The following is a 144,179-nucleotide window of genomic DNA, read 5'->3' as shown; positions in this document are numbered from 1 at the left end:
CATCAGCCAGTTCCTTCCAGCAGGAACAAGAGAGACCACTTGGAGGAGAGGTCAGTTCCTCAAGCCAGCAAAGAAGAGCAGAGTCTGGAATCAAAAAACAATTTATGGATATAAAAGCTAGGAATGAGCCAGTCAGAATCCAGCTTTATAATCATTTACTCAAGATGGCTCCCACTAATAAACAGAGGCTCATGTCAACATATGACATTGCAGAAGGGAAGATGACTATGAGAAATTTTATGCCTACCATGCTGCAGCCACAGTCAGCTGCAGATTACATCAGAACCAACCTAGAGGTATTTGCAAAAGACATCTACCCAATGGACCAAATAGAGCTACATAAGCAAATGGGTGAGATGGTTTACTCTACTCTTGCAGATAAAACATTTCTAGCACACAAACCGCAAAATTCTCTCCATAATACTACTGCCCAACTAGAATTGGAGAAAGCTTCTTCTCAAGCCAAAGACAACAGGATTAAATCTTTGGAAGATATCATTATAGAGCTTGGACATGACCCAAGTGATCCTAAAGCTGTGCAGGCGCTCATGAAGAAAAAGGATGAAGATATATCAACTTTGAGGAAGATGGTCAAACTTCCAGCAACCCTTCACCCCCAAACAGAATATGTTGCTCAACAGAGAAAGGATCAAGATTTAGTGGCCATGTTGTTGACACTACACAAACAATTGGTAGAAACAGAAGGATGATTGATAGCAACAGAGGGTGCATTACAGGCAGCCCTGAAACAAAAAGGAGGAGAGCAGATATCTCAGCCCTCTCAGCCAGTAATTAACCTTGAGGAGCCTCCTCAAATTATAAGTCCTCCCACAGGACAAACACCAGAGGCAGGCCCTTCAGCAGCAGCACCAGCAACAACATCAGGACAGACACCCAGCCTTGATATGCAAAATATGATCAAAGAACTTCAAGCTCTGGAGGCCCAGATGGCAGAATTAAATGAGGCCAAGGAAAAGTTGGCTACACTTAATGAAAAATATGATAAATCAAAGAAAAGTGTAGCTGAAAAAACAAGAGAGGTAAGGGATCTTGAGAAGAAAATAAAAGAACTGGAGAAAGAGCTCTCTCTTGATAAAGTTGTAGCTGAAATCAAGAAAGTCCTGTGGGCCAATATTGGTCAGTCTATAACAGATCAATGGCAATATATTGAAACCATCCATGAGCATATAGATCTCATAGGCAGGGCCCAAAAAGAAAGTCAAAGAACAAGGGCATCTCTAGGCAATATGCCTGAGATAGCCAATAGGATGATCAATGTCCTTAACAATTGCACAGGCCCTCAGCTGGCAACAGTGGGTATCTCTAACAGAACTGATACCATCTTACTAGTAAAAAGGGTGCTCACTTTGAGAAATCATGTACAAACATTGGATAGAAGGTGCCAGGAAATGCAGACAGAGGTGAACAAGTTCATGGAGAAATTTATAGCATTACATAACAGAGGCCTTCCCAGCTTACTAACCAGTGCAGGAAGGTTACTATCTCATGAAAACTATGCCAAGAGGGTAAATACATATGCTACAAATCAGATCACTGCAGCATCAAGTGCCCCAGAGGAAACAGGGCCTGCATCTGGGCAAAGTCTCTATGACAAAATAGAGAATTTGTTTTTTATCATGAATGAGATTAGACATCTATTTGAAATAACTCCAAATTACTACAAATATACTGAGGCAGATGAAACCTTAGGCATAATTTTGAGACATCAGTTGCCTACTCAGGAATGGTGGACAAGCATGATACAGACATTGCTGTGAAGAAACAGATTTTTCACCAAATTTTTGTACATCAATTATAAATCATCATGTTCAGAAAATTGATATATTCACTATAACTGGAGAGGAGTGGACAGAGCCAACTCAGCGAACAAATTTGGCCACTAAAGCAACACTGACAAATGCAGATGACGGGGCTGAGATAGCTGCAGCACGATAAAGCAATAAAGGGCTTATTACTCAGAATCAATACGAAGCACCAGGCAGACCTAGTTGCCCCAAAAGGAAAAAATTTCTGACAAACAGCAAGCAGCTGTTGCATATTCATTTAAGTAGCTTTTAATTTTGTAAGAAATATCTTTGAAAGTTGGTAAGAGCAGTTATTGTGCAATAACTCACTGTTGAGATATTTCTATGATATTTTGTATATATGCACCCCCGCATAGCTTATTGGGGGTTGTTGTTGCTCACTTGTTCAAGAGAACTCGGCTGTATATTCTCTGAAAGATATAATACAAAGGCGCTGTTGGTTTCCAAAAAATCTGTTTTGGCTTGCACGTACTGTAATGAAACTATTGACTGCTGCAGGATTCTTGTGCTATGGCGTGATACAATAAGTGTTTTCTAACCATATTTGTATTTCATTTCTTACTTAATCTGTCTGTGATGTATGGTGATTAATCTTGGTAGAAAGGTAAAAGACTAGTTCAGGATTTGTCCATCAAAGACACCCCAAACTCAATCCTTACTACTAAATATGTTTTCTTCAGGGTTAGCTGCAACTATATAATTCTTAAATGCTCATATTTTATCTAATCACATGATAAGTCTTTATTCAGTAATTCTCTGTTGCTGCTGAGTAGGATTTGTTCTTCATTTCATGTTGCACTGTGAAAGAACTCTTTATTGCCTTTCCTGGTGTAATTTATACTGTTTCTTTTCTAAAAGTCAAAGTTTGTATCATGAATACCCATCTAGCCTTGCAGTGAAACTCTCTTTATCATAGACATAAAATCCTATTCATTTCTGGACTCCACATGCCCAATGGACTGAAGTCTCTTTGATGCTTGCATGCCCTTCTTTGAACAATAGCTGACAACCAAAATTTAAACAAAACCCTCACCTCATAACTAGCCTAAAATCTTCAAAAAACAAAGTTAAAACTAAAAGAGAGAGCCCTCTCTAATTACAGGTAGGCTAGAACCTGTAATCCAAAGCTTGGTTAGTGGTTACCCCGGCCATATTCCCTCAGGAGTCAAAGGGAACAATCTGGGTGTTAACAGTGTCTATCGCAAATTCAGTGATAAACCCTCCTATTATCTGGTCAAGCCAATGGTCCACGACTCGTGTGATCTTATCTTCTAATGCTTCTAGTCTGCACACTAACTCCAGAGTCCACACTATCAGTTGATCGAGCTTGCACCTACCTTGGCTATTGACTAACCTTGCAATCCAATCATATAGTTCTGAAGAGAAGGTCGTGAAGAAGATCTCATGGATTTTTGTATATACGTAGTGATCCAGCCACCTCTTTTTAGATATCTGTAGAGTTCTATTTTCCTATATAACGAACTCATGAAGCTTCTAATCCAACCAATCTTCAGTTTCCTTCTTCGTAGGGCTCCAATGTTCGGACATCAGACATCCCTTACACAGATCCTGGTCCCAGCAATAGAACCATTTGTTGGCTTATTGGGGCCTGACCTAGGTTCGGAAGTGTTTTAGCCAAAGAAATCCTGAAACTACCAGCCCTTTCAGCAACAGTCTATGGAGTGTGGACTGAGGTCTCACTCGAGGTAGTATGGTAGGGTGTTGGAACCAGGTTTCCGCACCCTAGGGATGTCTTGATGAGGTTTTAGAGAGTTCGCGAACCAATCTTCCGTACTGGTACTGTTTTGCACAGCTACCCGACCTTCACGTAGCCCTTATATCGAGCGCGAAGAGGCACTGTCTAGATCCCTTACCCTTAGTATGGTTTTATTATAGATCTGACTTAATTCAGTAGTCTTTATCAATCATTCAATATTCGTAACAAGTGTGTGCAACATAAACCTTAAAGAGATGCATAAAACCATAACAGAAGAATAAACACACAGATCTATGACCAGATGCACAATATTTCAGAAACACTTATCTTTTATTAATCTTTTGTTCAATTACAATCCAATTCCACCTTGTGCACGTAATTTCAGGGGTCCGCGCACACAGCTGCGGACTCTACCAAGCCTCTGCGCACACAGCTATAGAGCCTACTCTTACTACTACCACCTACGACTCGGACTTACAAACTCAGAGCAAATATCACTTTCATAAACCCATACACTTCAGATCAAGACTAACCGAAAAACTACCTTCTACACCTAGAGCCTCACTCTATTTGTACATTCGCATGGTCCATGAGCCATGGGCAAGCCGACTTACTTTACTTTACCTTACATTATTTTTGGGCGGACAACCATTTGACTTAACTCATTACAACTCATGATCCATGCACTTCGTAGAGCCTTTACAATATCATTACCCAAAATTGTGAGCTTTAAGCCCCAAAACCGTTATGCGGGGGATCCACTGCCCAATAATTAATACATAATTTATGTTGTTGTTCATTCGTATTCTCTAAAGTAGCTCAATGGTATTCATTGGTGGCTAAGGGCCCGGCCTCTAGTGGATCAAACTACTATCCTTTGTGTTATATCTTTCTAATTCATGCAAGTTTAATTGGTTTGATGTTTTTCCATTCTCTGCTAGTTTATCTTGTTTGCTATTTTCTGATTTCCTGTATTGCAGTTAGTTTACTTTCCTTTATTTTAAACTTATGTGCTTTGCAGCATTATCATTGATTCCATTTATGCTTACTTTAGATTAAATTGATTATCAGTTAAGGCATTGAATCTTGTTGATTACGATAAAAGTGTGGTTATTATAGAATCAGCTGAAAGGGATTGGTTAATGCTATTGAACTCTCGGTTGACATCATTTCCATTTGAATTACTTAATTGAGATTGAGTGTGATTTAGATAGAATCAGCTAGAAGAGATTGGTTAATGCTACTATGCTCTCGGTTGATGCTATTTCCAATTGAATTTATTGTTCAAGATTTGATTATGATTTCAGTTGAGGATTAAGTCTTGATGCTTAGATGTAATATTTCTGTTAACATTTGCAGTTTGAGTTTTATAAATGCATCCGTTTACTCTTGTATCAAGTTTTATAGTTCAACTTAAAAAGCATTACTCTCTAGATTCATAGCTTGCACATATTGTGTACACTCTTGAAACAAAAAGACTTACCCATGTTGATAATTAATGTGAGGCAATTAGGAGTTTTAAAAGACACCTATTAGCACCCAACATTTTGGTGCCACTGCCGGGGAGAGTGTTGCCATGTTACAAATAGTGATGTATATTTGATAATTGCTACTAGGAAAGAATTGGTTATTGAAAACGGGAGGTAAGAACCTATGTAACGAGCAAGTAAAGTGATTGCTCCTCTGTTGTGGGGAAAAGTGTCTATTCAGAACGACCCTATCCCACTAAGGTGTGACAGTGCCTTAGCAACAAACAGAGAAAACTACTTTTGTATTCTTCTTTATGAACTATAAATGAAGAGGAATAGGATGAACCAACCTGTGTCTTGCGCTAGTCCTTTGATCCAATCTCTCTCCTCTTTGACAGCTTCCAACTACCTGCTCCCTTACCTGCCCAGCTTCACCAAGTTCCTGCAAGATCACAGAAGAGGAAAACTACACAAAGACATGGATTCATATTCATAAATAGCTTAGGATCAGATTTAAGCCAAACATACTAATGCAACAAACATCAATGATACACAAGCATGTAGGAGAAACTCAAATAGTTTTATTGATATAACAAGAAGATCTAGGAGGAGATACAACCAAGTGAGTCCCGATCCAGCATCAACCTCCCAACAAAGGAATCCCTTCTTCACCTCCAACAAAGCATAAATCACCCAATGCACTGATCTCAATCTCAAGACCAACAACAATTCTCTGCAATGTACAAAATTCCAGCCTTTGGATCTCTGGGATGAGGGATCCATATATAGATGTATGCAAAGAAGATGAGTCAGCTTGTCATTTGACTAGTGTCTTCTCTCTGTCAGTTCTTGCTTCCACTTGGAGGCTGAGAGCCTCTTACTCATCCTTGGTCGAACTCAGTGAGGCAAGTGTCATGGAGGAAGATTCTGGAAGCTTCCATTGTCTTTCCACCTCGCGGAATGGCACTGCCATTTGTCATTTCCCACTCAACGCACCCTGGTAGTGCATTTAGGTGTGTTGCAACGCACCTAGCTAGTGTACTGGGGTGCTATACAACGCAGGTAGCTAGTGGAGCAGCTGAAATGATCCTGGTTTGACTAATTCTGAGCAGTTTCTGGTGGAGAACTTCTGGGAGAAGTTGTAATTTGTTGACCTTGTTCCTTTAGGGGCAGGAACAACACTTTTAGGGACTTTGGATCCCTTAGTTTATGGACATTTCATGCTTAGAGCTGTAAGGCACAAAAATGTCTATAACAGTTGCCCCCTAAAGTATGAGGCCATTTATCGGGTGAAATGCTTTATTAGGAGGATCCGAAGTTCTTTCAATGTTGGGAGGAGACCTGTAATAAGATACAATACAATACATTATTTTCATACTGTTTTCATGATCTAGCTGAGGCAGGCATTCCCATGCTCAGCTTTATAAATTCATTTTCATGTACATAGGACAGACAACCGTCTGATGGTAGACTAATGATTCTGATAGAGCCATCATCCTTTTGGTAGGATGATTATCTGTGCTGCAATGTTGTACATTTCAATGTCTTTATTTTTCTGAATATATATCGCAGCCCGGATGGATGAAACTAGATCCGGGGTCTTCAATCTCGTCCGATCTTCACTCAAAGTACAAGTCGATCCATGTGAGAAATGTGTTGAAGTCGAACATGGAAAGACATCGCTTGATTACCAATCAATGATGTAAACTGTTAACAAGCGCGAGAGGAATCACCGATAATGATGATGACCCTCAAGGTACTGCAGTACAATTCACGTGGTGTGAATAAAGGACTTGGCGTCGAACACCACGCAAAATCTTTCGGTCGAAGGTCATTGATGTATACCTGCTGCCGGAAGTGAGAAACTTGCCATTGAGGCATGCAAGCTTCAAAGTACTGAAGGGGGTGTTCCTAGATCAACTTCTTGGATAATGAGCTGATGTAGACAAAAAGCGATCCGTCAAAGGAGGGCCTTAATGAATCCCACATCAGTGACACGGAATGGAGCAAATGATTTTGATGGAGGTGAAAACGATCTGATGATATATGGTTCAGGGTGGCGGTCATGAAAGAATGAAGTATAATGTATGGTAGTGGATGGGACACAGGTGACTTCTCTGGATGACTTCTCTTGAACATATCAGTGACACTGATGTGATGGATTGGTAGCATTTACCCCAAATGTGGATGGTATGGCGTGACCATGGTGATGTGACTGGTGAATGAAACAACCCAACCCTACTTAGGCATGGAGTGGAAGTGTCATGTTCAAGAGCGACTTGCTACCAATAAAGATTCTTTGAGTTTTTCCCAATTTTTCCCCAGTCATTGCTGACCAGTACCTCTTTATTTTTGTCAAGCTTGGGGAGGATAACATATGCTTGTTCTATAATTTTCCCCTCAGGCAAACCCATCGCTATGGTTTAACGAGCCTAGCGATAGTGAAACTCGTTCTCGTCTAAAGACAAGTTTGTCGCTATTAATGTTTTTAATGAGTCTAACGACAAAGATAACTAGGTCCTTTTCATTTTTAGAGAGTTTGAAAAGGTACGTAAAGTTAACTCCGAAATTCCTTTTTCGTCATCTAATCCCTTAAGCCTGAAAAAGTATAAAACAATACAGAAGGGATGAATTTTCGATAGTTTTAACGAGCTGAACAAAACAAGCGCTCGATCTTTTTGTGCAATAATCCCTCAGGTCCAAAAATATTAAAATCTAGAGGAGGGATAGCACTTATGGTCGCTTTAACGAGCTGGAAGGCCAAAACTCGGCAATATTTTCATATTTTACGAGTCAGATGAAAAGAGCTTAAAGAAGACTCGTCTTTTGAGGATGAGTGATAAAAAGGGTAGCAGTTGATTCCAGGTAAGGTTTGGAATTTTCCAATCACGACAGTGTCACAAGGATGGCTAGTGAAATCACTCTTCGCAGCTGTTCCTCAAAATGGGTAAACAATCAAATGGAGGTGAATGATCGGCCAATGGAAAAGTGGAGGTGATGGTGCAAACATGACCAAGGCTTTAATGGCTGATAATGCTACATTCATGGTGGTTTTTTACCGGAGGATAGTTCATTTTTTGACGAGCTTAAACGCGAATTGAAACACTTGCTCGGTCTTATGTTTATTTTTTAACGAGCTTGAACTATGTGCTAAAACTGCTCGATTAATCCAGTCATATGATAAGAATGTCTCATATAAAACGAAAACATTTATATTTTTGCCCCACATCCTTCCTTTATGCAAGTTAGGAAACGACTAATCTAAAAAACAGATAAATAACCGTTCTTTGCTTGCACTCCAAAAGGTTTGCATGCCCCCAGGTGTTACACAGTAATTTGTCACTGCCTTCTTGTCAGTCACCCTGCTGTGCCAATCACTAAGCTTCATGCCTTCTAAACTGGCCCAAAAACCCATTCTCCTAAAGTTTTATTCACCAGCGCGTCTGTTTGCAAAATACCCGCGATGACTGGCGCTCCATAGTGTATCCCGCGCGCTGCCAGCTCGGAAGGACATCACTTTTCCGCGCTGGTCGCCAGCGCGCCTTTCCCGTGTTCTTCCGCGCTGACATGACTGTCCTAGTTATGTGGACGCGGCGACATCGCGCCAGTTTCCTCATAATCCGCGCTGATCCAGTTTGGGCGGATTTGTTCAAACAACCAGCCTTCCAGATAACTCCAGGCTTGGTTGTTAGCTTTGTGAATGTCGACTCCCTTCTATGGCATGTCTATTCGACCCTTTACAACCATTTCCCTCAAGGATAAGCTCATCCTTCCACCCTTTTTGGAGGCTCCTTCTCCTATATAAACTCTCACCATTACCATGAGCAGCTAGTTAGACTTAGCTTGGAATAGCTTGGATTGTACAGAGCTTGTAGTGCTCAGATTGCTGCTATAGGTTTGGTGTGCTAGGTGTGGAAGTGATTGATTGCTTAGGGAAGGTTGTTTTGTGCTATTTGTGTGAGAGAGAAAGTTGTTTGTCTTGGGAGAATCATCCTCAAAGGTGAATGCTTGAGATACATGCTGACTGGCCCCTCCTGAGAAGGTTACCGATGTCAGAACATTTGGTTGTACTCTTCTCTATTCTAATTAATAATAGATGACTGCTATTATTGTTCCATTCTCATTTGTCTATGCAATGGTTAAATGTGAATTACATCTTTTCTGACTGATGTATGGTTGCTTTTACTAGATTTCACGCTTGTGTTTGTTTCCCCTTCGTGTGTGCAGGTATCTATTCGCGGAGATCGCGGAGGATTGTGACCAGCCGAAGCGGACGAGCGAAGGCAACATCTCTTCGTCAAACGACAGCGCAAGAATCCAAGTAGGTGCTCTTTACCTCTTGTTTAATTGTAATTAGGAACATGCGTAGCAGCATTGTGTGATTGTTGCTAGACCCCTGCTGGGCTAGTAGGGATCGCCTCTATCCGTAGAGGGGATTTACCTCTCCAACAATTTGGCGACTCCACTGGGGATCAGCCTTTTTGTCTCTTGAGTCCACTTTTGTGTTTGGCTTTGATTGATCTCTTTTCGAGTTTTTGGGATTGTCTCTTTTGCTTATGAACTTTCTGGGTGTTTCTGGGAAGCATCTTTATTGTCAAAAGGCTCTTGCCTTTGGTTTGGGAAGTTTTTATTTTGGCCTTCCTTGTTTTTTGCTCTCAGCGCGTTTTAATTCCGAACAGTCACGCTGACATCGCGACCCTGTTCTTTGGTTTTCTTTCCATCGCGCCTGTACGTCTAACAGTCGCGCTGACCTCGTTTTCAAGGGCAGCGCGCTTTACTCGTGTCCTTCCGCGCTGGCATCGCGCCTCCGCTTCTTTGTGGTTTTTGTCATCGCGTCTGTGTGTTTTATTTCCGCGCTGACCTCGTTTTTCTAACACAGCGCGCTTTATCCCTGTTCTTCCGCGCTGACGTCGCAAAATTGCTACAGGCCTCCCCCTGTCAGCGCCGAGTTGCTGAAGGCTACCCGCGCTGATCCTGTAAAATTCATTTTTGACCAAATTGGCCTCTTGAACCTCTTGCTGTGACTTTCCCTTCTTCTCTCCACCTGTCTGATGACTTGTTTTTCATTGTCTGAACTCTCAACTGCTTGATTGCGGAGCTTGGTTCCATAGGGTTCCGTTTTTGCTCAGTTCTCAAGTTTGCAAATACCTTCCCTTTTTGCTTTCGCTGCTTGGTTCATGTTTCCATCGTTACTTTTGCAATTGCTGGATTGTGTTGGGTCTCTAGTTGACTGGTTGTGACTCTCGTCCTTCGGGTGTTCGCTTTTCTCTATTGATTTCACACTCTAGCCCTAGGACATCTAGAGGCCGTGTGTGTGTCAAGCCTACCGTAGGGGATCTTGTTTACTTGTTCGACCAACCGATTTCAGATTTGTTTATGCACTTGTTCAGTGATTGTTGGAGTGTTTGGATTGTGTTTCCGAGTGGTCTTTCACTTCCTCCTTGCTTGCAATCCTCGCTTGTCTTGCAAGAGCTTAGATCACATAGCTTGTGCGGATTTTGTTTTCCTTTGATTTGGAAGCTTTGGTTGAGTGTTTCGGGGACTTTGTGTGCTTTCATTAAGTAGTTTACTTGGTGTTCCGGTTCCTCCAAATTCATTTAGATGCTTTGTGTCATTGAAAAGAAATCAAACTAGTAGCTTTGCTTTGAAAAATTGAAAAGGAAAAGAACATTTCATTGATTTGCATCTTCAAAAAGAAAAAGTTTCCTTTCCTCGTTTTAGTTGCATTAAGTTGCTTGTTTGCTTGTACTTGTTTTGTTTGATTAAAAATTCCTTGCCCTCTCGTAGCTAGAATTCATCGAACAAAATGGAATTTTTTGGCATATAGATTGCATCTAGGTAATTGTGAGCGAACATACGATAGAGCTTGAAATCGAAACTTAATCTCAAGATCAACTGTAAAATGAACCAAATGAATCTAAAAACGCATTGGAACTAAACGCAAACATCTAGAGGTCTAGGTTAGAGACGTGTTCCGGCGTCTTTAAACATAGTCACTGTTGTTTCACATTAGGTTGGGTGATTCCTCCTTCTGTGACTCGATAGTGGTCTAACACGGACTGTGCTCCCACGTACCGTCGTGTATATAGGGAGACCCCACTAGGATTTTATCCTTTATCCATAGGAAGCCGAGTCGGCCGCCCTACGATTCGCAATGCAGTGAACACAGCATTCACGAAGATTGACCACCCGTACCCTAAAAATTATTCTGTGGTTTTGCGAAAAGTTTGGCACACCCTCTACCTAGAGTTCCAGAGCAGTCACTTTTGATCCTTTTCGGACTCCCTAAACGAAAAGGTGCCTGTGAGCGTCTTGTCACTTCGTGCTCATTAAACATTCGAAGGAGATTGGAGTCATCTTTTCGTCCTTTTCTCGACTCCTGAAACATGAAAAGGTCAAGTTTGGTTCTTGTGTCTTAAAATTAATTTGGCCACGATAACATCACCTATTTTAGATCTTGTGTGCGGTAGTTTTGAGTAGGGTTTTATCGTTAGTTTCCTTTAGGTTTTCTAAGGGGTCTGGTCATCCTGGCTGACCCATCAACTCCCGGTCTAAGTGATCAAGGTTCTCCGTCCTCTGTTGCTCCAGAGGTACCAGTTGTAAGCGGTACTCTTCCCATTGTTCCGAGTATCCAGCCTATCAACATACGTGCCCCAGGCGACGAAGATTACATAGAGGATTGGAATCCCATCTGGGAGCCCGATTATACCCCCCGTACCCCTCGTACCCCTCTCGGTATGTCGTCTCCAATGTCTTCTTCCCACATGGATGAGACAGCTTCCAGCACCGGTGAGACACCCGTGGTCACAGACATCGAGACCCCGATCCCGGCTTCCTCTCCCCTCCCTCCACGATATCAATCAGTGAGGGATAGGTATGCCGCTAGAACGACTTCTACAACTATATGGGATCCTAGTCTTGTTGCCTCCACTGGGCCTTTTGTTTCGCAGCCCCTTAGTACACCCCTTACGACAGGGCTTAACACGCCCGTCACCTCAGTTCCCACTCAACCTACTGTCTGTGTAGCACGTTCGACTCCGGTCGTCAGTGCTGTACCGGTTTCCTCATCTGAAAACCCTCAAGCTGGTTCCTTTGTTGGTGGAATTCCAGGATCAAGACCGTATGATGCTTTTGGGGAACCCATAACGGACCCGGATTACGAAGGTCCCTTCTTTTTCTATGATGAAAACGGTGAGTTCCTTGAGAGCATCTCAGGCCTCCCTCATCGCCCTTTCGAAGAAAACGAGGAACCCTTGAATGTCACGTACGATTATGCTACTCACATGTTCATAGGGAATCGGGATCCTCCCAGGCAGCCCATAGGACCACCCAATCAAGGCCAGCCATTCTATGTGCAAACCCCCCAGGGGCAACCACTTTATGGCCCGCCTGACCCAGGACAATCTGGGGGCCCACAAGGTCAACCTTACCAGGAACAACCCATGGGCATTGGAGGTCCGCCATATCCATATCAAAATCAACCCACTGGACAACCAGAGCAACCTTCTTTTCAACAAGGCCAACTCGGTTTCCAGCAAGGGTACCCCTCTGGACAAACTGGCTCAGTTTACAATCCTCCAAATCAACCAGTAGTCCAGCAAGGGTATCCTCTTGGGCAGGGTGGACAACCCTATGTACAACAGGGCCAACCTACCGCCCAGTCTGGTCAATTCCCTGGGCAGGGTGGACAACCCTATGTTCAACAGGGCCAACCTACCCCTCAAATCATGAATCCTTCTGGGCAAGGGGGGCAACCTGCTATACAGCAAGGCCAACCCTCTGCTCAGCCCATACACCAAGGAGGGCAGCCTGCCATACAGCAAGCCCAGCCCTCTTCTCAATCTGTTCACGCTGGGGGACGAACGGCCCAACCGTCTATACAGCCAAATCAACCCGTTGTCCACCCTCATCGTCAACCTGGACAAGCTGGCCAACCTCGACGTCAACCAGCTATCCAGCCAATTCGACCATCCGTTCCGCAAAGACAACCCTTGGTGGCACATGGACAACCTGGTGCCCAGCAAGGCTACCCTGCTGGCCAACCAAGTCCATCTCGAATCCGACCAAGTCAACCTTCGGGACATATGGTTCAACCTCAGCCGATTCAAGGACATTACTCTGGGCCTCAAACTCAAACAGGTTATCAACCCTCGTACCAAACGCAGCCTACCTACCAGGCTCCGTATGGGACCCAGCAGTCATCTGGCTACCAGCCACCCCAGGGGCAAAATCAGTATACTCCTTATCAAAATTATCAGCAACCACAGGTCACTCCTTATCAAAATTATCAATATGGTCAACCTGGCGGGCAAGCTGCTAATACATGGGGAGCTGGGGGGCAGACACAGGGACAGCCGTCCGCATATGGCCAAAATCCATACGGACAAAACTCCTACGGACAAACTCCCTATGGACCAGGTCCATCGGGACAAAATTCCTACGCGCCAGGTCCTTTTGGGCCGGGCCCGTCCGGACAAAGTTCGTGGGGGCAACCCCAATCTGGGTGGAACCCTAATGTCGCCTCGAATTCGCAGCCACAGATGTCCTTCAACCCGCAGCTACCATTTTTGGCAACGTTGGAACTACCTGATGTGTCCAAGTTAACAAATGACCCTATTTTGCATAATCCATATTGGCCACCGGTTCCAACCAAAATACCAGGTGACTGTCCAAAGTTCGATGGCAAAGCCGGAGAGGATCCTCAGGCCCATGTAATGACTTATCACCTTTGGTGCTCATCTAACTCATGGCTTGATGATTCTATCCGACTTCGCCTCTTCCAGAGGACTCTCACTGGTTCAGCTGCTAAATGGTACATCGAACTCAATCGCGGCATGTTTTCAGATTTTAACTCGTTGGCTATGGCCTTTTTAACTCATTTTCAGTTACCCATTCGGTACGAGACTGGGACTCATCTGCTCACATCTCTAAAACAGGACACGGCGACGCACATCTCCGATCATATACATGAATGGAGAAGGCGCCATCGCTTGATTAAATTTTGGATCCCTGATCAACTCCTGACCGACTGGTTTACCACGTCCTTTGTCCCTAAAATTGCCAAAGATATCGCAATGGGGGCGTGTGTAACTGAGGAGCAAGCAATCGCGCGAGCTCAATACCTGGACTTAGTGTATTCTCAGTCAGGTACTTTGTATGAGTATTTGCCAGATGCCCCGAGGCCCGGACAACCCAAAGCTCCACCAAAGCCTTCTATTGATGGAGTCATCGGTTCCGTAAATTCATCATCTAAGAAATCGACCGCGAATCCTGGGAAGCAGAAACAAAATGCCTCTAACGAGAATGCTTCTCAGAGCCAATCTATTCCTGGGAATACCTCCGAGGTAAATGCCGTTCAGTCCACCGCGGTAGACAAATCCTCGAAAGGCAAAAAGAAAGGAAAGGCCAAAGAAAAATCTGGACAGCCCAAGCAGAACCCTCCTAAACCTCCTTCCGAGGAAGGAGCCAAACGGAAGCCTAAGTATCCTTGTCTCATTTGCGAGGAGGATCACTACACCAAGGATTGCCCCAGGCGGTTCGAGGTTAGTCGGCTTTTGAAAGGTGCTCCAGGGTCCCCTGCCATGCTTAAAGAGCCTTTCCCGTCCCAGCAGACGCATCAGGTGGCAGATCCCTCTCAATCCTCTTCCTCGTTCGGTTCTCAAGTGTTCATGGCTGGAACCATCCCCATCCATGTCACGACTCGAGCGAAAGATTATCCATCTTCAGCCGGGAAAGAGCCGGAGGTTCCCTCTAGCGCTCCTCCGTCCAGTTCTGGTCCCCTTCACATTGAACGGCCCAGCACCGAGACGATCCCCCGACCCCCTCCCAAAGGTGTACTCAGGAAGTCATCTTATAACCCCAATGCTCGTGTTGCACAGCATTATAGCATTGTCGAGGACTTAGCTCAGGCTCCGTCTGCTATGTCCGCATTAGAAGTCCTCCAGAGCTGCCCCTCCCAGAGGAAGTCCCTGCTATCAGAGATTGGTGGCATAGACCCGGTAGATTCGGATTTAATCTCTTTTGATCTCGAGGGTTTTACGCAGAGATTGCCTCACCAGGTGGCCTTCCTTATACAGGTTCTCATCAATGGCAAAACGATCCATCGTACGGTCATTGATGAAGGTGCCTCAACCTGCATCATGTCGGTTGCTTGTTGGAAGGCTATTGGTTCCCCTGCTCTGAGCCAGTCTCCTACCACCCTAGAGGCTTTCGATGGAAGAGAATCTCGTCCATATGGTATCCTCCCGCGATTGCCTATCTCTTTAGAAGGGAAAACGGTAGAAGTCAAGGTTGAAGTCGTTGATGCTAATCTCACTTACAACCTCCTCCTTGGACGAAGCTGGACATATGCCATGCACGCCGTGGCTTCCTCTTTGTTCCGTGTCGTTCGTTTTCCCCATCAAGGGAAAATCGTCACAGTGGACCAGCTGTCCTTTTTCGCTTCCTCTTCTGAAGGGAATGTGCCTTTCGTAGAGCATACCTCCAAATCGCTAGTGAGTGTGGGTGCTGGATTATTTAAAGATCCCTCCCTGATGGGAGTCTTTCCCCTCCCACCTCCAAATCTCGCCTCCGTTAACATGATCGCAGTCCGTTCTGATCCATGGGTTCTCCCTCCCTTGAATCAGGAAGACTCTTGGGGCGAGATGATGCCGTTGAGTCCCGCCGAGCTCAACTACATCGAGATAGTCGCTGCATCGGCTCCACCTCCTGAACCTGCTTTTCCAAGCAGTGTTCCCGATTCATATGACCGCTTCCCTTGGTTGGGAGAAGAGGCCACTTCGGATCCCCTGAAGGAATCATTTCCCTCCGACGAGGCTATCATTGAGACTATGTCTCCCGAGGAGCTCCCTTGGTCAAATTACCACCATCGCTCTTCGTTTCTCCCTCCTCATTCGGAAATGGCCACATGTCTCGAACGGTTTGCTTCATGTGTCCCATCTATCCCTCTCCAAATGCCTGTTCAGTTGTATCAAGTGTCTTCGGAAGGAAACATGGGTAACATTACGCAAACTCTGGCTATCGACATCTCTGTCAAAACAGGGGTTGTCGAAAATATTTATATTGGAGTCACATGCACTCCTGAGGAAATTCAACTTTATACCGATTTATTTCGTGAATTCCGTGACGTTTTCGCATGGTCTTACGAGGAAATGCCCGGCATTGACCCCAGTATCGTGGAGCATGAAATCCCTACTTATCTCGGCGCTAAGCCTGTTCGTCAGCGTTTACGCCCAGTGCACCCTCGAAAGGCTGCAGCCATCAAGGCCGAAGTTGAAAAACTCCTTCGAGCTGGTTTCATCTATGCCATTCCTCTCACGGAATGGGTATCTAATATAGTCCCTGTGAATAAAAAACAGGCTACTATTCGGGTTTGTGTTGACTATCGCGACATCAATCGCGCCTGTCCAAAAGATAACTTTCCTACGCCTTTTATTGATCAGCTTATCGACGATTGCGCAGGAAGCGAAATTTATTCATTTATGGATGGCTTCTCTGGTTACAACCAGATCAACATAGCCCCCGCAGACCAGCACAAGACTGCTTTCATTTGTCCTTGGGGCACCTTCGCTTACAAGAAGCTACCTTTCGGTCTCAAAAATGCCGGTGCCACTTTCCAGCGTGCGATGTCATATGCTTTTCATGATATCCGACACATCGTACAGCCTTACCTGGATGACCTACCAGCTCATTCAGCTAAACGTCAAGACCATCCATCTCATTTACGCGAAATCTTTCTCCGCTGTCGACACTACCGTATTCGACTCAATCCGCATAAGTGTGTCTTCTGCGTAGAATCTGGCCGACTGCTCGGGTTTATCGTCTCCCGGGAAGGTATCCGTCTGGATCCCCTTAAGGTCGAGGCCATTTTGAATCTTCCTCCCCCTGCCTCTCTACAGCAGTTACAGAGCTTGCAGGGGAAAGCCAATTTTCTCAGACGATTCATCCCAAATTATGCCGAGGTGGCTAAGGGTTTCACGCGATTATTGAAGCGAGACACGCCCTTTCGCTGGGACGCTATCGCTCAACAATCTTTTGAGCGTCTTAAAAACCTTCTGGTCTCAGCTCCGCTCCTAAGACCTCCAAATTACCACCGTGACTACACCCTTTATTTGGCCGCCGCCGATACCACCATCGGCATGGTTTTAGTGCAAGACGACGATGATGGCACCGAGCATGTTGTATATTATCTTAGCCGCAACCTTCTGGATACGGAAACTCGCTACGCATACGTCGAGAAGTTGGCATTGGCAGCTATCTGTGCCGTCCAACGTTTCCGTCATTACATCCTGTTGCGCACGACGACCGTGATCTCTGATTGCAACCCCATGACCTATATTTTGTCACGTCAGTTGCTGGGGGGCAAATACTCAAAGTGGATCGTAATCCTCCAAGAGTTCGACTTGGAATTCACTACAGCCAAGTCTAAGAAATCGCTGGTCTTCGCCGAAATGCTCTGCTCCTTACCATCTCAGTCTACACCATCTCGTTCAGAGGAACATATTCCGGATGAAACGCTATTTCTCATCAGCACTCTCGACCCGTGGTACGGGGACATTATCGTATATTTACAAACGTCTTCATTTCATCCCAACACATCGAAAGATGCTCGACGACGAATTCGTCACCAAGCTCAACCATACCGCATTTTGGGCGATACCCTGTACCGCCTCGGCGTCGATTCTATTCTTCGCTGATGCTTAACCCTTGAGGAGGCTGAGCGAGTCTTGAATGACTGCCACTCCGGCGCTTGTGGCGGCCATATGTCCGGATATGCTACCGCTCAGAAGATCCTCCGCGCTGGTTATTTCTGGCCTTCTATCTTCAAGGATTGCATCCTTGCTGTACGTGCATGTCACGAGTGCCAGGTTTACCACCGGAAGATGCGTGCACCTGTTGCACCACTGCACCCTGTCGTAACCGTAGGTCCATTTGCAAAATGGGGCATCGATTATACGTCCTGTAACCCTCGTTCGGCCGGGGGGCATGGGTACATTATCGTTGCTGTGGATTATTTCACCAAGTGGGCCGAAGCGATGCCTACATTAAACGAAGACGGTCATACAGCGGCGCAGTTTGTATTCAACCATATTATCACTCGTTTCGGAGTCCCTCAGGCTATTGTTACAGATCACGGAAAGCATTTCCGAAATCATATGATGACGGAATTAACGACCCAGCTAGGCTTGCGCCAAGATAGTTCGTCACCGTACTATCCTCAATCGAACGGTCAAGTCGAAGCCGTGAACAAAGTTTTGATCACCATGCTTCAACGCACCGTCAATACACACAAGTCGAACTGGCATCTTATGCTTTTCCCAGCCTTGTGGGCCTACCGGACTTCTGTGAAGGATGCCACCGGTTTCACCCCGTTTCAACTGGTCTATGGACTGGAGGCTACCCTTCCCGTCGAATGCGAGATTCCTTCATTAAAATTAGCTGTCGAGTTGCTTCCCAACACCACTCCGGTGGAGGAACGACTTCTTTACCTAGAACGGTTAGACGAGACTCGTCGTTTGGCTTCTCTGGCTATCGAAGCACAGAAGAAGAGAGTCAAGGCTCACTTCGACCAGAATATCCTTCCTCGTTCCTTTGTTGAGGGAGACTTAGTACTGCTCTACGATCAAGCTAAGGATAAGCTGGGGGCAGGAAAACTCGAATCCATGTGGTTAGGTCCCTACATCGTGAAAAGAGTTTTACAAAAGGGCGCATATGAGTTGATTGATTATGAAGGAAATCCTCTTGACAAGCCCCGCAACGGGCTGTACCTGAAGAAATATTATGCATAACTTCGCGCACTCACTTTGTATATACGTGTGTTTTGTGTGTTGTGCATGTTTTCGTTTTTGCCTTGGTGTGAAAGCGTGTTTGCCTCTTATTGTGTTTTCTTCTTCTTGTGCAGATGTCTAGTGCACCTTATGTTGGTTTCGCTGATGGCGCCTGCCGTAGTACTTGCAATTTGTCATCTGCGGCGTGGGTGATCTACGATCCTCACGGAGAATTGTTAGACCTTCAGGGTGTCTGCCTAGGTCGTACCACTAACAACGTTGCCGAATACAGCGCTGTAATTGAATTACTTGCCGAAGCGGTTGACCTCGGCATCCGAGAATTAGTGGTGAACCTGGACTCCCAGCTGGTCGTCCATCAACTTAACGGGCGATATTCCGTCAGAGACCAACGCATACTAAGGTTGTACCTACGTGTAAGATTGTTGGAACGGAACTTTGATTATATTACATATCAGCATATTCCGAGACGATTAAACACATTGACTGATGCATTGGCAAATCATGTGTTAGACAGACATTTGCGGAACAGATAACATCATGCAAGAAGACATAGAAAGCATAATAGAGTAAAGCATATGTAAATAAATCATTTCAAGCATAGTTTGCATATGTGTGCTTTTAAGCTTGCATTAAAAAAATATAAATTCATGGGTCATGTGTCCTGCGAATTCATACATAAGATCACAGTTGTACTGAACAATTGCATAACATAAACAAAACATCATCACATGTAACAATGATCCATCCAAAAACCGGTATGTATATATATATATATCGTGTGGCGCACTAAGGCGCTCAAAAATAAGTGTATATGTCCAAAATATTAGTACGTCTGAGTCATGTGTCTCAAAATAACAGTGTAAATAAAGCCTAGGCGACTATTCGGCTGGATGATGCTCTCTGTAGTACACAGCTGCTCGTGCTACCCGCCTCAGAAGACGGTGCACCCTGGGTTCCACCCCCACTGTATGGATCTGATGCTGTAAGGGGACCTCTTCGACCCCCTGGTAGTCAGGCACTCCCTCCAGCAACCCCTCAAGGTTGCGAGCCACAGTCTCTGATGTGTCAACCCCTGGAGGGACTAAGGCCAAAGCCCCGACCCCCTGTCCTTCTCTCCGTGCCGTGGCAGCCAGGCCAATCGGTCTAGTGGGCCCCACATCTGCATACCATGACACTTATTAGGACATGTACATAAAAAATTCCAAAACATTACAAAACTCAAAAAAGTCAAGTGTTATACCTGCATCATCCCACTGTTCACCTGGGGGCAGCACCATATCAGGGTCATTGTGGAAATCCATACCCGCGTATGGCCAGTCCTCCACGAAGACAACCTGCTGATCTAGCCAGTCCCGGAAGAATGTCCCCCAGGCATGTGGCCGGCCACCACCTCCGCATGGCATGATGCGAGCCCATCGTGTGGCCCTCGTCTCCCGAGGATCCCTAGGAGCATCCACGGCCATCGTCTGCAGCCGCATGGCTGGCACTCGCTCTAGAATGAGCGGGACTAAGATAGACCCGTAGCCGAACTGTTTCGTCTCCCTGCGACGACAGTTGCTCAGCTGCCTCTTCATGTTGTTGGTCACTGCTGTGCACCAATTAAACACTGTAGGCTCAAGGCAATCAAGAGCTAGCATGAGGTGGGTCTTTGAAGCCTTGTGGTTGGCCATGCTTCCCGCTGCCCGGGTCACCATGAACAGGATGGTGCGAAGGACTATGTTTCCCACTGTGGGGATTGCTACTTTCCCACTCCTCGTCTTCTCAGCCTCCGGGCATACTCGAGCCATGAGATCATCTAGAGGACCGCCGCCAGGTCGCTGTCCCTCTATGATGGGCCGCGCACCCCGGCGTGACAACCCAGTCAAAAAGAAGATATCCATGTGGTCAAATTTGATATCCTGGCCCCGGATAGTGAATTTCATATCCACCGGGTTCCATGCCCTGATCAGTAGCTCGAGAAGATCATGCTGAGCTCTTAGGCGAGGTGTGAGGAAAAATTTCATAAAACCGCAAGCCCGCATGGCATTGCAGCAATCCACATTGGCCCAAGCAGCAATATCTTCGACATCATGCACTCTTTCCTGCCATTGGAAAGCCATTACGTCCTGCACAAACCATGAAAAGAAATTAGAAGTGCTGGCATAGGATTTTTCACGTTCAAATTGAAACAAAAATCTTTTCCGCGCCAGCGCGGCTGTTTTAAAAACAGCCGCGCTGGCCATGGCGGCCCTTCGTTATTTTTCGAGGTCAGCGCGGAAGAACACGGGTTTTCCGCGCTGACCCGAAGTTGGTCACGTTTTGTCCTAATTCGGCCAGCGCGGACCCGCGTGGGATATCTGCGCTGACCGAGAGCGCATCCATGCACCAAGAATTCGCCCGATTGGGCAAATTCAACCGTTAAAATCCTACCAAAAACAACCAAAATGCAGGGCAAAGGAACGAGAACCTACCTGGAAGAAGCGGTTCGAGAAATGGTGTCCGTACGGGCTGGAAATCACTCCGTCAACTTTCTGGCTTCTCCAAGTTCTTCACGTCCCAAATAGTAAAATGGTAAAAATGACTTCTTACTCCCCTCTATTTATAGTAAAAACTCGTAAATTGCCATATTTTTGGGTTTTTGCCATTTTTAACCATGACTTTAGCCCTGAATTTATCAAATGCATGTTTTAATATGTTTTTTTTTACACATATCGAATGGATTTATGCGGGTAGTGCTCTTGTGCAGGTTCGAATAAAAGGTGAAAATCATCATGGTCCTGAAATCACTTGGTCCCAACAATGTCGTCTTTGAGCTCTTTTCCGACATAAAACAAGAAAAGATGGCCGAGCCTCCTTTCAGCTCGTTAAAGGGAACGAGAGGCGGTCATTTTAAGCTCTTTTTCAGACCGTGTAACTTAAAAAGATTGCCGGGTGTTTATCGTTTCGCACTCGTTATGGGCCCTAAAACGACGTGTTTTCGACCACTTTTTTACTTTTTCGGGTCAAAAGCACTATTTACGAAAAGTACTCCTCGATCGTAATGGTCGGGCGGTTCTTTCGAGCATTGTTTTATACTTTTTCGGGCTCGAGAGACACAACTGTACGAAAAAGGACCCCCCTAGAGTCTTCTTTTCTGCTGTCTTTTCAGGCTCTCTAAACAAGAAAAGACGCCGAGTTTTTCCTTTGTCAGGCTCGTTAAACACTTGATGACATCGGGTATTGTCGAAATGACACTCTTCGAGCATATGCTATCCCCGTCAAGCTTGTCATCCAAAAATAACCGGGGTACCTGCCAGAAATGGTGGGGAAAATGGAACTGTAATCATAGTCGTGTCGGCAGTATGTCGCTCTTGAACATGGCACTCTTCTGCTTCGTGTCTGGGTGGGACCATCTCATCTTGTTTTTCACTGGCCTCCGTGGGTTTGGGTTATCTTATTCGACCTCTCATCTGCCCATTGCCATTATTACTATACCCTCTGCTCATTTGATGTCAAATACTGCCAAACCCGCTACAGTGCCGCCGATATGTTCAAGAGAAGTTGACCTCTGCAATAATACAACCTCATCTGCTATCTCACACAAATCATTTTTCCTCTGTCTCGTGTCGATGATGTGGGAATCATTATGGCCCACCTTTGATCAAGGTCACTTCCTGTCGACTTCAGCTCATTATCCAGGAAGGTGACTTAGAGACTCCCTTCAGGTGCCTTAGAGCCTGCATGCCCTAAAGGCAGGTTCTTCGTGTTCGACGCGAGGTTTACATCATTGGCCTCCGATCGAATGATTCTGTGGGTGTTCGACACCAGCTCATTGATTCACATGCCGCGGATTGTACCTATAGTACCTTGAGGGCCATTGTCATTATTGGTGGTACCTCTCGCGTCTATTAACAATTTTCATCATTGACTGGTAATCAGACGATGTTCATGCATGTTCGACTTCAACCCATGTATTCACATGCTTGAACTTGTACTTTGTTCGGATCGGGACGGAGCGCAAGACCCTGGATCCCCCTCTGTTTATGGTCCAGGTTGCGATTTTGTGGATGATCATTACATGACTCATTGATGGATGGCTGCGCCCATACCTGAGTCTTCATGGATGGCTGCGACCATACCTTATCATTATTATGGTCTCTTTAGCTGGGTGGCTGTGTCCATTCCACAGACCTTTTCGCATGTCTTTTGGATGGCTGCGCCCATGCCTCGACTGCATGTACTTGACTATCAGAGATATTTCGGTCCTTCCTGGTGATGTTCCAGTTCGGCGTGTGTTGTAAAGCATTTCACCCCTCCCACTCTCTCGGTCTTCATGCTTTAGGGGGCATCTGTTACACAGTAATTTGTCACTGCCTTCCTGTCAGTCACCCTATTGTGCCAATCACTAAGCTTCATGCCTTCTGAACTGGCCCAAAAACCCATTCTCCTAAAGTTTTATTCACCAGCGCGTCTGTTTGCAAAATACCCGCGATGACTGGCGCTCCATAGTGTATCCCGCGCGCTGCCAGCTCGGAAGGACATCACTTTTCCGCGCTGGTCGCCAGCGCGCCTTTCCCGTGTTCTTCCGCGCTGACATGACTGTCCTAGTTATGTGGACGCGGCGACATCGCGCCAGTTTCCTCATAATCCGCGCTGATCCAGTTTGGGCGAATTTGTTCAAACAACCAGCCTTCCAGATAACTCCAGGCTTGGTTGTTAGCTTTGTGAATGTCGACTCCCTTCTATGGCATGTCTGTTCGACCCTTTGCAACCATTTCCCTCAAGGATAAGCTCATCCTTCCACCCTTTTAGGAGGCTCCTTCTCCTATATAAACTCTCACCATTACCATGAGCAGCTAGTTAGACTTAGCTTGGAATAGCTTGGATTGTACAGAGCTTGTAGTGCTCAGATTGCTGCTATAGGTTTGGTGTGCTAGGTGTGGAAGTGATTGATTGCTTAGGGAAGGTTGTTTTGTGCTATTTGTGTGAGAGAGAAAGTTGTTTGTCTTGGGAGAATCATCCTCAAAGGTGAATGCTTGAGATACATGCTGACTGGCCCCTCCTGAGAAGGTTACCGACGTCAGAACATTTGGTTGTACTCTTCTCTATTCTAATTAATAATAGATGACTGCTATTATTGTTCCATTCTCATTTGTCTATGCAATGGTTAAATGTGAATTACATCTTTTCTGACTGATGTATGGTTGCTTTTACTAGATTTCACGCTTGTGTTTGTTTCCCCTTCGTGTGTGCAGGTATCTATTCGCGGAGATTGCGGAGGATTGTGACCAGCCGAAGCGGAGGAGCGAAGGCAACATCTCTTCGTCAAACGACAGCGCAGGAATCCAAGTAGGTGCTCTTTACCTCTTGTTTAATTGTAATTAGGAACATGCGTAGCAGCATTGTGTGATTGTTGCTAGACCCCTGCTGGGCTAGTAGGGATCGCGTCTATCCGTAGAGGGGATTTACCTCTCCAACACCAGGTATAAAATACGATTTCAAGGTTACCCCTCAATTTGCAGACAAAACATTTGTTCTATCAGGAAAGGCCTACCTCTTACAGGCTACCAAAGATTGTCTCATTCGTGTTACAAATGAAACACTTCCTCGGCGATGTCTACCGACATAGACAAAGGTGAGTGACAACGAGCGCCACACACATAACTTTGAAAAGAGAATCTTATTCTAGAATAACCCCTATTCCAATCACGGACGGGGTTCAGACTAGTCATATTCTCCCGCGGAAACCTACCCTATACCCGAAGTTTTCCTGCCGAAGCAGACCAGGATGCATGCCCCCTGGGTTCCAGTCATATCCCTCCGAATTACTCGCGCTCATCGGGAGGACGGACCGTGGGTTGAGACATTTCTTGCGTGAAGAGACCATTTAAGGATGGTATATGACTATTTGCTATGCGTGATCCGGGAAATGAAAGCTAGTCCACGAGCTTGACCACTCTTCCTTCGTGCGGAAAACACATTACTCTAAAGAGTGAGGAGACGATGGCTCCCATGCAATAAATATAGTCTCGTCCAAGGAGTAGGTTATAATCCAAGGGTCCTTGAACTACCATTACATTCATTTGAATTGTCTTCCCTCTCAATGTTATGGGCACATTGGGAAGGATCCCTAAAGGTCGACTGGTTCCTTTATCAAAACCTGTCAGATTTCTCATTTCAGGAAAAAGCGATGGCGAACCAAGCGCTTTCCAAGCAGTAGAGGAAAGGATACTCACAGAAGCCCCCTCATCTATGATGGTACCAGCCATGACCATTCTATATATTTGGACGATAATTCTGAATGGTATGCTTGCTGGTAAACGAGGTCTGCCTAGTTGATTCCAGTCGAAGGAGACAACTAGGTTGCTTGGAGGTGGGACCGAATAGACGGCCGGGTACGGCTCTGACGAACTTCCTTCCTGCAGTAAAGGAATGGGTAGATTGCCCCCGTGTTCGTCGGAGTTTGTGTTGATGAAGAGAATTTGGATGGTGTCATCCTTGTTTTCTTCAGTGACTATGTCATTCGAAGATAAAACCTCTGAAGGCAAGACCGGGTCAACTGCCACCTCGACCTTTTGACTTTCATCGGGTATGGATTCAGCTGGTTTATCTTCAATGACAGGCGCTTCAGCCGACCACTTGAGCGGGCCAGCTGGATTCTCAACTAACGAAGGACTCGACAAGAGTTTTTTATATCCAGGAGGAAGTCGTAACGGTGAAACCGGATGATCATCCAAAACTCTTTTAGCTTCGTCTAAGAAGGGACAATGGTGGATGGCGTGATCGCCTTCGCACAGTTTACAAGGAGATCTAGCTCTCCCTTTTTGTCCTGGGGCTTCACTTTCGCTAGTTGACGGTGTGCTTTCAACATGATCACCAGAGGTTGATGACACCGGATTGTGCAAACGGGGAGACAAGTCCCTTAATATTCGGGGGATGCAAGGACAATCTTTGTGAAAGTGGTCTCCCTTGCAAATGACACATGGCGATTTAGGCCTGGTTAGTGCAGTGTGTGGATTTTCATTAGACGCAACTTGTTTCCCCCCATTCGCCTTTGGCTCCTTCTTCTTCTTCTCTTTCTTCTTCTTTCCCTTCTTCTCCTTAGGAACTTGACTATTGGCTTTGCCAGCCCCATCAAGCGAAGAGGAAGGAGGAGAAGAAGAATTAGAGGAAGTAGAAGGTTGGTGGGCAACTCTAGATTCGTCTAATTGCCGATTCGATTGTTCAGGAATAGTGGTGTTCTGAATGACATTGGTTGAGAAGATCCATACTGGCAAGTCTATTGTCAGTCATGGAAGGGACAATGTGGCCATATGGGGTGCACCAAAATCTCCCCAAGAGGAGAAGGGACTAGGATTTCCACTAAGGGGAATTCCTTGGTTGGTAGACTCCATTTTCTCAACCTAAAGATCAACGTAGGAAAAGGGTGATGAATATTCCGTTTAAAATAATTTTTTAGACGCTTTAGACACAACTTGTTTTTTCAATTTTAAAGAGTCGAGAAAAAACAAAAGATGACTCTAGTCTCCTTCGATTTTTAATGAGCCTGAAGTGACAAGTGCTCAGATGGACCTTTTCCGTTAAGGAGTCTGAAAAGGAATGAAAAGGACTGCTCTGGAGATCTAGGTAGAGGGTGTACCAAACCAATCACAAAACTACAGAATATGTTTTACGGTACGGCAGTCAATCTTCCCGAATGCTGTGTTCGGTGCATTGCGATCAGTAGGGTGGCCGACACGGCTTCCTATGGATAAAAGGATTTAAGCCTATAGGGGTCTCCCAATATATACTCGACGGTACGTGGGAGCACAAGTTCGTACTGGCACTTATCGTCTCACAGTGGAGGAATCACCCAACCATCAGTGAGGATAGCAGTTACCAGGTTTTACGACGCCGGAACACGTCTCTAGCCTAGACCTCTATGTTGTGCATTAAGTTCCAAAGCGTTGTTAGATTCATTCAATTTATTTTATGTTGATCTTTCTTAGAAGTTTGCCTTTTGGGTTCACCACGAGATGTAGATGTAATTCCTAAATGCAACCTAAATATGTTAAGCAAATCTTTTATCTCTTTTCGACAATGAAAATCCTGGCTACAAGGGGAAAAGAAAGACACAATCTTTTCTCAAAGAGCAAAGAGCACATTGTAAATGCACTTTTCCTAAATCAAGCCATACAAACTATCAATATGCAAATGCACAAGTGCATGTATTTGTTTTTCACTTTCTTAATATTGATGCCTAAAAATAAAGTTGATGTACACATCTGAATTCGCTTTCAAATGACAAACACAAACAAGCTTTTTCTCGAAATCAAAAGGGTAGAGATGATTACGACACTTTATTATTTTCGAAATAAATACTCGTTTCGACACTAGAAAGTGACAAATTCAAACCAAAGGCAAAAGTAAAAGTATAATCGACTGTCAACAGCAAATAAACTTTCTCCTAAGACCAAAATCGACAGTTACGACAGATCTAAATCAAAGGACGATAGTGTGATTATTTCACTTTTGCAATGGAAAACTGTAAATGATGCCACAAACACACAAAAAAACCTACAATCTTTTTGTACAAAGGAGGCGGAATTAAGGCAAAGAAAAGGAGTTTTCAGATAGGTACACACACTGGTCACAGGCTGCAAAAATCAGAGACAAAACTGGACAAAATGAAGCAAAGAACCTCAGCTGCACAGGGCAAGGCTGATTAGCGCACCTGTTGCACAGAGAAACTGAATTGCAGTGCAGGTAGCCCTATCGGGACCTGCGTTTAAATGCAGAATCTCTTCACAAAGCCTGTGCTGGGGCAGAAACGAGACTTCTATCCGGGTTCTGGGTCACGGTTTGCAGTTTAATCTATGGTTTTTGGCCGAGTAAGAGCAATCAGTAAGGTACAATCAAAGGGATGATTTAATGGAGGACTAAGAGCTATCACAAAGGGCAATCAGATCATTTGTGAATCCACTGTCCAAATCATAAACAGATCCAGTGAATGGATTGAAGTAGCAGGTGTCTACTTTGCATTTGAAAATGGCAAATGCAGTTCGATTGCTACTTCTAAGTCTATGAAACAAACAGTAAGAGAAACACAAATAAACTAATTACACAATCATCCCCAGTGGAGTCGCCATTTTGTTGTGGGGAAAAGTGTCTATTCAGAACGACTCTATCCCACTAAGGTGTGACAGTGCCTTAGCAACAAACAGAGAAAACTACTTTTGTATTCTTCTTTATGAACTATAAACGAAGAGGAATACGATGAACCAACCTGTGTCTTGCGCTAGTCCTTTGATCCAATCTCTCTCCTCTTTGACAGCTTCCAACTACCTGCTCCCTTACTTTCCCAGCTTCACCAAGTTCCCGCAAGATCACAGAAGAGGAAAACTACACAAAGACATGGATTCATATTCATAAATAGCTTAGGATCAGATTTAAGCCAAACATACTAAGGCAACAAACATCAATGATACACAAGCATGTAGGAGAAACTCAAATAGTTTTATTGATATAACAAGAAGATCCAGGAGGAGATACAACCAAGTGAGTCCCGATCCAGCATCAACCTCCCAGCAAAGGAATCCCTTCTTCACCTCCAACAAAGCATAAATCACCCAATGCACTGATCTCAATCTCAAAACCAACAACAATTCTCTGCAATGTACAAAATTCCAGCCTCTGGATCTCTGGGATGAGGGATCCATATATAGATGTATGCAAAGAAGATGAGTCAGCTTGTCATTTGACTAGTGTCTTCTCTCTGTCAGTTCTTGCTTCCACTTGGAGGCTGAGAGCCTCTTACTCATCCTTGGTCGAACTCAGTGAGGCAAGTGTCATGGAGGAAGATTCTGGAAGCTTCCATTGTCTTTCCACCTCACGGAATGGCACTGCCATTTGTCATTTCCCGCTCAACGCACCCTGGTAGTGCATTTAGGTGCGTTGCAACGCACCTAGCTAGTGTACTGGGGTGCTATGCAACACAGGTAGCTAGTGGAGCAGCTGAAATGATCTTGGTTTGATTGATTCTGAGCAGTTTCTGGTGGAGAACTTCTCGGAGAAGTTGTAATTTGTTGACCTTGTTCCTTTAGGGGCAGGAACAACACTTTTAGGGACTTTGGATCCCTTGGTTTATGGACATTTCATGCTTAGAGCTGTAAGGCACAAGAATGTTTATAACATCCTCCGCCCGCTTTTCAGCACAATTGCATAGAAGTGAAGTAGGCGTTTGATGTTTGTCTGCTGAGGAAGAACTGGGTATTAAAAATGAAAGGTAAGAACCTGCGTAAGGAGCAAGTAAAATGCCTACTCCCCAGCCTGCTTTCTAGCAGAATTGCTAGGAATTTAAGGTAGAAATAAACGTTTGAATTTTTGCAGAATGACTAAGAAGAAAGGACCAGAAAATGATATAATCCCACATCCCAAACTTGAAAAATATAAGGGATCAGTGACCCTTGGACGATCAAATTTTATCAATGAAATCATAAGGAAAGCTAAGTCTCATCCATCAGTAGGACCCCGAACCGTTGCTTCTAGACACCCTAGTGTCTCCCTTTAGGCCGCAGGATCACCATCTATAGCCTACACTGAGGTTCACAATAAAACTGAAGGGACTGAACAGAGCTTTCAAGATATTGAAAATTCAGGATCAATTCCCTCATAAGAAGGGAATTCTTGCAACCTTCGTGAAGGAGAAGGAGAAACAGGTAAATCTGAGATTAAATCAGTAGAACCAAGATCTCCTGAGATAGTAATTGAGCAGAGGACACGCAGTGTCCTAGATCAAGGAAGTGTTATTAGAATCATTCCCACCTCTTCTGAACATCCTAGGAACAACTCTCCAGCTCCGGAGATCCCAGAAGGATACTGGCATATCTTTGACCAAATGGCCAATAATCCACGACCACCCCAAACCTCTACACTATAGTATCTTATTATTGACATAGCTATCAATGTCCCCATGAAAGTTATCCCATTACAAAACATTCCCGCCTTTCATGGACTCACTTCAGAAGATCCGGATGCATTCCTGTTTGAATTCGATGTCCTATGTAGGGGTTATGATTACACCACCGACCCCTAGAAACTGAAGATGTTTCCCTCCACTTTAAAGGGAGCAGCCCTGCATTGGTTTATGGGACTGGGTGGAGGTACCATCAACGGTTGGGACCAAATGAAAACTGCCTTCCTTAACAAATATCAAGATTATTGTAGATCTAGAGAACTAAAATATGAGATATTCCAAATGGTAGAAAAGCCTAGCGAAACTTTGGAAGAATATGTGGAGTGTTTCCAATATAACCTCCAAAGGTCTCCTTATGAAAATCTACCTGATAATGTTTTAAAAACCATGATGATTAAAGGGATGAAAGACCAGTGGATAGAGACACTAAATATCATGGGTAAATGTGATATTTATCAAGAAGACTATGCTAATATTATTGATTTGTGCATCAGGTGCTCAAGGGGTAGTACAAGACTGAAACCAGCTGGATGCGATGTGAGCACCAGGGACAGCAAAGTCTCTGGAGGAAGTGTTGCTTGTGCTGAAATCAGCAACCTGCTGGAAGATTTCAAAACATATCCTAGGAACCTTGACAACACATGTTGAGTAGTGGAGGTACCGCGTAACAGTTTTGGGTCTAATAGCCTATAAATTAGGATAAAAATATTATAAACCTCCGAAATGTAAAAGGTCGAGTCAAAGGGTTGTCCACCCAAGAAATAATATAGAATAATATGAAGTAAGTTGGTCCGCGACCATAAGAAGGTATAAATAGAGCACAACTCTATGAGGGAAAGGCAATTCTTTGGGCATGATCTTGGATCCGAATTGTAATGGGTTTTTGAAGAGAAAAGCCTAAAAGCATTTGTAAGTCTGATTTGACTGTTTGGGTAGTGGACAGAGGCTCTGCAACTGTGTGCGTAGAGGCCTGGAAAAGTTTGCAGCTGTGTGCGTGGACCCCTATAGCTGAGTGCGCAAGACGAATCTGGATGTATCAGTGAAGAAGTTGAATAAAAAGATAAGTTGTTTCTGTAATTCTGTGTTAAATCTGAATTATCGCGGATCTGACTTTTTGTATTCTTAATATAACTGTTTGATCTATGTGCATATGCTTATGTCATAAACATATGCGAATCTGATTTTATTCTAAGTGCCCGAACAGGTTAAATCTATTAAATGTTTGCTTAAAGACCCTGCTAAGTAGATTTAATTTATACAATCACTTAATACTACAAATTAACTCAGATCCGGATCTACGCAAAAGTAGAGCAGCTTGAAGCAGTAGAACAACGTGAAAACTCTCCAGACCACATCTAGACATCCCAAGGGTGCGGACACCTGGTTCCAACACCCTCCCCTACTACCTCAGGTCAGACCTAGGTCCACACTCCGCGGGCTGTTGCCGAAAGGGCCGGTAGCTGCGAAATTTGCTTGGCTAAATAATTCTTCTGAACCTGGGTCATGCCCATATAAGCCAACAACACAATTAGACATCATGCAATCCAAGCAGAAGGAGGTCGAAGCAGAGCAAAACCTGGTTTTTTTTTCCCTCGATGTAGAAAGAAACATAGTCATAAAGAATGCCCACTGGATATGGTACAGACATGTGCCACATGCACTAAGGAACATGCCATAGAAAATTTCCCATCGCTCCCAGGATTAAGAGCGGTATTCAAGGAGGTAAAGGAAGAAGTAGAACTATTATACCTATTAAACTAGTGTTGCCAATGGAAAGCATGGCAAACAAGTATGCCTACCAACCCATCTTCATTCTTTCAGCCTTCACAATATAATTCCTAGCAAAATATAGGAGCTACATAGAAGAACCAGCCACCTTTTCCTAATTGGCCACCATAAGCATTCTCCATGCCACCTTGGTCCAATCAGTCAAACCCAAAGAATAGTTGGCCAAATCCCTCTTACCTTCTATCATTCTGGCAGAACAACCCATATCCATCTCAATGGTCCCCCTCCACTTCACAAAATCAAAACTAGTAATCAAGTTGGCAAAGACCCACAAACCAGCCAATAGGGACAGTCCCCTTGCCTCAACCCATGCTACCAACACCTTATACGTTGCAGCAGAATCCTCAATCCAATATACGACTGCAACTCCCAGCCTAGCCCAACACAAATCCTAACAATAGACCAGTCCAGTCAGTACAAATCATTGAAGGTCTGGACCCAAAAACCGAGTTGAGAGAACATAATGAACTCAAATTGAGGTTTGGACGAATAATTGCCCCAGAGGATGATAAAAATCTGCAACTTGAAGAACCATATCCAAATAAGCCGTTGATTGTAGATGATGAACAAACACCACAAGGGGAAAATACAATCAAGCAGAAAAGTCATGACCAAATCATTACCTCTTCCCCACCATTCCCAGAAAGATTGATGATACCTTGCCCAATTGAATATCCTAACTTTGATTAAATGGGTGAATTAAAAAAACTTTGCATAAAAATACCCCTCCTCCAGGCTATTCAAGACATTCCAATCTATGCAAAAACCATTAAGGAATTGTGTGCCAAAAATTTTACAAGGAAAATAAGGATAACACCAACTGTCCATGTAGTCGAAAATTTTTCTGATCTATTATTAGGCAAAGATAAACCTGTGAAATACGAAGATCTAGGAAACCCCATTGTCACAGTACAAATAAATGGATGCTCCTTTCCCAATTAATTAGTTGATTTAGGGGCAGCCATTAATATTCTCACAACAACAACCTGCAAAAGGCTTGGCATCACAGCCTTAGATCCAACTACGACCTTGCTGGAACTTGCTGACCATTCAGTTATTAAGCTAGAAGGAACATTACAGCATGTGATGGTGTCTGTAGACTCTTGGGAATATCCAGAAATTTTTTTGATTATTAACCCTAGAAACTGGCTAGATGGACATCCTTTAATATTAGGAAGACCTTGGCTAGCGATAGCAGATGCTTACATAAGCTGTCAAACAGGCAGTATGACCATAACTAGAGGGAATGATGTAAAGAACCTAGATTTATACCCTTCCACTCAGCCAAGCCTAACCATAATAAAAACTAGGAAGCAACCTATAACATATTTAACAGAAAATATTCGATCGCCTTTGACTGTGGCAGATGCTCTTGAATTTAAAAACCAAACAGAAGATGATATTATTAACACTTATGTTAACCACCCTTCTACAGTATCTAATCTAAAATGTCAGATGATTGAAGCATTCCTTGATAATGAAACTGAAGAAGATCCTTTAAGAGATATCAATGACCAAACAATACCAATGACCACTGTTTATAATAGCAAACATATTGAAATTAAGCCAAGAAATTAACAAAAACCTGAGTGATGACTAATAGCAGAAGCTTATTCAAATCCTTAGGAAATATAAAGGGGCTTTCGCTTGGGATTACCCAGATATGAAAGGGATTGACCCTAAACTAAGTATGCACCACATCTACACTAAAAAAGATGCAAGACCCATTCGACAACCTCAGCATAGATTAAACCCTCACCTAAAGGATATTGTTAAAGACGAACTGCAGAAACTGTTAGATGTAAATTTTATCTATCCTATATCTGATAGTAAATGGGTCTCTCCATTATTTATGGTTCCCAAAAAGAATGGGAAATGGCATATATGTGTCGATTATAGAGAGCTCAACAAAGCAACGCAAAAAAAACACTTTCCCCTTTCGTTTATCGACCATTTTCTAGATACATTAGTAGGAAAAAAATATTCTCTTTCCTGGATGGCTTCAGTGGCTACAACCAAATCCAAATAGCCCCTGAAGACCAAGATAAGACTACTTTCACCTACCCCTGGGGGACGTTTTCTTACAGGATATTACCTTTTGGATTGTGCAACGCACCCACTACATTCCAGAGAGCCATACTCAATATTTTTGCAGACTTGATAATGAGGGATTAGAGGTATACATGGATGATTTCACACCCTATGGAGATGACTTTGCGCAGGAATTACAGACATTGGAGAAAGTCTTAGAAAGATGCATTGCTACTAGGCTCTGCTTGAGCCACGAGAAATGCCATATGATGATGACAGAGGGCCTGATCTTGGGCCATTACATCTCAGCAGCTGGAATTCATGTAGATCTAGCAAAATTAAAGGTAATCCTCTTACTAGCTACCCCCTTCACTCAAACAAAGGTACGTATTTTTTTGGGATTTTCTGGATATTATCAAAGATTTATAAAAAAAAATCACAAATTGCTACACCATTATATGCATTGACAGGAAAATATTGATTTTATATGCACTAACAAATGTGACATTGCCTTTGTAGAATTGAAATGGCTATTATCAATAGCACCAGTATTATGAGGCCCGAATTGGGATATACCATTCCAGATTTAATCAGATGCATCAGATACAGCCATTGGAGCAGTTCTTGGCCAAGAGGAAGACAAGAAACCCTATGCTATATACTACATCAACAAAAATTTAACTCCTACTGAATTGAATTACATAGTAACAGAGAAGGAATTTCTAGCCATGATTTATCTTATTAATAAATTCTGACACTATATAATGGGATGCCTTGTATTTCTGTATATTGATCACTCTGCTATCAAATATTTAGCTAATAAACCCATTATGAATGTAAGAGTGACATGATGGTTAATACTTTTGCAAGAATTTGACATAACGATAAAGGATCGACCAGGAAAGGAAAATCTGGTGGCAGAGTTCCTCTCCCGAGTGCCAAGAACAGAGGATGAAGTGGCAGTAGAAGACCAATTCCCCAATGAACACTTGTTCGCTGTGACCATGAAAACACCGTGGTACATGGATGTGGAAAATTACTTAGCAGTGAGAAAACTACCCAAACATCTGACACCCAGAGAAAGGAAATTGATAGTGCAGTCCAGCACTCAGTTCTCCTAGATCAGAGGATACCTCTTTCACACAGGGGTCGATATGCATATTCGTAGGTGTGTCAGGGAAGATGAAATGTATGATATCTTAAAAACCTGCCATGATGGACCTTGCGGTGGACATTTTCCAGACTGCAAGACTAGATATAAAATTTTACAGATGGGTTACTTTTGGCTCGCGATTTTTAAGGACGCTAAGAAATTTGTCCAGGCATGCGATAGCTGCTAAAGAATGGGCCACCCTGTCCAGTCTGATGAGATGCCCCTACATCCACAACTGGTCATCGAACCCTTTGAACGCTGGGCATTAGATTTCGTCAACCCAATAAATCCATCATCTAATCAAAAATCATATATACTGGTTGTAACGGAATACATGACTAAATGGGTGGAGGCAGTGGAATTACCAATAGCAATAGAGGAAAAAGTAATTAATTTTCTCTTTGAAATTTTGCGTGCGATATGGTTTACCCAGAGAAATAATTACGGATGGGGAGCCACAATTTGTAGGCCACAAGATTGTTGCTACACTAAGAAATCATCACATTTTGCACAAAATCACCTCTATGTACCACCCACAGGCAAACAGCCAGGTAGAGAGTACCAACAAAGTAATCAAATCCATTCTAACGAAGACATTCACCTCGCACAGAAGATACTGGGCTATCCGACTGCTAGAAGCCCTGTGGGCATATCGCATGACTTGGAGGAATACAACAAGGTACTCCCCATCTCAACTGGTGTTTGGTAAGAAACCTATCTTCCCGATAGAATTTGAAATTCAGACATTAAGGATATCCCAAGAAGTGGGGCTGGATTTGAATGAAGCACATATTAACAGACTACAACAAATAAATGAATTAGATGAAATCCAGCTATTGGCTCTTCAACATACGACAATTATTCAACAACAAAGAGAAAAATCACATGATGCCCTCATCAAGAAAAAGACATTCCATGAAGGTGACTGGGCGCTTCTGTATGATTTCATGTTCTAGGACTTCCCAGGCAAACTCCAGACTAGATGGTTTGGTCCCTATGAGATAAAAGAAGTGCATGATAATGGCATGCTTACATTAGCCACCATTGATGGGTCTGGCTATTCCTTTAAAGAAAATGGGCATCGAGTATGCCTCTACCACAACCGCTTACAAGGGAATCCTTTTACCAACAAATATGTGAATATTCTATGATACAAATTCTTGCTGCATAAGGCAACCCTTTGGCAGCCCCAATTCTATAAAAAGTTATTTTTTGAGAATTTTAAATACAATTGTTGTTTCTGCTTTTTCTATTGTTTTTCTTTCTTCTATATGATTTCCCTTATGTTGTTTAGAGTAGTAGGGATGATTGCTTGTTTGTGTTTTTTCTCTCCCTGTTTTCTTTTATTGTTTCATATGGGAACAATACTTTTTCATGTGTGTCGATTTGTTGTTCCCTACAGGGAACAGTTGTCGTTCCCTAAAGGGAAGAACAATTCTTCTTTGTGTTTTTGTTGTTCCCTACAGGGAACAACTGTTGTTCCCTCCAAGGAACAACACTTTCTGCGAGTATTTTTTTGCTGTTCCCTAAAGGGAACAACACTTTTTTTGTATGTTTTCCTTTGATGTTCCCTCCAGGGAACATCACGTTTTTTTTTAATATGATTTTGTTTTTCCCTCTAGGGAACAACTGTTGTTCCCTAAAGGGAACAACACTTTTTCCGAGTGTTTTTTTGTTGTTCCTCTAGGGAACAACACTTTTTCAAGTGTTTTTGTTGTTCCCTCAAGGGAACAGTACTTTGTGAGTATTTTCGAGAACAACCCTTTCTTCCCCTTGCATGATAATTCCTAACCCATCCAAGCTCATTTTTTTTAATCCTCTTTACGGCATAAAGTACAATACATATATGAGCACAAAAAGTATGGAGTTTATTGAAGCAGGTGAATATCCTTAACATTATTATCTCTAACAAGACTGCTTTGTGATGATCAAAAAAGAAAGGACACAATTATCTATATCACTTTACTATCCTCATTTCTACTATAAATAATACTGGTTGATTATCTTTACCATGATGGTTCTACTCCCTCTAGTATAATTATCTCTACTTATTATCAATAAGATTATGGGTATACTTTTTTTTTCTATTGATATGTTCAAACTTCTTCCGCCATCCCTACTCTTAAGGAGTACTGAGCCACCCTCTATATATAAAATGGGGAGTGTATATATATAAATATATATATATATATATATATATATAGATATATATATATATATATATATATATATATATATATATATATATATATATATATATATATATATATATATATATATATATATATATATATATCACTAACAAATTTTATTTTTTTTATCTATAGATGGAGGATAGGGGGTCTCATCACGAACCTGCCTGACCACTTTCGCTACTTCCCAGTGAATGGCAATGTGTTCATCTGGTTACCATGCCAGCACATTGATCTCTAATGTGGACATAATAATGCACTTCCCCAACTATACATAGAGGATCCTGGCTCCTAAGGGTTAAAAAGAAACTCTATCGAGGCTATGGATGCCTGCAAGCATTAGAAGCTCTGCTTATGGTATTGAAGTTTTATTTCCTACATCAATAATTATTACAATGCCCTATTCTTATTTTTCTATTTTTTTCTACGGAGAGATTATTTCCCTAACTTACCTTACCTTGAACCTTTATGCACAAGTTAATATTTTCTAAATCAATCACATCATTTTCAAGTGTAATAACGGTGGTAAGGTATCATCTCTTACGTATGTTGTCCTTTTTACTTATTGCAACACCTCACGACATCTTATCACTTATTAATAATTCTCGTTACATGCCTCGTTTTTATTACTCCAATATCATTTTATGACCCTTTCATTAATATACATACTATGTTTCCTTTACTTCCCAATCTATCACCCTTGTACTTCGCCGCCAGAACCTCATCTTTCCATCCATTCAGTCGTAGGCGACATTTAATTTCGAGAGGGGGTAGGAACCTCCAATACACTCATGCATGCGTTGTCATTGTTTTATTGGATTTTGTAGGATAATATGACATCCCATAATCACAGAGCGTGTGGCATTATAATTGTCCTCGATTTAACAGTATTTATTTTCATAAAACATCACCTGACGATGCTATTACAACTGCTTGTTGTTCCATCTCTCGGTTGCTACTCGTTGCTACATTTTCTCCACTGCACTATTCGTTTGCAGGAGTAGGAAGAACTCAAGCATCATGGGAGGTAAAATAGTGTGCCAAGAACCTTTAATACTAGCTGTCTCCGATGGAGCCAGGGAAATTATAGCTCGTGCAGGATGGACAACATATTTTACAATATTTAACCCCCAAATGAGGAAATCGCCATTGAATTTCTATAGCATCTACAGAATGGAAAATCCTTGGTGGGAGGTAGAAAAATCACCGTATCAGATGCTGTGATAGCAGAGGTGTATGGGCTGCCGGCAGAAGGACCATTATGGGCTAACAAGTGACTAAAGCTGCACGACGCTATGGAGATTTTTAGGGACGAAGGACAAGAGCTAATCAAGAAGGGCAAAGGCATTCAGCCATCTTCTCTTGGAGACCCATGGGGAGAATTGACACGAATTGTCCAGAACTATATTACCTGCAATGGCCGTCGAGACGTGGTAAGGCCATGGCAACTCAAACTTTTAGCAGTCTTAAAACAAAAATTCTCTGTTAATTTGCCTGCACTGTTGAATTCATTATTGCATGACACTGCCAAGAGGCTGAGACGGGCTCAACACCCAGAGATAGTAGTTAGCCACCATTTTCTGATCAGGTTAATAGTTAGTCACAACCTTTCCCAACAACAATCAACATGGGATGATCTCATATCGGCCCTCGAAAGAGGTGAAAACCTGCCAGCACCTAACCCTGTTCCAAAAAGAAAAAGGATTGCCCCTTCAGGAAGCAGACCTCACAAGCATAGAAAATCTACAAGGTTGAATTCAGACCAAGGAACGTCTGAAAATCCTCAAGGCAATGCTAGTCAACCAACATAATCATCTAGCCATTTAAATGTATAGGACTTGCAACCAAAGTTAGAGGGACAAGATAATCCTGAATTAGATAGACTTGACTTAGTGTAGGAAGGAGCAGGGCAACCCGATGATGAACGAGAAAATGAAGTAGGGCCTCCTCCAACACCAAATATGAGTTCTCAAGACGATATTTTGTATGATTTCGAGGCATGGATGGCCCAAGTCCTAGCCAATATGAACGTCTAAATGCAGCTTGAAGAACCGCTTAATCCTAACTTAGGAGAAGCCCAATCTCCAAGGAATTCTGGCCATACCAAAATTTTGCCTTCCCTAAAAGATACAAACTGAGAAGAGGAAGCATATACAAAGGCTATTCAGGAATCAGAGAACCAATCTGGGGACACGCTCCCATTGGAAAATAGTCATGATCAATAGCAAGAAGGTCTAGACACAGAGGTCACAAGCCAAGAAGAGGAAGTAGACACAAAGGTTATTCTTATAGGCTCTAGTGCCTCCTTCCTTCTCCTATTGTGTCATATTTGTAAATCCTTCAATCCTATCCCAAGTTGTTCTTAAGGGGGGATGTTAGGATATTCCGACACATAGGAAATAGTTAAGTTCAACTTGGTCTAGTATAGAGTTAGGTATAGAGTTAGGTAAAGTGTGTTTCTTTACCGTTGTACATTTTGTAACTTACAATCCGACGGTCACGATATGTAGTGATCCGACGGTTCACTCTCTCCTCGGTATTACCGACACTTGATCCATGGCTTGACACCCGATTGGTCCATGAGTTCTATTTAAAGCACATGGAGGGTCATTGTTCAGGTAATCCGTGCATGCCTCAGCCCCTTTACAGCTTGTGCACAGTGGTTTATGTGGTCCACTTCCTGTTCCTTCATTCTCTGGCTGCAAGTATTTCTTAACTTTCATTGATGATTTCTCCAGACGCACTTGGGTATACTTCTTAAAACTCAAGAGCGAAGTATTTAACACATTTTTGGCCTTCAAAGCCTTTGTTGAAAAACAATCTGGACATCAAATTCTTAAGCTAAGAACTGATAATGGTGGAGAATATGTTAAAAACACATTCATCAACTTTTGCACCGAAAATGGAATTCAAATGCAACATACTATTCCATACACTCCACAACAAAATGGTGTAGCTGAAAGGAAAAATCGCACCTTAAAGGAAATGGCTAATTGTATGCTACAATCTAAAGGACTCAGTCTTAGTTTTTGGGCCGAAGCAATTAATTGTGAAAATTATATAATAAATCGCACTCCTACTAAGGTTCTAAAGAATATCACTCCAGAAGAAGCTTGGAGTTCCATTAAACCAGATGTAAGTCACCTTCGTGTTTTTGGAAGTGAAGCATGGGCCCATATTCCAGATGAAAAGCATAAAGCTTTAGAACCTAAGAGTGAGAAATGTACTTTTGTTGGATATTCTGAAGATGTAAAAGGTTATAGACTTATTCCATTTAAGTCCAAAAATGTTATCATTAGAAGAGATGTAAAATTTGATGAAAATAAATCGGCCTGCGAGCCTAGTCCGGCGGATGTGCCACCTCTTCCTATCTCTTCTACTTTTGAAAACATTTCTTCTTCATATGATGAAAGTGAGGATGACAATCCTCCCCCACCTTCTCAGGATCCTCAACTTCCACGATGGGTCCGTGCTACTCGGGATGAAGCAGGTGATCTTGCCGGTGATCCTACAGATCAGCGACGTACACGTTCTCAGTTTGAAAGAGCCTCTTCTTTACTGGCTCAAGCTCCAGTAAATCATGATCCTGACACTTTTGCAGAAGCTTCAGGCCATCCACATTGGGGAGCAGCTATGAATGAAGAATATCATTCATTGTTGGCAAATGATACATGGGATCTTGTTCCTCTACCAAAGGGACGCAAACTTGTTAGATGTAAATGGGTTTACAGAACCAAGTATGGACCAGATGGGAAAGTTGATAAACATAAAGCTCTTCTTGTTGTTAAGGGCTTTTCACAGGTTGAAGGAATTGACTACACTGAAACCTTCTCCCCTGTTGCCAAAATGAACTCTATCTGCCTTGTTCTTTCCCTTGCTGCCTCTTTAAAATGGGAAGTCCATCAGATGGATGTTAAATCTGCCTTCTTGCATGGGGACTTGCATGAAGAAATCTATATGGAACAACCCATTGGCTTCATCCAAAAAGACTCCAGCCTTGTATGTCGACTTAAGAAATATCTTTATGGTCTCAAGCAAGCTCCTCGGGCTTGGTATGCCAAAATGGATAGCTTTATTTTAGAATCTGGCTTTTCTAGGTGTTATTCTGACAATACTGTCTACACCAAGAAAGTGGGAAACTCTCTTATCATCCTTGTTCTTTATGTTGATGATCTTATTCTTACTAGTAGTGATCCCAACCTTATAAACCATGTGAAGTCCAGCCTTAAAAAGAAATTTGAAATGACAGACTTAGGACACTTACACTATTTTCTCGGTCTTCAAGTCTTGCAATCCAAGGAGGGTATTTCCCTTTCCCATTCCAAGTATGCTTGTGATATTCTTCGTCATTTTCACATGGAAGACTGTAAGCCAGCCCCTTCTCCCTTTCAGTCTGGAGTCAAACTTTCAGTCTCTTGTACTTCTCTTGAAGTTGATGCTACCTTATACCATCAACTTGTAGGAAAACTCTTGTATTTAACCCATACTCGTCCTGACCTTTCCTTTGTTGTTGGCCTTGTTGCTCGTTTTATGCAAAACCCCCGTGAAAGTCATTGGAAAGCAGCTAAAAGAATACTTCGTTATGTTCAAGGTACAGTACAGTTTGGGATTCATTACAGTGCCAAAGCAGCTCCTCTATTAGTTGGTTTCATTGACTCTGATTGGGCTGGTGACCCTGATGATCGGAAGTCTACTGCCGGTTATGTCTTCACTCTTGGTTCAGGACCTATTACATGGGCTTGTAAGAAACAGGCTGCCATTTCTCTTTCGTCAGCAGAAGCAGAGTATCGTGGTGCTGTGGAAGCTAGTAAGGAAGCCTTGTGGCTTCGTTAGATCCTATCAGAGTTTGGCTTTGAGCAGCAGCATCCAACCACACTTTGGTGTGATAATCAAAGTGCCATTCAGCTATGCAAAGATCCAGTCCAGCATCAGCGCAGCAAACACATTGAACTACACATGCACTTCATCAGAAAGCTCATTCATGACCATGTTCTTGAAGTGCAATATTGTTCAACAGATGATCAGGTTGCAGACATCTTCACAAAGGCTCTCACAGAGGCGAAGTTCACTAAACTTTGATATATGCTTGGAGTTCAGGAAGTTGTCACTAAGGGGGGATAGGCTGTAGTGCCTCCTTCCTTCTCCTATTGTGTCATATTTGTAAATCCTTCAATGCTATCCCAAGTTGTTCTTAAGGGGGGATGTTAGGATATTCCGACACATAGGAAATAGTTAAGTTCAACTTGGTCTAGTTTAGAGTTAGGTATAGAGTTAGGTAAAGTGTGTTTCTTTACCGTTGTACATTTTGTAACTTACAATCCGACGGTCACGATATGTAGTGATCCGACGGTTCACTCTCTCCTCGGTATTACCGACACTTGATCCGTGGCTTGACACCCGATTGGTCCATGAGTTCTATTTAAAGCGCATGGAGGGTCATTGTTCGGGTAATCCGTGCATGAGAGAAGCTTATGTAAATTTTCATTCTTTGATTAATAAATTGCCTGTAGTAGCCACGTTGGCACAGGGCGTGGACTGTTTCCCTCTTTGAGGGTTTTAACCATGTCAAAAATACTGGTGTATTGATCTGTGATCTGGTTGTGAGCGGTGTCCTTCTGGTGTTCTTTCTGAGGAACTTACCCTGTAAATTCCTACAATTCGGGAGTCTGATAATCAATCTGGAGACACAGTCTTATTGGAACAAAGCTAAGGTGAACAACTAGGCTCTTTAGAGATAACGGCTATTAACGAGACCATTAATAGATCAGTTACTCCTCAGAAGAGGCACAGAGCCAGAACGAAATTGAGGAAGCTAAGAAAAGAACACCGAAAGCTTCATAAGGCAGTCAAGAGGCTCTGACGAAAAATAAATGAAATTACAATGGGAAAAACTCTAAACAATACCCCTGAGGTATCAAATGTGGCCGTGCAAAAGGAATTATGTGAAGGTAGGGCTACAGGGACTCAAACTGAGCTCATACCTACTTGAACAATCGCCACTCAAGCAGGATTACATGCAGATTTAGTAGATGTAGCTACTCAGACGGAGGATTGGACCTCCCACAATAAAGAAGTGAAGACAGAGGATATCCCCTATTGTAGCATAGGCACTCAAACAGAGGATATCCCCTCTTGTAGCATAGGTACTCAGATGGACATACAAGCTAACGACATCCTGACTAAATCTTCAGGGGGAATTGACACAAGCCTAGCTCACTTTAGAATGATATGAGCAAGAGATAGCTCCCCTGCAAAGATATCAAGAGCTGTAGAAATAGCTTAGGGAACTAACTATAATGGAGAACGAGACCTTTGACAGGTGTATAAAGGGGGAAGAAAAGCTAGAGAAGGTAAAACTCAAGCTAGACAGAGTCATGAGTCAGATAAACACCCTTTGTTCACTATATTCAGATGTCCTAACATGTAGGTCTCCCGCCACCAATTATGCCTTTTTCTTATTAGAACGGTACCTATTATTAAAAATCAAGGCCGTAAGATTTGGTAAACTAATCGAATTAAAGACAATTGAAGATTTTATAAATTGCTACAAGGAACATGGTGCAAAGGTCCAGAGGCTTCTTTGTGAGTTCTATCTACATAATTTCATATTAGAAAACGCATTGACGAAATTTCTTCTATGTGATTATTTCCGAAAGAAAATTTTTAAGATTTTTATGGATCACAGAAGTCTAAACTCTGAAATTATAACCCTAATCCTTTTGTTGGAGACGTTCAATTCTAGGCTTTTATCTCTTTTGCAGTTAACCAACTCAAATGGTTTAAAGCTTATAATGCATTCCAAAAATAGGAACATGGATTGGATCTTTTTTGCCAACCATAAAAAGTTGATGAAACGAGAGGGGGTGATTAAAAATTTAGGGCCCATACATAGGGAGATTGTGCAAAAAGGAATATCGTATTTCCTCTCCATTCAAGAAAGATCCCTGACTGCATCTAATCTCAGATGGACAATCTCCACTAATAGTGTGAAAGAAAGGGAACCATTTAATTATAAGAATTTTAAAGTTGTTGCGGCCCGGATGATCACCTACAGTGATCTTATTTTGAGAGAAGGACCTAATTGGTTGGGATGCCAGTTTCGAAGTCCCATTATTTGGTATCCTCCTGAAGGGTATTGGGCTGACTACGAGTTTCCTAAAGGGCAAGAAAAGGCTGCGTTTGCGCTCCTGGCTCAATATCATGGCTTTAGCCCAATTTTTGAAGCTTTCTCTCTAGCCTACTCTTTAACTACATTGCATAAGAACCATTCATTTTTCATGAGGGCACGAAACAGGGTAAGCAAGGGAGTATGTTGAGTTATGCAATGGGTATGTATTTACTCTTAATTACATTTCCTTTTTCCTCTTTTCTTATCTATTTCGTACCTTGATATGCTAACATATTGATGGATTATGATAAGAAATGAATGAACTAATCTCAATTAAGATTTAGCCACCACTAAATCTTATTCCTTTTTATGCAGAAAAACGATGAAAGGAATAGATGTTGTCCCCTAGAGACATAAAAACGTAAACCAACAAAGGAGGAATAAGGCGCGTCAGTTGCGGCCAGGCCGGAGGAAAAATCAAGAGGATCAACGCTAAATAAGAAGAATGTTAGAAGATAGCATTCATTTGTGAATCCCTCAGGATCTCCCAATCCCGAGGGATCACATTTATCTTCTACCTTTTTTTACTATAAAAGTGAAAACTGTAGGAGGAAAGGGGATCGATCACTATTTATCTCAAATTGTAATCTTAATTTACAAAATTGTGCTTTTGAAGAACACGAACATATTGTAATGAGGATTGGATTCAATGGTTAATACATGATTTGCGTTGTTGTTCATTTGTATTCTCTGAAGTAGCTCAGCAGTATTTGCTAGTGGCTAAGGGCCCAGCCTCTGGTGGATCAAACCGCTATCCTCTGTGTTATATCTTTCTAATTCATGCAAGTTTAATTGGTTTGATGTTTTTCCATTCTCTGCTAGTTTATCTTGTTTTCTATTTTCCAATTTCCTATATTGCGGTTAGTTTACTTTCCTTTATTATGACCTTATGTACTTCACAACTTTGTCATTTGATTCCATTTATGCTTACTATAGATTAAATTGATTATGAGTTAAGGCATTGAATCTTGTTGATTACGATAATAGTGTGGTTATTATAGAATCAGCTGAAAGGTATTGGTTAATGCTACTGAACTCTCAATTGACATCATTTCCATTTGAATTGCTTAATTGAGATTGAGTGTGATTTAGATAGAATCAACTAGAAGAGATTGGTTAATGCTACTATGTTCTCGGTTGATGCTATTGTCAATTGAATTGCTTGTTTCGGATTTGATTATGATTTCAATTGAGGATTAAGTCTTGATTCTTAGATGTAATATTTATGTTAACAGTTGCAGTTTGAGTTTTATAAATGCATCTGTTTACTCTTGTATCAAGTTTTATAGTTCAACTTAAAAAGAATTACTCTCTGGATTCATAGCTTGCACATATTGTGTACACTCTTGAAACAAAAAGTTTACCCATATTGATAATTAATGTGAGGCAATTAGGAGTTTTAAAAGACACCTATTAGCACCCAACACCCATGCCATGGATCCTTTCATATAATCCTCATTATCTAGATGGTTACGTCGATGTCATAGATTCATGCTTTGATCTCATATATGTATATGTATATGCATCCTTGATTTGTAGGTATCCTAACAGTTTGTGTTATCGTCCTTGCAAACACTCGTAAAGCATCTCAGCCATCACTCCCTGTCCTGCTTTCATGCTTTAAGGGGAATCTATTACACAATATTTTGTCACACCTCCTGCACTTCCCTTTGACATACCTTGAAGTGCCTAAAACATGACCATCATGCAGTGTACTTATTCAGATATGAAGCTCATATCCTCCCTAGAAAATTGATTGGAAAATGACTTGAGCTTTCCCCTGAAGAAATAGCTCTAAAACCCTAATTTTGAGACTCATCACTCTTATGAGGTTAAAAACCATGATGGTCACTTGTTGCATCATGCTTGACCTGCGATGGTATCATTATTTTCCCTTACATTCCTGCGATGATCCCAAAGAGGCAATTTTCCCAAAAAATAATGAGAAGCTTCCAGAGTTGCGAGCTAGAGGTTTTTCGGCATAGATGAGGTCGAATCCTCCCAACTAGGCCTCTTGGTCTTATCCCTATGAGCTACCTCGTTGAGATAAGGGCCTAATCCTATCTTTGGAGAGATCCTCACTCCCTTTGCCAATCTATAAATTCCTCTTTTCCCATTCCCAAATGGTTGGTCAGGTTAGAGGGTGGTTGGTCCATGTCCATTTGCACCCTTGTGCTAAGATTGTGCCAAAAGGCTATTCATTAGACTTGGAGAAGGAGTGCTTGGAGAATTATTGGTTTGGATTTGGATTACCACTCAAGGAGAGCCTTTCAACATCAAGGATTTGGTTGTAAGCTTCCCTTTATTTCCTAATAATATACAACTGTTGGTTCATCTTCCCAAAATATATGTGTTCATGTATTTATTTAGCTTAACATTCCTTGATCAATTAAGTAGGTTGTTATTGAATTTTCTATTGGTTTTGGCATGATTTGTTGTTTCTTGATCACTTGTGCAGGGACATAAGAGTTGAGAGAAGCAGGAACAATTCCATGACACAAGCAGTTCGAGGCCCTCAACAAAGGAAATCAAAATAGCATCAGAATGAGGTAGGTCATATCTTTCATCCTACTTTTCAATTATAAACCTAGGAAGATGTCTAGTTTATTGTCACTTTAGTTGCTAGACCCACTCATTGGGCTAGAGGGATCATCTCTATCTACAAAGAGGATTAACCTTGTCAATAGAGCCTGATTGTACTTGTACAAAATAAGGATGGGACCTGGAGGCTCTACATTGATTATTAGGCACTAAAAAAAATCACTGTCAGGAACAGGTGTCCAATCCCACAGATTGATGATGTGCTGGACAAACTCAATGGGGCCAATTATTTCAGCAAGATTGATATAAATTATAGGTGTCACCAGGTTCTAATAGAGCCCACAAATGTATGGAAGACTACCTTTAAATCCAAGGAAAGCCTTTTTGAATGGTTGGTTATGCCCTTCAGGTTGACAAATGCCCCTGCTAGTTTTATTAGGATAATGGGTGACATCTTGCAGCCCTTCACCAACTCGTATTTGGTGGTTTATCCAGACAACATCCTCATCTTCAACAAGATTGGGAAGAATAGTCGCAACACATTCAGCAAGTCCTTCAAACCCTTCGAAAACATAAATTGTGTGCCAACATGGAGAAATGCACCTTTGGCATGAGCCATGTCCAATACTTGGGTTGCATCATAGATGAGTGTGGCGTGCATGTGGATCTGACCAAGATCTAATTCATTTAGGATTAGCCAGCCCCGACCACTCGAATGGAGCTTCGCAGCTTTTTGGGGCTTGCAAATTTTTATCAAAAGTTTGTGTTGGGATTTTCCCATATCACTAGGCATTTGAATCAGATTACTAAGGATGAGTCGAAAGAAAAATTTTCCTGGTCTAATTCCCAAAAGAATGCATTCATTGAGTTCAAGCACAACCTCTGCTCTGCAACAGTACTCACATTGCTAGAACTACAATTTGGAAGTACCCCACCTATCATAAAGAAATGTATTCCAACATGCAGGCTTGCTGACAATGGAAGCACTAAATTATGGGGAAGGAGCTGAACATCCACACTTATCATCAACCTCTTTAGTTTATAAGACATAGGAGAAGTTGTAGAATGATCGCCATCAAAATTGGTCCACATATCTGCAACAATTCCACTGGAACATTAACTAAAAAAATGGCATCACCAATCATATTGCATACTACCTTAGTTGAATCCTAGTTGCAGGACTGACTATTGTTTTGAACTATTGTGGTCATGAGACCTCTCGATGGTCACAACTATACAAAAATGAACCAGAGTTTCCCTCGACATACCAAATGCTAGTAGTTGGAAAGAAATTTCATGATTTCCACCTCTAAGATGGATTATTATGCTACTTAGGCCACCTTTGTGTGCCTTCAAGTGAGCATTCAAAGTTGATTGGGAGGCACACTACAATCGGGTCACAAGACACTTAGTTATGGAGAAAATTGTGGTTGTACTATAAAAGTAATTTTATTGGCCCAAACTTTGATTGGATGTTGGGAAATATATTAGATCATGCACTACCTATGCCATCACCAAGCCAACCATCAAGAAGCAAGGCATGTACACTCTACCTATTGCCACCCTGCCGTTGGAATCCATCTCCTTGGACTATATGTTTGGCCTCCCTTCTACCAAGCACAATAATGACTATGTATTTTTTGTCGTGGACAGATTTTCTAAGATGGCTATATTGGTAGTCTGCAAGAAGAGTATCACAACAGAGGACACTGCCAAACTCTTCTTTAAGCGAGCATGGGTACATTTTTGGTATATTAGATCAGGATAGTAGGTTCCTGAGCATATTTTGGTCATGCCTCTAGACACTATTAGACACCAAGCTCACCAAATTGATTTCCTTCCATCCCCAAATTGATTCCCAGATGGAGGTCGTCAATAGGATGATAGTGCACATACTCCACATGTACAACTCCAAGCATCCTCAAACCTGGGATGAGAGTCTTCCATATGTGAAACATAGTTATAATAGGGCTCTCCATAGCTCAACTAGTCACAATCCCTTTCAATTGGGTCTAGGATTTCAACCATTGTGTCTAATTGAACTTACCATGCCTCATGTGACTACCCAGACATAATAGACACTTGTACAATCTGAGGTTCATAAAGCGACCAGATTTATTGAATGCATCTAACACATCTGCTAGCAGGTTCATGACATCCTAGAGAAGTCAAATGCCAAGTACAAGCAATGACATGATAAACATCAGCTGCCACACAAGTTTCAGGTAGGCCACCAAGCCTGGTTGCATTTGTAGAAAGAACACCTTATCGAAGCCCATCGAAAGCTAAGACCACTCTGATATGGTTCTGTTGGGATGGGGTCCCCTAAGCCAATTTTGGGGTTAAAATAACCCAAGTTTTGATGTATTTTTTGTAAATAATGTAAAGTCTTCATGATTTTTGGATGCGGAACATAGATGATTAGAAGTCAAAGGGGTTTTAGCCCCTTGTTTATGCAAAGTTTAAGTCGGTTTTGAGACCCAGCCATGGTCTGCGGACCATGGGATTATATGAAAAAGGGTATAAATAGGTGTTTCTTAAGGAGTCTAAGGCATGTCTAAGAAGAGATCGAATGTAATGGGTCAGTAGAAGAGAAGTGATAACACAGAGAGATGGGTTAGATAGGAGGAGAAAGGCTATGTAGCTGAGTGCGCAGAGGCCCAGGTAGAGTCCGCAGTTCAGTGTGCAGACCCCTACAATTGAGTGCACGAACCCCTGTAGTTGAGTGCACAGGGCGGTTTTGAGCTTTTAATACTGTATTGAAGATCAATAAAGAAAGTTACCGAAGAAATCATGTGCATATATGTTTATCTTTGTCTACTTTTGTTTATGATACATGTTGTTGATGAATAATGTCTTTATGAAATAATGTTCAAATGATGTGCAATTCTCTTGAATAAGCCTTAATAGATGTACTTTTGGCTACGTGGGGCCTAACCTAGGTTCAAAAATGTTATAGACATATTTGGGCACTACAACCCCAATCACATATGTCCATAAACCAAGGGCTTCTAAGTCCCTAAAAGTGTTGTTTCATACCCTAAAGGAGCAAGGTCAGCTAATTACACCATCTCCCAGAAGTTCTCCCCGAAAAACTACTTAGAATTGGTCAAAACAGGACCATACAGACTGCCCAGTGCTGAGGGTGCGATGCATCTCACCTGCCACATGAAAAAATTGTGATGCATACTAGAAATCCCTTCTGTAGGGTGCGATGAGCGAGAGCAGACAAATAGCAGAAGCAGTTTGCTAGGTGGAGACCCTAAGAATCTTCTAGAAGCTGCTCATTTGACACTTGCCTCTCTGAATTCGCCTAGGGATGAGCAAGAGATCATGAAATCTCCAAGCGGAACCGAGAACTATCAGGGATATGAAACTAATCAAAATCCTAGAAGCTGACTCACCCCCCTGCAAACATCTATATATGGATCCCTCATCCCAGAGATCCAAAGGCTAGAATTTTGTAATTTGCAAGGAAGCATTGGGTGATCTTGCTTTGTATGAGGTGAAGAGGTATTTCATGCTGGGAGGATGGTGCTGGGTTAGAACAATGGGTTGTAATCCTCTCTTCTACTACTTCTATCAATAAAGCAATTTGAGTTTTCCTCCATATTCTTATATGTCTCTGAATCTTGTATTGATATATACATTTATATGGTTAATATACATCTGATCCTATATTGTTTATGGTTATAGATCTTTATGCTTTAATGGTATCATGCTGCTTTGACTCTACAGGTGCTCTTTGAAGTGGGACAAGTAAGGAAGGAGTGGCGAAATTCTGTCAAAGGGGAAGGAAACAAGCAAGAAGCCAAGCGAAAGATTGAGGTTGGTACTCTCTGCTTCTTTCTCATCTATCTCTCATAAAGGAAAACAAAAGTGACTTTAGTTTGTTTGTTTCTAAGATAGCTACCCGTCTTAGTGGGACTAACAGCTCTGAATAGACACTAGTTTTACCAATAACACAATGGCGACTCCGCTGGGGAGCATATAGTTTGATTGCTTGTCTCGATTTGTTTTCTTCATAAACTACAGACGGAGCCTGAAGTTAAGCCAGCTAGCCTTCGAACTGCATTTTCTATGCAAGTGCAAAGTAGATCAATGCTGCTTCAGTCAATCTCCAGGTTTGTTTATGAACTGAACAACTGACTTGCAAACATCCTAAGTGCCCTAGTGGTAGCTCAAGTATCCTCATTAGATCAGCCCTATACTTTGTATTTACTGACTATCATTAGCTTAGCCTAAATCCCTGAACTATGCTGCAAACTATGACGAAAAACCAAGTTAAAGTCTCGTCCCTAGACCATCACACTATCTCCTTTTGGCAGACTGGATGCACGCACCTCCTATGTGTAGTAGGTGGGATGCATCCCTATTTCCCTATGTTATAGGTGTGATGATCAGATAAGACTGTTTCTGCCTCCAGATTTTGGTTTTTTCTTCACTATCTTCAGCTTTATTCAAGAGTTTTGTTGTCTGTGATCAGTATACCGCTATTGAAACTTCCTTCCTTTGCATTATTCAGCCTCCATTGTACAAATAATTTTGAATGTTTTTATGTATTTTTCTCCATTTACAGTTCTCTTTTACAAAAAGGTAGCTTAATCGAACTGTCGTCTTTTGATTTGAAAGTGTCGCAAGTGTCGTTTTTAGTCAAAGAAAAGAATCCTACTCTTTTGATGGTCGATTACACTGTTACTATTGTATTTGATCTGAATTAATAGTTATTCAAGTGTCGAAAGCAGTTTTGAATTCAAAATCGCAAAATGTCGTCCTTGTCTTCCTTTCGTCTTTTGAATAGAAAATTGTCATTAATGTTGCTTTGAGAGAAAAGATAATTCAGATTTGTACTTAGCATTCTTTTTGTCATTCACACATTAAGAAAGCGGAAAAAAAATACATGCATGTGCATTTTCATTAAGACTGCTTGTTGATTTTGATTTAGGACAGTGCATCTAGTGTGTGCTCTCTGCTTTATGTTGAAAGAATTTCGCTTCTCTTTCGTTAGTAGCTAGGATTTTCGTTGCAAAAAGAAAAGTAAACAATTGTTTATCATCTTAGATTGCATATTTAGGAATTGTATATCTACATCACGCGGTGAACCTTAAAGGCAAACTTCTTAAGAAAGATCAACTGTAAAATAAATTCAATGAACATAAAAATGCTTTGGAACCTAACACACAACATCTAGAAGTCTAGGCTAGAGATGTATTATGGCATCATAAAGCCTGATAACTATCACTTTCATCGTAGGTTGGGTGATTCCTCCTCTTTGTGAAAACAAGTGCCAATATGGACTTTTTCTCCCACGTACCATTGAGTATATATTGGGAGACCACAATAGGCTATTTCCTTTATCCTTAGGAAGCCGTGTCTGCTGCCCTATCAATCGCAATGCACTGAACACAGCATTTGGGAAGATTGACTGCCGTACCATAAAAAGTATTCTGCAGTTTTGTGATTGGTTTGGTAATCCCTCTATCTAGATTTACAGAGTAGTCTCTTTCATTTCTTTTCAGACTCCTTAAAGGAAAAGGTCCATCTGAGCACTTGTCACTTCAGGCTCATTAAAAATCAAAGGTGACTAGAGTCATCTTTAGCTTTTTCTTGACTCTTAAAAATTGAAAAAGCAAGTTGTGTCAAAGCGTCATAAAATTTATTTTAATCAGAATAACGTCACTGTTCCCTCACTGATCTTATATTGAGGAAATGGAGTCCACCAATCAAATATTTCCCCTTGGGGGAAATCCTAGTCCTTTCTCCTCTTAGGGAGATGTTGGTGCACCTCATATGGCCACATTGTCCCTTCCAAGACTGACAATTGGCCTGCCAGTATGGATTTTCTTGACCTCTGTCATTCAAAGCACCATGATTCCTAAGCAATCAAATCAACAAATATGCTAGAGTTACCCCCCAACCTTTTGCTTCGTTTGTTTCTCCCTCTCCTTCTTCCTCTTCACTTGGTGAAGCTAGTAAAACTAAAAACCAAGTCACTGAGAAGAAGAAGAAAGGGAAGGAGAAGAAGAAGAAGGAGCCAATGGAAAAAAGGGGCAACCATACATCATCTAGTGAAAATCCACACACTACACCATCCAAACCTAAATCTCCATGTGTTATCTGAAAAGGGGACCACTATCATCAAGATTTTTCTTGCATCCCACGGATCTTAAGGGACTGGTCTCCCCGCTTGCACAATCCAGTGTCGTCAACCTCTGACGATCATGTTGAGAGTACACCATCAACTAGTGAAAACGAATCCAATGGATAGAAAGGAAGATCTAAATTTCCTTATAGACTATGTGAAGGCGATCATGCCATCCACCGTTGTTCCTTCCTAGACAAAGCTAAAAGAGTATTGGATAACCGTCCTACTTCACCACTACGGCTTCCTCCTGGATATAAGAAACTCTTGCCAAGTCCATTGCTAGTTGAAAATCCGATTGAAACACCTTTGTTGTCAGTCGAAGCACCTATCATTGAAGATAAACCCTCTAATTCCACATCAGACCAAATTCAATAGGTCGAGATGGCAGTCGACCCCATCTTGTCTTCAGAGGATCCACCTTCAGATGATACAGTCACCAAAGAGAATGAGAACAACACCATTCAAATTCTCTTCATAAACAAGACTCCAATGAACATGATGGAAATCTACCCATTCCTTTACCGCAGGAAGGAAGTTTGTCAGAGATGTATCCGGCCATTTATTCGGTCCCACCTCCAAGCAACCTAGTTGTTTCCTTCGACTAGAATCTACTAGGCAGACCCCGTCTACCATCTAATGTACCATTCCGAATCATAGTGCAAACTTACATAATGGTCATGGTTGGTACCATCATAGATGAAGGGGTTTCTGTGAGTATCCTTTCCTCAACTGCTTGGAAAGCGCTTGGTTCGCCATCGCTTCTGCCTAAGATGCGAAATCTGACAGGCTTCGACAAAGGAACCAGTCGACCATTAGGGATCCTTCCAAATTTTCCTATAAATTTGAGAAGGAAACCATTTATTTGAACGTGATGGTAGTCCAAGGAGCTTTAGATTACAATATACTCCTTGGGCATGACTACATTTATAGCATGGGAGCTATTGTTTCCTCACTCTTTCGAGTGATGTGTTTTCCACATGAAGGTAGAGTGGTCTAGCTCGTAAACCAACTTTCATTCCCTGGTTCACACATAGCTAATAGTCAAGTGCCATCCCTAACTGGTATTTTTGTGCAAGGAATGTCTCATCAATCTCCAGTCCGTCCACCTGATGAGCACGAGTTATTTGGTGGTTGTGAGTGAAACCTAGGGGGTATGCACCCTAGTATGCTTTGGTAGGAAAACTTCAGGTATAGGCTGGGTTTCCGCGAAGGATATATGACTAGTCTAACACACCCATCCATTTAGGAAAATGGGATTAGACTGGAATAATATACCTCCATCAGAAGGTGTGCCTTTCCCGACAGAGAAAGTGTTTTGTCTGCAAATTGAAGGGTAACCTGGAAACTCTACTTTGCTATACCTGGGGGCATGAAAACCTTTTTGCATGAAAGTGAAAAACAACCATTTATTTTCTTAGTTTGTAGGTTCTTAGCCCTTTAAACTCGTAGGATTGGTCATTCGTAGCTTACATAATAAAAGGATCTGGAGAAAAGTTTTGAATGGGGCAAGCTCCCTAAAAAATGAACCTATCGATGAGACATCCTTATTATATGACTGGCACGAGCAGTTTTACGCAAATTTCAAGCTCGTTAAAAAATAAACCTAGCAATGACCATATGTTCCACTAGAGTTTAAGCTCATTAAAAAATGAACCCACATTCGTTAAATAACCATTGCGATCGCATAATTATCAGCTTTTGAGCCTTGGTCGTGTTCTTATCATCACCTCCACTCTTTTTAGCTGATCATATGCCTCCATTTGATTGTTTACCCCTTTTGAGGAACAACTGTGACAAGCGATCCTATTAGCCACCTTCTTTACACTGTCATGATTGAAAAAGTTCCAAACATTACCTAGAACCAGTTGCTATCCGAAAACATCAGTTGTTCCTCAAAAAACGAGTATCCTTAAGCTCTTTTCATCTGACTCATAAAATATCGAAAGATTGTCGAGCAATTGGCCTCTCCAACTCGTTAAAGTGATTGAAAGTGTGATCTCTCCTCTATATTTTAATCTTTTTGGACCTGAGGGATTATTACACAAAAAGATTGAGTGTTTGTCTTGTTCGGCTCATTAAAACTATTGAAAAGTCATCCCTTTCGCATTGTTTTATACTTTTTCAGACTTAAGGGATTATATTATGAAAAAGGAATATTAGAGTTTCCTTTCCGTCTCTTTTTAGACTCTCTAAAATTGAAAATAATCGAGTTATCCTTGTCGTTAAACTCGTTAAAACAATAGCGACAAACTTGTCCATGCAGAAAAGAGCGAGTCTCACTGTCGCTAGGCTCGTTAAAACATAGCGACAGGTTTGCTCGAAGGGAAAATTATAGAACAAGCATATGTTATCCTCCTCAAGCTTGACAAAAATAAAGAGGTACTGGTCAGAAATGGCTGGGGAAAACTGGGAAGAAAACTTGAATAAACTTTATTGGTAGCAGGCCGCTCTTGAACATGACACTTTCACTTCATCACCATGATTGATTCGAGTTGGGTTATTTCGTTCACCGGTCATATCACCATTGGTCCACCATACCATCCATCTTTGGGTTTAACGCTAGCAATCCATTTTAGTGTCACCGATATGTTCAAGAGAAGTCGATCAGAGAATTCACCAACCCAGCTTGTGTCTCATCCGCTGCAATACCTTCACGCTTCATTCTTTCATGACCGCCACCCTGAACCTTGTATCATCATATCTTTTTCACCTCCACAAAATCATTTGCTCCATTCCGTGTCATAGATGTGGGATTCATTAATGCCCTCCTACGACGGGTCACTTCTTTTTGACATTAGCTCATTATCCAAGAAGTCGACCTAGGAACAACCCTTTCAGTACTTTGAAGCTTGCATGCCTCAATGGCAAGTTTCTCACTTCCGGCGACAGGTTTACATTAATGGTCTTCGACCGAAATATTTTACATGGTGTTCGACATCGACTCATGTATTCACACCAGATGAATTGTACTGCAGTACCTTGAGGGTCATCATCATCATCGGTGATTCCTCTCGTGCCTGTTAACAGCTTACATCATTGGCTGGTAATCAGGCGATGTCTTTCCATGTTTGACATCGGAACACCTTTTCACATGGATCAACTTGTACTTCGAGCAAATATTGAATGAGTTTGAAGACCCTGGATCTAGTTTCATCCATCCGGGCTGCGATATATTCAGGAAAATAAAGACATAAAATGTACATCATTGCTGCACAGATAATCATCCAAACCAAAGGATGATGGCTCTACCAGAATCATCAGTCTACTACACAGACAATTGTATGTCCTATGTACATGAAAATGAATTTATAAAGCTGAGCATGGGAATGCCCACCTCAACTAGATCATGAAAATATTATGAAGATAATGTATTGTACTGTATCATATTACAGGTCACCTTCTAGTTCGAAAAGCCTTAGAATGATAAAGCGTTTCACCCGACATCAAAAAGATTTACGACCTCATGCTTTAGGGGGCAGCTGTTATAGGCATATTTGGGCAATGCAAACCCAATCACATATGTCCATAAACCAAGGGATTCTAAGTCGCTAAAAGTTTTGTTTCATACCCTAAAGAAGCAAGGTCAGCTGATTACACCATCTCCCAGAAGTTCTCCGTGAAAGACTACTCAGAATTGGTCAAAACAGGACCATACAGACTACCCAGTGCTGAGGGTACGATGCATCTCACCTGTCACATGCAAAAAGTGCAATGTACACTGGAAATCCCTTCTGTAGGGTGCGATGAGCGAGAGCAGACAAATGGCAGAAGCAGTTTGCTAGGTGGAGACCCTAAGAATCTTCTAGAAGCTGCTCATTTGACACTTGCCTCTTTGAATTTGCCCAGGGATGAGTAAGAGATCATGAAATCTCCAAGTTGAACCAAGAAATATCAGAGAGATGACACTAATCAAAATCCCAGAAGCTGACTCACCCCCTTGCAAACATCTATATGGATCCCTCATCCCAGAGATCCAAAGGCTGGAATTTTGTAATTTGCAAGGAAGTGTTGTTGGTTTCTCTTTGAAGACATTATTGGGTGATCTTGCTTTGTATGAGGTGAAGAGGTATTTCATGCTGGGAGGATGGCACTGGGTCATACCAATGGGTTGTAATCCTCTCTTCTACTACTTCTATCAATAAAGCTATTTGAGTTTTCCTCCATATTCTTGTATGTCTCTGAATCTTGTATTGATATATACATTTGTATTGTTAATATACATCTGATCCTATATTTTTTATGGTTATATATCTCTATGCTTTGATGGTATCATGTTTCTTTGACTCTGTAGGTGCTCTTTGAAGCGGGACAAGTAAGGAAGGAGTGGCGAAATTCTGTCAAAGGGGAAAGGAAACAAGAAAGGAGCCAAGCGAAAGACTAAGGTTGGTACTCTCTGCTTCTTTATCCTCTATCTCTCATAAAGGAAAACACAAGTCACTTTAGTTTATTTTTTTCTAAGATAGCTACCTGTCTTAGTGGGACTAGCAGCTCTGAATAGACACTAGTTTTCTCGATAACAAACAGTGAGTTTAGAAGCAAATCTCGGTACTACTGGCCCTTTCAGCAACAGTCCGTGGAGCGCAGACTGATGTCTCACACGAAGTAGTATGGGAGGGTGTTGGAACCATGTTTCCGCACCCTAGGGATGTCTTGATGAAGGTTCTAAATGTTCGCAACCCTAATCTATGCGTTGCGCTACTCCATGCAACCTGCTATTCTTCACAACAGCGCACCTTTGGGAATACAGTATTATTCTGATCTAATCCTTACTATGTTATTATATTAGTGCTTAACTTAGTTTATGCAGGCCTAATATTCTTATTACTTATTCAACTTTCAGACAAGCATGCGTACTCGAAAATAATATAAATGCATAAAGATAACCAAAACATAAAAATACAGATCTACAAATAAACGCACAATATTCTGAATCAACCTTATATTTTTTACTACTCAAGTTTAGTTATAGACCTGACTCTACCCTGTGCACTCAGCTGCAGGGGTCCGTGCACTCAACTATGGACTCTACTAGGCCCCTGCACACTCAGCTACAGAGCCTCTACCTACCACTACAACCCAATACCTTCAAATCGACTTCTATCTTCTAACCATGCCTTCGCATTTGTTTATTACTTGTTAAAACTCAGAACTATCTCTACACTTAGAACCACGCTCTATTTATACAATCCCATGGTCCACGAACCATGGGTAGGCTGACATACTATACATTAAATTACATTATCTTAGGGTGTACAACCCTAGACTCTCGAACTCCGCACCCGCATTTCACAGGTTCTTTACATTACATTAAGCAAAACTCGGGCTTTAAGCCCAAAAACTTGCTATGGGGGGATCCATTGCCCAACAAGACCCCAACACAATCATTGTGACTCGTCCCAAGTCACTCTGCTAGTATAGTGATCTTGGCACGAAGCCCTTCCAACTGTTCTTGAGCTACGCGAAGGTTTGCAATGCACTATTCTAACGTCTTCTAGATTTTCTCTACCCGCTCGGCTGAATACTCGCTCTCTTGGGAAAATCCTTATTTGAGAGCATGCAATACTTTCATTTGTGCGAGCTTTCCTTCGATGGCAGTGGTGATGAGGAAGGCCTCATCAATCCAAGGTTAGACGCGTGCTTTAAGTACTGCCTCTTTTTGGCGTGCTGCATCCACTTTCTCCTTCAATTCCTTCGCCTATTGTAGCCTCGCGAGCCAATGAGTTAGGACTATTATCTATGCCATCCCATGCACACTATCATATTGCATTTGAAGCTCTCATGCCTCTGTTTCCAACAGCTATATGGTGGGGTCCTCCTGTAAGGTTGTGAGGACCCGAAAGGATTCTTCCAGCAAAGTGGTACAACTTTGCATTACCTGTTCAATTTCTTCTGGCCCTTTTTGGACATTGTTGGAGTGTCGTTCTCGAACTTCTATGGGCGTGGATGGATGTGCCTTTAATCGTAGTTAAAAAATTTGCATGTTGAGGTCCATCTAGATCCTCGTAGCTTCCTCCTTTACCTCACAGAATCCACTAGCCAATTTGTGGATCCACATTCCTATTGGTAGATCTGTCACAATTTCCAGTTTTGGGACATGGTGACATGCTTCCTCTATGATCTACTCCAACTGTTGGTTCTGCACCACTGCTTCATCGTGTTGTAGGCTAAGATGTTCGATGTTGATTCGTTGTTCACTGAGCATTTTCACTGCACGTCCCTCCCTAGCGCGGAGTTCTGTTGTCGCTCTATCCTGTAGCTGGTATAAAATATCCCATAGAAGGGTAGCCAAGTTTAGGCCAAGTCCCTTGATCTATCCAACCATGGCTCTATCCTCTATTCTGTCCACTGTCAGTGCTCCTTCTGGCAACGTGACGATGTTGGCCATTTTGGCCCGCAACACCTGCTCTGTTGTCGATGTTTCCATGGCACCATAGATGGCTACCATTCCCTCTTGTGGGAGTCGCACCTGAAGTCTCTGTAATTATGCCCTAAGTGCCCCCAATACATTCTACTACTCCGTCATTGCTTCCTAGAGCACTTCCCTAGTGACCTCACAAACTGTTTCGATGATGTCATATAGATCACCCTCTGTCAGTGTAATAGGCTCCCCATCCAATTTGGAAGCCTTTGTCTTCTTCCGGGGTCGGGCCGTTCTATACCGTGTAGCCATTTTAGCTGTGTCAATGATGTGTTTGGGCCTGTGCCTACCACCATGTCGCCTATCCCCTATCCTGTGGTCAGGCCCAGGCCTCCTCCCTCCTGCATTGTGGTCGCCCCCCTTGTTGGTGCTACTGCTGCTTTTTCCCCAGCCTTAGACTACTCCGCGATGGCCTTCGCTGCTTCGTGGGAAGCCCTTACCTCCTCGGTGAACTGCTCATTCCGCTTCTGTTGTGCCAACAACTTGGCAGCATCCTTCTATCTTTGAATCACTGTCTCATCACACGCTACTAGATCTGAGGTGTGCCATTCAAGTGGCCATGAGTCGAGCACCGCGAAAACAGTGTCATCAATCACGATGAAGGACAGTTCGGCCCATTTCTGCTCTAGATCCTTCCATGCCCTTATATACACATTGTGCATATCGACCTTAAAGTCTGCAAATCTCTACAAACTGTCGTATACTATGGGGGATAGGCACGGTCATTTGTTGATCCACATTTGTACGCTCACCTCCATGAGTATCCAGAAGATCTTGATCTCGTGGATTCACGTGGCATGCCTTGTCACCCAAACAAACACATATTTCACTGCCTCTGGCAAGTCTTGGTCAAGAGGAGGGAACTAACTATCCTCTAGCAATTCCCCTGCAACCAACAAGATGGATAAGAGAAACCACGCATAGTGGAAGGTCTTACCTTGCTCCCGGGCCTCGTTGCAATTCATCAGGAACTACTCATAGAGGAAATGCGCCTAGTTGAACTATACCCCCTCAGCACATTGTTCAGCAAGAGCAATGACTGTTGTTGGTACCTCGTTGCCACGACATTTTCTCATCACTTTTCCTGCCAGCAGTTAGGTGGCTACTTGCACCCCTTTGTCTTGAATGCTAGTAATGACATAGCCCCTCTGCTTCTTCTCCAACCTGTATTTCTTCTTCATGGCTTCTGCGAGTGCCAAGTCTCTGCTTTGGCCAGCTATTTCCGCGAGGTCCCTTCTCGTACAGGGAAACCAATAAATCCTATGAATAAGCTCCGCTGTGATGGGAATCAACTCCTCCAACCAAGTACCCGTCATGCACTAGACAAAGCAGTTTCCTGATGACGAATATCGTGATTGGTGCCCAGTGAAAGTGTGGAATCCATAATAGGTGGAGTAGCCTAGCCTCCTCCACCCCACACAACGATTTTTGTGGATGTAGCATTGTAACTGACCCCTCCTTGCTTTGTTTCATAAGTTGGCTAGTCTCCAAATGTGGGAACTTTCGCTATCCATGAGGTCCTAATCTTCAAATTTCATCATGGGCACGCAACCTAGGACTGAACCCTCAAATAGAATTCCATCTAGAGTAGTAGGGTTTTGAGTGCACTCTTAACAGCATCCATGTCCTTGGGTACTTTTGCTTTCCCTCTCTGTGGGGGGACATATTTGGGCTATTTTGCTGTAGCGTGCACTGGCTAAATGTCTTCCTCCATTTCTTCATCTGGTTCGATCTCTTCTACGAAGGCTTGGAGATCCTCCTCATCATCATCTGTCTCAATATTAACCATCTTGCCCTTGTCTTCCATATATAGTTTACAAAACCGTGGATTTTGCGGGGACATGCAGACTGGTCCTGTTGCCTGTGGATCCTTTTTTGGCCTCGACGTCCGGGCTGATTTTGGAATTTATAGTTCCTCCCCCACCTGTAGCAAAGGGCTCTACACAGCTTCTTCAGCGGTACTTTTGACAAAGCCCACACCTCTCCTGGTAGTTGTCATCTTGTTCGAGTTGTCTGTAGTTGTTCATGAATTTGGAGGCTCAAATACCGTTTGGCACTCAACACTGTGGGCTCTCTTTAACAACTCAAATCTCAAACAAACAAGTGTTGTCGCGTGGCCCACCTTGGTAGTTTTATATTGTCTTTTGAATTTGACCATTCCCCCCATTTCTAAGTCATTAATACATTCTTGGCGGCAGATCGTCCCAAATCTAGTTCCGACTCCGTGTCTTAATTACCCGCTACCCACTCCTTTTTGTATTAAATTGGATATCTTGTCATGAATAGTGACACCAATGGTCACTTCCAAACCTACTTGCATGGCAACATAGCCCCCTATGTGCAGGCACGACTGCTATAACATACTGATCCTGTGCGCAACCTCTGTACCATGTAGCTCCCATACAAACTCTTTTATGGTCCCGCGCTCTCTTTCAACTACTTGGAGCACTGCGATTGTGCTTCCTATGGATAGTCTGGTGGTCGCACCACCGGTACGAGGCTTCAAGTCACCTTCCAACTTGGTCCGTGGGCCCTCCTTAGTTACCCTCGTGCCAGTCACTGCCTCGCTTTCTTCCTTATGCGGTGCGCTCCCCTAGTTACTTTGTCTGATAAGGTGCAGTCGCAGCCATGGTAGCAGAGCTAGAAATTCTTGACAACAATCTTGTAATGCGATGGTATGGTTGCCTATATATTGTCCTATCCTTCTATCGACACAACATGCTTGTGCGATTTTGGTTTCCAGTTTTCTGATTCCCGCATCCATTAACATGTTTTTCTGCTTCAGACGTACCCGATCTTCTTCGATTTCGCGAAGCTCAAGGTTCCCTCGTCAAATGGCTTCTTGAATCTGCATATGTTCATCCTTTCGCAGCTACATAATCCCTGCGTTCTGTTCCTTGCATGCTATCCCAATTATGGGAGTTATTGTGTGAGGATTCTTTTCCAAAACTATGGCCTTGACTCTGCTCTTCGTCTTCAGAATCATTTCTGCACTCAAGTTCTTGTGCCTAGCCCTATAGGCCCACCAAGCCACTACTACGCGTAGGTCCCAATCAGTTCATCCTGCCTGGTAAACCCTATTCAGGATTCTGCATACCTTCTTGACTGCTTCTACGTGGAACCTCTGTGGGGCACGTCGCTTTTCTTGATGCTGTGTCCTGTTCTGATTTTTTATTCTTATTTTTGGCTGTGTTTGTGTGAACTACACAACACACATCTATACCCATCAATGCAGGTGGGTGCACAAGCTGCTATATTTGACTCTTGGTCGAAGCTGGGGTCTTCTAAACTACAGGCACATCATCCTTCTGCATATGCACCAGTCCTCAAACTTGCCTTGATGTGTACTCCACCATCGTGCAGGTGTTGCGCATAGTGCCCATTTCAGCGCATCAAGCCGTTGTTGTTTCGGTACTGCGCTTTCAAATTTGTCCAGGAATTCATCCACCACTGTCACTCCTTCATATTTCAGTATTTCCCTTGCCTCTGTTGTTATGCAGCGCAGTGATCTAATCATCATGTTGCAATTCAGCGTTGTCACTTCATGCAACTGGTTCTGCCAGCATTCTACTTCTTCGTCTAAATCCGAAGTACAAGAGCTGTTGCGCTCCCATGAGATTCTCCCATCTGCAGTCAAGTTCACCTGCTCCTGGTCTCACACCATTATCTGGTAAATACAATCCAGCTCATCATCGCTTTCCTCATCATGCACTGATTCTGTGTAGCACGCTCCTTCAGTTGGGTCTAGAAAGACTACTACGCGTAGGGACTTTTCTTGAATATCGTCTTCTGCTTCTTTAGATTGATAACTCCATTCATATCATTGGCCCAGTCTATTCCTAACAATGTCAGATAGGGATTGCTATCATTGACAGTTTCTATCACTTCAAAATCCATCTATGTGCTCGCGCCTTTGATATCAACTGTTACCCCTTGCAACCTCCCCATGGGAAAAATCTTCTGTTGGTTTTCCATTAGTGATTGAATAGGATACCACTGCAACACAGGCCTACCCATGCATTCCCATGTTTGCTTTGGTAATACATTCACATCCAAACCCAGGTCTAGGATTACCAGATCCATTTCATATTCACAAATTTGCGCAGTCAACCTCATCTCCCTTCTAGTGCGCAATGTGTGCTTCCCCAATTTCTGGAATATGCATGGTTCCCCTGACCCCATGCACCTAATGATTAGCTCTTGTAGTCCCTTAACTAACTTTTTCTCACGCAACAGTTTCATGCATGTCTCTAAAAAGGTAGTAAGCATAAAAGGATCCATCCCTGGCTCTGGTTGATCCTTACTACCTGAAGTGGAGGCCTCCACGAAGCTCTTCTTAGCTTCCATGAACATCTCCTTTGCACGTTCTAAGTCAAACTCAGGTTCCTTTGTAGGAGCCTTACAAGCCCATGTATCTTCCTCGGGCTACTTTCCCTTATCCTCCCTTGCGATCGCATCGCTTCTGAGCATCATGTTCACATTTGGGTCTTCTTCGCACGGTTCAGACCTCATCATTTGAATATTCTGAGTCGGAGGAGGCTGGAGTACCCCTTTCTTGCACATCTATGCGATCAACGTAGGACAATCTACTGCTTCATGATCGAATTGAGCACAATATGAACAAGATATTCTCATTGGGTTGGTACAATCACAGGCATAGTGCCCTGGTCCTTTGCAATTGTAACAAATTAACTATTTGTGGCCCCTTCCTGGTCCTCCACAATTGTAACAAATTAACTGTCTGCGGCCCCTTCCTGGTCCCATTTGTCCTCATCCTCGACCTCGCCCCTGAAATCCAGTGCGCGCCATCCCTGCCGCTGGGTTGAGGGCTTATGTTTATGTCTGGATCCAATAGGCTAGGGTTTGATCCATCATTAACTCATAGCTGTGACAAGTACACTTGTCATGGCCTACTAACCTACAGAAATTACAAAACAACTGCTGGGGAGTCTGTGTATAATTTTGCAACAAATGACAATTATCCATCGTGTGTTTTCCTCCTATCTGACATATTGTGCACCATAACATAGGTGTCGCACTCGGCCCTACCTGTGCCTCTGTTCTCAACGGCATTTCCCCCCCTCCTGCCAAGTAGTTCATGAATACTGGACAATGATCCTTATCATGGCCTTGGCCCTTGCATTTTATACACCATACTTCCTCACGCACCTCTGGCCGCTGTGCCCTATCCTGCTTCAAGCTCTGCATTTCCAGGCAAAGATTTTGTAGTTACACATGGATTTGTTGAACTCCCAACCCCGGATCTTGTATCGGTGTTTCATGCAACCTCATCGCCATTTCCAACGCTTCGACCTGGGTAGAAATTTTTTGTTGTGACATCATCGTCCTCAAGTGCGGTGTTAGGGATGCCACAAACCATGCATGATGTTGTGCATCCGTGAGCGTCACATTAGCCTCATGGATCATACTCTTCAGTCGTTGATCTAGATCCCAGGGGGTCTCTCCTAGAAGCATCATGATCTCTTTAAACCCGATGATTGACTGTGTTTCTAATTTCGGCAAGCTAAATTCTATGTTCAATGCATTCTAGATCTCTGCTATCCATGCGGTTGATTGGTCATTAGCGTGCTTGATATACCATGTCAACGCGCGATCCTGCAGTGCACTCACTAATGTAGCCTTCTTAATGTTGTCGTCTGTAACCCCTTGCACTTCCCATACTGCTCTTACCACGAACCAGAACTTGTCCGGATCCTCATTCCCCACTCCTCTGAATACGGGTAGTTTGATCGCGCTCGCCATGCTGAACTCTGGGATGGGTGGTGTAGAAATTTTGAATAATTTAAAACATATTCAACAGAGATTATCCTGATCATGTACTATTGCGGAATACATACACAATACATAAGCTCCTCTACGTTGATCATCAATATAGCAGCATCAATAACAATAAAACATCAAGAGCATTCACACATTAACACAGTATGTAACCCGAGGAAAGCATCTCGCTAAAAACCCCACACTATCTGTATATTAATGATTGAGACCATGTAACATTAAAAAGTACAATGCTTATCACAAGCAATCCAGTACCAACTCCACCTGTTACACACAATACATCTAAGATCTGATCTCCAAATCTATTCCACTGCTTGCCTGCCTCCACTGCTCAATACCTACTCAAGAATGAATGAGAATGGTCTACCAAACTCGTATTTCACCTCCAAAGAATCACTCACAATGTGTAAAACGTGAGTAGAAGCTACAAACTGGGCAAATACATGAGCAAACTCATTGGCATACTCAATCCCTTGATTGTGCAAGATCTGATGCACAACTATAGTCACAACTAATAGATATCTGATTCTCTAACACCTGTCCCTGCTAAGCTGAACATGCATTGACATGAAACTGAGTTAACTGATGTATTCTATAGTTTTATTATGAGTTAATAATTAGTTTAACAACTCATCATTAGTCTATTTGCAGTTAGACTAACTACAACTAGTTTAACCAAGTCAAATTGAACACAACTCCATCAACTCCACAATCAACTCCACCAAACTCAACTGATTGAGTTCTAACTGAAGTCATGCATGCAACAACTCAACTGACTCATAAGAAAAGCGTACTTCCTTCTGACAGCTGCATGGGCCACATCTGTAGCTCAAACTGAAGTTCTCCAAGAGAATAAGATCAAGTTTATAGTCCAAATATTATTATGAGACAATAATATTTGACTTTTCTATTTTTGACAGCCAGTCTAAAAATAGACTTTGATCACCCACACTGTGGTCACCCACACTGTGGTCACCGACACTTTGGTCACCCACATTGTGATCACTCACACTTTGGTCACTCACACTGTGGTCACCCACACTATGATCATCCACACTGTGATCAAAAATAGAACTTGCGCCATAATTTGCCTGTGGGCCCACTTAGTGAAGGCGACTCTTTTCACTAAGCTCCATCATCTTGTTGCAATCTCAACACTCCCTCTCGACAAGATATGGATTATCAGCAACCCCTATCCTGCCTCGGTGGTACTCGAATTTGCTCCTGGTGAGAACCTTCGTCAGAATATCAGCATCCTGATCCTCCGTTGGAATGTATGAAAGCAACATGATCCTCTACTACACACAATCTCTGATATGATGGTACCTGATGTCTATATGCTTAGATCTATCATGAAATACAGGATTAGCCGAGAGTTTAATGCAACTCTGGTTATCACAGTAAATCACAGTAGGATCCAAATGAGAACTGAACAAACCAACCAGGATCTTCCTCATCCATATAGCCTCGCATGCAGCCAAACTTGTTGCCATATACTCGGCCTCCGCTGAACTAAGTGCCATGGATCTCTGCTTCCTGCTGTACCAAGAAACTGCTGTCGATCCAATACTAAAGACCCCTCCTGATGTGCTCTTTCTGTTCGTTGGGCTCCCTGCCCAATCTGCATCCGTGAAGCCACATAGCTTCACCTCATCCTCCTGTCTGTACCACAAACCATATCCCGATGTGCCTCTCAAGTAGCGCAATACATGCTTGCCCGCCTTCCAGAAGAGCTTGGTAGGCTTTACCATAGCTTGTGAAAGCTGGTTAACTGCATAACATATATCAGGTCGTGTATTGACCAAATACATCAGCGATCCCACCAACTGTCGATAAACAGTGGCATCCACTTCTTCTCCCGAAGTGGATCCTCCTTCCTCCAACCTCCAGGAAGAGGAGTACCAACAGGCTTGCAGCCATGCATGTTGAACTTCTCCAGTATCTCCCGAGCATACTTGCCCTGAGAAACAAACAGTCCACCACTGCGCTGCCATATTTCCAATCCTAGGAAATAGTGAAGGAGGCCCAAGTACTTCATCTCAAACTTTGTAGCAAGATCCTTCTTGCATGACAGTATCAACATCTCATCACCTGTTAGAATTAAATCATCTACATACAGTACAATGATAAGCAACTTACCCTCCACCACAATCTGGTATAGGTTAGGATCCGCCTCGCTCTTGGAGAATCCAAGTCCTGTGAAATAGCTATCTATCCGTGTGTACCAAGCACGTGGTGCTTGCTTCAACCCATACAACGCTCTCTTGAGCCTGCACACATGCGACTCGCTGTTGAAGACCTCAAAGCCTTCGGGTTGCTCAATGTACACCTCCTCCTCAATGACTCCATTGAGGAACGCAGTCTTCACATCCATCTGATGAATGTGCCATCCCATCTGCGCTGGGAGAGCAAGAATCGTCCGTATGGAAGAATACCTTGCGACAGGTGCAAAGGTCTCCTCATAATCGATCCCCTCTATCTGTGAAAAGCCTCGGGCAACAAATCTTGCCTTGTACTTCTCCACACTCCCGTCAGTTGCCTACTTGACCTTGTAGATCCATCTCAAACCCACCACTGATTTCCCTTCCGGTCTAGGAACAATCTCCCATGCACTGTTTCTGACAATAGAATCATACTCTTCCACCATGGCATCTAACCATGCGGGATCCTCCACAGCTTCCTCGAAAGAGGATGGCTCAGTCACAACACACTTGCTCATCAGAGCCATGTATCCAGTGTACTGATCAGGTGACTGTCTCTGCCTGCATTGGGTTGTAGGTGGTCCTACAACTTTCTCTGCATCTTGAGCTAGTCGCTCAACTTCTGTCAAGCGCTTTCGCCCTCTGATGGTTGGCGCTGCATGAGTGGTCTCTTCCACTCCATGAACCTCGTCCTGTGGCTAATCCATGTCCTAAAGCTCATCCTTAGGAACTAATAGCTCCTCATCTGCATGCAAGTGTAGCTCCCTCTCAAGCAAACACTTCATGGCTTTCTCCTCCTGAAATTTTATATCCCGTCGCACAACAGTTTTACCACTGTCTGGCAAATACACACGATAGTTGTGGGGCGTATCAGTGTACCCCAAAAATACCCAACCTTTGCGGTCGGCTCCAACTTCTTCCTGGCATCCTTCGTCACATGCATGTAAGCGTTAGCACCAAAAATCCTCAAATGAGAAAGATCAGGCTTCTTACCAGAATAAGCCTCCTCGGGTGTACTCATGCCAAGTATGCTACGAGGACAACGGTTCTGCACATAAACTGTTGTATTGCATGCTTCCGCCCACAAGTGAAGGGGTAGGCCCTGATCATGCAACATTTCCCATACAGCACCCACAATCGTTCTGTTCTTCCGCTCAGCTACCCCGTTCTGTTGTGGGTTATGGGGAGCTATGGACTCTCTATGAATCCCTTCTACCTTGCAAAAATCCTTGAACTCATCCGAGATGTATTCACCACCATTTTCGCTCCTAAAAGCCTTCACCTTCTTCCCCGACTCCTTCTTGACCAGTGCTTTGAATTCACAAAACTTTGAATATGTCCTGCTCTTCTTCTGCATGAAGAAGATCCAGCACTTACGAGAGAAATCATCAACAAAAATCACATAATACCTATGTTTTGCTGTCGAAGCAACTGAGAAAGGTCCACACACGTCTGTGTGAATTCTCTCAAGGATCGTTGTGGCATGACTATCCTTCTCGTGAAAGATGGCTTTCACAAACTTCCCCAAAGTACACCCCTTGCACTAATCTGACTACGCAAGTGTGCCTTTAGGAAGCCCTGTAGTGATCTGCTGCAGTATCTTCAAGGCTCCATGGTGAAGGTGATCCAATCTCCTGTGCCACAACTTGCCATCATCCTGGCTCACCAATCCTTCTACCTTGCCCGCCATTGCTGCGCATCCATCTACATGCAACTAATAAAGGTTCCTCACTCGAACCCCTATCTTCCAGGTCTCACCAGTTGTCTTGCTGCGTAGGAAAGCCTTTCCCTCGCTAAAAACAACATCATACCCCTTGTCTTCTAACATAGCCACTGAGATGAGATTCTTCGTCAATCCTGGAACATGCATGACTTCCTTCAATACGAAGGGTTTACCAGACTCCCTCTCAAAGGAAATGGTACCGATACCGGTCGCACTGTATCTACCATCATCACCCATCTCGATGTGCACTCCAAGATATTTGTCCTCCAGATCAGAGAACAAATCTCTATCTCCCGTCATGTTAAAAGATGCACCACTGTCCAAGAACCACACTGATCCCATCACACTTGAAACCAAGCATACGATCAATGAAAAATCAAGCTCAAACTGTGAGGCTAGAGCCTCTCCTAGTGAAGATCCAGCAGCCTGCTTGTTCTTCTTCTTCTGCGGAAAATTAGTGGCATAGTGTCCGTGCTGGTGACAGTGAAAACACTTCACCTTGGACATATCCTGCTTCTTGCCTTTCGCACCAGAATGAGAAGCTTTCTTGCTCTTCCCTTTCTTTGCTTTGGCAGCCAAAGCATAATTCTCTTCATCAGATACCTTTGATGAAGATCCATTCTCACCTTTATTGTTTCTGAGTTTATCCTTGAGCGCCAGGTTGCTCTTGCTTTGGAATAACATTTGCAATCCGTTGAAAGACATTTCAACAAAACTGCTGCAAATTCGATTTTCCACCAACTCCAAACTCAACCGCCTCCGATCTAGAATTCGTGAGAACACAATATTTCTAGTACAGAGATTGACTGTATGGGCATTCACCGGATATCTGACCTTCCAAAGGAAGGATGAATCCAGAGGCCACCTAGCCCGATTACAGACTCTGCCTGAAGAAATAGAATGTAAACACTTCCTGAATAGTAGATCTGATGATCAATAGCTCTGATACCATGTAGAAACTTTTTCTACAATTATCTAGCTCGCTCTGATACCATGTAGAAACTTTGAATAACTTAACACATATTCAACAGAGATTATCATGATCATGTACTATTGCGGAATACATACACAATACATAAGCTCCTCTACGTTGATCATCAATATAGCAGCATCAATAACAATAAAACATCAAGAGCATTCACACATTAACACAGTGTGTAACCCGGGGAAAGCATCTCGCTAAAAACCCCACACTATATGTATATTAATGATTGAGACCATGTAACATTACAAAGTACAATGCTTATCACAAGAAATCCAGTACCAACTCCACCTGTTACACGCAATACAGCTAAGATCCGATCTCCAAATCTATTCCACTGCTTGCCTGCCTCCACTGCTCAATACTTGCTCAAGAATGCATGAGAATGGTCTACCAAACTCGTATTTCACCTCCAAAGAATCACTCACAATGTGTAAGACATGAGCAGAAGCTACAAACTAGGCAAATACATGAGCAAACTCATTGGCATACTCAATCCCTTGATTGTGCAAGACCTGATGCAAAACTATAGTCACAACTGATAGCAATCTGATTCTCTAACACTTGTCCCTACTGAACTGAACATGCACTGACATGCAACTGAGTTAACTGATGTATTCTATAGTTGTATTATGAGTTAATAATTAGTTTAACAATTCATCATTATTCTATTTGCAGTTAGACTAACTACAACTAGTTTAACCAAGTCAAACTGAACACAACTCCATCAACTCCACAATCAACTCCACCAAACTCAACTGATTGAGTTCTAACTGAAGTCATGCATGCAACAACTCAACTAACTCATAAGAAAAGCGTACTTCCTTTTGACAGCTGCATGGGCCACATCTGTAGCTCAAACTGAAGTGCTCCAAGAGAATAAGATCAAGTTTATAGTCCAAATATGATTATGAGACAATAATATTTGACTTTTCTATTTTTGACAGCCAGTCTAAAAATAGACTTTGATCACCCACACTGTGGTCACCCACACTTTGGTCACCCACATTGTGATCACTCACACTTTGGTCACTCACACTGTGGTCACCCACACTGTGATCATCCACACTGTGATCAAAAATAGAACTTGCACCATAATTTGCCTGCGGGCCCACTTAGTGAAGGCAACTCTTTTCACTAAGCTCCATCATCTTGTTGCAATCTCAACAGGTGGAGGTGGAGTGGGTGGAGATGGAGGTGAAGCAGGTGAAGCAGGTGGTGGCATGGGTGGAGGTGGTGACTATGGAATGCACTACCTTATCAAACTGACCACAATTCTCGGAGAACCTGAGCGAGCTCTTCCTCGCTCTCTCGTGAAGCTGAAATTAAGGGACTGTTTCCTAATTCCCCGCTACCTTTGAAGATATTTCTACTTTGCATCGTTCAAAACATTAATGTATTCGCATAACCCGCTTTTCACATAATAGCATCTTAATCCAGGTATTCAAAGATTTAATGTACTTACCTCATGGTCCCTTGAGAAAACATCATTCTGCTTCATTGTAGCTCATGGTCATGTCTATTGTGAACTCAGTGATAAATCCCCCTATTATCTAGTCGAGCCAAAGGTCCACAACTCACGCGATCTTGTCTTTTGATGCCTCTATTCTGCGTACTAATTCCGAAGTCCACACTATCGGTTGGTCAAGCCTACACCTCCCCTGGCTGTCGACTAACCTCACTATCCACTTATACAATTCAGAAGGAAAGGATGCGAAGAAAATCTTGTGGATTTCCATATACACATAGCGATCCAACCACCTTTTCTTAGATACCTGTGGAGTTTTGTTTTCCTATGTCGCGAACTCGTGAATCTTCTTGTCCAACCACTCTTCAGTTTCCTTCTTTGTTGGGTTCCAGTGGCACGACATCAGACATTGTTGGGTTGTGTTATATTCTTTCCACGTAGTTAACAGGGGGTTTGAGGGGCACCCGTAACCCCACTTTATGGGGTTTTGGGTAGCGCCCCAGAAAATTTTGGTTTTGGACCCTATGTTAGGTTGGGCGAACCCACTTATGGTTTTGTGCATGATTTTTGCACATGTTTTTTGGATGCGATGTTTTTTGGTCCATGGTATTGACGCGATGGTTTTCAGTCCATGGTATTGGATGCTTCGGCATGTATAAATATGTATTGTGACACTGAAAGGAACATAATGAAAAATCAAGCTGGTAGTCCCGGTTTTGGGATCCATGGGAAAATATCTGTGCATATGTGTTTTATGTGTTATTCTCTCACATTGTTTACTTTTTGTGTTTTAGAATTCATATGCAGGTAATTTATGTATGGGGTTAAAACCTACATTTGGTATCAGAGAAGTTTTTTCTTCAAGGGGACGCCTTTGTTGCTGAGCGGTTGTGCTCGGGTCTGTGGTAGACCCTCTTCAGTGGGAGATCTGCGAGATTGATTCTGGTGGTGAAAGAAGATGGTGAGTAGTGGAAAGATAGAGATCAAGAAATTCAATGGTCAGAGTTTTGAGTTGTGGAAACTCAAGATGGAGGATCTCTTGGTGGATAAAGACCAGTGGATCGCGGTAGATCCAGGTACTAAACCAACGGAAGTGTCCAATGAAGAATGGAAGAAGTTGTATTAGAAGGCAAAGAGCACAATAAAATTATGTGTCTTAGATTCAGTATTGCTTAATGTATCAGGGGAAGCTACGGTGAAGGCTTTGTGGGACAAGTTAGGGACTTTGTACCAATCTAAGTCTCTAGTGAATAAACTGTTCCTACAGAAAAAGCCGTATAACTTGAGGATGAAAGATGAAGACTCGGTGACAGAGCATATGAATGCAATTAATATTGTGGTATGTCAGTTAGCATCTGTTGATATTAAAATTTCAGATGAAGATAAGTGCATCAGTTTTTTGTGTTCTCTACCAGATTCGTGGGATAGTCTAGTTATTGCAATAGGTAGCAATGCAACTGCCTTGCACTTTGATGAAATAGTCTCATCCTTGCTGATGGAGGAGATGAGACAGAAAAATATGGAGAACCAAAATGGTGATGCCTTGTCTGTATGAGGGCGGACCCAGAACAAAAACAAAAATAAGTCATCGAGTGGGATATCTAAATCTCCAGGAAAACCTGTAAAGGTGGTGTGCTGGAAATGTGGAAAGGAAGGGCACTAAAAAGGGGACTGTAAATCTAAAGCTCCTAACAAAGGAAAGGGATCTGATGAGGCTCCTTCTGCAGAGGTGAAAACCACCTCAGATGAAGGTGGGGATGTGTACTTGGCTTCTTCAAGTACACATGTAGATCATGAGGTATGGTTGATTGACTCAAGTGCATCCTTTCACTTCACTCCCCATAGAGAGTGGTTCTGTGAGTATGAGAAATATGATGGTGGTGATGTCTTCTTGGGGGATGACAGGAAGGCTAGAATCATTGGTCGCAGAAAAGTAATGTTGAAGTTGCAAGGTGGAAGGGTTAGAATGCTTCCAGGTGTTCTACATATTCCTGCATTAGCCAAAAATCTGATTTCTGTTAGCAAGCTGGATGATGCAGGTGTAAAAACAGTGTTCAAGAAGGATACCTGCAAGATGGTTCGGGGAGCATTGGTATTGATGCAGGGAGTTCGGATTGGAACTCTGTACAAGCTACAAGGTAGCACTGTTATTGATGGGTGCAATAGTTCTGTGGTTCCTAAAAGTGGAGCAGAAAATCTAGTGGTCTCTGGAGAGAAGACCATGCTGTGGCATCAAAGGCTTGGACATATCGGAGAAAAGGGCCTTCGGATACTTCATGGTAAAGGTATGGTAGAAGGTATGAGTAATAGCTCTCTGGATTTTTATTTCTGTGAAAATTGTGTATATGGGAAGCAGAATCGGGTGACTTTCCCCTCCGGTAGTAAGAGGGCGAAACAGATATTAGAACTTGTGCACACTAATGTGTTTAGACCTGTGAAGGTTCCATCATTGGGTAAGTCTATGTACTATGTATCATTTATAGATGACTTCTCAAGGAATACATGGATATATTTCCTTAAGAAGAAATCTGAAGTCTTTGATAGGTTTAAAGAATTTAAGGCTTTGGTGGAAAACCAAATAGAGAAGAAGATAAAGGTGTTGAGGATAGATAATGGTGGAGAATTTTTTAGTAAGGAATTTGAAGAATTCTGTAAGAAGTGTGGTATAGCATGGCAGAAGACTACTCCATATACACCTCAGTAAAATGGATTTGCAGAAAGAATGAATAAGACGTTGATGGAAAGGGTAAGAAGTACGCTCAGTGGTGCCGGGTTAGGATAGGAATTATGGGTAGAGGCGATGGATACTGCATGTTACATGGTCAACAGGTCACCTTCATCAGCGTTGGAGGATAAGACTCCACAAGAGGTATGGACTGGTAAGAAGACCTCTCTTTCACATCTGAGGGTATTTGGATGTGATGCATATGTACATGCTCCAAAGGAGAAATGAACCAAGTTGGATAGTAAATCTGAAAAGTGCATCTTTATTGGGTATAAGGATGGTTTAAAGGGTTATAAGCTTTGGAACCCAGTCACATGGAAGGTTGTGTACAACCAAGATGTGGTGTTCAGAGAGGTGAAAGATGTTATTAAACATGAAGTCCAATGAAAGGAACCTGAGAAGATAGAGTTTGAGCTAAAGGAGGAAGAATCAGACTCTACAGCAGAGGAGGAATCAAAAGATGAAGAGCCAAAAACTCCGACTGTGAGAAGATCAGTTCGAGAAAGAAAGCAGCCTGAAAGGTATAGTCCATCTGCTTTCTGCTCAAATTTTTCTTTATCTATTACTGACAATGATCCTAGAACTGTGAAGGAGGCAGTAGATTCAAAGGATGGAAAACTCTAGAAAGAGGCCATGGTTGATGAAATGGCATCTTTGCACAACAATGAGGCTTGGGATCTGGTGGAGTTGCCGGCTGGAAGAAAACCCATTGGCAGCAAATGGGTGTTCAAAAAGAAGACAAATGTAGAAGGAAAAGTGGAGAAATACAAAGCTCGGTTGGTAGAAAAAGGTTATTCCCAGGTACCGGGAATTGATGTTGGTGATATTTTTTCTCCTGTTGCCAAGGTAACTTCTATTAGATTACTTTTATCTGTTGTTGCTGCTTTTGATTTTGAGGTAGAACAGTTGGATGTGAAGATAACATTTCTTCACGGGGATCTAGAAGAGGAAATATACATGAAGCAACCTAAAGTCTTTGCGGTGAAGAGTAAGAAAGAACTTTTATGCAAGTTAAAGAAGTCTCTGTATGGGTTAAAACAGTCACCAAGGATGTGGTATCAGAAATTTGATACATTTATACGGGGACTTGACTTCACCAGAAGCAAAGCAGATCACTATGTGTATTTTAAATTAATTGGTGACCGTGTTATTTATCTGGTCTTGTATGTGGATGATATGTTGCTGGTTGGAAATGACAAAGAAATTATCTAGGATTTGAAGACCCAATTTTCCTCCAAATTTGACATGAATGATCTTGGTGTTGCAAACTATATTTTGGGCATGGAAATTAAAAGAGATCGGACAAAGAGGAAGCTCTGGTTAAACTAGAGGAAGTATGTTGAGACAATATTCCAGAGGTTTAACATGCAAGATAGTAAACCTATAAAGGTTCCTATTCCTATAGGTGTGAGGTTATTTGCCGAACAGTGTCCCAAGACACAAGAAGAGGAAGAGGACATGTCCCATGTTCCATATGCAAGTGCAATCGGTAGCCTGATGTATGCAATGGTCTGTACTAGACCAGACATTGCACATGCAGTGGGAGTATTGATCAGGTTTATGTCAAAACCGGGGAAGGAGGACTAGATAACAGTGAAGCGGGTTTTCGGGTATTTGTGTGGCACTAGTGATTATGGTTTGTGATACCAAGGAAGATCAGGATTGGACAAAATGTTGGATATTTGTGCCTTTGTTGATGCAGACTGGGCTGGAGATCTGGATCAGAGAAGATCTACAAGTGGGTATGTGTTTAACATATTTGGAGGTGCAGTCAGTTGGATGAGTAAGAAACAATCTGTAGTGGCACTATCAACTACAGAGGTAGAATACATGGAAACCACTCATGCAAGCAAGGAAGCAGTTTGGTTGCAAATATTGTGTTCAAGTATGGGGTTAGTATAGGGAGCTATAAGGATAGACTGTGACAGCTAAAGTGCAATTTTCTTGGCAAAGAACCCTGCATATCATTCAAAGACAAAGCACATTGATGTTCAGTATCACTTTGTGAGGGATATGATAGAAGACAAAAAGGTGTTGCTGGTAAAGGTGGACACTTTGAAGAATATTACAAATGCATTGAAAAATTATTTGAGCTCTGATAAGTTCTCTTAGTGTAGAGAGACAATGGGCATTTCGGGGTTGGAAAAATGACTAAGCTCTCTTGTGGCCCCTTGTGGAAAGAAAACAACAAGTGGGAGAATGTTAGGTTGTGTTATATTCTTTCCACGTAGTTAACAGGGGGTTTGAGGGGCACTCGTAACCCCACTTTATGGGGTCCAGGGCAGCGCCCCGGAAAATTTTGGTTTTGGACCCTATGTTAGGTTGGGCGGACCCACTTATGGTTTTGTGCATGATTTTCGCACATGTTTTTTGGACGCGATGTTTTTCGATCCATGGTATTGGACGCGATGGTTTTCGGTCCATGGTATTGGATGCTTCAACATGTATAAATATGTATTGTGACATTGAAAGGAACATAATGAAAAATCAAGCTGGTAGTCTCGGTTTTGGGATCCAGGGGAAAATCTCTGTGTATATGTGTTTTATGTGTTATGCTCTCGCATTGTTTATTTTCTGTGTTTTAGAATTCATATGCAGGTAATTTCTGTACGAGATTAAAACCTACATACATCCTTTAGACAGATCCTGATCCCGGTAATGGAACCGTTTGTTGGCTGCGTGGGGCCTGACCTAGGTTTAGCAATGAGTTTAGCCAAGCAAATCCTGATACTACTGGCCCTTTTAGCAACAGTCTACGGTCCGCAGACTGAGGTCTCACCTGAAGTAGTATGGGAGGGTGTTGGAACTAGGTTTCTACACCCTAGGGATGTCTTGATGAAGGTTCTAAAGGTTTGCGATCCTAATCTGCGCGTTGTGCTACTCTGCACAGCTTTCTATTCTTCGCAACGCGGGCACACCTTTGGGAATACATTATTATTCTGATCTGATCCTTATTGTGCTATTATATTAGTGCTTAACTTAGTTTGTGCGGGCCCAATATTCTTATTACCTATTCAACTTTCAGATAAGCGCACATACTCGAAAACAATATAAATGCATAAAGATAACCATAACATAGAAATACAGATATACAAACAAACACACAATATTTTGAATCAATCTTATCTTTATTAATACTCAAGTTCAGTTACAAACCTGACTCTGCCCTACACACTCAGCTGCAGGGGTCCGTGCACTCAATTGCGGACTCTAATAGGCCTCTGTGCACTCAGTTACAGAGCCTCTACCTACCACTACGACCCAATACCTTCAGATCCACTTATATCTTCTAACCATGCCTTCGCATCTATCTACTACTTGTCAAAACTAAGAACTATCTTTACACTTAGAGCCTTGCTCTATTTATACAATCCCATGGTCCATGGACCATGCGTAGGCCGACATACTATACATTAAATTACATTATCTTAGGGTGGACAACCCTAGAATCTCTCGCTCTACACCTGCATTTCACGGGGTATTTACATTACATTGACCAAAACTTGGGCTTTAAGCCCAAAAACTTGTTATGGGGGGATCCATTGCCCAACATGTACGCAATGCATATTAAGTACTTTCATGAAGATTGTGATGAATTCTATAATGTTTTCTAAATAACTTAAGTAGAAATACGTGAACACTAATTTAGGATTGTTCTTTAATGTGAGTAAGTGGATAAATCAGTTGATAAGGTTCAGCAAAGGCGGATCGTTTTTGGATTGTTGGGGCCTGACCCAGGTTCAGAGGTGATTTAGCCAAACAAATCCCAATACTACTGGCCCTTTTGACAACAGTCCGCAGAGCACATACTGAGGTCTCACCTGAAGTAGTATGGGAGGGTGCTAGAACTAGGTTTCTGCACCCTAGAGATGTCTGATGGTTTCAAGTAGTCTGTGGTTCAACCCTGCATGCACGTCGCTACAAGCACTTACCCCTACCTCGTAGCCTAAGATTTTGGCTTCGCACAGCCCCACTTGGGGCTCGAACAATGTTGTTACCCAAGTCCCTACTCGCATCCTGATATTAGGTGATTAGCTAAACTTATTTATACACCTTTAGTTATACTTAACAATATTCACAATTCATATAAGTGCACGCAACAAATAAACAGTATAATTGCAAGTAATATCAAGCATGTAATAACTCAGAATAGATACACAAGATTCAGATAAAACTTCTCTTTATTATTTTCTTCCTTCTATTACTGACTCAACCCTACCCTGTGCACTCAGCTGCAGGGGTCCGCGCACTCAACTGCAGACTCTACTCGGCCTCTATGCACTCGGCTTTAGAGCCTCTTCCTACTAATACGACCCAAGATACTTAGACTCTTATTCTATGCTCACTATCTTTTTCTGTCCATCCGATTCCATTGATTCATTGGTTACTTTAAAACTTAGAGCCTTGCTCTATTTATACAATCCCATGGTCCGTGTACCATGGGTAGGCCAACACTACATTCAAAACTTAGGGCCAACAACCCTATGACTCTACATACAATTCACGCTTCGCACTTGCAATTCACGGAGTCTTTACAACAATATTACTCAAAACTTGGGTTTTGAGCCCCAAAACATGTCGTGGGAGGATTTCATACCCAACAGGACCCCAACACAAACATCGTGACTCGCCCTCGAGTCACTCTATCAACGCGGCGATCTCGGCACAGAGTCCCTCCAGCTGGTCCCGAACGGTCTTGATGTCTGTAGCGTAGTGAGTTGTTGCTTGCTGAACCTGTTGCATTCTCTCTTCTGAGACCTTTGTTTCTGATGTGCTGCCCTGCATCTGTGCATGCATTCCCTGAATATGTGCGAGCTTTCCTTCAATATCTACCCTGATTTTGGAGGCTTCATCAATCCATGGCTAGATGCACACTTTGAGAACTGCTTCATTATGGAGTGTCGCTTCTACCTACTCCTTCAACGCCTTGGCTTGCTGCATCCTTGCAAGCCACTAAGTGAGGACTATTATCTACATAGTCCCTCTGATGTTGTCGTACTACTACTGGAGTTTACGTGCCTCTATCTCCAGCCGCTAGATATTGGGATCCTCCTGCAAAGTCATGAGGACCTCCAGTGCCTGTTCCAACATATTCATACATTCATGCACTGCACCTCCAATCTCTTCTAACCCTATTGCAATAGCACCAGCACGCTGTTCTATAATTTTTGGTGGAGTGGAAGGTTGTGCCTTCAACCGCAACTTGGAAATCTAAAGGTTCAGCTCCAGCTGAACCTTTGTTGTCTCTTCTCTTGTGTCACAAACTCCACTTACCAAGCTTTGAATCCACACTTCTACCAGTAGATCTACTGTGATAGCCAGCTCTGGGATGCGTCGGCAAGAATCATCTACCGTCTACACCAACCGTTGATTCTGCAACACCAACTCATCTCGCTACAAGCTTAGTTGCTCCATATTGATCTTCTATTCACTAAGAACTTGGATTGCGCGGTTCTCCCAAGTGCACAACTCTGTTGTGATCCCATCCTATAGCTAATATAGCGTTTCCCAGGAAGGGTAGCTATATTAAGGCCAAGGTCATTCATCATGCTAACCAACAATCAATCCATCACATTTGACGATACTAACGCTCCCTCTGGAAACATTATTGTGTTAGCCATCCATGCATACAGCATCTGCTCTGCTACTGAAGTGCCTATTGCGACGTGGGTAGACAAGGTACCTTCCTGAGGGGGCTGCAACTATAACTCCTGCAGCTGCACCCTGAGGGCCCCCAACACAGTCTGGTGCTCCATGATAAACTATAGAATTACTTCACTAGTTACATCGTGAACCATCTCGCCGATGTCATGGAGATTTCCTTTGGTTAAGGTAATCAGGTCAATGGCTAGCTCCGAAGCCTTAACCTTCTTCCTTGGACCTGATCTCTCTGTGATGCATGGTCGTTTGAGTTGTGTGGTCGCAGTCCCTAGGTCCGCACTCCCTTCCATTATTCTTTGTCCTCTACCTCCTACCCTGAGGACATTGCTTGGCCCTCCTATGCCTGTACCATCACTACCTCTGCCATCTACGTTTTTGTTGCTTCTATGGCCTTCTTCTGCTCCATGGATTTTTGTGCCGCTTCATGCACTACTGTTACCTCAGCTGCCGCTTTTTTGTTCCGCCTTCTCTCGGCCAGTTGGGTGATGCGCAGCTTGGAATCATCCTTCTTTTTCTATGTTGTCACCTTCTCCAGTTCTGCCAAATCTAGGGCGTGCCACTCGGGAGGCCATGTCTCCAATATAGTGAAGATTGCATCGTCATTGGCTACAAATGGTAGCTTTGTCCACTGCTTCGTTGGGTCCTTTCACACCATGATATAGATGTTGTGCATATTTTCCTTGAAGTCTGCAAAACTCTATAGACTATTGTGCACCATAGGTGATAGGTGCGGCCTCCTGTTGATCCACATTCAGGTGCTTACCTCCATGAGCACCCAGAAGATTTTTGTATCGCAAATCCGTTTCGCGTCCTTGGTGGCAAAAAGCGAAGCGTACTTTGCGGCCTTTGTTATGTCTCGGTCAATGGTGGAAAACTAACTATCCTCCAGCAGTTCTCCCACTACTAGCAATATGGATAAGAGCAACCACGCGTAGTGGAAGGTCTTACCCTGCTCCTGGGCTTTGCGACAATTTAACAAAAATTCCTCGTAGAGGAATTCAGCCCAGTTGAACTGGACCCCCTCTGCACACTGCTCGGACAACACGACCACCAGCGTTGGTACCTCATCGACACGACATTTTCTCATCACTTTACCGGTGAGGAGTTGAGTTGCTATGCATACCCCCTTTTCCTTGATGCTAGAGATGGTGTAGCCCCTCTTCTTTTTCTCCAGCTTATATTTCACTTTCATGGCTTCTGCAAGAGCCAAATTGCTACTTTTTCTGGCTATAGTCGCGAGGTCCTTTCCCTTATAGGGGAGCCAAGAAATATGGTGGATGAGGTCTGTCATGATGGGAATAGGCTCCTCCAGCCATAGATACCCATCATGCACCAGGTAGAGCAGTTGCCTGATGACGAAAATGGTGATGGGCACACGGTGAAAATGTGGTATCCATAACAAGTGCATCAACCCAGACTTTTCCACACCGCGCAGCCATTTTCACAACTCTAACGTGATCACCGCCCCCTTAGTATTCTAATTGATCAGATTCACCATCCTAGTCTTCAAATTTCATGGTGGGCACGTGGCTTAGGTGCATGCCCTCAAATTCAATGCCATCAGGGAGGAGCGAGTTCTGGAGTGAACTCTTCATTGCATCCAGATCCTTTGGTACTTTGGTCTTCCCTTTCCATGGAGAGACATATAAGGGCAGTTTTGCTGCAGAGCACAATGGTTGGATATCCTCCTCCACGTCTTCTTCTTCTTCTTCTGCGGCAACGATCATGGCATGAAAATCTTCTTCTTCCTCATTTTTTTCAATTTTTACTATCTTCCCCTTTTCTTCCATTGATAATTTGTTGTGTCGCAGATTCCTCGGGGACATGCATACTGGACCCATTGCCTATTTATCCTTCTTTAGCCACGGTGTCCATGGTGATTTGGGGATTTCTATGACCACTCCAGTGCCCTTGGGAACATCCTCTACCATGGGGGTCCGTGCGGCCTCACCGGTGGTTCGCTCTTTAAGTCCCAACCCATCCTTAGTGGCCCTCATCATCTCTATACCATATTCTATTTCTCGCAAACTTAGGGCTTACTTATTGCTCGGCTCTCAACACTCTATGCTCTGCTCAAATGCTCAATTATCAAATGACCAAGTGTTTTTCGCTGGCTAACCCTTTGAGTTTTATAGCCCCTTGTTTGCTACCTAGGGCCTGACCCAGGTTTAGTAATGAGTTTAGCCAAGAAAATCCTGGTACTACTAGCCCTTTTGGCAACAGTTTGTGGAGCGTAGACTGAGTTCTCACCCGAAGTAGTATGGGAGGGTGCTGGAACTGGGTTTCCGCACCCTAAGGATGTCTTGATGAGGGTTTTGGAGGTTCCCGATCCTAATATGCATGCTGCACTGCTCCGCATAGCTTCTTATTCTTTGTAACCCACACACACCTTCGTATTATTCTGATCCGATCCAATCCTTACTATTATATAAGTGCTTAACTTAGTTTTTGCAGACCCAATATTCTTATTACTTGTTCAACTTTCAAATTAGTGCGCGTACTTGAAAATACTATAAATGCATAACAAATAACCAAAACAGAGAAATATAGATCTATAAGCAGAGGCACAATATTTTTAATCAATCTTATCTTTATTAATGTTCAAGTTCAGTTACAGACCCAACTTCGCCCTACGAACTCAGCTGCAGGGGTCCGTGCACTTACCTGCAAACTCTAATAGGCCTTTGTGCACTCATCTGCAGAGCCTCTACCTACCACTATGACCGAATACACTTCATATTCACTTCCATCCTCTAACCATGCCCTCGCATCTAGCTATTTCTTGTCAGCACTTAGACTTTACCCTTAGAGCCTTGCTCTATTTATACAATCCCATGATCTGTGGACCATGGATAGGCCGACACACTTTACATTAAATTACATTATCTTAGGGAAAACAACCCTATACTCTCGTGCTTTGTGCCCGCATTTCACGGGGTCTTTACATTACACTTAACCAAAATTCAGGCTTCAAGCCCCAAAAACATGCTATGGGGGGATCCGCTGCCTAACAGGCCCCCAACACAATCATCATGACTCATCCCGAGTCATTCTGCTAGTGCGATGATCTTTGCATGAAGTCCATCTAATTATCCCCATGTTGCACAAAGATCCGTAGTGCACAGTTCTACCATCTGTTGGATCCGTTTTGCTCGTAGTAGAATTCTCATTGTCAGGGTCAAATCCTTGTCGCAGGTCATGCATTGCTTTCATTTGCGTGAGTTTTCCTTCGTTTTCAGTCGTGATGAGGAAGGCCTCATCAATCCAAGGTTGTACGCATGCTTTAATTACTACCTCTTTTTGTCGTGTTGCATCCACTTGCTCCTTCAATGCCTTTTCCTATTGTAACCTCACGAGTCGTTGAGTTAGGACCACTATCTGCATTGTCCTATGCACACTATCATATTCCATTTGAAGCTCCCATGACTTTGTTTCCAACCACTGTATGGTGGGGTCCTCCTATATGGTTGTGAGGACCCTGAAGGATTCTTCCAACAATGTAGTGCAGCTCTGCACTACCTGTTCAATTTCTTCCAGTCCTTTTTAGATATCGCCAGTGCACTGATCTCAAACTTCTAGGGGCATGGAGGGTTGCGCCTTTAACTGTAGTTCAGAAATTTGTAGGTTGAGTTCTAGCTGGATCCTCGTAGCTTCCTCCTTCGCCATGCAGAATCCACTGGCCAATTTGTGGATCCGCATTCCTACTGGCAGATCTGTCGCAATTTCCAGTTTTGGGACGTGGGGACATGCTTCATCTACGATCTGCTCCAACTGCTGGTTTTGAGCCACTGCTTCATCACGTTGTAGGCTAAGTTGTTTGATGTTGATTCATTGTTATCTTAGCATTTTCACTGTGCATCCCTCCATCGCGAAATTTTGTCGTTGCTTCGTCCTGTAGCTAGCATAAAATATCCCGCGGAAGGGTAGCCAAGTTTAGGCCGAGTCCCTTGATCTGTCCTACCATGACTCTATCCTCCATGATGTCCGCTATCAGCACTCCTTCCTTTACCACAACGGTGTTGGCCATTTTGTCTTGCAACAACTGCTCTGTTGTCGATGCTCTCATGGCACCATAGATGGTTATCGTTCCTTCTTCTCAGAGTTGCACCTAAAGTCCCTGCAGTTGTTCCCTGAGTGCCCCCAACACATTTTGCTGCTCTGTCATTGCTTCTTGGAGCACCTTCCTAGTGACTACATGAACTGTATCATCGATGTCGTATAGATCACCCTTTGTCAGTGTAATAGGCTCCCGATCCAATTTGGAAGCCTTGGTCTTCTTCCGTGGCCCTGTTCATTCCATCCCGTGTCGCCATTTCAATTATGTAGAGGTGGTTCTTGGGTCCGTGCCTTCCGCTATATCATCAATCCCATGTCCTATGGTCAGGTTTGGGCCTCTTTCCTCTTATGTCGTGGTGGCCCCTACTGCTTCTATTTTTTCGACGGCCTTGGTCTGCTCTGCGGCGACCTTCGCTACCTCGCGGGAAGCCCTTACCTCCTCGGCGAGCTGCTCATTATGCTTCTGTTATGCCAGTAGCTTGGTGACTTCCTTCTGTCTTTATATCGCTGCCTCATCACGTGCTACCAGATCTGGGGCACGCCATTCGAGTGGCCATGAGTCGAGCACCGCGAAAAAAGTGTCATCGATTATGGTTAACGGGAGTTTGGTCCAATTCTACTCTGAATCCTTCCATGCCTTGATATACACATTGTGTATATCCACCTTAAAGTTTGCAAAGCTCCGCAAACTATTGTATACCGTGGGGGATAAGCGCAGCCGTTTGTGGATCCACATCCATACGCTCGACTCCATAAGTATCCAGAAGAACTTGATCTCATGAATGCGTGTGGCGTGCCTTGTCGCCCAAAGCGACGCATATTTCGCTGCCTCTGGCAAGTCCTGGTCAAGGGGAGGAAACTAACTGTCCTCCAACAATTCACCTACAACCAACAACATCAATAAGAGCAACCACGTGTAGTGTAAGGTCTTACCCTGCTCTTGAGCCTCATTGCAGTTCGTCAGGAACTCCTCGTAGAGAAACTGTGCCCAGTTGAACTATACCCCCTCGGTGCATTCTTCGACCAACACGATGACCGTTGCTAGTACCTTGTTTCTGTGGCATTTTCTCATCACTTTTCCTACCAACAACTGAGTGGCTATGCACACCCCTTTGTCTTGAATGCTAGTACTCACATAGCCCCTCTGCTTCTTCTCTAACCTGTATTTCTTCTTCATGGCTTTTGCGAGAGCCAATTTTCTGCTTTGGCCAGCTATTTCCACGGGGTCCCTTCCCGTATAGGGAAGGTTTTAAATCTTATGAATCAACTCTACTGTAATGGGAATCAACTCCTCTAGCCACCAGTACTCCTCATGCACTAGGCAAAGCAGTTGCCTGATGACGAATATCATGATTGGTGCCTGGTGAAAGTGCGGAATCCATAATAGGTGGAGTAGTCTGGCCTCCTCCACCCTGTTCAGCCATTTCCGTGGTTGCAGCGCTGTAATTACCCCCTCCTTGCTTTGTTTCATAAGTTGGCTAATCTCCAGATGTGGGAACTTTTTTCTGTCCGCGAGGTCCAATCTTCAAATTTCATCGTGGGCACACAGCCCAGGACTGAACCCTCAAATAGAATTTCATCTGGGAGGAGTGGGGTTTCAAGTGCACTCTTAACAGCGTCCACGCCTTTGGGTACTTTTGCTTTCCCCTTACGTGGGGTGACATATTTGGGAAGTTTTGCTACAGCGCACACTGGCTGAATGTATTCCTCCATTTCTTCATCTAGTTCAAACTCTTCTATAAAGGCCTAAAGATCCTCCTCCTCATCATCTATCTCAATATTAACCGTCTTTCCCTTGTCTTCCATAGATAGTTTGGCGAACTGTGGATTTCACGGAGACATACGAACCGGTCCTGCTACCTGTGGATCCTTTTTGTGCCTTGGCATTTGGGGCGATTTAGGGATTTCTAGTGTATCCCCCACAGGCGGCGTAGAGCTCTGCGTGTCTCCCTTGGTTGTTAACATCATTTTGATCAGGGAATCCTGCGTCTCCTTTGGCAATGTTTCAAACCATGGACTTGCTCTCACAGCCTCCAAAGTCGTTAAGTTCATACCTAATTGATAGCGCAACAACTGAATCCTCAAAATGCCAAGGGTTGTTCGGTGGAGAGCCACTTGTGATTTATAGGCCCTTTTGAATTCAATTCGACTGTTCCTCCCATATTCGGCTCATTAATGCGAGATTGGTGGCAGATAGTCCAAAATCTAGTTCTGACTTTGTGTCTTAATTGCCCGTCGTCCACTCCTTGTTGCCTTAAATTGGATGTCGTGTCATGAACAATGACACCAACGGTCACTTACCAGCCTACCCACGCAGCAGCGTACCCCCTTGTGCGCAGACGCGACCCATGCATCATACCGATACTACGCACAACTTCTGTGTCACGTAGCTCCCATACAGACTCTTTTATAGTCTCGCACTCTCTTTCAACTGCTTGGGGCACTAAGACTCTGCTTCCTACGGATAGTCAGGTGGTCGCACCACCGGTGCTTGGCTTCAAGTAAACTTCCAACTTGGTCCATTGGCCTTCCTTAGTTACCCTCACGCCAGTCAACGCTTCACATTCTTCCTTATGTGGTGGGCTTCCCTAGTTACTTTGTCTGATAAGGTGTGGTCGTAGCCATGGTAGTAGAGCAAAAAATTCTCGACGACAATCTTCTAGTGCGATGGTGTGGCTACCCATACTTTGTCCTGTCCTTCTATCGACACATAATGCTTACGCAATTTTGGTTTCCAATTTTCTGATATCCACGTCCATTAACATGCTTTTTCTGCTTCAGTCGTACCCAATCTTCTTCGAATTCGCGAAGCTCAAGGTTCCCTCGCTGAATGGCTTCTTGAATCTACATATGTTCGTCCTCACACGGCTACATAATCTCTTCGCTCTGGTCGTCGCATGTTGTCCCAATTATGGGAATTATTTCATAAATATTCTTTCCCAAAGCTACGGCCTTGACTCTACTCATCGCCTTCAGAATCATTCCCGCGCTCAGGTTCTTGTGTATGGCCATATAGGCCCATCGGACCACTGGTATGCGCAGGTCCCAATCAGTTCGTTCCACTTGGTACACTATGTTCATGATTCCACATAGCTTTTTGAATGCCCCATTGTGGACTATTAATGGTATGTGTCACCCCGTCTGGTTCTGATTTTCAATCCTTAGTCTGGGATGTGGTTGTACAGCACACGTCTGCACCCATCAACACAGGTGGGCATGCAAATTGCTTCATCTTGGTTTCCCAGCTTTCATTCAATGCTAGGTACTCCCAAACTGTAAGCACATTCGTTTTCTACATTCATGCCAGTTTCCAATGGTCTTCTGATGTGTACTCCACCATTGTGTGGGTGCAGCGCGCAACGCCCATTCTAGTGCACCGTACCGCTACTGTTCTGGTACTACATCTTCAAATTTGTCTAGGAATTCATCCACCACTATTACTTCGTTATATGTTGGTGGTTCCCTTGCCTTTGTCCTCACACAATGCAGTGATCTAATCATCATGTTGCAATTCAGCATTGTCACTTCGTGCAACTGGTTCTTCCAGCATTCTACTTCCTCATCTGAATCCAAAGTACAGGAGCTGTCACACTCCCATGAATTCTCCCATCTGCAGTCGGGTTCACCTGATCCTGGTCTTGCACCCTTATTTGGTAAATACAATCCAGCTCATCGTCGCACACTGGTTCAGTGTAGCATGCTCCTTCGGCTGGATCTAGTGGAACTACTATGTGTAGGGACTTTTTCTTGAATATCATCTTCTTCTTCTTCAGGTTAATGACTCCATTCATATCAGTGGCCCAGTCTATTCCTAGCGATGTAGGATAAGGATTGTTGTCATCAACAATCTCTATTACTTCAAAGTCTGTTTGTGTGCTCACGCCCTCGATATCAACTATTACCCCTTGCAACCTCCCCATGGGAAAAATCTTCAGTTGGTTCACCATTCGTAATTGAATAGAGGAGCACTGTAATGCAGACCTGCCCATACATTCCCATTTCTTTTTTGGTAACACATTCACATCCAAACCCAGGTGTAGGATTACTTGATCCATTTCATACTCACCAATCTACACCGTTAATCTCATTTCCCTCCCAGTGTGTAATGCATGCTTTCCCAGTTTCTAGACTATGCATGGTTACCCTGACCCTGAACCTAGTGATCAACTCATGTAGTCCCTTAACTGCCTTATTGTCACGCAGTAGTTTCATGCATGTCTCCAAAAGGTAGTAAGCATAGAAGGATCCATCCATGTCTCTGTTTGATCCTTACTACCCGAAGTGGAGGCTTCCGCAAAGCTCTTCTTAGCTTCCATGAATGCCTCCTTTACACGATCTAAGTCAAAGTCAGGTTCCTTTATAGGAGCCTTGCAAACCCATGTATCTTCCTCGATCTACTTCCCCTTATCCTCCCCTATGGTCACACCACTTCTGAGCATCATATTCACATTTGGGTCTTCTTTGCACAGTCCAGATATCATCATTTGGATATTTTGAGTCAGAGGAGGCTGGAGTATCCATTTCTTGCACATCTATGCAATCAACATAGGAAAATCTACCATTTCATGATCAAACTAAGCATAGTATTAATAGGATACTCTCATCGGGTTGGTACAATTGTGGGCATAGTGCCCTAGTCCTCTGCAATTGTAACAAATTAACTATCTGCGGCTCCTTCCTGGTCCCATTCCTCCTCGTCCTCGACCTCGCCCTTGAAATCCAGTGCACGCCATCCCTACCGCTGGGTTGAGGGCTCACGTTTTTGTCTGCATCTGATAGGCTGGGGTCTGATCCATCATTAACTCATAGCTACGACAAGTACGCTCATCGTGGCCCACCGACCTACAAAAATTACAAAACAGTTGTTGGGGCGTTGGTGTATACTTCTGCAACAAATGACAATTATCCATCATGTTTTTTCCTCCTATCTAATAGATCGCACACCATAATGCGGGTGTCACACTTGGCCCTGCCTGTGCCTCCGGTCTCAACAACATTGGCCCCCCTCCTACCAAGTAGCTCGCGAATACTAGATAGTGATTCTTGTCATGGACCTGCCCCTTGCATTTTATGCACCATACTTCCTCGCGCGCCTCTGGCCACAGTGCTCTATCCTGCTTCAAGCTCTTCATTTCTAGGCAGAGATTCTATAGTTTCACATGGATTTTTTGAACTCCTAGCCCTAGATCTTGTATTAGTGTCTCATGCAACCTCATCACCGTTTCCAATGCTTCGGCCTGGGTGGACAGTTTCTATTGCGACACCGCCATCCTAAGGTGTGGTATTAGAGATACCACAAACCATGCGTGATGTTTTACATCCATGGGCATCATATTAGCATTGTGGATCATACTCTTCAATCACTAATCCAAATCCCAAGGGGTCTTGCCTGGAAGCATCACAATCTCTTTAAACCCGCTGATTAATTGTGTCTCTGATTTCGGTCGGCTAATTTCTTTGTTCAGTGCATTCTAGATCTCTATTATTCCTGCATTTGGGTGATCATTAGAGTGCTTGATATACCATGTCAATGCATGATCCTACAGTGTGCTCACCAATGTAGCCTTCTTAATGTTGTCATCTGTGACCCCTTATGCTTCCCATACTACTCTTACCACTAACCAGAACTAGTCTGGATCCTCATTCCCTACTCCTCTTAATACAGGTAGCTTGATCACGCTCGCCATGATGAACTACGGTTTTGGTGGAGGTGGAGTGGGTGGAGATGGAGGTGAAGGAGGTGAAGCGGGTGGTGGCATAAGTGGAGGTGGTAACTGCGGAATGCGCTACCTTATCAAACTAACCACACTTCTCAGAGAAACCCAAGCTAGCTCTTCCTTGCTCTCTCGCGAAGATGAAATTAAGGGACTGTTTCCTAATCCCTCTCTACCTTTGTAGATCTTTCCACTCTGTGTCGTTCCAAACATTAATGTATTCGTATAACCCTCTTTTCACATAACAACGTCTTAATCCAAGTATTCAAAGATTTAATGTACTTACGTCGCGGTCCCTTGAGAAAATGGCGTTCTGCTTCATTGTAGCTTATGGTTGTGTCTATCGCAAACTTAGTGATAAATCCCCCCTATTATCCGGTCGAGCCAGTGGTCCACGACTCACACGATATTATCTTCTAATGCTTCTAGTCTACGCACTAATTCTGGAGTCCACACTATCAATTGGTCAAGCTTACACGTTCCCTGGCTGTCGGCTAACCTCGCGATCCACTCATGCAGTTTAGAAGGAAAGGATGTGAAGAATATCTCATGGATTTCCATATACACGTTTCGATCCAGCCACCTTTTCTTGGATACCTGTGGAGTTCTATTTTCCTGTGTTACGAACTCGTGAATCTTCTTGTCCACCCACTCTTCAGTTTCCTTCTTTGTTGAGTTCTAGTGGCACGACATCAGACATCCCTTAGGTAAATCTCAGTCCCAGCAATGGAACCATTTTTTGGCTACATGGGGCCTAACCCAGGTTAAGCAGTGAGTTTAGCCAAGTAAATCTCAATACTACTAGCTCTTTCAGCAACAGTCCATAGAGCGTAGACTAAGGTGTCACCCGAAGTAGTATGGGAGGGTGTTGGAACTAGGTTTCTGCACCCTAGGGATGTCTCGATGAGGGTTCTGGAGGTTCGCGATCCTAATCTACGCATTGCACTACTCTGCGTAGCTTCTGATTCTTTGCAACCCGGGCACACCTTCGTATTATTTCGATCTGATCCGACCCTTACTATTATATTATTTCTTAACTTATTTTGTGCGAACCCAATATTCTTATTACTTGTTCAACTTTTAGATTAGTGTGCATAATTGAAAATACTATAAATGCATAACGAATAACTAGAACAGAAAAAAACAGATATATAAGCAGAGCCACAATATTTTGAATCAATCTTATTTTTATTAATGCTCAAGTTCAGTTACAGACCTGACTCCTCCCTACGCACTCAGTTGCAAGGGTTCGCGCACTCAGCTCTGCGCCCGCATTTCGTGGGGTCTTTACATTATACTTTACCAAAATTCGGGCTTCAAACCCCAAAAACATTCTATTGGGGGATCCGCTACCCACAACCTCTTTCTAATTTAAATTCGATCGTTTCCCCCAATTATGGGCCATCAATGCTTTCTTGGCGGTAAATTTTCCCAAATCTTGCCAAATAATTGCTTCTAAAATACCCGCCGCCTGCTCCATTTGACCACAAACCAAACATCCCGTCATGAATAGTGACACCAACGATCACTTCCTAGCCAAGCCACGTGGCAGTGCATCCCTCCATGTATGGTCGTGAACCCTATGACATTCTGATTCTATGCGCATCTCCCAAAGCGTGCATCTCCCATGCATAATAATTTATAGTCCCGCGCTCCCTTTCAACTTCTTGGAGTGCTAAGATTGTCCTTCCTATGGCTAGTCAGGTGGTCGCACCGCTTGTGCAAGGCTCCATCCCATCCTCCAGCATGGTTCATGAAAAATCCTCATCTGCCATCGTGGTGATCGGCACCGTGCACTCTATTATTTACAATGCGCTACCCTGGTTACTGCGTTTGGCGATATGCGGTCCTAGCCACAGCAGTAGACTAACCAATTCTCAGTGAGAGTCCTCCAATTCATCAGTATGATTGTACACACCTTACCTTTCCATGGTTTATCGATGAGAAATGCTTCCTTTATTTCATTTTCCAGCCTCTTGACCTCTGCATCCATTAAAGCCTTTTCTCCCTTAGCCATAACTGGTCTTTTTCAGGTTCACGAAGTCTAAATTTTCACCGTCGAATTTCTTCCTGAAGTCTTATATGTTCTATTTCTTGCAGCTACGTGATTTCTTCATTCTAAGCTTCGTGTACTATCAAACCTATAGGTGTTGTTACGTGCAGATTCGGCTTTGCATGCTCCTCAAAGATTACAGTCCCTGCTTCATCCCGCAGCTTTGGAATTGCTCTCACAGTTAGGGTTTTGTACATGGTCCTATAGGCCCATCGAACTATTGGTACGTGAAGGTCCCAGTTAGTGCATTTTGCATGGTGGACCCTATTCAACACTTCGCACACCTTGTCAAATGCTTCCCCACAAATAATCTTTGGCACACTTCATCTTTCCTGCTATTGTGTTTTGTTCCTATTTTTGATCATGGGATCGGTGTACATTTGTGCGGTCTGTGTGCCATACATCTGTACCCATCTGGAAAGGTGGGTGCACAAGATGTTTCACCCCTCATAACTGGATCTCATCCGTAGATAAGGTTTTCCAAATCATATAAGCATCCCCCTTCTGCATTCGCCCCAATCCCTGAAACTCTGTTGGTGCGTACCCCACCACCTTGCGGGTGTAGCACGCAATGCCATTTCACAGCATCGAACCACTATTGTTCTGGCACTTCGCTCTCAAATTCATTCAAGAATTCATCCACTATTGTCAACTCATTGTACCTAGGCAAATACCTTATCTCCGTTGTCATGCAGTGCAGTGATCTTAATTTCATGCTGCAATTGAGCATGGTTACCTTGTGTAACCGATGCTGCCATCATTCTATTTCTTTTTCTAAATCCAAAGTGTAGGAGATTTCGCGTTCCCAAGAAATCCTACCATCTTCTGTTGGATTCACGCAATCCTACTCTCGAGCAGTTATCTTGTAGATGCAGTCGAGATCGTCATCATTATCATCGTCGCGCACTAGTTCTGTGTAGTGCACTCCTTCCACAGGGTTTAAATATACCACTACGCATAGTGACTTTTTATCAAAAATCATTTTGCGCTTCTTTATATTTATTACTCCATTCATATATGTTGCCCAATCTATTCCCAATAGCATGGGATAAGGATTGATTTCATCGAAAATCTCTATCACTTCGAAATCTTCTAGTGTGCTAGCACCTTCAATATCTATTGTTATCCCCTGCAATCTTCCCATCAGTAGGATCTTCTACTGGTTCACTATTCGCAATTGAATAGGAGACTATTGTAACGCGGGTCTGCGCATGTGTTCCCATGTTTGTTTTAGTAGTACATTCACGTCTTATTGAAGATCTAGTATTACTTGATCCATTTCGTACTCACCAATTTGCGCAGTCAATCTCATTTCCCTTCCTATTCGCAATGCATGCTTTCCAAGTTTATAGACTACACACATTTCTCCTGACCCAACGCACCTAGTGATAAGTTCCCGCAGTCCTTTTACCACCTTGATGTCGTGCAGTAGTTTCATGCATGTCTTTAGAAAGGTAGTGAGCATTAAAGGATCCATCCCTAGTTCTAGTTGATCCTTACTACTTGAAGTGGAGGCCTCCATCAAGCTCTTCTTAGCTTCCATGAATGTCTCCTTCACGCACTCCAAATCAAATTCAGGTTCCTTTATAGGAGCCGTGCGAACCCACACACTTTCTTCTGGCTACTTACCTTTGTCATCTTCAGTTGTGATACCACTTCGAAGCACTATGTTTACATTCGGGTCTTCTTCATGTAGCTTAGACCTCATCATCTTTAAGTTCTGAGTCAAGGGAGGCTGGAGTACTCCTTTATCGCACAACCTCGCTATCAGTGTAGGGTAGTCCTCTATCTCATGATCAAATTGGGTACAGTATAAACATGATGCTCTCATTGGATTCATACAATCATGGGCATAGTGCCCTGGCCCTCCACAATTATAACAAATTAGTTGTCTACGACCCCTTCCTGGTCCCATTTCACCTCAGCCTCGTCTGTGCCCCTGAAATCCAGCACGCGACATCCCTGCATTTGGATCGAGGGCTCGCGTTTCAGTCTGCACTCTATAAGTAGGAGTTCGATCCATCATCAGCTCATAACTTCTACAGATGTGCTCATCATGGCCTACCGACCTGTAGAAATTATAGAACAATTGTTGGGACATCTGTGTATACTTCTATAATAGGTAACAATTATCTGTAGTGTGTTTTCCTCCTATCTGACACATCACACACCATAATGCAGGTGTTATCACTTAAGAATTCTAATGCCAAAATTTCTCATACTAGCTTGATGATAAAGGTCAGTGTTAGTCTAAGTTTGATTTCATTTTTCCTTAGAGTCTGAGTCTTAGGAGGTCTTGAGTCAAGCATGCATTCTCATCTATCACTGGTCACCCTTATTCATCACCGATCTCATAGCCATGTGTCAGTTTGGTTTAAAAATAATTATGTACCACAAAGCCTTTTTAGTTGATTGCATAGCGCATGTAACCATTCTGAAGTGTTTTCGCAGCGCATTAACCCTATTTAGCAGTTTCACATTGCAAAAGTTCAGTAAGTGATTACGCAACACAATAGTCCTTTAGGTGTTTTCACAGCGCGATAGGTTTTAGGTGATTTCGCAGCGCATCATTCAAAATTTACACTTACCGCGCTGTGAAATCGGAGATTCGTGCATTCCACAGCGAATCTTTCCCAACTGTCAAATCTGTCAAGTTAATCTATGGCTACGTCATTCATTGTCAGTTTATGCACTCCATATATCATCTCCAACCGCTTATCTCCATTATTACAATCACTAAGTATGTTGGTACACACGAAATACAAGTTCCAAGAAAGGCCAGATATGCTTAGTTTTAATGATGATTGTAGGCCTTGCATGAGAAACAAATCTACTAGATTTCAATTTGAAAACATCATCATCAAGCGAGGCAGCTATCAAGCGAGGCAGCCATTCAAGCGAGGCAGAGTTGGGAGTTTGAGCAGCGCTAGCATTTCCAGCCTACAAGTCACTGAATCTTCATGGAGGGATCGGCAGAAAGGAAAGACCATAGATCAGGAAAATGTCTGAGAAACGAGCCTGAAGGTTTGGATATAACCTTGAAGAACAGAGAGGTCGAACAGGCATTTAAACAAGTTGGATGTTGGAATTTTTGCAAGAAGCTCCAGGAAGGACATGCACAAGTGACTAAGGAATTTGCACTGAATTTCACAGGGCTAAACTCAAAGGTTGGCATGTTGGAATTGTAGGTCTCACCAGAAATGATATCCATAGTTACAGAAATACCAAGAGGGCAAGAAAATTAGTTCAATAATTTCAAAGTTTACCTTAATCCATGCAAAGAATTTCTAAATCAGGAGTTCATTAACTCAGATTTGAGCAAGTCTGTTCCTAGAAGTTATGTTAAAGAATCATATGCCCAATTACTTACTTGTATACAGTAGTATCTGACCTGTGAAGGGAGATATAACAAAGTGTATTCATACCATTTTAAATTGCTATTGCATTTCACAGGCAAGACATCTATTGATCTACCTTTTATTTATTCTGCGGTTTAAGTAAAATGTGTGACAAGGTGAAACTAAGGAAAGAAGCCTATGAGACTTCACTTTTCCACCATGGCTTGGTTAAGTTAATGGTTCTGCATGAACTCCAGAGGGTAGGCAGAGACTGGGACACATTCATATTCATTTTCGGTTTCAAAAGCAAGATCGGTCTCAACCCTCGAGCGGCAAAAGAACCTTCAACAACAACCAGTCCTCAAACAGAAACAAGAGCCAAGAGGGTTTCAAAGTTAAAAGCAAGGAAATAAGTTGGAGAGTCTACCAAGCCACTGACTATTCAGGATACACCCCAGCAGTCAATTAAAGAAAAAACTCAGGTCAAAGAAACTGCACATGAATCAAGCACAGGTGGAGGAGTTCAAAGAAGAAGAACTAGGAGCCAGGTGGCCAAAGAAAAAGGTAAGTCAGTGAGTGTTGAAGAAAGCCCTGTTTCAAAGGGAGACTTAAATGATTTATTGCAAGCAATTGACATTGAAGAGTCCCCACTAGTTCAAGCTGATTTGATGCAGTCAGGAAAAGAGAAGGCTAAGAGGGTCAAGGCCTCAAAGAAACTCAAGTTTGATGATCAAGTTGATCAATTTGTTTTTAAACCCAGGAGACCCATAACAAGGAAGTTCAAACAAGTACAGGACGTACCACCAAGAGCTGATGAAACAGGGGAGGTGACACGGCCACATGAAAGAAAGGATAAAGGCAAAACAGTTGCCACTCAAGAAGAAGGTGGTGTGGTAGACTTGAAAAGGAGATTGGAATCTGCCAACTTTGAGATCGCTAGATTGAAGAAAGCTGCTAGGAAATTTGCAGTTAAGGAAGCTTATTTCAACCAAATGCAAGCTCGGTGGGAGGACCAAACTTTTCAAATTCCTTAAGTGGTTGACTTTAGTGTTCAATTCAAAAGCTGGACTAGTCCTGCAATAAAAGAAGCTCAATTTATCAGAAAAGTCAATACAAACCTCAAGTCTGGGATCAAAGTAATGAAGAAACAAATTGAAGACTTAAATATACAATTGAACCAGCAAAAAGAATCTCCATAAAGAAATCTCACTTCAAGTAAGGATATGTCTCAAAGTTTTGATAGCTTTGCTTGGTATAATCTTTTCAAACATTCCCATTCAATTTTGAGAGGTCTTGAAATAGTTGAAAGAATTTTTAACAGCAAAGTGCTCAAATAACGAATTTTTGGGTTGAAACTATGATTTTTGAAACAACTCAGCAGTTTCGTAGCACGCTATGAAACTACTGAAGGTGATGACTAGAGCTCAGCAGTTTCGTAGCGCGCTACGAAACTGCTGAAGCTAAATAATCCAATATCAATCAACCGGTTTTGAAACATAAGCGGGAAATTTGAAAAGGGAATATATACAAGGCATCATCTGAAGCTTCAACATTCAACCAGGTCAAGACAGGTGGAGAAAATATGGATTCAAATCCAACTTTAAACTTTTGTCATAAAGTGAGCACATTTACCACCGTGCAAGGTATGTCAAAGTAGCTTGAAAGAGTTTTTGCCTTTACATATCAAGGAAGTGGACAGCACATCAGAGACATGGCCATCTATTACATTTTGGATAATCAAAGATAAAGGACATGCTTCTTTGGATTCGAAAATTGTAAGGCAAACTAAAGACCGATGAGCAAGGGTAGTTTCCTATGTTTCGGGACAATGGAGAAGATGTGGCATTGAAGACCAGCATGGAGTTTTGAACATTCATCACATCCAAACTAAAAAGGAACTAGATGTCAAAGAACGAGAACCATTGTAACCAAGGCTATTATTATCATAACATGGTGTTAGAATCCTACTTGATTTAGACCTCTAGAAAGTCTAGTTGAAGTTTGTTACATTAAATAGACAGTTAAAAGTTAAACAGGTGTCATTAGAAGTAGTTTTCGAGTTCCCTTAATGTTTGAGGAACTCTATATATAGAATAATGGGAAATGTAATAGGGGTTGGAAGTTTATGTAAAAAAGCTCTGTTGTCAAGCTTATGTAAAGACTCTGTTTATTTTGGTAATACGGTAATGGCTTCTGCTGCTCAAGAATCATAGTGACTTCAATGTATGAATTTCTCTTATTTTGTTTCATGTTGTTTACTGTTTGATGAGTACTTGATTACATAGAAATCACTTGCAATGTTCTAATTTCCTTCAGATACTCATATACTGTCCCTTTTGTGTCTGTTGTACTTTATATATATTGAAGTCTGAATGCCTTGATTTTATTGCAAAGCCAATTCACTATTAATGCTAAATGACATATGACTCCATGAGCCCAATGGATGCTTGTTAATTTAGATTTTACCAGCCTCATTCATGTTTGTTTCATAAAGAGTTAGCCATCTCAATCACAATCACAAACCTTAAATCCTTTGAGAGAGCCCTCTCAGGCTAAGGAGGCTAAGCCTTAGCTAAAATATGGGTCTGAAACAGTTACTTGAAGTCTTCTTGGTCTGCAGCCTTCCAGGGCTTGATTTTAAGATAACAGCAGGCACCGTGCTCGGTCCTGCTTGTGCCTCTGGTCTTAACGGCACCAACCCTCTTCCCACCAAGTGATTTGTGAAAACTGGATAGTGGTCCTTGTCATGTCCTTAGACTTTGCATTTTATTCACCATACCTCCTCGCGGGCCTCTGGCCGAGTTGTGCTGTCTTGTTTCAAACTTTACATTTCCAAACACAAATTTTGTAGTTGCATGTAGATTTGTTGGACTCCCGGACAAGGATATTGTATAGGGGTCTTGTGCAATCTCATTGCAATCTCCAAATCTTCGGCCTAGGTGGATAGCTTTTGTTGTGAAAGTGTCGTCCTTAAATGTGGTGTTAGTGACGCTACAAACCATGCACAGCGTTGTCCATCCGTCAAGGTGATGTTGGCTTCATGAATCATACTCTTCAGCCTCTGGTCCAGATCCCATGGGGTCTCACCTGGAAGCATCATGATTTCCTTAAACCTAATAATCGATTGTGTCTCTGATTTTGGCCTGCTAAATTCCCTATTCAGCACGGCCTGGATATCTACGATCCCTGCGTTTGGATGGTCATTGGAATGCTTAATGTACCACATTAGTGTGTGATCCTACAACGTGCTTACCATTGTAGCCTTCTTTATATTGTCATCCACGACTCCTTGTGCTTCCCAGACAACCTTTACTACGAACCATAATTGGTTCGGAACTTCGTTCCCTACAACTCTGAATACCGGTAGTTTGATCACGCTCGCCATATTGAGCTGTGGTGGTAACGAAGGTGGTGTGGGTGGAGATGTGGGTGACGATGGTCAAACTGGTGGTGGTGTAGGTGGGGGTGGTATTCATGGAATTCGCTGCCTTATCAGACTCATCGTGCTTCTCAGAGAAACTTTTTCAAGCTTTTTGTCACTTTCCCATTGCGACGAAATCAAGGGGATATTTTCTATCTTTACACTACCTTCATTTTTGTAGATCTTCCCACTTCACCTAGTACTAAAAATCAATTTATTTGCATAACCTGCTTTTCACACAATAGCATTCTGATCCAAGTGTTCAATGATTTAATGTAATACCTTGCAGTCCGTTGAGGAAGCGACGTTCCACCTCGTTGTAGCTAACGGTCGTATTTACCATGAACTCAGTGATAAATCCCCCTATAATTCGATCAAGCCAATGGTCCACAGTGCGCGCGAACTTATCTTCTGACACTTCTAGTCTACACACCAATTCTAGAGTCCACACAATCAGTTTGTCGAGCCTACACCTTCCCTTACTGTCTGCTAGCATCACAATCCACTCGTATAGCTCAGAGGGGAAGGATGTAAAGAAAATTTTGTGGATTTTCATATATAAGTAGCACTCTAACCAATGTTCCTTTGATACTCGCATATTCCTATTTTCCTGCACCGCGAACTCGTGAATCTTCCTGTCCAACTACCCTTCAATTTCTTTCTTTATTGCATTCCAGTGACACGACATCAGACATCCCTTATGTAGATCTTGGTCTTGGCATCAGAACCATTTGTTGGCTTATTGGGGCCTGACCCAGGTTCAGAGGTGATTTAGCCAAACAAATCCCGGTACTACTGGCCCTTTCGACAATAGTCTGCAGAGCGTGGACTGAGGTCTCACCCGAAGTAGTATGGGAGGGTTCTAGAACCAGTTTTCCGCACCCTAGATATGTATGATGGTTTCAAGTGGTCTGCAGTTTGACCCTTTGGGCACGTCGCTACCTGCACTTACTTGTACCTTGCAACCTGAGATGTTGCCTTTGTGCAACCCTACTTGGGGCTCGAACAGTGTTATTACCCAAGTCCTTACTCGTAGCCTGACATTAGGTGATTAAATGAACTTATTTATACGCTTTTAGTTATACTTAGCAATATTCACAATTCATATAAGTGCACGCAACAAATAAATAGTATAATTGCAATTAATAAAGCATGTAATAACTCAGAACAAATACATAGGATTCAGATAAAACTTCTCTTTATTATTTTCTTCCTTCTTTTACAGACTCAAACCTACCCTGTACACTCAGCTATAGGGGTCCGCGTACTCAGCTGCAGACTCTACTAGGCCTCTGCGGACTCAGTTGTAGAGCCTTTTCCTACTACTATGACCCAAGATACTTAGACTCTTATTCTATCCTCACTATCTTATTCTATCCATCTGATTCCATTGATTCATTGGTTACTTTACAACTTAGAGCCTCACTCTATTTATACAATCCCATGGTCTACGAACCATGGGTAGGTCGACACTACATTCAAAAATTAGGACAAACAGCCATATGACTCTACATATAATTCTCGCTTCGCACCTGCAATTCGTGAAGTCTTTACAACAATATTACTCAAAACTTGGGCTTTGAGCCCCAAAACATGTCGTGGGGGGATTTCATGTCCAACAGTCGTAGACCTTCATGAAGGTCTGAAGGTTGTTTTGATAGAGTTGCAATAATGGGCCCTAAGGTCATATTGATCTGTGCGAAGACAGATCTAAGGTGCTGAAAGACATCACATTGATCTCTAGATGTAGAAACTTGGTTCTTGCATCCCCCCATACTGCTTTGGGTGACACTGCAACCTATGCTACGTGAGTTGTTTCCAAAAGGGTCAGTAGTGTAGGGTTTGTTAGGTCGTGCAATTAACTCTAAACCTAGGTCAGGACCACCTAAGCCAACAAATGGTTCCATTGTCGGGACTATGATCAGCTTGAAGGAGATGTGCGATGTCACATCACTGGAACCCGTTGAAGAAAGAAATTGAAAAGTGGATGGATAGAAAAAACACGAATTCGTGGCACAAGAAAATAGGAATCCATGCTTGTCAAAAGAAGAGTGGTTAAACCGGTATCTCAAACATCTCAAGGGTGCGGAAACCTGGTTCCAACACCCTCCCATACTACTTTGGGTGAGATCTCATTCCACGCTATGCGAACTGTTGCCAAAAGGGCCAGTAGTACAGGGATTTGTTTGGCTAATTAACTTCGAACCTGGGTCAAGCCCCAACAAGCCAACAAATGGTTCCATTGTCGGGACCGAGATCTGCATAGAGATGTCTGATGTCGTATCACTGGAATCCGACAAAGAAAGGAATTGAAGATTGGTTGGACATGAATATTCATGAGTTCGCGATGCAGGAAAATAGGAATCCACGACTATCAAAGGAAGAGTGGTTAGGCTGCTACTTATATACAAAGATCCACAAAATTTTCTTCGCATCCTTCCCCATTGAGCTATACGAGTGGATCGCAAAGCAAGCAGATAGGCAAGGAATGTGTAAACTCGATAGACCTATTATGTGGACTCCAGAATTGGTGTGCAAATTGGAAGCATCAGAAGATAAGATCATGTGAATTGTCGATCACTGGCTCAATCAAATCATAGGAGGATTCATCACTGAATTTGCGTTATATACTTCAGTCAATTATAGTGAGGCAGAATGATGCTTCCTCAAAGGACCATGAGGTAAGTACATTAAATATTTGAACACTTGGATTAAAATGCTACTTTGGGGAAAATGGGTTATGCGAATAAATTGATGTTTGGGGCTATGCGAAGTGGGAGAATCTACAAAAACGAAGGTAGAACAGAATTAGAAACTAGCCCCTTGATTTCACCTCCGCGAGGGGGTGAAGAAGAGCTCACAAAGGTCTCGCCAAGAAGTGTGATCAATCTAATAAGGTAGATAATTCTGCGCATACCACCCCCACCCACACCACCGCTAGTTTCACCATCTTCACCCCTGTCTTCGACCATACCACCTCAGCCACCACCACAAAGCAGTATGGCGAGTGCAATAAAGATACCAGTGTTCAAGGGAGTAGGGAATGAAGATCTAGACCAGTTTTGGTTCGTGATAAAAGTTGTATGGGAAGCGCAGGGAGTCATGGATGAAAATATAAAGACAACAATGTTGGTCAGCGCTCTGCAAGATCGTGCGCTAACCTGGTACATTAAGAATTCCAATGAAAATCCAAATGTGGGGATCACAGATATCCAAGCTGCGCTAAACAAATAATTTAGCAAGCCAAAATCAAAGGCACAGTCGATCATTGGGTTCAAGGAAATCACAATGCTACCAGGTGAGACCCCTTGGGAGTTGGATCAAAGACTGAAGTGCACAATTCATGAATCTAACATGATGTTAACCGATGGGCAACATCGCAAATGGTTTGTAGCATCATTAATGCTGCATCTACAGATTGCGCTGTCACAAAAAAGGCTAACCACTCAGGCCGAGGCCTTAGAGGTCACGATGAGATTGCAAGAGACCCAGATACAAGATCCCAACCTGGGAGTTCAGTAAATTCATGCGCAGTTGAGAAACTTGTGCCTTGAGATGCAGAGTTTGAAATAAGACAGGACAACCTGCCCAAAGATGCACGTTGAGGTATGGTGCATAAAATGCAAGGGTCAGGGGCATAACAAGGACCACTACCCGATGTTCGCAAATTACCTTGTGGGAGGAGGGCCAATGCCATTGAGACCAGAGGCACAAGTAGGACCGAGCGTGGCACCTACACTATGGTGCACGATTTGTCAGATAGGAGGAAAGTGTGCTACAGATAATTGCCATCTATTACAGAAGTATACGCAGAATTTACAGCAGTTGTTATATAATTTCTGTAGGTCAGTAGGACATAATAAGCACACCTATAGAGATTATGAGTTGATGATGGATCGAACTCCTACCTACAGAGTTCAGGCCGAAACAGGGCCCCTCGATCAGAATGCAGGAATGGCGCGCACCAGATTTCAAGTGTGTTGATGAGGCTGAGGTGGAGGGGGACTAGGAAGAGGTCGCAAACAGTTGATATGTTAAAATTACGGAGGGCCAAGGCATTATGCCCGCGATTGTACGAATCCAATACGACCATCATGCTTTTATTATACGTTGTTTAATCATGAGATGGAGGATTGTCCCACACTGATAGTGAAGTTACGTGATAAAGGAGCACTCCAACCTCCCCCTACTTAGAACCTACAAATGATGAGGTCTGAGCCATGCGAGGAAAACCCTAATGTAAATATCGTGCTCCAGAGTGGAATTACGACAGGGGATGACAAAGGTAAGTGTTACACAGTAATTTGTCACTACCTTCACTCCAGTCCTTCTACTGTGTCATGTGTCCAATTCAAATGTGATCATATTGAACAAATGCTCTCTCGTGCTGCCAAATGACCCACTTTTCCTAATTTATCTACCTCATCATGACTATGGACTTAATATACGCGCTGAACATCACTCATAAATAGTCCAGCCGCACTTTCAGTGCAGAAGCACATCTGATTCTTACAATGGTCTGATTTCATGCTCGAGCACAAGGTTACATATTATCTTTAGCAATGATATGACTAGCTACATTGCTCACTAGTGATGTCAGCACTAAAGCTCAGTTATGCACTCGCGATGATCCACATTGGGCGAATTTGTTCCAACAGTCGGCCTTCTGGATGACTCTAGACCTGGTTGTTGGCATAGTTTGTGTCGCCTTTCCTCCTCCGGTATGGATATTCCATCATTTGTGCTATCTTCCTTGGAGATAAGCACTCTCTTCCACCTTTCATGGAGACTCCTTCTCCTATTTAAACTCTCACCATTGCTATGATCTGCTAGTTGGATAGTTGGCTAGTTGGTAAATTCTTGGATTGAGTAGTGTTGTTAGTGTTTGTGAGTTTGCTAGATAGCTGGTGTGAGTGTGACAAGAGTAGGATTGTTGATAGTTTGTGGAAGGTAGTGAAGTGCCCTTAACATTGTGTAAAACTCATGAGTGAGAGAGAACTTTGTATGTTGCGAGATCCATCTTCAAAGAGTGAATGCTTGAAGAACATGTTGGCTGGATTCCTCTGAGAAGGCTTGCAACGTCAAGACTTTGGTTGTAAGCTTGCTCTTATTTCATTATTAATACAATAAATGATGTTTTCCTATGTCTTGTATGTAATTTACTTGATAGCTCATGACTTCTTGACTTTGTGAGTAAATAGATCATTGTTGTTTTCTAGTTACATACTTTGTTGTATTTCCTTTGCATTGTTTCAGGTTGATCACTCATTAGGAGAAAGAAGCGGAAGCTGGAGTAGTGCAACGGAACTCCATCGACCACCGGTTGAGGTAGGCTTCCAACTATGACTGTTTAAGGAAAGCTATTATTGATCTGTCCTTGTTTGTGACTAGACCCACTCTAGGGCTAGAGGGGTTGCCTCTGTCCGCAGAGGGAACACTTTCCTGCATCACAAATTGGTGACTCCATTGGGGAGTTTGGCCTATGTTTTCCCCTGTTTTCTCTTGTTTTGATTTTGATTTGGTCTCTCTTGAATTTTGGGGATTAACCATCAGTCTTTTAAGTTTCCTGGCTTGATCTGGGAAATACCTCTATTTGATTGAAGGGTTGACTATTTTTGGTTTGGGAGTTTTTGTTCACATGTCATTGTTTTGAACATCATCGCGGATTAAAATTTAATAGTCACACTGTCATCGCGCTCAACCTTTTTTAAGATCCTGTGCATCGCTTAATAATGTCTCACAGTCGCGACGGTTCTGAAAATCCATCCATCGCGAAAAAGTCACGTGCTTCCGCACAACATCACTCTATTGCTGCAGTTAGTTCTTTATCAGCACTAGTTGCTTATGTATTACCCGCGCTAATTCCTGTAGAATTGATTTTTTCAATTCTACCTCCTGAGTCCATCAGTCCTGTTGTTCCCTTGCTTTTCTCGCTTGCTCAGTAGCTTGTTTTTCACTGTTTATGCTTAAGGCACTCTTTCTTTGGCTTTATTGAATGAATCTTGCATTTTTGCCTGTGTGACCTAGTTCATTATTTCAAGTTCCTTGAATCAATTGGCTTGGTTACTGGTTTTCTCAAGGTTCATTTGCATCTTTCTTGATTAGTTTGATTGAGCCTTCCCCATTGCTCGTTTTTGGTTGATTGTTTAGTGAAAGTTATTGAACCAATCCATGGTATTGATTCGATTTATTTTCACTACCGAACATAGATCACAATTGTTTGGATCAACCGATTTTTTACACACTTTCTTGTTTGCTTATTTGTTTCTTCTAGATTTAAATACATCAAAATCAAAAATATTGCATTCGTTTAGTAGATGAAAGTGAAAGTGAATTTGCATTTCAAGTTTTCATATTGGAAAGCGAATGATAAAATCTCTCATTAGTAGCATCCGTGCACTTTAGGAATTAATGTCTATATGCATTGAGGGATTGTATTTGTTTATCTTGGTTTTCTTGGTTTGGGAATGATCTCTCTACACTCCTGTAGGTAGGTGTTCATTGAAGTAAAATGATATTTCTCTCATTCTAGCTGCATCTTAGGATTTGTTGTATACATACGGTAAGGCCTGAAAACCGAAACATAATTCAAGATCAACTCTAAAATGAACTGAATAAACCTAACAACGCATTGGAACATAACACACACTATTTAGAGGTCTAGGCTAGAGACGTGCTTCGGCGTCGTTAAACCTAGTCACTATTGCTTTCACTCAAGGTTGGGTGGTTCCTCCTTCTGTGACTCAATAGCGGTCTAGTACGGAATTGTGCTCCCATGTACTGTCAAGTATATGTTGGGAGACCCCACTAGGTTATCATCCTTTATCCTTAGGAAGTCGTGTCTACTGCCTTGCAAACTGTAACGCACCGAACACAGCATTCGAGAAGATAGACTGCCATACAGAAAGTCCTTAGTTTTCATATGACTGTCAAGGTGTATATCCAGTTTTACGGGTTGTTTGGTAAACCTTTTGCCTAGTTCTCTAAAGTAGTCACTTTCGTTACTTTTCGGACTCCCTAAAAGAAAAGGTCCATCTGAGCACTTGTCACTTCAAGCTCATTAAATATTCGAAGGAGACTAGAGTCATCTTTTTGTCCTTTTCTCGACTCTTTAAACATGAAAAGGTCAAGTTTTGTTCCTGTGTCTTAAAATTTATTCGGCCACGTTCACATTTACCCTGTTAGATCTTGTTTAAATTTTAGCTTGTGTAGGGTTCTTTCTCGTTAGTTTTCCTAGGATCTTTGAATCGAATCATCCTGTTCAAATCACCGATCCCGTCTCCTGTTCCAAGTGACCAAGGGTATCCCTCTTCTGTTGCTCCTGAGATACCAGTTGTTAGTGATACTCTCCCTATTATTTCGAGTATCCAATCGATTAACTCTCGTGCTCTGGAAGACGAGTCTTATGATATTCATTGGAACCCCCTTTGGGAGCCTTCTGAAGAAGATATTCCCGGTACTCCTCCTACTATTTTGGTCCCAATGTCTTCCTCTGACATGGATGACACATCCCCCATCACGAGTAAAGAATCTGTTGTGACGAGTGGTGAAATTCCTATCCCAAGGGAAACTTCACCCTTCTATGTCACCCCTCTCAGTGTCACGCTGCCTTTGCGCTATAAGGATTTGAGGGATGTTATGGGTTCTAGGACTCCCCTTATGAGTTCCATGTGGTCTCATACCGTCACTCTAACTTCGAAGCCTTTTACCCCTCAAATTCACAATGTGTCTATCACCTTAGTCCCAACTATTCCAACTGTCTATGTGGCTTCTTCAGCCCCTATTGTTGGTGCCGTCACTGCATCGTCAGTTGTGACCACTGTTGCTGGACCTTTGTCTGGATCTGCAAATAGTGGCCAATCGGCATCTACGTCCGGAGTTGTTGATCCTACACTAAATGCCCCACCTTCTTCTGGTTTCATTCCAATAGGGGGGCATACGATCAATATTTACAAGCTCTTCAGAATCTGGATCCCCAAGATCCGTTTCATTATTACGATTCTCGAGGAGCTCATATTTATTACCCTAGACCTGTGCCATCTCAACCTGCATTTGAGGTCTCGGTTCCATTATCCGTTGCTTGGGGTACCACCACTTATCATGGTGGCCAAGTACCCCCTAGAAATTTTCAAGGACCACCTTATCAAGGTCAACCGTCTTACGTGCAGCCCTCTAATGGACAGCAGTATTATGGACAACCTTATCCAAGGAAACCTGGAGGCCCACAATGACAACCCTTCCAGGGACAACCTTCGGCCTCTGGTGGTGCGTCTTTTACTTATTTCGAGCAACCTTCTGGTAATCCAGGACAACCTTACATACAACAAGGCCAATCTGGTGTCCAGCAAGGCTACCCTTCTGGGCAAGTCAGTCAGCCTTATGTTCAGCAAGGCCAACCCACTATCCAGTCTAGTCAACCATCTGGACAAATTGGTCAGCCTCAAATCCAACCAGGCCAACCAACTGGCCAGTCTGCTCAGCCATCCGGCCCATCAGGACAACCCAATACCCAGCAAGCTCAACCTTCTAGGCAAATGGGTCAACCTCAATCTCAACTGGGTCAACCTTCTGGCCAAACGGCTTAGCCTCAGTTCTCTCAAGGACATCCATCTGGGCCTGTTCAACCAGGCACTCAAATTATCATTACTTCTCAAGCTCCACCCATTTTTCAGCCCCAATTTGGGCTCTAGACCCAATCCGGTCCTCATATGCAGGTTGGATCCCAATCTCAACCTGCTTATCAAATGCAGCCTAGCTCCCAGGCTTAGTTTGGAGCCCAGACGCCTTATGGTTTCCAACAATCCCAAGGGAAAACCCAATTTTCCCTGTACCAATATTATCAACAACTGTAGGTGAGTCCTTACCAGAATTACCTGCAACCATATGTTGCTCCTACAGTCCAAGTTGGTAATCAATGGAATGCTGGGGGGCAGATCTAGGGTCAACCATCCAGTTATAGCTATAACCCCTATGGACAAAATCCCTACGAACAGAACCCTTCTGGGCCAAATCCGTCTGGATAGAATCAATGGGGGCAACAAGATACTGGCTGGAACTCTGGTGCTACCTCCTACCTGCGGCCTCAGATGTCCTTTAATCCTCAATTAGCCTTGTTAGCAACGTTGGAATTACCAGATGTGTCAAAACTGACCAATGATCCTATTCTTCATAATCCGTATTGGCCACCGATTCCAACTAAGATTCCTGGTGATTGTCCCAAGTTTGACGGTAAAGCTGGAGAAAATCCCCAAGCCCACGTCATGCCTTATCATCTATGGTGTTCCTCAAATTTGTGGCTTGATGATTCAATCCAACTCCACCTTTTTCAATAGACCCTCACTGGCTCTACTGCTAAATGGTATATTGAGTTAGCTCGAGGATCTTTTCAGGACTTTAACTCGTTAGCTATGGCATTTTTAACTCATTTCAGTTGCTAATTCGATATGAAATGGGCGCACATCTCCTGACATCCTTAAAACAAACTATGGCCACACATATCTCTGATCATATCCATGAATGGAGATGGCGCCACCGTTTGGTTAAGTTTTGGATTCCCGATCAGCTTCTGACTGACTGGTTCACAACCTCATTTGTTGGTCCGATAGTGCGGGACATCGCTATGGGGGCATGTGTAACTGAAGAGAAGGCTATTGCGCATGCTCAGTACCTTGACTTGGTTTAATCCTAATCTGATACACTATATGATTATTTGCCTAATGCCCTGAGGCCCGGAACTTCCAAAGCCCCGCTAACACAATTTGTTGACGGCGTCATTGGTTCTGTTAATTTGTCCTCTAAGAAATCTTCTGCAAACCCTTGGAAGCAAAATTCAAATGCTCCAAATGAAAATACTTCTCTGGCTGTATCCAATTCCTGTAATACTTCTGAGGTTAACACCATCCAATCCACCATGGTGGACAAAGCCTCGAAAGGAAAAAAGAAGGGAAAGGGAAAAAATAAAGTTGATCAACCGAAGCAAGAATCCCTTAAACCTCTGCCCGAGGAAGGTACCAAACGCAAGCCTAAGTATCCTTGCCTTATCTGTGACGAGGATCACTATACCAAAGACTGCTCCAGGTGGTCTGAAGTTAGTCGTTTGTTGAAAGGTGCCCCCGAGACTCCTTTCATGCTCAAAGAGCCTTTTCCCTCACAGCAAACACAAATGGTGGTTGATCCATCCCAATCCTCTTCTCCCTTTTGTTCTCAAGTGTTTATGGCTGGGACGATTCCCATCCAAATTAGTACTTAGGGAAAAGAGTATCCATCACCTACCAGGAAAGAGCCTGAGGTCCCCTCTAGCGCTCCTCCGTCTAGTTCTGGTCCCCTCCATATCGAGAGACCTAGCACTGAGACTACCATCTGACCCCCTCCTAAAGGTGTACCTTAGATATCTTCTTACAACCCTAATGCTCATGTTGCTCAGCACTATAGCATCGTTGAGGACTTAGCCCAGGCCCCGTCAACTATGTCTGCTTTAGAAGTTCTCCAGAGCTGCTCCCCTCAGAGGAAGTCCTTGCTATCAGCTATCGGTGGCAATGACCCAGGCAGCTCGGATTTGATTACTTTTGACCTAGATAATCATATACCGAGACTGCCTCACCAAATTTCCTTCCTTATCCAGGTCATCATCAATTTTAAAATGATTCATCGTACCGTCATTGATGAAGGAGCTTCTACCTGCATAATGTATGTTGCTTGTTGGAAGGCTATTGGTTCTCCTACTTTGAGCTAGTCTCCTACGACCTTGGAAGCCTTTGCTAGGAGAGAGTCTTGCCCTTATGGTATACTCCAACGCTTGCCTATTACTTTGGAAGGGAAGACGGTCGAAGTGGAGGTTGAAGTCATTGATGCCAGTCTAACTTACAACCTCCTTTTGGGATGAAGCTAGACATATGCCATGCGAGCTGTGGCTTCATCTCTATTTCGTGTCATTTGTTTCCATCATCAGGGGAAGATCGTCATAGTAGACCAGTTGTCTTTCTTCACCTCCTCCTCTTCTGATGGCAATGTGCCTTTTGTGGAGCATACCTCTGTTCCATGTGAGAGTGTGGGAGCTAGACTCTTTAAAGATCCTGCCCTTATGGGTGTTTTTCGCTTCCGCCTCCCAACATCGCTCCTATTAATATGATTTATATTCGCTCTGATCCTTGGGTTCTTCCCCCCACTGATCAGATAGAATCCTGGGGTGATGAGATGCCGTTGAGTCCTGCCAAGCTCAACTATGTCGAAATTGTTTCTGCATCGGCTCTACCTTCTGAACTTGCTCCTTCGAGAAGAGCTCTCAACTCATATGCTCATTCCCCTTGGCTTGGATATGGCGCTTCTTCCAACCCTTTAAAGGAAATTTTTCCTTCTGATGAAGTGATTATTGAGACCATGTCTTTCGAGGAACCCCCTTGGTCTGATCATCACCATCGTTCCTCATTTCTCCCTGTCCATCCGAAAATGCTTCCCTGTCTCGAGCGGTTTGCTCCTTGTCTCCCATCCCAACCACTTCAGACACCCTTTCAAGTTCATCAAGTGTCTTCTGAAGGGAACATGGGAAACATCATGCAAACCTAGCCAATCGACATCTTTGTTAAACCAAGGATTGTCGAGCACATCCATGTTGGAGTAACTTGTACTCCGGAGGAGATTCAGCTCTATACTGATCTTTTTCGCGAATTTCGTGATGTTTTTACTTGGTCTTACGAAGAGATGCCTGGCATCGATCCTAGAATCGTGGTGCATGAGATACCTACATATCTGGGTGCTAAGCCTGTTCAACAACATTTACACCCCGTGCACCCCTGAAAGGCTGCAGCCATTAAAGTGGAAGTTGGAAAGCTTCTTAAGGCTGGTTTTATTTACCCCATCCCACTCACAGATTGGGTCTCTAATATTGTCCTTGTGACTAAAAATAGGGCACTATCAGGGTATGTGTTGATTATTGTGATATTAATCAGGCCTGTCCCAAAGATAACTACCCTACACCCTTCATTGACCAGCTCATTGATGAGTGTGCCGGGAGTGAAATGTACTCATTCATGGACAGCTTTTCTAGGTATAACCAGATTAATATTGCGCCTGCAGATCAACACAAGACTGCCTCTATCTGTCCGTGGGGCACTTTCGCTTACAAAAAGCTCTCTTTTGGTTTAAAAAATGCCGGTGCCACCTTCCAGCACGCAATGTCTTATGCATTCCATGATATTTGACACATTGTGCAGTCTTACCTGGATGATCTGCCAACTCATTCAGCAAAATGTGAGGACCATCCAGCTCACCTTCGCGAAATCTTTCTCTGCTGTCGACACTACCGCATTCGGCTTAATCCACATAAGTGTGTCTTCTGCATTGAGTCAAGCAGAATTCTCAGGTTCATCGTCTCTCGAGAGGGTATCCGTTTAGATCCCCTTAAAATCGAATCCATCCTGAATCTATCTCCCCTGCTTCTTTGCAGCAATTGCAGAGTTTGCAGGGTAAAGCGAATTTTTTACGATGATTCATTCTGAACTATGCCGAAGTGGCCAAAGCCTATACGTGGTTATTAAAGCAGGATACCCCTTTTCTTTGGGATGTCGCTGCACAAGAGTCATTCAAGTGCCTCAAGGTTCTCTTTGTTTCTGCTTTGTTGTTGCGTCCTCCTGATTATCATCGTGACTACACTATGTATTTAGCCCTGTCAATACCACTATTGGCATGGTTCTAGTTCAAAATGATGATGATGACACTGAGCATGTCGTTTATTATCTCAGCCACAATTTACTAGATACAAAAACTCAATATGCCTATGTCGAAAAATTGGCATTGGCCGCCGTTTGTGCCATCCAATGCTTCCACCATTATATCTTATTGCACACTACAACAATGGTTTTTTATTGTAACCCAATGACGTACATCCTGTCACGTCAGTTACTAGGGGGCAAGTAATCGAAGTGGATTGTTATCCTCCAAGAGTTTGACTTGGAATTCACCACTGCCAAGTCTAAGAAATCCCTCGTCTTTGCTGAGTTGTTTTTCTCTCTACCATCTCTTACCGCGCCCTCTCGATTAGAGGACCATATCCCGAACGAAACTTTATTCTTAATTAGCTCCCTCGATCCCTGGTACGGGGATATCATTGTCTATCTTCAGACGTCCTCTTTTTTGTCCCGATGTGTCTAAGGGTGCTCGGCGACGGATTCACCATCAGTCTCAGCCCTACCATATTATTGGGGACACCCTGTACCATCTCGGTGCCGACTCTGTTCTCCACTGATGCTTAACATTCAAGGAAGCTGAACGAGTTCTAAATGACTGCCATTCTGGAACCTATGGTGGTCACATGTTTGGGTATGCTACTACTCAAAATATCCTCCTTGCTAGTTACTTTTGGCCCTCCATCTTCAAGGATTGCATTCTTGTCGTCCGCTCTTGTCATGAGTGCCAAATCTACCAACGGAAGATGTGCGCGCCTCCCGCTCCATTGCACCCTGTCATTACCATCGGCCCTTTGCCAAATGGGGCATTGATTATATGACCTATAACCCTTGCTCAGCCAGGGGGCATGGGTATATCATCGTTGTCGTTGATTATTTCACAAAATGGGCCGAGGTGATGCCTACACTATCTGAAGACGGTCACACAACGACACAATTTTTATTTATCTTGCGTTTCAGAGTTCCTCAGGCTATTGTCACTGATCACGGAAAGAATTTTCATAATCATATGATGACTAAGTTAACAACCCAGCCAGGCTTGTAGCATGATAGCTCGACACCATACTATCCTTAGACCAATGGCCAAGTAGAAGCCATCAACAAGGTTCTAGTTACGATGCTTCAACACACCATTGGCATGCACAAGTCCAACTGGCACTTGATGTTGTTCTCCACCTTATGGGCCTACCAAACTTCTGTGAAGGATGCCACTGGGTTCACCCCGTTCCAATTGGTTTACGATCTGGAGGCTACCGTTCCAATTGAGTGTGAGATCCCTTCTTTGAAATTAGCCGTTGAATTACTCCCCAACACTACTCTGGTAGAAGAACGCCTTCTCTAACTAGAGCGGCTGGACGAGACTCGTCGACTAGCCTCTCTAGCTATTGAAGCACAGAAGAAGAGAGTGAAAACTCACTTCGATCATACTGTCCATCCTCGTTCTTTTGTTGAAGGAGATTTAGTCCTGCTCTATGATCAAGCAAATGATAAGCTGGGGGCAGGAAAATTCGAGCCCATGTGGCATGGACCTTATATTGTAAAGCGAGTTTTGCAAAAAGGGGCCTATGAGCTGATTGATTTTGAAGGGAACCCTCTAGATAAGCCCCATAATGGGCTTTACCTAAAAAAATATTATGCATGAACTCAATGCACTCTAATTTGTACATACATGTGTTTTTCAGCAGGTGTGGTGTGTGTGTGTTTTCATGTTTGGCTTGGTGTGTGGGCACAATTGCCGCTTATTGTGTTTTTTGCTTCTTGTGTAGATGTCTGGTACACCTTACGTTGGTTTTGCTGATGGTGCCTACCGCAGTACCCGCAATCTTTCTTCTGCAGCATGGGTGATCTACGATCCTCACGGTGAGTTAGTAGACCTTCAAAGTGTTTGTCTAGGTTGTACCACAAACAATGTCGCTGAATATAGTGTTTTTATTGAGTTACTAACTGAGGCTATCAATCTCGGTATTTGTACATTGGTTGTGAATCTGGATTCTCAGCTTGTCATCCACCAGCTTAATGGGCGTTATTCTGTCAGAGACCATTGAATTTTAAGGTTGTATTTACATGTTAAATTGTTAGAAAGGCATTTTGATTTTATCACATATCAGCACATTCCCAGAAGATTAAACACATTAACTGATGCATTATCAAACCATGTATTAGACAGACATTTGTGTAACATGTAATCAAAACAGCGTATAGAAGCATTCAAAACACAATAATGAACCATAGGAATATGTATACATATATATATCTCGTGTGGCGCATCAAGGCACTCAAAAATTAAGTGTATATGTCCAAATAGAGTCTCTATTCTCTGTTCATCCCAGACACATGTCTCTCAAAAAATCAGCAGGAAATAAAACCTAGGTGTCTACTGCGGTGGGTTATGCTCCTTATAGAACACCACCGCTCATACCACTCACCTCAATGGGCGATGCACCCTGGGTATCACTCCTACTGTGTGAATCTGGAACTCTATGGGGACCTCCTCGACCCCCATGTAATCAGGGATCCCCACCATTAGGCCCTCAACATTTCGGGCCACTATCTCCACGGAATCATGAGCTGGGGGAGCCAAGGCCAGCGCTCTGATGCCCTGTGTATCCCTCCGTGTCTCTGAAGCTAAGCCTACAGGCCTCACTGGTCCCACATCTACGAATACCATAGAGTACGTCATTAGGACATATACACGAAAAAATCTAAACAACATCATAAAAAATAAAATGCAAAAACAATGTGATCAAGTGTCTTACCACCATCGTCCCACTACTCGCCAGTGGGAAGCTACATGTCAGGGTCTCTGCGGAATTCCATGCCAGCATATGGCTAGTGCTTGACAAAGATCATCTCGCGATCCAGCCACTCACGAAATAGTGTCCCCCACGACACTGGTCATCCGCCACCTCCTTGTGGCATAATGTGTGCCCACCGTGTGATCCTAGTCTCCCATGGTCGAGGCAAATCCAAGTCCATGTCCTACAATTGTAGTGCTAGCACCCACTCCAGCATGAGTGGGACCAAGATGGATCTGTAGCCAAACTGTTTCATCTCTCCTTGACGGCAGTTGGTAAGTTGTCTCTTCATATTGGCCATCAATGTTTCCACCTAGTTGAACATGGTTGGATTGAGACATTCAAGGGCCAACTGGAGATGGGTCTTCGATGCCTCGTGTTGGGCTTGAGAGCCCACTGCCCTCATCAGCATAAATAGCATTGCACAAAGAACCACGTCTTCCACCGTCAAGATTGCCACCTTCCCACTTCTCGTTTTGCGTGCCCATGGGCACACTCGTGCCATCAGCATCTCTAGAGATTCGCCCCTCGGTCGCTGCCCCTCTAGAATTGGCCTCTCACTGTGACGAGACAACCCGGTCAGGAAATATACATCCGTGGCATCGAACTCAATGTCTCGGCCTCGGATTATGAATTTTCCATCTATTGGATTCCAGGCACGAATCAGTAGCTCTAATAAATCGAGTTGGGCCTAAAGGTGCGGCGTAAGGAAGAATTTTAGCAATCCGCATGCACGTAAAGCATTTCGGCACCCAGCATCAGCAAAAGCTTCCACATCATTATCATCATGTGTTAGTTCCTGCTAAACAAACACCATGATGTCCTGCATGACGAGAAAAAATGAATTAGAACTTCATTTACAAATTTCAATACGTAATTTGCACAAAAAAATAATTTTGCATCGTCATCGCGACTGTTTTTAAAACATTCATGATGGCATGAAGTTGAAAGTTCAATTTTCTCGTGGTCATCATGAGAACACATCATATTCTCGCGATGATCAAAAAGTGTTATGTGTAAAGCACACTCGGTCATCGCGGACCTGAGCGACATACCCGCGATGACCGAGCGGCGGACTCTGACTCAAAAATCTGTCTAAACTTACATGTTTAACGCCAAAATTCATAAAAAAAGATACTGAAATGAAGCACAGGAAGAAGTCTACTTACCTGGTAGAAGTTTTGGGATGAACCGTGGACGAATGGGGCCGAAATTAGCTCGCCAACTTTGCTCAGGTTGGTGCTCCAAAATGCTCCAAGGAGAAATGAACAGTGCCAATGGTAACAATAAATGGATTACCCCCCTTTTATTGTAATTTTTGAAAAATTAAAAAAATATATTTTAAAATGTGGGTTTTTCCTCATTTTTATCACATGGTTGGTTAAAAAAATTGGCCTTTTAACTATGTTTCCATATAATTTGATCATTTTATATCGAATGGGTTTATGTTTGACGTGTTTTGTGTAGAGCTACAGGTAGTGGAGTTATGTTGTGCTTCGTGTACACTTGATCCATAAAGTCTTCTTTAATGCTCTTTTCCAACTTAAAAGATGAAAAGATAGCCGAGTCGTTCCTATTGACTTGTTAAAAGAAATAAGAGGCGGTCGTCTTTAAGCTCTTTTCCGACCATGTAAAAACGAAAAGATTGTCGGGCCTTTGTTATTTCGGGTTCGTTACTGGTTACAAAACAACATGATTTCGATCACTTTTATACTTTTTAGATCGAAGTCACTAATCACGAAAAGTACTCCTTGATCGTAATGGTCAACAGTTCTTTCGAGTATCATTTTATAATTTTTTGGGCTCAAGAGACACAAATCTACGAAAAAAGACCCCCTTGTAGTTTTCTTTTCTGTGTCTTTTTCAAACTCTCTAAACATGAAAAAGACTTTGAGTTTTACCTATGTCAGGCTCGTTAAACCCTGACGACATTGGACTCATCACCATGACAAGACTTGAGCTTCTCCTACCTAGGGCTTGTTAAACTATTACTAGGTTGGATTTAACCAACAGTTGAACTTATAATACAAGCATATGCTATCCCCTTCAAGCTTGTTTTCAAAAATAATTGGGGTACTCACCAGTAATGGTGGGGGGAAATTTGGAAATCATCATTGGCAGCTAGTCACTCTTGAACATCGACACTTTTGCTTCTTGTCGGGTTGGGATATCCATACATCGTCATTTGACCTTTCGTGGTTTTGGGTTGCCATTTAGCCTCATTCCATCCAATTCACGTCATCTCCATCGAGCCTCTGATCCCTTGGTACCTGAATGCTGCCACCCCCCAGAGCTGTGTCACCGACATGTTCAAGAGTATAATCCTTCTGCAGTTTACATCCTTGCCTCCTCCTTTGATACTCTATTTCGCCATCTATCGCTTGTTCCTTATCTTGTGTCGTTGATGGGGGAAACATTATGGCCCTCCTACGATGGATCATCTCCTTTCGACATTAGCTCATTATCCAGGAGTTTAATCTAGAGATCCCCTTTGGTACCTTAGAGCTTGCATGCCTCAATGGAAAGTTCTTCGCACCTAACGGTCGAATTTAATAATTGGTCATGGATTGGATGATTCCACGAGTGTTCGACTTCAGCTCCTTCTTCACACTTCGTGGATTGTGCTAGATAGTACCTTGAGAACCATTGGAATTATTGGTGGTTTCTCTCACACTTGTTAACGGTTTTCATCATTGACCGGTAATCAAGCGATTTTCTACCATGCTCAACCTCAGCACATCTATTCACATGCTAGAATTTGTACTACGATCGGTTGGGTTCAAGACCCCGAACTCAGATTACACATGTTCGGGCTGTGTGGATCGGTTCGTGGTGACATGACTCATTGATGGATGGCTGCGACCATACCTGAGTCTTCATGGATGGTTGTGACCATACCTTTATCATTATTATGGTCTTATTAGCTGGATGGTTGTATCCATACCATAGACCTAGTTCGTATGTCTTTTGGATGGTTGTGCCCATGCCTAGACTACATGTATCAGAGATATCAGTTGTACTTGCGTGCAAGTTCTTCTAGATGGTGTTCCAACTCAGTCAATTTCGTAAATCATTTCACCCCTCCCACTCTCTCGGGCTTCATACTTTAGGGGGCATCTGTTACACAGTAATTTGTCACTGCCTTCACCCCAGTCCTTCTACTGTGTCATGTGTCGAAGTCAAATGTGCTCATATTGAACAAATGCTCTCTTGTGCTGCCAAATGACCCACGTTTCCTAAGTTATCTGCCTCATCGTGACTATGGACTTAATATACGCGCTGAACGGTGCTCATAAATAGTCTAGCTGCACTTTCAGTGCAGAAGTACATCTGATTTCTGTGATGGTCTGATTTCATGCTCTAGTGTGAGGTTACTTATTATATTTAGCGATGATCTGACTAGCTACATTTTTTCACTAGCGATGTCAGCGCTAAAACTCAATTATGCACCCGCGATGATCCAGATTGGGTGAATTTGTTCCAACAGTCGGCCTTCTGGATGACTCCAGACCTAGTTTTTGCCATAGTTTGTGTCGCCTTTCCTCCTCTGGTATGGTTGTTTCGTCATTTGTGCTACCTTCCTTGGAGATAAGCTCTCTCTTCCACCTTTCAGTGAGACTCCTCCTATTTAAACTCTCACCATTGCTATGCTCTGCTAGTTGGATAGTTGGCTAGTTGGTAAATTCTTGGATTGAGCAGTGCTATTAGTGTTTCTGAGTTTGCTAGATAGCTAGTGTGAGTGTGACAAGAGTGGGATTGTTGATAGTTTGTGGAAGGTAGTGAAGTGCCTTTAACATTGTGTAAAACTTATGAGTGAGAGAGAAATTTGTATGTTGAGAGATCCAACTTCAAAGAGTGAATGCTTGAAGAATATGCTGGCTAGATTCCTCTGAGAAGGCTTGTGACGTCAAGACTTTGGTTGTAAGCTTGCTCTTATTTCATTATTAATACAATCAATGATGTTTTCCTATGTCTTGTATGCAATTTACTTGATATCTCATGACTTCTTGACTTTGTGAGTAAATAGATCATTGTTGTTTTCCGGTTACGTGCTTTGTTGTATTTCCTTTTCATTGTTTCAGGTTGATCACTCATTAGGAGAAGGAAGCAGAAGATGGTGTAGTGCAACGGAACTCCATCGACCACCGGTTGAGGTAGGCCTCCAATTATGACTGTTTAAGGAAAGCTATTGTTGATCTGTCCTTGTTTGTGACTAGACCCACTCTAGGGCTAGAGGGGTTGCCTCTGTCCACAGAGGGAACACTTTCCTGCATCACAGTAAGCAACCTAAAGAAAGTACTTGGGTTCGCAAGGCTCTAACGAAGGAACCAGATTTGATTTGGAGTGCGCTAAGGATACCTTCATGGAAGCTAAGAGGAGCTTCGCTGATGCCTCCACTTCAGGAAGTAAATACAGACTGGAGCCAAAAATGGACCCATCAATGCTCACTACATTCTTGGAGACATGCATGAAGCTACTGCATAACAGCAAGGCTGTAAAGGGGCTACAAGAACTCATAAATAGATGCGTTGGGACTGTTCCAGGAGAACTGAACATAGTCCGGAAGCTTGGGAAGCACATGACGCGAACAAGAAGGGAGATGAGATTGACCGCACAAATTGGGGAATATGAGATGGATGAAGTGATTCTGGATCTAGGATCGGATGCGAACGTCCTGCCAAAGCAGACATGGGAGCACATGAGCAAGCCTGTGCTGCAATGGTCTCCTATCCAACTATGAATGGTGAACCAACAAAAGATCCTACTTATGGGAAGATTGTAGGGAATCACAGTAGATATCAAAGGAGCAAGCGCACTAGTAGATTTCGAAGTGATAGAGATTGTTGATGACAACAATCCCTACCCCATGCTATTGGGAATAGATTGGGCCACTGACATGAATGGAGTGATAAATATAAAGAAGCACAAGATGATTTTTGAGAAAACATTCTCTGATTGTAGTTGTACCTTTAGACCCTACAAAAGGATCGTGCTACATGGAGCTAGTGTGCAACTACGATAGCAACGACGATCTGGACTACATATACAAGATAATCACATAGGAGAAATATTGGGTAAATCCAACCGCAGATGGCAAAATCTCATGGCAGCGCAAAAGCTCTTACACATCAAATTCTGAAGAGAAGATAGAACGATGGCAGAACCGGTTAAACAAGGTAACCATGCTAAACTGTAACATGATGATGAGATCATTGCATTGCGTAGCAACATAGGTAAGAGATCTACCTACGTATGACGCATTAAGCAAGGTGGATGGCTTCATGAACAGATTTGAAAGAGAAGTTTCAAAACATCAATGCTTCGACGCTCTGAAATAGGTACTTCAAGCTATGCCCACAAGGTGGTGGGGTATGTGTTATCACTCAGGTTGTTCCCTTTGACTCCCAAGGGAATACGGCCAAGGTAACCACAAACCGATCTTTGGACTAAAGGTCCTAGCCTACCTGTAATCAGAGAGGGCTCTCTCTTAATGATTTAACTTTGTTGATGGTGATTTTAGGCTAGTTATTGAGTTCAAGGGGTTTTATTTAGGTTTTGGTGAGAAGGATGATGCTTTCAAGTAGAGAGGTAGGTATAGTGTGAGAGTTTCAAACCATTGGGTGTGGAGTCAAGGATTAGGACTGCTGGTGCGTTTTCTTGGTCACAAGAGAGAAATATGGAGCAAGCTAGATGCACATGAAACAATGATTTAAGCTAAAGGAGATGGATTGAAGGCTAAGGAATGAGAGGCAATTAAGAATCTCTCTTTCAGCTTAACAGAGGGAAGGTGAATGAGCTCTATCTAGGAGCAGTAAAGAATCCCTAGATAACTGTCAAACATGAATGAAACAGAGCAAACATGAGCAATGAGGAATTCATATTTATGTCTGAATCAGAAGAAAACATATAGAAGCCACAGAAACTGAGCATAGAGTGCAGCCACGCAAATTCTAAGCTAATCTTTCTTTCTGTAACTTAGATGGTGATATATGTATGATATAAACATATATGAATTTAAAACAGAGATAAGAAACACTTATTCAGTCATGTTGCAGCACAAGAATTCCATATTCATTCTTCAAAACATTAATAACACAGTAGACAGTCCGTCCTCCAAGATTTTCAGTAGTCTTTGATTAAGGAAAACATGTCAGATATACAGAGCAAGTCTCTCTTGGAGTGCATTAACCAACCAACCCCAAATACGTTCTGTGAGGAGGTATATATACAAAAAATAAGATACAAAAATATCTAGATGCTGAATTAATAGCTCATAACTTCTTCGCCCACTCTTAGGGGATAGTAGCTGAAAGAGTAAATTCTGTAGTAAACGTGAATATAACAGTTGTTCATTATGTCAGAGAAAATTGACTTTTGAGTCCAATTGATTCGGCTGGGCTGCGCTTTAAAAATCTGCGGTCTTTTGGGCTTGTCATCCCAGATCTTTGCTTTGTCACTGCTCTAACCTGCTCGGCCTATTCCTAAACTGCTCTGTCCGGTGCTTTTGTGCCTCATTTGGCTGACTCATAGCTGACCGAGACTTTAAATAACAAAAAGGGGCAAAAAACTGAAGTTACCTGGGCACAATGGCCAACATTGCCCGCCACCAATCCTCGGGAGGTAACTGATGCTTTTGTATTTTGATGAGTGTTTCATCGGCCTCTGTATAACTATAATAATTGGGTGGCATCCCAAACAAATGATTAATTTCATGTTCAATAAAAAATAATTTTTCCAACTTATCATATAGATTCTGCCCAGAAGGTGGCCATGGCTCTGCTGTAGAGCCTGAGGATGCAGTAAGTTGATTTGTGACATAGTTGTTCACTCTGGTGACATATTGCTCACGTGTTAACAGCCTCTCGGTACTGGTCAGCAGGCTGGGCAAACCTTTTCTTTGTAATGCTCCAAGTTTCCACTTAAAATCATCTATGTCCCTTTGCATCTCTTGACACTTTCTTTCCAGTGTCTGTACAAAACCTGTTAGAGTCAACACCTTCTTTTCTATGAGTATGGCCTCCATCCTATTCATAATTTTCATTGCTGCCAGCTCTTCCTTAGTTTGATGGTTCAAAAAATTAATCATTCCGTTGGCCTGTTCAGGCATGGTTCCCAATGCTGCCCTAGCTCTCTGATTTTCAAACTAAGCTAGCCCAATTAGATCTATCTATTCAGGTATGGCCTGAATTGACTGCCACTGGTTAGTGATTGATTGATTAATCTTGGCCCACAGAATCCTCTTTATTTCAGCTAGTGTCTTGTCCAAAGTTAGCCCCTCCTCCAAGGCCTTTATCTTGTCCTTCAAGGCCTTAATTTCCCTTGTCTGCTCAGCCACTCTCATTTTAGACTTATCATATTTTCCTTCTAGGTTGGCCAACTTTTCCTTGGCCTCTTTTATCTCTGTTTCCTGAAGCTCTAGCTCCTTAATAGCTTTTGTCAATTCATCCATGTTCATGCTAGACTCAGGAGCTGTTTTTGTTGTCGCTGTAGCATTTGTAGTTGTTGTAGTTGCTGGAATAATTGGAGGGGTCACTGATGCTTGTGTAGGAGGAACAGTAACAACAGTTGGAACCGTTTGAGGTGGCTGGGAGGCCGACTCTCCCTACTTGCTTTGTAGTGCTTTCTCCAATTCTCCCTCCATCTCAATTATTCTCTGGTTCATTTGCATTAACAGGTCCATTGAATCTTCAACTTCTTTCTCTCGAACCAGTTCTCCTGTTTGTGGGTGCATAGTCGAGGTGAGCCTCATTTGCTTTTTTAGAGCAGCAATATCGTCCTCCTTTTTCTTCATTAGGGCCTTGATGGCTTTGGGGTTCTTAGGATCATGCCCTAGGTCCACAATAATGTCCTCCAAGGTTTTAATTCTATTGTCTTTGGTTGTGGAGGACATTCTTTCCAAATCAAACTGAATATTTGTATTCTTTAAAGATTCCTTTAACTCATGAGCCAGCATGGCCTTATTTTCCAGGGTGGCATAGACCATTTCCCCTCTTTGCTTATGTAACTCTATTTGATCCATGGGGTGAATGTCCTTGGCCAGGACCTCTAATCTTGTCTTGACATAGTCTGCAACTGACTGTAACTGCTGAACCTTGGACTTGAAGTGGGCGAGAATCATCCTTTCTTCTTTGATGTCATATGCTGCCATCAATCTTTCCTGCTTGGCAGGTGTTGCCTTAAAAAATTGGTCATACAATTGTACTCTCAATAGCTCATTTTGAGCCTTAATTTCTTTAAAGGTGGCTTTGATGCTAGCTGGCTTCTTACTCTGTTGTGTAGAGGAAGATACCTCCATGCCATGTAGTCTGTCTTGCTCTTGTTGGTAAGAGCTTGTAGCTGTTTGTTGACTTCCTTCTCTGTCTCTCCTTGGACTTCCAAGGATTTCCTCACTGACTTCCTCCTCAATTGGAGAGTCAACCTTTTGCCTCTTGGCTTCGGGCTGTTGTGTAGACCCACTAGCAGGTGTGGAGTCTTCTCGGTCTCGTTTTTTGCCTCTTTCCTCATGGGCAGGAGTCTATAAAACAAGCACTTGTGGTGCCTTTGTTTGCTGTGGAGGAGTCTGTCCTTGAGATTGCTCCATTGAAGTGGCAGGATGTTCTATGACCATTCCTTGTTTTGTATCCATCGGCTCTTTTCCTTTAGCTGTACCTATTGCTGATGTAGATGCTCCTTGGGCAGCTTGTGAAGCTGCAGCAGTGGATGTGCCTTCTCCGACTTGGTGCAGAAGTTTGAAATTTACCTGGTCAGCAGAATCCAAGTCAAGAGTTTTTTCTAAATCTTTGACATATCTTTCCATAATTTATTCTTGGGTAAATTCCTCAACTAATGTGTCTTGCAACCACTCATCTTGGTTGGCATATTGTTCAATTTGTGGTAATTTACAATGGTCATAGGCCATCAGCCTGTATTTAACTCTTCTGGCACTGATAAAATCCTCCGGGTCATAAGGGACCCACCAGAAGCTCCTCTTTAACTTGTATTTGTCCCTCAGTATTTGATCGGCATCTTGCCAACCGTCTTTCTTGTTCATAATGAAGGGGCCTAGATGGTCTTTGAATTTCAGATGAGCTTTCTTCTTGGCACTATGAAAATGAGTAAGGTCAGCATTGATGAGCTGCCTATAGTACTCCAATGCAAACAGTCTCATTGGTACATATCTTGGGGGCCTGTAAGGACAGAGCTCACAGCCATAGATCCTAATGACAGTGTGATTTTGATAGAGATACCAATCACCTATTTTGTAACTCTTAGTTAGCTGCAAGGTCTTATGTATGTCATATGACAATCTAGGAGGAGGGGACCTTTTTAGAAGACAAGAGACTGGGTATACAAACTGGTCAATGAACTCACAGAAGGAAAATGGAGAGTTTTGAACCTCATGGAAAACTGATGACCAAAAGATGACAGACCTTCTTTCACCCTTAGAATCCAACTTTTAATGGGGCATTGGAAGCATTCAGACTGGTAATACATGAACAAATGATAGATATATGATGAATATTTGAATACTCCCTCCCTATCCAGCTTCAACAGCTGATCATGTATTTTGTTGGCTATGAACTTGGCATAATTGTACTTGACAGCAGGGGGTTGTCCTGGGTTGTATGCAGACAGTAGGACCAGCATTGTTTCATCAATGTACTCACTTGTTTTAAAACCTAGCACAGAGGAAATCATATCTATAAGCAGCTTTCCCACCTCATTGAAATTGTGATATAAGAAAGGGGGTGGGCATGTAGGTTGGCAGTCTGCCCTCATGAATGTCTTGGTAATTCTTACAATTTCAGAGCTAGAAAGCTTGGCACCTTCATCCAGCAAATAGCTCATGGAGAAAGGAACCAATAGCTGAATCTGTTTGAAATCGAGCATCTGGTTGATGGAGTCAGGAGTAATATGAAAAAGTATGCTCCTAGATGGAGACTTGATAGCTCTCTGATTAGGTTCATAGTTCTCAGCACATAAATGGATGACCTTAGGGAAAATATTGACAGATGGAAGGAAATAATAAGGCAAATTGGACTCCCATATGCCATAGATGTCACATTTGTTTATAAAGTTGTCTCTTAGTTGGCAGAAGGTCTTCAAGTGATTTCTGTCCCCAACTAGATCTTGAATGAGGTAATCCTTATCAGCCAGAGGCATGGCTTCAAGTTCTTTGTTTGGTGGATTCATAGGAGTGACACTGAGAGCTGTTGGGGTGGGCATTATAAAACCTTTTGATGTTATATTTGGAAAGAAGTTTTACAGCAGTAATAGGTTGCTGACAACTGACTCTGAGGATTTGCAAAGGAGTTGCAAAATGAGTTCAAGTGAGGGAATGGCCTTCAATATCTGTAATTATGATGAAAAGGAAAACTTTGCAGATTTCAGATAAGGCTTTGGTTCCTTTGGAAAATTCTTTGAATAAGAGACCGGGAGGGCAAATTTTTGCAAGGGAACGGGGAGTGTTACAGTGAAATTGCAGAGGTTTATGAGTGGAATGCGGTAAAAGAGAACAATGTCGAACTGTTATGAAATTTTTTGCCGAGAATCGAGCTCGAAAATGAGTTTCCAAAGGTAAATTCACCAACAGGCGCGGGTTGGCAAGGTTTTTCCTGAGGTAGGGGCTTAGCAGTGGATTTAGGTAGAATTTAGGTAGGGCAGAGTCCTTAATATGGGAATTTGCAGGCTTGAAAACATGGAAAATGGAGAAAAATGGGAAGAACAGGGGTGAAGGAGCAACACAGGGCAAATACCTGGTTAAACTTGCGCCGAGGGCAGCCATACTGGTCCAATGGCGACTGGTGAAGATGGATTCGGAGGTGGTTCCAGCTCAATTGGTCGAATTTTGAATTTTGGAGGCAAACAGGCGCAAACGGCAGCAGCAGCTCTCCACCATGTCTAATGAAAATGACTCACAAACGGTTGAAAAACGCATGTTTTTATAAAAATTTTACATATTCGTGCTTTTGGCGCTTTCCCGTGATGACGTCAGCATGACGTCATCGGCGGGTCCCAGGTACGGACAAGTGACGTGGACGCTGACTAGGATGAAGACGTGGCGGTGACACAGCGGCGGGAAAGGGAGACGAGCGGATGAGCTGGCAATGATGTGGAGCAGCGGCAGGCATGTGGGGGTGACGTCACGAGGACATGGCGGTGACATCACAGGCGGGGAAGCGGTATCCGGTTTTCCGCGCACCACCTTTCGGCACTGGCGGTATTGGGGCAGGGGCCTCCGAACACGCCGGGAAGCCAACACGTGGTGGGGGTACAGCAGGGAAACCGCCCATCCCCCGAACGTTAACCTCCGACGAAACGGGGGCCCAAAACGACCGCCCACCTTTGGATCTGAAGTCTTGGGCATCTAACGGCTGGCGGGACGATCGGGGTGTCGTGCAATTAGGCGCAGGACCCACCCGATTTATTTAAACAACATTATGCCGCGGGGGGGTCCAAAACTTTAGAAGATGTGGGTTTGTGGGTTATGTGCGGTGGCGGCGATTAATGTTAAATTAAACGTTTAAACGCCAAACATAAATAAAGAGCGCTGAGAAAGGGTTAGGTTTAGGGGGGGGGAATGACAATTTGATGTTTAATAAAACATTTAAACATTAATTTTGGGAAAATGACTACGGAGGGGGTAGAAATATGAGGTCTTGATGGGTGAGGGATTAGGTATAGGTTATTAACCTAACGAAAGGTTAGATTAATTCCAAGGTTTAGGACGCAGAAGGGTTAATGGTAGTCCCAGACGAACTATTATTTCCCAGAACTGTATATACATAGCTATAATGCTATAGGGTGGGATATGTAATATTTTTTGGGGATTTTATATAGCTTTCTGTATAACAGGGATGGGGAGGTTTGGTTAGGGAGCTATATAATAGAATTAGTGGTTAATATGAGTTTGTGAGGTGGAGGAGTAGGGGAGAGGCTAAGTTTATGTACTGAAACTTAGTCATAGGAAGTGAATGGAATGTAGAAGAGTGACTTTTACACAAGAAATGTGGCTTCTTTTTATTAAAGAAAGTCAAAGCTTGACTTAGTATTTCACAAAAATGAAGTGATAACAGGGCTAGTTGGGCAGATCCCAAAGCCCTCAAGGGGGTGTTAGTAAGAAATTTGGAGGGGGAGGTGAAAGGGAGTTAGACATGCCACCAGAATTCTGCCATTAGACAACTGCTTTGACCTTTCTATGATTGATGAGATGAGCCCTGATTAATAATACAGAATGTGATCCAGACTTTGCTTCTGCAACCTCAAACTACCTACCCAACCTAATACACCTAACATTTTTCTTCCTTTCAAATGGGTGCACTTAGACTTGCAAACCCTAATTGTCCTCTTTTCTTTTGGCTGCCCTCCTATCTAAATCAACCCTTATCTCTTCCAAGGACCCAGGTTAAGCAGTTGGGTTCGCTCATTTCTCTACCTAGCTACTCATCTACCAAGATTAAACAGTTTGGACAGACATTTATTCTCTATCTCTAAAACAAGAAATTTAAACCTAAGGAAGCCAAGATTAAGATGTTTGGCCTTCCCTTAATCGAGAAATCTTTCAAAAATGGAACTTTTGCAACATGGAAAAGATGAACATTTTTGGCACTTCCACTGTCAATCATGAAATATGAAACCTATTGTAATAGGAGGCTAACAGTATGCACGAAAGAAGTTTTGAGGATTGGTGTGAGTGCAGAAGAATGATGGGCACATGGTTTGGGAAGCCTCAGATGCAATTAACACACAAGATTGTTGGAAAAAATAGTCCGTGCACCCAACTATCCAGGTGGATACAGGCATATGGTGTGAAACCTGCACAGATGCACACAGTCCTCGCAGTAGTAGACACGGTAAATAAGCAAGTGCGGGAAAGGAAATGCCACAAATGACCCCTCCAGTTGGGACCAAGGAGTATGGAAAGACCAAGTGTGCAGAAGGATATCCACGTAGAAGCTTTTAACAAAGTATGCAAATTGATGAACAAGGTCCACAATGCGAAGTGAACTGACTGGGACCTGCGCGTACCAGCAGTTCTATGGGCTTATAGGACCGCATGAAAGAACCTGACTGTGCAAGCACCACCAAGGTTGGAGTATAAAGTGAACATTGTAAGCCCTATAATACATGAAAAGATTAGACCACGCATGATAGCACCGGTAGATACGACGGTTCATAGAACCTTGGAAGAAGAAATCCAACAGGGAAATTTTAGGCTCCAAGAACTTGAGAAAGAAAGGGTGCGATTAAGGAAGAAAAGTGCTCTGGTAGACGTAGAAGTCAAGAAGCTGGAGGACGAGATAAAGGAATATTTTCTCGATAGGAAGACCAGGGTGATAAGACATGATGTACATGATCATGCTGATAAGTTTGAGGACTATCATCACAAATTGATCAATCTGATGTCTTGGCTTGGCCCACACATTACTAGGCGAATCAACCAGGGTGGAGTGTTGCAGATGATAAAGTGCACGATGACACCCGTAATAATAAAAGGTGGGTATTTTTCAGGAAAAGTGATGGATGATAGAATGAAACCCTATACAGGTGGTGTGACCACCTGACTAGCCAAGGGAAGTACAGTCTTAGCGCTCTAGGTAGTTGAAAGGAAGCATGGGACTATAAACTATTATTCTAGGGAACTGCACAATGTTGGAGTTGCACGCAGAAGCAAAGAGTCACAAGGTTCAAAATTGCGCACAGGGGGCTACACTTCCATGCTAGTTGGCCAGAAAGTGACCATTGAGGTCACTATTCACGATGAGATGCTTGACTTGAGACCAAATGGAGCGAGCGATAGACATTTAAGACGCGATTTATGGGAAAGATTTGGGAAAATCTGTTGCCAAGAGAGCATTAATGAACCGAATTTGGGGGGAACAGATGAATTCAAATCCAAAAGGTGCTATAAATTACAAAGGGCTACCCAGCAAACAACACTTGGTCATTTTCGAATTGAGCTATTGAATAGAGCCCTGTTTGTTTTGTGTCAAGCATTGATTGAGCCCCTGAATTTGCGAGTGATAGAATTTTGGACGGACGCAATGGCAGCAACTAAGGAAGTTATGGAAATAACGGACATGACCATCGAAGAGGCCGCGCAAGCCCTGACTGTGGCGGACGCTCCGGAAGGTGCTAGGATTGTGGCAGAAATCCTGAAATCACTGTGCACGCCAAAACCAAATAAGGACAAACAAGCGATGGTTCTTGTACGTGTGTCCCCACAGAACTCGCTACGCACCAAGTTGTCGATGGACGAGAAGGGGAAATTCATTACCATAGAAACCGATGAGGAAGAAGAAGACCTAGAGGACCTTATCATTGAAGAAGACGAGGATGAAGGAATAGAGGAGGAAACTGAGCCTGTGCACCCTCGAAAAAAGTTTCCCACCTATGTCCCCGTACAGAGAGGGAAGGCTAAAGTGCCCAAGGACCTTGACGAGACCAAGAGCTCGCTCTAGAACCCACTACTCCCAGACAACTTCATTTTTTAGGGAATCCAACTGGGATGGGTGCCGAGCTTAAAATTTGAATATTGGGACCTTGCTGACCATGAGAAGTTCCCTCACCTTGAGAACTCACACCTCATGAAGCCTAAGCAGAACACTGCGGCGGGGGTTACAGAATTAGAGCCGCAAAAGTGGTTGTATAGAGTGGAAAATGTTGGGATACTTAACCTACTCTGGGTGCCACATTTCCAATGTGCCCCAATAATAATTTTCATCATCAGGTAGTTGCTTTTCCTAGTGCATGATGGATGTTTGTGGCTATAGGAGCCCATCCTGTTACACTAAAAAATGTCACCTTGACTACTTACAGTTAGTATGGCTCAAATCAACAGTCATGCTACCCTCTTAGGCAAGTCTCATGCCTCTGTTATCCATCTCAAACTCAAAAAAGAGAGAAAGTCTTGTAAAAATCATGTTTATCTCTGGGGTCGCAGGTTCTCTCTAGCCTTACCTGCGGGGACGCGGACCATGTTCACAAAATCTGCGTCCATGGACGCTCTGTATGTTAAGGGACAGGTGCGTCCCTCTGTAAAAGGCAAAATGCGCGAGTTTTATCTTGAAAAAGTTACTTGTGGTTACTTCTAGAACATTCTAGAGGTCGGTTTGATGAAATGGATGCGCCTCCAGTTGGTTCATGTATCTCTATTAAGGGGGAACTTATCCCATCAATAAGGGAGCTATCCCACCCATAGAGGGGGATGATCCCATTGATAGTGGACCTGAATAACCTCTTTACAGCACTATAAATGAAGGCATTGAGCCAGAAGGAGAAGAGGTTGGAGCTATACATTTTCTTTGGGTAAATGCTGCAGGATTTAGGTCTTCCATTAGAGCCTTTGTGAGGAGAGATTGTCTTCACTTGATTCTACTTGGGAGAGGGTGAGCTTTGTCAAAGTAGAGGAAAACCCTTGATGGACCCTGGGAGGAACTTGCACAACACCAAGGCCAGGTTGTAAGAGTTTCTTTGTTTCGTTATTAATACAAACTGGTTTATTTTTCTCAATAGCTTGTGTTAATGAGTTATTTCATGTGTTCCTTGGTCTGCATGTTGAATATAGGTTTTATTATATGAAATGCAAGTGCTTGGTAATTGTTTGATTGTTTGTGGTTGCAGGAATTGACTTGAAGGAGGAGCTCATCCGGATCGTCAAGAACGAACTTCAACAACAGCGTTTTGGAATAAGGTAAGCCTAAACACTTGTAGTTTTCATGTTGTAAAAGGTGTATTTAGAGAAAGATCACTCCATTTTGTCTTGTTTGTCATTAGAATGTCTTAGACTTCTAGGAAGGTCAGTCGTGTCCGCACCCTTGACAGATTCCGTGTGACAAATTGGCGACTCCGCTGGGGAATCCATTAATGAGAGAGTTTTTTCCTTTATATGAACTTTGCTTTGAGAAAATCATTTTTATTTTCTGGTTTTTGACTGTGAGAATTAGTATTTGGGTGGCTTAGCTGTAGATTTAGTTGGCTTTAGTTTTTCTTCCTTTTTCCAGAAGGACGCAGTCTCTGTGTGCTGCACAGTGCGTCCTTGGACGCGCTGTTGTCGACTGCACAGTGCGGGGCCGCACCTGTGACAACGGGTGGCCTGCGTCTTCCTGTAAAAGTTAAGAAAATTCCATTTTTGCCTTAAATTACTTTTAGATTTTGTTTTTTCTTAGTGTTTTCTGCCCAGATCCTTTAGTACCCTGTCAAGAATTCTCACCTAAACTGGTTTTGTGAGCTTTGAGTGTTTTAGTGGTTTTCAACGAAGTTTAGACCTAGGGTTTGATTTTTGGAAAGGCTTTGTAGTGACTTTGAGCTTAGAAAGTTGTCCAGCCTTAGATATCTCTGGTTAGTCAACCTTCTTAGAAGTTGAGCCTGCCGTAAAGTCTCCTTGTTTGAGCAACTTGTCATTTGAGTTGTTTTGGGTCAAATTTCGAATTGCTTGTTTTTAAAGTATTGATTTCCATTTTCAAAAAGGACAAAAAGATTAGAATTTTGTTTTGACTAGTTTTTGGTTCTGCAATAAGCTAGTCCTTGATTTGATTGTGATCAAGTAAAACACCTTAGAAATAATCATTGTTAGTTTTGGCCTCGTTAAGATTGCTTAGAGTAAATTTGCCTTTAGTTTGCTTATGAGTGCATTTTCATAGATTTTAAGAGTTGTTAAGATTGTTTTTTGGTTATATTAGATTTATTTGCTTTATTAAAAGAAAAATACAAAAACATCTTCTTAAAAAGTCTTGTTTCAAGTAGCTTTTTGTTTTCAAAAGAAGAAAAGAGTTTTTTCGTGCATGTAAAGAGAAGTTATGTTTTTATGCTTGGAAAAGAAAAACGAATTGTTTCTTTGATTGTCTTCAATTAAGAAGTTGCTTTTATAAAGATTGCATTCTCTCAACTTTTTAGTTAAGCAATTCATCGAAAAAGTAAAGTAGTGGATAAATCATTTTAGGTGCATTTTGTAGTGGTTTCGAGTCGAGTCAACATACCACTAGTTTCACTTCCATCACCTTTTGACTTAAGAAACAACCTTAAAAGTAACGCTTAAATTAAAATCAATCTAGTAATCTTTATTTTTCTAGGGCTCTGAAGCACCAACATAGCTTAGGCTAGGGTCTTGGAGTAGGTGAGTACTTAACTCTCCAAGACTACAAAACCAAACAGATAGTCTATCTTGAGTAGAACAAATCCAATTGTTTCAGTTACATTCTGGGAAAGCTCCTCTTAAAGGAGAAACACGAGCTCGTGTCCGAACCAGTGAGGGGATCATTCCTCCCTCGTTGGGAACGACGCCAGGCAGTACGTATTACAAACGGTAAACCTCGGATTAACCATTGTCGAGGAGCCAGGGGTCACTTATCGGTAAACCTTGGATTGTTGTCAAGGAGCCGGTAAGGGGATTGGAGCTTGCTACTCTGCCCTTGCGTGCTGTCGGAGTTTAGACTGTTCCCCCAGGTGTAATTGTTGTGATTGGTAACCTTAGTGGCCATAATATCTAGGATTCTACCCAAGGTGACGGTGGAGGGAAGGTCCCACTGTACCTGGAGCAGACGTCGGTTATACTCACTTGGATTTTCTGGGGGGTTCGCTTCACTTCGAGACGGTTAAAGTGGAGGAACTTGGTCCAGTCTATTCATTAAGCAGGTTGCCGGGGTAACTGTTCCACCCACTATTTCTGTACTGAATCCTGCGAGGTTGGGCCTAATCACCAACTAGCGCTTTTGGTCCGGAAGACTACTGTTTGTGTGTGGTTTGACGCTCTAGATTATTTAGGCGTGTGCTTCAAATTTGATTGGTTCTTTAGAAGACTTTAGGTGGTTTGATTTGAAATTTTTTACTTTGATTTCGTGTGTTGTAGTTAAAATCTTTAATTGTGGCGGAATTACCGAGACAGTCCCGTAGACTTCGGGGCAAGTCTCCTGAGATTGTTACCGGAATAGATTTGTTAAGAAAACTCCGTAAATCGCGGGGTGAATCTCCTGAAGACATTCCGGGTCATTTAGAAGGGTTAAAGGTCCTTGTAACTCCTCCTAGTGGCAGTAGAGTAGGTTCACCTGAAGAAGGAGAATCTTCTTTGGTAGTCCATCCAGATTACCAAAGATTAGAAACAGGTTACAATCCCGAAGCTGTTACAGTTTCCGAGCTTGCTGGTAGTTTTTCATCTGCCAGTGAAACAGGCGAAGAACCTGAAATTTCAGAACCTGTTACTCCAACTCCTAGTGTTCCTGATTCACCAAGAATAGAAAGAATTATCACCGAAAATCTTCCTGTTGGATTAATTGCTATAGAAGAACTTGTTCCAGAGGAAGAAATAGGCGTTTCTGATTCTGAAGATCTAATTACCCTTGATCTAAGGGAGCGTGAATCCATCTTTTACAGTCCTCCTAGAAGTGAATCTTGGTACCTTGCATTAACCAATTTTTTAGACAACTCAGTAGGTTTTTCTACACCTCGTACTCCGGTTCCACCTAGAGGAATTCATTCTCCTGTAAATATGTCTGGTCAGTCGTCTGTGTTTTCACAAAGTCCTGAATCATTTTTACATGGCGGTCCTTCTGTTCCTACTGGGTATCAGTCACTTTCTGGTACCTTTGCGGGAGCATCTCCTCAACCTGTTGATCATGGGTTATTAGTTGGAAACAGTGGTAATGTACCATTGAGTATAGGTGAAGTTTATATGATGTCAGGTTCAACTCCCATTAACCAACCTCAAGGTGGCCAATTACCGCCTGGGGGGCAACCTTCGTTAATGCCTGGGGGGCAACCTCAAGGTACTTCATTTGTGACTGGGGGGCAACCTCAAGGGTATCAACCCCAAGGGTATCAACCCCAGCCTCAATACGTACCCCAAAGTCAACCTCAGTATCAGTATCAACCTCAAGGATGGCAACCTCAAGGATGGCAACCCCAAGGGTATCAACCCCAAGGGTATCAACCTCAAGGATACCAACCTCAAGGTCAAGGTCAACCCCAGTATTCGTATTTACCTCAAGGTTATCAACCTACGGGTCAATACCCTGGTCAAGGTTATCAACCACCTCAAGGGCAATCATATGGGACTACACCTTACAGTTATCAACCCTATCCTCAATACGGCTATGGATCTCAGTATCCTCAACCTGTTACGAGTCAATACCCTGGAATGTTAACATGGGATCCGTCACAGGGTCAACAGATGTCGCAACCAAGTATACAGTCGGTACCTCAAGCAGGACAACCTGCAGTTCCTGGTCCACCCCAGCAACCGCAACCTGTCCAGTCAAGTGTTCAGACCCCTGTAACTTCTGTAGTTACTCAGCCGCCAATTGCACCGAGTACTCCACCTCACACGGCTGCAGCAACTACCGCTTCATCTACCATGCTTACATCTGGAGTATCGGCAGCTCCGGTTTCTACTGTCCCTGTAACCGCTCCTCAGACATCTGTACCGTTGTCTGGACCCACGGTTCAAACCACAGTCCAGATGCCTGCAGGTCAACCTGGTACAAGTACGGTTGTTACTACTCAACCTCAATTTGTTCAACCTCCGTACCAGGGACAGTATCAACCTGGGCAAGCTGCCCAACAACCGGTTTACCAGTATCAACCGTATCCTGGGTACAATTATCAACCACCTCAACAACCCCAGTACGGTCCGGTTAATCCTGGTTTTCCAGGAGGATATAATATCCCCAATGCGAATCCTGTTCCTAGTTATCCTGGATATCCTCCTCCTGGGGCTGGTATTGTGACTCAGAGTTTCAGAGATCCTAACCGGCAGTTACCATTTATTGCGACTTTAGATTTACCCGACTTGACGCGCCTAACGAACGATCCAATTCAATATCTTCCGTTCTGGCCGCCAATGCCAAATAAGTTGCCCAGCGATATACCCAAGTTCGAAGGTAAGTCTGGAGAGGATCCGTCTAATCACGTGATGACTTACCACCTCTGGTGTGCATCAAATTCCATCTCAGATGATTCTATCCGCTTACGTCTTTTCCAGCGTACACTCATTGGTCTCGCAGCCAAGTGGTACATTGAGTTGCCACGGGCTTCTTTTTACAACTTTAGCCAGTTAGCTACTTCATTCTTAACTCATTTTCAGTTACCAGTCAGATACGATAATGGTACGGAATTATTAACTTCGCTAAAACAATCGACATCCACGTACATTTCTGATCACATCCATGAGTGGAGACGTCGAAGGAGATTAGTGAAAGTTTTTATCCCGGACCAAATTTTAGCTGAATGGTTTGTAAAATCATTATTACCAAGAATTACTGAAGATGTAGCTAAGGCCGGCGTAGTTACTGAGGAGCAAGTCATTGCTCAGGCACAATACCTTGACTTAGTTTACACTCAGTCGGGTACGTTACACGAGAAAATTCCGGATCTTCCAAAGTCAAACCAAATCGCTGCTGCTCCTTCGGGATCTCATGCCGCTGATGGTATGATCGGTATCGTGACTACGAAGAGTAAGAAGAAGTCTTCCAAGACCTCCAATACTCCAATTATCACTTTGCCTGATTCTCCGACAGGAGAGTCTTCTCCTCCTGAACTTACCGCCGACATTCACGCTGTAGAGTCATCTACGGCCAAATCCAAAAACGGTGGAAAGAAGAAAGGAAAGAAGAAGGCTAAAGCAGACAAGGCTCCAAAGGAGAAAACGGAAAAGTCGGAAACCAATGACGAAAAGCGCAAACCTCGTTATCCTTGTCTCATTTGTGAAGAAGATCATTTTACGAGAGACTGCCCTCATCGGGCCGAGGTAGTGAAAATAGTTAAAGGTTCTCCGACTCCTGCTGTGTTAAAGAATCCATTCCCCGAGCAGGAAAATAAGATGATAGGTTCTTCTTCGAATGCCAGTGAAGAACCCATTTTGATGATGTCTCATGTCAGGATTGCGACTCGATCGCAAGATTATGGTAGTAAGGCTCCTGTTGATGGTAAAGAAGCAGAATCTTCTCACTCTAACCCATCAACCTCAGCTCCTGGTTCCGATCCACTACAGATCGAAAAACCTAACCCAGACTTAGTGATTAAGCCGCCCGCCAAGGGTGTACTTCGAAGGTCTGCTTTCAATCCACATGCGAGAGCAGCCCAGAATTACAACATTGTTGAAGACTTAGCTGTTTCACCTTCAGCAATGTCGGCACTCGAAGTGCTGCAATCATGTCCAGCGCAACGAAAATTGCTTTTGTCGGCTATTGGAGCTGTCGATGTTCAGGACCCGAACCTAATGATCTTTGATCTAGAAAGTAGTACACCGCGTCTCCCCCATCAAATGGCTTTCCAAATTCCAGTGATAGTCAAAAACAGGCCTATTCATCGGACTGTGATTGATGAGGGAGCTTCTACGTGTATTATGTCGATTCAATGTTGGAGATCGCTTGGTTCTCCTTCGTTGAACCAATCCCCCACCATCCTTAAGGCCTTTGATGGCCGTGGGTTCCGTCCGTTTGGTATTCTACAAGAATTGCCTATAGGGGTCGAAGGTAAAACCGTTAGTCTGGATGTGGAAGTGGTTGATGCCCCTCTAGACTACAACCTTCTTTTGGGTCGAAGTTGGTCATATGCTATGACAGCGGTCGTTTCATCGGTCTTCAGAGTCATTAAGTTTCCACATAACGGTAAGATCGTGACTATTGATCAGCTGACATACTTTTCATCCGACCCAACCTCTTTAGAAACTATCCAGCATGTTGGTAAAACGACAATCCCTTATAGGGACATTGGTGTAGGTTTAGTTAAGGATTCCGGTTTACTGGGAACTTTTCCTCTCCCTCCACTCAATGCAGACCCTTCGTTCGCAACAATTCATATGATCACGTCAGAAAACATTATTTATGATGATCCTTGGTATGTTCCCTCTGACTCTGAGCTAGACTCACTCGGTGATGTTATGCCGTTGAGTCCGTATGAGATTGCTTATGAAGCTCTTATGTCTTTTACCGACTTTCATTCAACCGACCAAATGAATGTGGTCAGTGAAGAGTCACTTTTCACCTCACCCTTAGAACGGATAACGTTTCCCGAAGAAGTGTCATCTGACGAACAACTTCGCGAAATCCTAAGTGTAGATGATCTACCATGGGAAGATCTCCATCACAGATCTTCGTTTTTACCTAAGGATGATGCCTTTGAAAATGATTTTTCATCTATCTTTACCGCTGAATATGTCAAAGACGCTCAGGATCCAACGAAACATTCTGATTCAGAGCTGAATTTAGGGAATATTTCTCGTACTATTCCCATTGATATTTCAGTGAAGCCCGGAATCAAGGAGAACATTCATATAGGTGCCGCATGTACTGACGAAGAAATTGAAACTTACAAGGCCCTATTCCAAGAATTCCGCGACGTGTTTGCCTGGTCCTACGAAGAAATGCCGGGAATTGATCCTGCCATTGTTGTTCATGAAATCAAAACCTACCCGGATGCTAAACCCATTCGGCAACGGTTGCGTCAGATTCACCCTCGAAAAGCAGCTGCAATCAAAGCCGAAGTCGAAAAGCTGTTGAAAGCAGGTTTCATTTATCCGATCCCGTTAACGGATTGGGTATCGAATATTGTTCCCGTCAATAAAAAACAAGGAACAATAAGAATCTGTATCGATTATAGGGATATCAATCGAGCTTGTCCAAAAGACAACTATCCTACGCCTTATATCGATCAAATTATTGATGATTGTGCCGGAAGTGAGATGTTTTCCTTCATGGATGGTTTCTCAGGTTATAATCAAATCAATATTCTACCTGCCGATCAACCAAAAACGGCATTCATTTGTCCATGGGGGACATTTGCTTATTGCAAATTACCTTTTGGCCTTAAGAATGCCGGTGCTACTTTTCAACGGGCCATGTCTTATGCATTTCATGACATCAAGCACATTGTGCAACCCTATCTCGATGATTTGCCTGCTCATTCTTTACACCGAGCTGATCACCTTGTCCATTTACGAGCAATCTTTATGAGGTGTAGGCATTATCGAATTCGGTTGAATCCCCACAAGTGTGTTTTCTGTATAGAAACAGGTCGATTGCTGGGATTTGTTGTTTCCAAAACCGGCATTCGCGTCGATCCCTCGAAAGTCGAGGCTATCATCCAATTGCCTCCTCCTTCGAGTTTGCGCCAACTCCAAAGTTTGCAAGGGAAAGCGAACTTTTTACGCCGATTCATCCCTAACTACGCCGAGGTCACTAAAGGTTTTACACGGTTGTTGAAACAGAACGTACAATTCTTTTGGGACGAGATTGCTCAACAATCTTTTGATGCACTGAAACACGCGTTGACCCATGCACCGTTATTGCATCCTCCCAACTACAACCAGGACTACTTCTTATACCTCGCAGCTTCGCATTCCACCATTGGAATGGTGTTAGTTCAAGAAGATGAATTCAAGGCAGAGCATGTGATATATTACCTTAGCAGAACCTTAAATCCAACTGAGTTAAAATATTCACATGTGGAGAAATTGGCCCTGGCAGCCGTTCAAGCTGTCCAGCGTTTTCGTCACTACATTCTTCTCCGCAAAACTACTGTTATTTCGGATTGCAACCCTATGATTTATATCTTGACAAAACAACTGCTAGGGGGCAAGTACTCTAAATGGATCGTCATCCTGCAAGAGTTCGACTTGGAGTTTGAGAAGTCCAAGTCTAAGAAATCTTTAGTCTTCGCGGAATTGATGTGTGATTTCCCGAGTGCTGACACAGAGACTGTGGCAGAGGAGTCCATTGCGGACGAATCTTTGTTTCTTATTAGCACTGTAGATCCGTGGTATGGGGATATAATCATCTATCTCCAAACCCAAACCTTTCGGCCTGAAGCTTCCAAGGAAAACCGTCGAAAAATTCGGTTTCAATCCCAGCAATACAGAATTATTGGAGATACACTTTATCGCCTGGGGGCAGACTTAGTTTTTCGACGTTGTTTAACTCACGATGAGGCTGAGAGAGTTTTGAATGATTGTCACTCTGGAGCATGTGGCGGTCATATGTCTGGGTATGCCACAGCTCAGAAGGTGTTGCGCGCTGGCTATTTCTGGCCGTCTATGTTTAAAGATTGTATCCTTGCCGTCAGAAAATGCCACAACTGTCAAGTGTTTGATCGCAAGATGCGCGCTCCACCTGCTCCTCTCCACCCTATAATTGCCGCTGGTCCATTCGCCAAATGGGGCATTGACTTTATTACTTGTAACCCTCACTCGGCCGGGGGGCATGCGTATATCATCCTTGCGGTTGATTATTTTACTAAGTGGGCCGAGGCGATGCCTACATTCGACGCAAGCGGCAAGACAGCTGCACTTTTCGTATTCAATCATATCATAACTAGGTTTGGTGTCCCACAAGCAATCATTACGGACCATGGAAGCCATTTTCGAAATGTCATGATGACTGAACTTACAAGCCAGCTTGGTTTGCGCCACGATAGCTCTACACCTTATTATCCGCAAGCCAACGGTTTGGTTGAGTCAATCAACAAAGTTCTAGTCGTCATGATTCGACGGATCATTGGTATCCATCGAACGAATTGGCATAACATGTTATTTTCGGCGCTATGGGCATATCGAACTTCAGTGAAAAATTCAACAGGTTTCACCCCTTTTCAGCTAGTTTATGGCTTAGAAGCTGTGTTACCTATTGAGTGCGAAATCCCATCACTTCAAATGGCTGTCGAATTACTTCCAGCTACTTCCGAAGAGGAGAAACGGTTGTTATACTTAGCTAAATTAGATGAGACTCGACGTGACGCTACTTTAGCTATCGAGACTCACGCGAAACGAATGAAAGCTCAGTACGATAAAAATGTAACCCCTCGAAGTTTTTCGGAAGGAGACCTAGTACTATTATATGATCAAGCTAACGATAAGCTAGGTGCCGGAAAATTCGTTCCCATGTGGCATGGGCCCTACATTGTAAAGCGAAAGCTAGCAAAAGGGGCTTATGAGTTAGTTGATTTTGATGGGGACTCTTTGGGCAAACCCAGAAATGGACTTTACCTAAAGAGGTATTATGCTTAAAATGATGGATGGAGAAATTTTTAGATAGGTTAGATTTCCTTTCTAGCTAGCAAGTGTGTTAGTTTAGTCAGTGTGCTTAGCTTAGCAAGTGTGGTTTTTCGTCATTATTTTGGCTCATCTTGGTTTTACTCTTGATATTGTAGATGTCGACGCCTCTCCAAACATACATTGGATTTGCTGATGGTGCTTGTCGTAGTACACGGAATATCTCTTCCGCAGCTTGGGTTATCTATTCACCCTCTGACGAGTTAGTTTCTATGCATGGGGTAAGCCTCGGTCAAACAACGAATAACATTGCAGAATACAGTGCAGTGGTTGAATTATTATCCGAATCTATTTCATTTGGAATTCGACGTTTGATAGTGAGGTTAGATTCTGAACTTGTTGTATTACAGCTTAATAGAGTTTATGCCATTAGAAATCCTGTGTTATTAAGGTTGTTTTTGAGAGTGCGTCTCTTGGAACGTGAATTTGATTACATTGAATATCAACATATTCCAAGGTCTTTGAATACATTAGCAGATGCAATTGCTTCTCGAGTGTTGGACAGACATTTATAATAATCATGCAAGTAAATTTAAAGACATTTCATCATACATGTTAAACAAGATAAGCCGGTAATAGTGATATATAGATATAGATAGAAGTGTGTCCAAAAATATATACATCGTCTTCGATCATAGGTTTAACACACCTTATGATCGGCAAAATGATAGTGCAAAAAGTCAAAAATGTCACATGTGACTACAAAAGTGACTAGTCAATCACTGGTGGTGCTCTCTGTACGACACCACTGCGCGGGCTATCTTGCGCAGAAATCTCCTAAACGGTCCAGGGACCGCGACCACGAAGCGCTGAAGCCTCATTGGAATATCATCCATAGTAGTCTCAGGTATATCTGCCGTGAGACGCTCTAGATCATGCTCCAAATCGGCTAGTACTTCTGCTGTCGCATCCTGTAAGGCCGGTGCCGGTGCAGCTGGATGTCGTCTGTCGTAAGGCCGGAGATTGGCTGGACGCTGTGGTCCAACATCTGCATTTTTAAAATTTTACTGTTACTTTGAGACGATATATATAAAAAATATAAAAAAAATACATAATTAGAAAACTTGTGAAAATGAAAGTACCTCTGTCATCCCATTGTTCTCCCTGTGGAAGAACCATGTCCGGATCACCTCTGAAATCCATTCCGGCATATGGAAAGTCTTGTATCACAAAAAGCTGGCCCTCTAGCCAGTCGAAGTAACTGTCTGAGAATCGAACCACTGCAGCACCCTCGTCAGGATGCCGGGCCATCACCGCAACCCATCGAACAAGCTTTGGCTCCCGAGGACCCAAGTCATCAACAGTGAGTTGCTGAGGGATCAGCATAGGAACTCTCTCCAAGGCAAAGCTCACGACTAGAGGCCCATATCCAAAAGTCTTTAGTCGTCCGTTCTTTGCCTTGGTTAGTTGGCTCTTCATATGAGCCGACACAGCTTCGCACCAGTTGAAGATGGTGCCTTGGTAACAGTCAACTGCCATCCGCATTTGGGATCCGGAGGCAATGTGCAAGGCGGCCGCGCCACAAATCCTAGTGACCGTAAATGCAATAACTCTAAGTTCCGCCAGAGCGATGTGTTTTATCTCCACGCCTTTTTTATGGCGAGTCCCTGGTCTGCACCACTCCTCGCGGAGATCATCAAGGGATTGGCCACCCGGCCTGGTCCCCGCAAGGTTGAGTTGCTCACCTCTGTTTGGCAAGCCAGTGAGAAAGTATACATCCGAGGGCTCTATCTCGAGCTGGTGCCCTCCAATGTAAAAGCATTGATCTTGAACGTTCCATCGCTCAACCAGCCATTCCAAAAATCTTACCTGGCCCCTCATGCCCGGTATGGTCCAATATTTGTACAATCCACATGTTCTTAAGGCATCCAGAGAGGGTTGGTGGTTAATCGCAGCTTCATCGTCTTCTACGTGCTCTCTCTCTCTCCAGTCTAACATGTTTTGGGCCCTGCACATCAAAAGAGTCAATTAGAAATTAATTTGAGAAAATTTGGTGGTTTTTTGAGAGAGTTAGGGTTTTGAAATGCGCCCTTTGCGGAAGACGCACCCCGGCTTTTTAGCACAGGGCGTCCGGACGCAGCTCGCCTGAAGGCGGACTGCGTCCCCCGACCTTTTTCCCGTGTGAGAAAAAGTCGGGGGACGCGGGTCACCCGAAGGGCACCTGCGTCCGCCGAGGGGCGCATTTTGAACCCAAAACCCCCCCAAAAAATGAAACAGAGACCGAAAACAAAAAACCAAACGGATAAAAATGAAGAGTGGGATGTGTAAAATACCTCGGTGAAACGGCGTTCGATTCCGACGGTCAGATTTTCCGCAGCAACCACGGGAAGTTTCTTGTCAAAAGCTCCTTTTTCAACCTCAACAGTGAAACGGTAAAAATGACATGGTAAAAGGTCTTTTTATAGGTTTTTTGGATGAATTAGTTCATTTTTTACCATGAAAAGATGTTTTCGAATGTATTTTTGCCTATTTTAAACAGGTATGAGTAATGTGTCGCTTTTGTGCAGGACGAAGGGATTTCGAGGGAAATTGTAATTTTTCACAAACAAAATTTCAGAGTCATCTTTTAAGCCCTTTTCTGACTCCTAAAACATGAAAAGATCGCCGAGTGTTTCTTTTTCACTCGTTAAAACGGAATTAAAAGACGGTCCCCTTTTAGCTCTTTTCTGACCGCAAAATCAGGAAAAGATTGCCGGGTTTTTGTCGTTTCAAACTCGATAAGGAAATAAAACGACGTGTCTTTGATCGCTTTTTACTTTTCAGGTCAACGATACTATTATGAAAGTACTCCTTGGTCGCAAGATCAAGCGGTTCCCCCAGGTATTATTTTATACTTTTTCGGGCTTGAGGGACACAAATATACGAAAAAGTTCAACGTGGAGTTTCCTTAAGTTTTTCAGACTCTCTAAAATTGAAAAACGCCGAGTTTCTCCTATACTGGGCTCGTTAAACTTTTACAGTAAAGGACCTGTTCAATTACAAACAGGAACGAACCACTCCTTCCTAGGGTTCGCATTTAAACTAGGTTGGACTCGTCCGAAGGATGAGCTTATAATCAAGCATATGTTATCCTCCTCAAGCTTGTTAAAAATAAAGAGGTACTTGCCAGAAATGGTGGGGGAAAAAAGAGAAGAATGAACCTATTTGTCACCTTTTGCCTCAGAAGAAACTTTATTACCGCTCTTGAACACGACACTTTTCATTCACCTGGGTTGGGAAATCTTTTACCTCACAGTTGGCTAAATCACTTTGAAAATCTTTAACCGGGTTCAGGGATCAACTTTGAGTTATTCGTCACCAAACCATCTGTTGTGTCGTTATGTGTTCAAGAGGTCTGCAAGCAAAACTTTCATCTGCAAAATACTTGTCATCCATTTGACCATCCCTGAGTCAGTCCTTACAGCAACATTTCTTCAACTTGAACAATGATTTCGTGTTGCGGGCTTGCCTGCAACGGGTCGCTTTCTATCGACATCGACACATTATCTAGAAAGATGACTTAGGAATCGACAGTACCTTGAAGTCTGCATGCATCAATGGCAGGTTTCTCGCCTTTGACGTCAGTTTACATCATTGACTTTCGATCAGAGGATTCCGTGAAGTGTTCGACATCAAAACATCTATTCACATTTCACGGGTTGTGCTTGGTACTTTGAGGACCATTGACATTACTGGTGGTTTCTCTCATGCTTGTTAACAGTTTACATCATTGACTGGTAATCAAGTGGTTTCTACCATGTTCGACATCGAATCATTTAATCACATGGCTAGAATCGTACCAATTCGGGAAGTAGAAGTGAAGACCCTGGATCTAGTTTCTACCATCCAGGCTGCGAGGAGTTTTGTATTCATTGTCTATGTAGACTTATCATAAACAGATGGCTGCGTCCATACTGTGTCTACAAAAGTCTATAAAAATAATGTACTGCAAGATCATTCCTGTATCAGGATAGTTAGTCCATTAGTTAAAGTTTTGAATCTGAGTATGGGAATGCCTACCTCAGTGATGATATAATCTTATCCATGTATTTTGTGTTGAAAATTGCAGGTTCCAACCAGGCCATCCACAAGGCAATCCTTGAAATGATAAAGCGCTTCACCCTTCCTAGAATTACAAAACCCTATTCTATTCCAGGCTTCGCACTTTAGGGGGCAATCTGTTACACTAAAAAATGTCACCTTGACTACTTACAGTTAGTATGGCTCAAATCAACAGTCATGCTACCCTCTTAGGCAAGTCTCATGCCTCTGTTATCCATCTCAAACTCAAAAAAGAGAGAAAGTCTTGTAAAAATCATGTTTATCTCTGGGGTCGCAGGTTCTCTCTAGCCTTACCTGCGGGGACGCGGACCATGTTCACAAAATCTGCGTCCATGGACGCTCTGTATGTTAAGGGACAGGTGCGTCCCTCTGTAAAAGGCAAAATGCGCGAGTTTTATCTTGAAAAAGTTACTTGTGGTTACTTCTAGAACATTCTAGAGGTCGGTTTGATGAAATGGATGCGCCTCCAGTTGGTTCATGTATCTCTATTAAGGGGGAACTTATCCCATCAATAAGGGAGCTATCCCACCCATAGAGGGGGATGATCCCATTGATAGTGGACCTGAATAACCTCTTTACAGCACTATAAATGAAGGCATTGAGCCAGAAGGAGAAGAGGTTGGAGCTATACATTTTCTTTGGGTAAATGCTGCAGGATTTAGGTCTTCCATTAGAGCCTTTGTGAGGAGAGATTGTCTTCACTTGATTCTACTTGGGAGAGGGTGAGCTTTGTCAAAGTAGAGGAAAACCCTTGATGGACCCTGGGAGGAACTTGCACAACACCAAGGCCAGGTTGTAAGAGTTTCTTTGTTTCGTTATTAATACAAACTGGTTTATTTTTCTCAATAGCTTGTGTTAATGAGTTATTTCATGTGTTCCTTGGTCTGCATGTTGAATATATGTTTTATTATATGAAATGCAAGTGCTTGGTAATTGTTTGATTGTTTGTGGTTGCAGGAATTGACTTGAAGGAGGAGCTCATCCGGATCGTCAAGAACGAACTTCAACAACAGCGTTTTGGAATAAGGTAAGCCTAAACACTTGTAGTTTTCATGTTGTAAAAGGTGTATTTAGAGAAAGATTACTCCATTTTGTCTTGTTTGTCATTAGAATGTCTTAGACTTCTAGGAAGGTCAGTCGTGTCCGCACCCTTGACAGATTCCGTGTGACACATCCCCATCACAGTAGACTTGATTCACCTCATTACCTGGCTTCCATGCAAAGGGGAGGACCCTGCAGACATCGCGACGGGGAAGAGCAGTGACTTGGTCATCACGGAGGGCATGAAGAAGAAATACAAGCTGGCGAAGAAGAAAAGGGGCTACACCATATCCAGCATCAACGACAAAGCAGTGAA

The sequence above is a fragment of the Pinus tabuliformis genome, chromosome X (assembly GCF_031772625.1).
Source record: "Pinus tabuliformis cultivar Carrire ecotype Pingquan chromosome X, CPIR1, whole genome shotgun sequence".
In the NCBI taxonomy this organism is placed as follows: Eukaryota; Viridiplantae; Streptophyta; class Pinopsida; order Pinales; family Pinaceae; genus Pinus; species Pinus tabuliformis.
The sequence above is the reverse complement of the archived record's forward strand: the minus strand, read 5'-3'. Positions refer to the sequence as shown.